This window comes from Haliotis rufescens, unplaced genomic scaffold (genome assembly GCF_023055435.1).
Source record: "Haliotis rufescens isolate VD_foot unplaced genomic scaffold, xgHalRufe1.0.p SCAF_13, whole genome shotgun sequence".
Classification (NCBI taxonomy): domain Eukaryota; kingdom Metazoa; phylum Mollusca; class Gastropoda; order Lepetellida; family Haliotidae; genus Haliotis; species Haliotis rufescens.
In genome coordinates, this window is record NW_025963813.1 from 12,443,190 (window position 1) to 12,587,368 (window position 144,179).

The window sequence follows — 144,179 nt, forward strand, 5'->3', positions numbered from 1 at the left end:
CAAATATATTTCAGTATATCATAATCAAGAGACAGGATGCAAAATAATGATGTTGTCGTGGTTCTTTCGAGTATAATTTCCTAAAGTTGAAGAAACAAATAATTTTCAATACATTCTTTTCATTAGTGTGTCTTATTTTCCAATTGCATGGTAGGTTTGTTTATGATGCCTCTGTAACAAGAAAATAGATTAATCTGCCCAAACAATTAATTGCAAATCCTTGAACGTTATGAATACCTAATTTAAGAAACTAGTTAAAGTCCTACAGCATCCTACATCCTACAGCATGCTAGGACAGCATATTACAAGTTTTACATCTGATATGGAAGAGTAGCTCCTTATTCCCATGTATCTTAAGGGCAGACTAAATTGGGTAGGAAGTGGTGAAAATGGTGTGATTGTATTGTTTAATACACTAAACTGTGTTTTGATGCCCTCATTGTCAACCACTGGTTTATCTGGTCCAAATTTAATTACTTAAAAGTAACAGGCTGAAACAACATTCACTCACTTACCCAATAGAGTTGTTTTGGTTTTTTGGTTTTAATTTCACACTCAAAAATATTTTAGTTATATGAAGGTGGTCTGTAAATAATCAAATCTGGCCCCAGACAATCCAGTGATTGACATCATGAGCATTGATATGCACAATTGGATACAATGACATGCATCAACCAAGTCAGCAAGCATGACCACACAATCCCTTTAATGGCCTCTTTCGACAAGCATTGGTTGGTGAAAATCAGTTCTGACCCAGATCTTCACATGGTCACTCATTAGAGGTTGTGAAGTGAAGTGATTGACCTAGGCTTGTTTCTAATGTGTGTCAAAAAGTCTCCTTCAGATCTCATTCCATGAATAAAATAAAGAACAGAAAATTTGTCAGTGTTTATTGTTCTACAAAGAATCTGCATCAAGTTTGCACGAATGTAGAGAATGGACGCAAGAAAGAAATATACTGCATCCCAAGGGCCTCAATAATATTCATTGCAGCTACAGCACATCAAGAGCAGTTTTGGGTGTCTGTAATTACATCCATCAATCAAATGTCCACATGATCATTGATTCATTCCAGGCTCTGAAGGAATTATCAAAATATCCAGTAAACTACACCATTTGATTATATTACAGGACCCTCTTAGTGCCTGCTAGGACCCTCAAAATTAATTATTGGGGTTGCCTGGACCCCCACTCTTTTAAGTCAGAGGTAAAACCCTGGTTCACCATCTGACTGCCATGACCTGGGTGTGATCATCTGTTGTAGTACACTGCAGACTAAGCACATGTTCACTCACTTTCATTTACCCGGTACCAACCCATGGGGCTTCAATTTGGGGTGCACTTGGGATAGTTCAAGGAAGTGAGTGAGTGAATGAGTATGGTTTTATGACACTTCTGGCAATAGTCAAGCCATATAAATCCAGGGGACACCAGAAATGGGCTTCACACATTGTACCCATGTGGGGAATCAAACCCTGGCCTTCGGAATGTCAAGCAAACACTTCAACCACTGGCTACCCACCTGCCCTAAGAAGGTCGGAGATGCAGAGTCAGTTACTTGACCACAAATGTCAGCAAGCCTTGCTCTTTCAGTAAAGGTTAAAGGGAGTATGACCATGATGATGTCACTGTGTAGCATCCTTCCTATCTGTTGTCGAACAGCAGGAATATTGCCGAGTGTGGTGTTAAACAACAAACAAACAGATCATTAATGGAATATCACTGTACATAAGAAAATGAGGAAAACATATAAATGTGCATCCATTCACACAAAACTGACAATTAAAATTAATTATGTTTCTGTGGTAAGAGATAATGGACAGTTAAATACTACTTGTTATGCTTCTTTAAAAAGCTGTTGACATAGAGTGTGTTAGTAAATGCACCAAGCACAATAGCATACTCACTGACCTGTCCTTCAATTGGGAAATTAGATTAAGTCACCTAGATTCTAGAACTAGTTAAATACCCTTGACACAGACCAGCTGGAGTCAAGATGGGTATGTATGGTGTGGATAGTTCCCCAGAGCTCTCTGTATTGTTAGTTTTCTTGTGTGGTGGCACGACGGTCTCTGCTTGCCAAGCGTTTTTTAACAGATCTTGGCATCGCTGAGGGAGGCAGCTTGCTGCAGTGACTCATTTACTTGGCTACCTCTACTTCTACTTCCAGCTTTGTTAACTATGAGAGTAAATTCTGTGGTTCCACTGACATTTCACTCAAAACAGGAAAGTTTTTATTTAGCTACATCCGCTTATGTTTGTAAGTTGGAAAGCTGTCTTCAGACAAAATATAATTTTCTTGAACCCAAGTATTTACAATTGGACAACAAAACACATTCTGTATAGATGAGGCATGTCAAAACACGTTCAATCTCCTCAAGCATGGTACAAAAATCAGATTAGTTTATTTCTAATCATAAAATGAAGACTTTTATGAAACCAGTGACACATGTACTGTATCACTCACTGTGTATAATAAATAGCTCTGTTCGTGACGAATAAAATACTACAAGTACACTGACGAATAAAATTCTACAAGTAGATTTGTCCCATGACCACAATACATGCCCAGTCAACCATGGCGATCAATTGTACTCTTGAGCAGGCAAGTGCGATTCAGTGACACGATTCAGCGCTTGCAGTGTGAGGACACTGTGTACGTGATAGACCTTCTCTTGAGGCTTTTCTATAACCTGAATCCAGTTCTGCCAACACCGACTGTGGTTCTAAAATAAGTTGACGTAGTATTTGGCTGCATGGTTGGTTGGTTGGTTGGTTAGTTTGTTGTTTTAAGCCGCACTCAGCAATATTCAAGCTACATGACGGCGGTCTGTAAATAACCGAGTCTGGACCAGACAATCCAGTGATTGATATCATGAGCATCGATCCACACAATTTGGATGACATGTTTCAACCAAGTCAGCGAGCCTGACCACCCAGTCCCGTGAGGCTGCATGGTTGGTTGGTTGGTTGGTTGGTTTGTTGTTTTACGCCACACTCAGCAATATTCAAGCTACATGACGGCGGTCTGTAAATAACCGAGTCTGGACCAGACAATCCAGTGATTGATATCATGAGCATCGATCCACACAATTTGGATGACATGTTTCAACCAAGTCAGCGAGCCTGACCACCCAGTCCCGTGAGGCTGCATGGTTGGTTGGTTGGTTGGTTGGTTTGTTGTTTTACGCCACACTCAGCAATATTCAAGCTACATGACGGCGGTCTGTAAATAACCAAGTCTGGACCAGACAATCCAGTGATTGATATCATGAGCATCGATCCACGCAATTGGGATGACATGTTTCAACCAAGTCAGGGAGCCTCACCACCCAGTCCCGTTAGTCCCCTCTTAAGACAAGCATAGTCGCCTTTTACGGCAAGCATGGGTTGCTGAAGACCTATTCTACCCCGGATCTTGGCTGTTGGGTGATGGCCTGTGCATAGTCAAGGAGGACCAGGAAAATAGCACCTGAGAATCTACATAAAAACGTAGCTGATTGCAATAAACTAGGAGTTGTCGTCCATAAGTTGTATGTTTTCTTTTTCACCTCCAACCATATATGTCCAGATAACAGCAATTCTTCTTCTTCTTTTAATATACTGTAAATCGTGAAATTAATGTGTCTCCAAAAGAATGCGACCACTGGACCCTAGCAAAGAATGCGACACCCCCTCATCTCAAGCATCACTGGATTTCTATCCAAAGATGTCCTTATTAGCGCCGAGTAAAGAACTTCCGCAAAAAAAATACATGCACGCTGGCTCGTGTCGGCCTTTGATGCAGTCGCAAAGAACAAAGGGTGGCGTCTGTCTGGACTTGCAGGTGTGATCAGTGATGACATAAGTGAGTAGAACGCTTGTCTTGACCCAAGCAGTGACAATTCACAGGATGTTATTAGTGTTTGAATGACATTGTTTATATACTTTATATACAAGTGCTGCTCAATAAATAGTGGTGTGGAATACATCAGCGTATGTCTAAGTTGGTATTTTTGCTATCCAAAATGTCTTATTGTTGATATAAATGTGATGTTTAAAAATGCGAGCATAGACCACTCGCATTTTTTGCATTTAATTCACGCTCGCGTTAAGTTCAAGATTTACAGTATCTGTCAAATTAATGGATCAGTTGATCTGGCTCAGGGTCTTCCTTGAGGTGTCATTGAATGATACCCTGACGGTGTGGATTGTTGTTTATAATGTCCATCCCCAGATTATCTTTGTGTCCCCTTGATGTGGGACGATACCCCAAAGTGATGCAGGTCTCATATGTTTACCTCCGAGGTGCAACCATTGAGCTAGGGTCTGGAGGTGATAAATCCATTAATCAAAATCAGAGCAAATTTTGGAAACAAACACAGGCTTAAAGCATACCTAAGAGACACAACACTGCACTGTACTGAATGGGCCATCTGTGGCTGCAAGTGAGTGATAAGTGAGATTCAGTATTTCAGTTGTATCATGGCGTGGCAGGTTTATGTTGGAGAAAAGCCCATGTGGGTGTGGGTGTCTGCTTGTACGTGTCTTGACTTTTGTTGGTTTCAAAGTGCTAGCCCACTGAGATTCCATGCAAATTTACATGTATATTCGGGGGCACAGGTGGCCCAGTTGTCTAAGGTGCCACAATTCGCTGTGCAGAGTTGCGTCCCTTGGGTACCCCAGAAACCTATGATTGTGGGTTCGAATCCCAGTTCGCCCCGATTATGTTTCTAGGTTTGTCAGCACCATACCCGTGCTTGTGGGTTTCACCAAAGTGGTAAGCGTCTGAGACCTGCATCACTTCGGGCTTTCCTCCCACATTAAGCTGACACGTCGCGATATAACTGGAATACTGTTAAAAGCAGCATTAAACACAACTCATTCACACATATATATTTCACTCAGACACAGTATACTGACTCCGACCTAACCAGTCCTTGTAAACTCCCATTTATAACAAGAGTCATCAGAAGATAACAATCCCCCCCCCCCCCCCCACCCCCACATATTCAAAAGCACAAATCATCTGACAATCACATTATTTTTATTTTTATTCTTAAATTCCTTAATAACAAAAAACACCACTTCAGCCCTTGGTTAATACATCTACCAGGTTAGGATGAAAAGTCTTTCACAGTTTTCAAGTTGTGCTCCGGAAACGACACCTACCCCTACCTTTTGAGACTAAGTCCAAATTGTTTCCATGGAAATCAAGAAAAATAAAAATGCAAAAAATCCGCAAATAACAAAAGGCACAACATCAGGATCTGTTTGATATATCTGCCAAGTTTTGTTGAAAAATATAGAACCGTTTTTGAGTTACGGTCCAGAAACCAAAAACAAATCGCGCAAAATCATCCGTGAAACTAGCAATCGTGTCCTTGTCCAACTTCTTTCCATAAAAATTTTCAAAAATAAAAATTCGTAAAATCCCAAAATATCAAAAGGCACCACTTCAGTATGTGACTGATAGATTTGCCAAGTGTCAATCAAATATACTGAATGGTTATCAAGTTCTGCCCCGGAAAAGGAAATGATTACGGACAGATGGACTGGCTGATCGCAAAATCCCCCCCGCGTTATATGCCGGGGGGATAATAATGCCGAGCACCAGGCAGGGTAACAAAAAGTACCAACTATTAACAACATTTGGTGTGATGCGTCCGGGGATCGAACCACTGACATTCCATTCTCTGGGAAGACACTCTATCCACTAAATCACAGAGCTCTGAACTAGTTCGAAAAATAAAACAAAATCTTGTTAAGTTTGAGCAAGGTGTTTTATTTATTCACCTCAATATTTCATTGCACTTGAAACATCTTATCTACAAAGATAAAATATAATTCCATGAAACAATAATATCATGACAATTGACACCTGTTGTCAACAGAATAGTTGATAAATACTGTTTCTCCATAATAATGAATGTTGACACGGTTTCATCACCAATAAGCTGTTTCTCCTGTTTCATCATCAGTAGGCTATTCCTCTATCACAATATACAAATATTCATGTGTTATTAGCACTTGGTGCAATATATATATATTTTGCAATGTTTGACAAACATATCACAGCTAAGGTTATCATAGCACAGATGAAAATTTAATTTAATTGAAGACAGAAATCAAAATGAATACATTAGTAAAAACAACGCACTGATTTCGTTTTTTTTTCGCTGCTGGAATATTAAAAACAAACACATCAATAATTTACCTGGCAATGTAAAAAATATCCAAAAAAAACAAAATAAAGCCAGGACAAATTCTACAAGGATCTGTTTGATCATCTACCTGTGGCAAGAGAGTTAACTGACGAAAAAAAAGTCCAGTTTCCACCCTTGCCGATCTAAGCTTGTATAAGGGAGTTACATTTTGGCTGGACTAACAAGTCTTTTGTTGGTCCAATCAAAATCATGCAATGAAATCTAAATCCGGTTAGTAAATTGCCATGCAGTTTTCGGTCGATTGCATGATTTGCAAAGCATGTTCCCCGCCAACTCGTTTTGGGTTTTTGCAATCACTAAATAATGAAGTAATGAAGGTTCCTAGCTCAGTCAGGCCATGCCAAATCCATCGTCAGTATATAGGAGTGGTCTAACAAAGACTTCCAAAGTGATCGCAACTCCATACTTTAAAGGCTCTTGATCGTCACAGTACTAAAATCACTTTGTGGAAGAAAGCCCAAGTCTGTGTTTCACAAAGTGATCATGTCTCTATAACTGTCATAATTCCCAAATTCTTACATTGACTTAGATAATTTTGGTTGCACTAACATAATTTTGTGGAACGAGACTAAAAATCCCATACTTGCGATTGTTACAGCACCAAGTACAAAGACTGTTTCACTTCTACAGTTAAACATAAAACAAATGACAGTCAACAGCTCAACAGTTGCTTTGGCCCTTTTCTGGCTTGACCTATAACAGAGTATTACCAGGAAGACACAATTTTATGGATAACAACTTCTTATATACTGTAAAAAGCGACATTTCGGTATAGAAACGTCGCTTTTTACAGTATTAAAGAAGTTGTTATCCATAAAATTGTGTCTACCTTGTCATTCGCCAACTTCTAATTAATGCCCATCAAACAATTTATACAGTTTTTAGCAATGGTAATACATTCGAGATATCAGATAAAGCACACTTGGAAACTGAAACAATGTGACAATCTGTAAATAAGAATAAATGGATACCAGTCAGATCACAGGATATCTTGTGGAGTTTTGTTTCAACGACACATCAATTCATCATAAGAAAGTGCGGAACAAACCGAAAAGGAATATATTATATATTTATAAAGTTATAGCATTAGATATAGGTGACATGGGATGAAGAGGAACAACATTATAACTTGGGGTAAGGTCCTGACAGACCAAGGATCATAAGGGTTCCTTCATCTGGAATTTGAACTCAGAATCTACAGATCCTAGCACGACAAAGGGACATAACTCTGCACAGCACCTATAACTATTACTGTGATTATGCCCGAGCACAGTAACCTTTCAACAATTTAGTACCCCACTTGGCATTGTGCCACAGCTGGGCAGAGAGGAAAATAATATGGTTGAGGGACTGTATATTGTCATGTCACTAACATGTCAATAGATAATCGTGTAAGAGGCAACTATGCTTGTCGTAAGAGGCGACTAACAGGATCGGGTGGTCAGGCTCGCTGACTTGGTTGATGCATGTCATCAATCCTAATTGTGTGGATCGATACTCATGGTGTCAATCACTGGATTGTCTGGCCCAGACTCGATTATTTACAGACCGCCGTCATATAGCTGGAATATTGCTGAGTGCGACGTTAAACAAAAAAAAAAGAAAAGATAATCGACTTCTGTTTTCAAAAAACATACTTGTTTCATCAGAATGTTAATAAAAGATTTGACTTTTAAATATGAATATAGAGCCAACAGTGGTGAACTGACATATCCTCACAAGTTACTCTAATTAGTGGGTAAACGGAAAGTCGATTTACGCTTGGTCTGTGGATAATAATAATCATCATCATCATCATCATCATCATCATCATCATCATCATCATCATATATTTTCTTGTATATCACAACAATAACAAAAGATCAAAAGTGCAAATGTACTTATTTTTAAAAGGGGAGTGAACGTTATCATACAACATGCAGGATGAATGCAACTTATTTGCAAAAAGAATTTCAATTAATGGTTGTGTTATATTTGTTGAAAACACATCACAAAATGACTTAACAACACATAATCATGAGGTGTGCACTTTGCAGATGTGAATAATTGTGGACTGTTTTCACTTGTTCCATATACAAATGATGGGCAGGTACCACAGTAATTCTCATCCACAAAGGCCAAATGCTTCAGAACATGTGGGCTCCTGGGCAATGGAAGGACATCGGTAACATCTTGGAAATCACCCGATGCGTCCTCTGCCTGGGACACCCCTGGACATACATACCTACTATCGAATAAATAAATCCCTGTTGATAACATGATTAATGACAATAGCACAAATAATGTTAATAGCAGAATCAATGACAACAGCACAATTGATGACAAAATAGAGAACACTGATAGTGTGGGTGCCTGGTAGTCTAAATCTTCCCGAGGCAAGCGTGTTCACTAGCGTTTATCAAAGCCTAGTTTCTACCTTTGCCACTTCAAGGCCACTTTTCTTGGCTCGACCATGGCGTCACCTCGCGTAGATCACGGGTTGTGCCCCTTGTAATTAAAAGCGATATCCAATCAGATCACAGTTCTTATTTCGTATAGCTTCACAAAGATGGCGACTACCATTGGTGACAACCAAGTCGATCAGATAATAAAAACATTTGCGATTTCATCCCTGACACAAAAACATAGGCAATCATTGGGGGGCTTTAAAAGATGAAAAAGGCATATTCCAGTGGTAAATCACTTTCAAGCAAAAGTGTACATTCGTGGATGTTGAATTTGTGAAACGTTCTCTGATTGGATTATCCATATGTGCGATAGATAGTCCAATCATATTTAGCACAGGAAAGTGGGCTTGATGTGGCAAGGGTGGAAACAAGACTTTGATAAAAAGGCAAGTGGACGCTCTTGCCTCGGGAAGATGGGTAGTCTATGAACTGAACAACTGCTGTATAATGCTTACTGGAACCTTCACATTTTAAAGGTTAAAAAGTCCAAAATTGTGAAGCATAGTGAAGCTGCAGCATGCTTCATGTATACATGCTTCATAAAGCATGGATACAATTCCTTCATGTATTACTGAGTCTGAGAAACCCAGAACGGGAACACAAACATCAGTGGACAGTAGGGCTGTTACGATTCACTCGCGTATTCAGTGAATCGAACCGTATCCATTCATGAATTGAATTCGTTATGCGTGGTCACTAGAATCGAATATTTACGAATATGCAATCATGTGCATCTACATACCCTGTAGCTAAAAATATCCATAAGAACATATTATATGCAGAGATTTCTTTAAAGACAAGACAGTATTGTGGTCACTGGTCATTGTCGTATTTGAGCAGATACTAGTACCTGGATAAATACAGTATATAAATGTATAATATATTAATAATTATCCAACCATGTCAATTAATTTATGTTGTTATTTTTCACTGAATGTAATAAATTTAAGATGAACTGCTGACTTGTTATTGTATTCGTGAATAAATATTCGTATTTGTTACCCTATATTCATGATATGATTCGTATTCGCCTCATAGTGTATTCGTTGAAGCCCTAGTGGACAGACCAACACATTTCATCTTTTTTTGAGTATTGCATCATGACCTTGACTGTAATAAATACAATTTACAAAAATTGGCACAAATACATAGAATCAAGTATCAGCTTCTTACGAAATGCAACATTCATAAAAACTATTCTGTATCCATATAAATAACACAAAAAAAACACATGCACCCTTTATCATCAAGACTGGCTGTAGTCTACAGTATCAAATAGGTCATTCTTCATGAGGAAAATGAATGTTTCCATACTTTTAACAACTACTCTTGACTTTAACTCAATTAACTTTGAATTAAACACAAATTAAGGGATAAGTAGTAAATAAAGTTTACATTTTTCAGATTTGCGGCGTATTCATATTTAGTATTCGATGCATGGAAATGTATTTTGGACAAAAACATTACAACCAAGAAAAACAATGTAAATAAAAATTACAAAAACCTTACTGGCCACAAAAAGTAGAACTCTATTTCCGTGAGTACCCAAACAACCAAACACCACTTCTGGAATGTCGTGATACACCGGGTGAAGTCAAATGCTTCCATGACAATCAATCAACCTTACTGGGAGAATACAGAAAAAAAACCACACCAAAAATATAATATTTATATAACCATGCTACAGGCCATGTTTTCACAGATTTGGAAAAAATATATCAAGAAAACAATGCTTTGTCAATCTCTCAGTTTGTGGCTCACGTTTACAGTTGTTGTACAATAAGGTTATAATGCTTTCGGTGTTTACAAGAAATAACATCCCTGTCAGTGTATACAGACAGATCATTCTCCTATAGAACTAATATACACACATATAAACAGTGACACTGCCTGGTGAAGCAGGCGGACTATCAAATGCTCTTGAAAGAAATTATTTCTCCATCTTTGTCAAAGAAAATCAGATCATAATCAGCGTCAGTCTTCCTGTTATGGCTTGTTTTACAGATTATTTTGTGCAGTAGTCAAATAAAAATTATGTTTTTTGAAGTGATATTCAACAAATGAAGAAAAAGTGTGACATTTCAACACACAGCCTTCCATTTGTGGGAAATAACATGTTTTGAGTACTATATAAGACTTAACAAAATATTATTATCATACAAAACCATAACAAATCTGTGATGTGATATTGGGCAGTGACTCTCATGTCTTGCTTGACGAAAGACAATAAAATGGTCTCTGGTTATAGAAATGAAAAGGATTACCTCCCTTACTTTATCAAGTTACATTTTATTATCATTATTACGTTGTTATTACTAACTAACATACTCCACACGAAATATAAAATTATTTATTCCATGTTTGTAAAATGTTTGGTCAGTGGAGCCGTAAACCAAGTAATTAAGACAGACTGGTTTTCAAAACAAAGATGTTTGAGTTACCTAAGCTGTTTGTGTTTGAAAAATTCATTGAGATTCAGACAACACAGATAAAATCAAAGAAAAGGTTCCATGAACAAAATATCCTAGGAACTGAGAGTAAAATGTAAAAGTGTTCGATAAAAAACGATTTGAATAAGGATTGAGGATAAAACTAAAGAAACTATAGAGAATTAATATCAGCATGATCAAGTGATTACATTCCCTGATGCCTTCCACCAAACAACTTGCTCATGACTGTTGAACAAAATAGTTACCATATTCGACGTAATAAGCGCCCAGGGCACTCTCAAAATTAGAAATAGGGGGCTCTTATTAGAATATTATTTTGTCGAAAAAAAACAGAGTTGAGAGGTAAATTCCGTGGTTTATGCTGACAGCCTGAAATGTTTATATACGAGAGATATATTTTTCCAGAATTTAATTGCCCATAATTAAGGGTGCATATAACACACGAGTGCGTATTATAAGCGAATAAATAAGTATTGTGTACATTGATCAATTGGAAAGGGTGCTAATTGGGATTGTTCACGAGCCAATATATTAGCAAATATCGCCGTGGGCGCTTATTAGAGCGGGGCGCTTATTACGTCGAATACGGTAGTGACAATATTCATTTATACAACTCAAAAGAAGTTAAAGCTAATCCGACTTTTTTACATGACTGCAGTTAATCTGTTGAGGCAGGTGGATATTTCAATTGTGTGAATTATTTAACTTGTTTTGAGTACTATATAAGACTTAACAAAATATAATTATTATACAAAATCATAACAAATCCGTGATGTGATATTGGGCAGTGACTGTCATGTCTTGCTTGACGAAAGATAACAGATCTGATAAATGACAGGCTATGACCACACCAGAAATGAGAGAGCAAGAACACGATTATATAAAGTCATGGACAACAAACTGCTTCAAACAGTTTTTGTACAAGGAAACAATCAAATGTTACCATGGTGACATATTCTTCACATAATTCACTCTGAGTCATCAAGTCATTTAAGTGACAGTCGCCAGGTTCTCGCAACTGAACTTTTGATACTTGTGTCAAGGTCATTTTGAGTGAAGGACACTAGTCACTTTGAATCAAGGTCATCAGGTCGCTGGGTCAAGGCTACTCTTCAGTTAAAGGAGGTTGGGTCGACATTGATGACTTGATCCACAACAAGAGGTGCCCTGGACAAGGAGTCAAAGTTCCTCTGTTCATAATAATGAAACTGTATTAATATCTGAAACTAGTTAAGGGAAACAAAAGAGGTAGCAAGAAAGAATGTGTGTCAGTAAGCTTGATCTGAATAATATATCAGTTATATCACAGCAAGTCAGCTTAATGGTGGAGGAAACCTGAGAGCACAGAATGACAGACCAAAGATCTAAACATGTGCAAATCTGGGATTCAAATCCACGACCTGTGGATCCTGGAACAGCCAAGGGAAACAACCCAGTGAGTGAGTGAGTGAGTGAGTTGGATTTAACGCCGCTTTTAACAGTATTCCAGTTATATCACGGCGTGTCAGCTTAATGTGGGAGGTAAGCCCGAAGTGATGAGGGTCTCAGACGTTTACCACTTCGGTGAAACCCACGAGCACGGGTATGGTGCTGACAAACCTAGAAACATAATCGGGGCGAACTGGGATTCGAACCCACAATCATAGGTTTCTGGCGTGCCCAAGGGACGCAACTCTGCACAGCGAATCGCGGCGCCTTAGACGACTGGGCCACCCGTGCCCCCGACACAACCCAGACACAAGGGACAGAACATCCACAACAGAAATAAAGTATACAGAATTTTCACCTGTGTGTCTTTTGATATGAAAATATCAACATTTATGACCTACTAGGGCAAACATAAAAATCCTATGCGCCCAAGGGTCTTTTCCCTAAATGTGACAACCGTGTATTGTTTCCGTCACCTGGTCTGCATTGTTGACGTCATTCGAATCTTCTTGTGACGTGAGGTCGGAATGACATCACACAAGAAACTACGCCATAGCTGAAGATTGTTGACATCATTCGACAAATTGTGGTTCTGCTGCTGCTGCTGACGTGCTGTCCTTATAGGTAAACACTACAATTTGTCTGTGTATGTAGACATCTTCTTCGGTAATATATAGGACATTATATTTGTGTTCATGTCATACTATGTTTACGACACTCGTGTGTACCAAAATTCTGGTATTTAAACACGAGTGTCGTAAGCATAGTATGATATGAACACTCATAAAGTATCTTCTTTGAATCAATAAAAGTATAAAACTCTTGCTTCCTAGGGTGTTTTTTTCAACAACACGTTTTCATATATTTGATATCTGAGGACACAAGGTTCTACTTATCATCCAATGTTATTCTTCCAGCTTTTTCAGCTTGCAAACCTTATAATTGACAGTGTCCTCTGTCCAAAACATACAGCCAAAAGCTTCAGAGGCTGAGAGATTAGTGATGTCATTTGATTCTGACATCATGGTAACCAATGACAACCGAAGTGATATCTCCTGTGGAAGACAGTTTCAGTTGATAATAGAAATGTCTGTCATATAATATAAACACATTGAATTAGTTGCTCGATAATAAGGTCAAGGATACAGCGACATCAAGAAAGATAACTCCCAGACTCCCAACAATCCACGGCAGGTGTCGGATCAGGAATATACCATCCACTGAGTGCACTATGATGGCCAAGCCATAAGCCAGATTACCAAATACAGCCAGCACAAACATCACCTTAGACAAGCCTTCCGTCGACTTCAAATTGTACTGAAACAGAATATCAGTGAGTGAGTTGGGATTTAACACTGCTTTAAACAGCATTACAGTTTCAACACCGTATGTCAGCATCACTAAGGTCAAAACATGAGTTAAAGGGCAAGTTCACACGGAAATGAAACTATTTTTCTTGTACTTTTTCCACATTAAAAGTGTTAACCTAGAAGTGTCAAAGACAAAAATATAAAAATATCACAATTAATTAACATATTTTTCGCATTAAAACGATTTATATTTTTCACATTTACCAAGTGTTCTATTTCCACAACAAAAACACCATGGCTTATGCCCCTTGCAATATGACGTCATTGGTGCCAATTGATAAACATTATGACGTCATCATGCTTTGTTAGAGCCGCTTCACGTGGTGTAGGTCCAGGTGTGTGATTCTAGCGTCTCAGATGCCAGCCAGCATAGTGTTATGCTGAGTCACCACTGCGCCGGAGTGTGTCGTAGGCCATGGTGTTTTACCGCAAACTGGTACTTGATATCTTTTGCGTTGAGAATAGACAGGGACCCAGTTGAATTGGCACCAATTACGTCATAATCTAAGGGGGATAACTCAGGCCTGTTTAGCTCGAAAAACGAAGGCCTCATAACGGCATATCATTTTCACACTATTGTGAGCTTCCTACGTTCACTGTGAAAAAAATGAGTGTATATTTTCAAACACAGATACTAATTAATTCTAAAATTACGTTTTGTTTAGAAAAAGAAAGAAAGTGATTTTTGCGTGTACACTTCCCCTTTAAGCCCACCAGTATAATGATGACAGACCAAGGATCATAATGAGGGTTGGGATTCAAACCCACAACAAGCTGATCCTGAAGCTAAGGGAAGCAACTCTGCAGAGCCATCTGTGTCCACAATATACTGATGCTCAACAGATGCCGAAGGCAACATAAAACTCATCTAGATCAGCTGTTTTAATCACAAATATTTGGTTATAACTTTAGGCCATTTTATATGACACATATCAATATATGAATACATTAATCTGACCACTAAACCTTTTCCGCCACTTAAATATCTTATAAATACAAAACAGCACAATTGTCATTGTTACCTTTTGTCTTGGATCATAATTTGAATGTTGCATATTCAATGGAAACAGATTGCAAAAGTTTTATTTTCTGTGCTTGACATTAAATGCAGAATTCAAGGCTTTTTTGTTAAGGGCTTTCAAGACAAGGCATCCAATTTTAGGCCTTTTAAGGTCTGCTTTATTCCAGCTGCCTGAAAGTACTGTAAGTCTTCAAATTAATGTGTCTCTGAATTAATGCGACTGCTGATCTCTAGCCCAAAATGGGACTCCATATATAAATCCTGTTCCCAACAATAGTGGAATTTTTTAAAAGACTTCCATGAGTTTTACCGGAGACGTATTTTATCAAACCTTAATCTAACCAAACAGCAAAGAGCAGAGCTGCGTACAACTTCCCTAAATAAAATCACAGGATGTTGATTACATAATTTCTTGTGAGTGTTTGAAAGACTAATTATTATGTACTTGTTACAAGTGCTGCCTAACATAGAGCTACGATGATGTGGAATACATAGTTCTTTTTATCAAAGCTGGTATATCCGCTATCCAAAGTGTCTTCATTCAATATTGTCCACATAGATTTCGGCAAAATCAGTGTGAACTGATCAGCAGATTGCACCAACTCAAAGTTATTTACAGCAGCCACTATCAGGAACCTGATATTGATGCCTTGAATGAATCTTAGATGACAGAGAATGGATACCTTCATCACAAATGCCATATTTTGGCAAGTTAAAAGTCATATTTCTTGTATTTCGACTATCATATATCAACATGATGTTTTCGCAAATGAAAGCCACGGGAAGCCTCAACAGTGATGAGTCAAATTGTTCCATACATAAATAATATCCGGTAATAGAAATCAGCTGTTCCAAAGTGCTGTGCTTATTGTTATTACTATTTTAAATATATTCAGTAAAAGCTGCAACTAGAAATAACAAGAAAGTGTAAAGCTTATTCAATTTTAAATGAATAATTCGCCTTCAAGAATCAAAGGGAACTTAGTTTTGATCCGAGAAACATCTCAGCTTACAAAAGATGGATTCGACAGGCTTTATACTCACATTTCTGATTATCTGAGCAAGTCTTGACCCGATATACAACAGAGAGGAGACCACACCAATGGCATACCCAGTCTCATCTACTGTGTTCTGAAATAAAGAATCAACAGTTGCCATGGAAACAGATGCAGACAAATATCAACAAATATCTTAATCAGATTTTGTAAAATGCTTTACCAGTATTTTCACCTTTAAAAACTTGAGTGAACAAGAAGATATGTTTTCAATATACAGCCATTTTACCAATAAATTTCATGGCACTAAATCATATTAAGAAGCAAATAGCTTTTTATATGAGCTATTTATGATGATTTCAAATCTCTGGCCAATCAGATTTGAGTAATTTTAATTCAGGGTGGAATGCTGTTTAATGCTCCATTCAGCAATATTCCAGCTACATCACACTTGTCAGGCAAACCACTCACTTGAAACATGGACAACAATCCACGTCATGAAGGCACGATGACACACAGTCAGTCAAGTCATGGAGTTTGGACCAGTTGTCACCCAGGCCTCACACATTAAAAATGTTGTTGTGTTAAACCAAACTCCAACATGGGAGGGTGAGTGAGTGAGTGAGTGAGTGAGTGAGTGAGTGAGTATGGTTTTACGCCGCTTTTAGCAATATTCCAGCAATATCACGGCGGGGGACACCAGAAATGGGCTTCACACATTGTACCCATGTCGGGAATCAACCCGGGTCTTCGGCGTGACGAGCGAACGCTTTAACCACTAGGCTACCCGACCGCCCCTCACATGGGATGGTGAATCGAGGTAGCATTACTAATCAACAGAAGAAACTAACATTTTTATAACTAACATATAGCAAAACCCTCAATGATGGATACCTTAACTACCGGGCAGTTGGGCAAGGACTATAGGACAAGTTCCAAATTCTAACTCTGCTAATCAAAGAATACTAAAAATACTTTTATTTTCCCCAAAGCCTTTCTAACCCAGAATCCCCATTGGGGCCTGAAAACTAAAACTTTGATAATCACAGAGACACTTACATAAGAACATTAAAACGTTGATACTTCACAGTAAAACTTACATAAAACACCTTCATTCCAACATTTGTAGCAAGCAGGTTTCGGCCTGATGCATGATGGGTAACTGCGAAGTTCGAGATGTAGTTGCCTGTGGTTACGGAGTGAGGTAGGATGTTTTTGAAGAAGGCAAGTGAGCTGAACATGAACAGCCCTGATACACACAACACTGGCTGTACAAGGCTTTCCCCGTCTTGTTTACCTGCAGATCACAGATGAGGTTTCACACTAGTCTAGTATCATTAGAAGATGGTAATAATAAACATGGATATAATGTACAGTTATACTCATTGCTGGAAAATTCAATCATAACGGATGCAATGTTGGAATTTGGATTATAACTCACTTTCAACTTTGTCACAAGTTCCAACTGCATGGAATTCTGTCCACATATATATGTCATGGACGTACAAAAATATTGTAATGCAAATTGGCAGACATAACAGATGGATACTCATCCTGTCATATGAGTAATAAAACTGCAAAATCATTGTTTGTTGTCTCCGTTACCATCACTGTCATGTCAGTTGGCCAGTATGTCAGACGCCATTTAGTAAGTCAACATTGTGTCAGTCACAAAAATGTCAGTCACCATTGTGTCAGTCACACTGTGTCAGTCACCATTGTGTCAGTCATTGTGTCAGTCACACTGTGTCAGTCACACTGTGTCAGTCATTGTGTCAGCCACACTGTGTTAGTCACCATTGTGTCAATCACACTGTGTCAGTCACACTGTGTCAGTCATTGTGTCAGTCACCATTGTGTCAGTCACACTGTGTCAGTCACCATTGTGTCAGTCACACTGTGTCAGTCACCATTGTGTCAGTCACACTGTGTCAGTCACCATTGTGTCAGTCTCACTGTGTCAGTCATTGTGTCAGTCACACTGTGTCAGTCACCATTGTGTCAGTCACACTGTGTCAGTCACCATTGTTTCAGTCAACATGGCATCAAGCACAAATGTGAAGGCACCACTGTGTCAGTCATCATTGCTTTCATGAGTGTCAGTCACCAGTGTGTCAGTCACACTGTGTCAGTCACCATTGTGTAAGTCATTGTGTCAGTCACCATTGTGTCAGTCACACTGTGTCAGTCATTGTGTCAGTCACACTGTGTCAGTCACCATTGTGGCAGTCATCATGGCATCAAGCACAGTTACCATTGTGTAAGTCACCATTTAGTAAGTCAACACTGTGTCAGTCACCATTCCTTTAGTCAGTGACAGTCACCACTGTCAGTCACCATTGTGTCAGTCATCATTGTGTCAGTCACCATTGTGTACGTCACACTGTGTCAGTCATCATTGTGAAAGTCTACATTGTGTCAGTCATCATTGTGTCAGTCGTCATTGTGTATGTCACACTGTGTCAACCATCATCGTGTCAGTCTACATTGTGTCAGTCATCATTGTGTCAGTCACCATTGTGTACGTCACACTGTGTCAGTCATCATTGTGAAAGTCTACATTGTGTCAGTCATCATTGTGTCCACCATCATTGTGTCCACCATCATTGTGTCAGTCATCATTGTGTCAGTCATCATTGTGTCAGTCTACATTGTGTCCACCATCATTGTGTCAGTCATCATTGTGAAAGTCTACATTGTGTCAGTCATCATTGTGTCAGTCATCATTGTGTCCACCATCATTGTGTCAGTCATCATTGTGTCAGTCATCATTGTGTCAGTCTACATTGTGTCAGTCTACATTGTGTACGTCACAATTGTGTCAGTCATCATTGTGTCAGTCATCATTGTGTCAGTCATCATTGTGTCAGTCATCATTGTGTCCACCATCATTATGACAGTCATCACTGTGTCAGTCATCATTGTGTTAGTCATCATTGTGTCAGTCATCATTGTGTCAGTCACCATTTTGTCCACCATCATTGTGTCAGTCATCATTGTGTCAGTCATCATTGTGTCAGTCATCACTGTGTCAGTCATCATTGTGTCAGTCATCATTGTGTCCACCATCATTATGTCAGTCATCACTGTGTCAGTCATCATTGTGTTAGTCATCATTGTGTCAGTCATCATTGTGTCAGTCATCACTGTGTCAGTCATCACTGTGTCAATCATTGTGTCAATCATTGTCAGTCATCATTGTGTCCACCATCATTATGTCAGTCATCACTGTGTCAGTCATCATTGTGTCAGTCATCATTGTGTCCACCATCATTGTGTCAGTCATCATTGTGTCAGTCATCATTGTGTCAGTCATCACTGTGTCCACCATCATTGTGTCAGTCATCATTGGGTCCACCATCATTGTGTCAGTCATCATTGTGTCAGTCATCATTGTGTCAGTCACCATTGTGTCAGTCATCATTGTGTCCACCATCATTGTGTCATTCATCATTGTGTCAGTCATCATTGTGTCAGTCACCATTGTGTCAGTCTACATTGTGTCAGTCACCATTGTGTAAGTCTACATTGTGTCAGTCATCATTGTGTCAGTCACCATTGTGTCAGTCTACACTGTGTCAGTCTACATTGTGTCAGTCATCACTGTGTCAGTCATCATTGTGTCAGTCACCATTGTGTACGTCACACTGTGTCAGTCATCATTGTGAAAGTCTACATTGTGTCAGTCATCATTGTGTCAGTCACCATTGTGTACGTCATACTGTGTCAGTCATCATTGTGAAAGTCTACATTGTGTCAGTCACCATTGTGTACGTCATACTGTGTCAGTCATCATTGTGAAAGTCTACATTGTGTCAGTCATCATTGTGTCAGTCATCATTGTGTCCACCATCATTGTGTCAGTCATCATTGTGTCAGTCATCATTGTGTCAGTCATCATTGTGTCAGTCATCATTGTGTCAGTCATCATTATGTCAGTCATCATTGTGTCCACCATCATTGTGTCAGTCTACATTGTGTCAGTCATCATTATTGGAATGTAAAATGCAATTCTAAAAATCACACTTTCTTACAGGTGAGTAAATGTTGATCAACATGACAACCACATGTTATTGTTACAGCTGCAGATGAATGACAAACCTTTGCAAAAATGGATATTGATGAGGACTAGTGATCCTGAAGAAGGATTCTACATGATGAGAAGAGTGCTGAGTTATCAGCATTATGTCCTGTCTTTGATACAGGTTGTCTCAGCTTACACCAGACTTACCCGTAAGTTTCCGCTTGTGGCAAAGATAGGCAACGTACTGCATGAGTAAAACCACATCTGCAGCGACGTAGTATATAGCAACATACACCTGCAAAATAAACAACAAATAAATCCACATCGCTTTGAACAATTGTCAATGTCAGCTCAGACCATCTTCCTGAGGCAAGAGAGTTAACTGACTCTAAAAGTCCAGTTTGCACCCTTGCCGAACTAGGCTGGAATTCCTGGGCTTGATCATAGCGCCACCAGTGGCTATTACGAGTCATGTCCTTTCTATGCCTCTCCTATTGACCAATCAGATTCAACCTCTCGTATCACATGCATTTGCTTCAAACAAAACGGTGGCGCCCAGTCAAGACGATCTGATCGATAATCAAGATCTATATTGTGATAAAACGGGTCTTACATCGCAAAGTGCATCAAATCACCTGAGCACCTTGAAAAGCACATGCAAAGATTTAGGAAATATCTGTTGACAACGAGTTAGCGGTGCACATGCTTTGCAAATCCTGCAGTCGACCGAAATCTACATGACACCTTACGAACCGGATTTCGATTTCGGTGCACGATTTGGATTGGACTATGCATAAACTCGTTAGTCCAGCCAAAATGTAACTCTAGTTCTGCAAGGGTGGAAACTGGACTTTAATAGTCAGTTAACTCACTTGCCTCGGGAAGATGGCTCAGACAGAAGTGCCAGCTTGATATCTTGCATCACAGTGAGCAATATTTCAGCCATGTCAAACCCAAGTCAATACATCACTGGGTTTGTATACGCTATGTTCCTTCATCACTCATGTATAACGTACAACTAGTTTGCTATGTAGTATTCTAATTCAGTCAACTTATGAAATTAGGCTGTTTATAACTGACGGAAATCAAATGCACTTTCGCCTGATATTGAAGCGAAGTGTAGAGCAGCTGGTTGCAAGACGATGAGACATGTTGCTCGGAAAATATTACCTTTGATGCGTAATAATAGGAGCATTCATTGATGTGAGCACAAGCAGGTTTACCTCTTTGCTGGAACCAATGATTTGTTCTGGATTAAAATAGCAACTGCACTACAAAGCACATACTGGTATGTATTGATGGGCATTGGAGGAACATAGTGTATACAAGCCTGTGTTGTATTGACAAAGTTGTCCATTTAGTAGTGAGTGAGTGAGTGAGTTGGGTTTAACGCCCGCTTTTAACAGTATTCCAGTTATATCACAGCGTGTCAGCTTAATGTGGAAGGAAAGCCCTAAGTGATGCAGGCCTCAGACGTTTACCACTTCGGTGAAACCCACGAGCACGGGTATGGTGCTGACAAACCTAGAAACATAATCGGGGCGAACCTGGATTGGAACCCACAATCATAGGTTTCTGGCGTGTCCAAGGGACGCAACTCTGCACAGCGAATCGTGGCGCCTTAGACGACTGGGCCACCCATACCCCCTGTCCATTTAGTAAGTCCTGTTCTTGCTCTGTACTTCTCAGACACTAGTGACACATGAACATACTGACAATGTCTCATGGCAGCCTGTACATTATCAAGTCTAGGCCAGGGGTCTGTTCCCCAAAGAAATTTCACTGTTACGACTGTTGTAAATCTATGCTAAAGTAAGGGAGTTATGGTCATCTTAGTGCTAAGATCGCTTCGTGGAACCCTACAACATGGGTATTGTGCTGTTAAAAACAATCTACATACAAGGGTGTGTATCCTTCCTTTTGATCTGTGAATAATAACAATTGATTTATACTGAGCTATATAATTAAACAATCACCTGATTCATGTCACGCCACAGTATGTATTCCTACACCTGGAATGTTTATCAATCTCGTCATTTTTGTCTGTTTTGATACATACAACTGTTTTTGGTTAAACTATTGTAGATAAAACATGTTTTACGTGTCAAATTTAATTATAAGCATTGACTGTGGGTTTTTTTTCGGTTCATTGAGGTATGAATCGAAAAACCGATGTGTAACTTTTGTAAGAATCCGCTACGTGGATTCATACAGTTTGCACATCGCTTTTTGGATTCATACCTCAATGAACCGAACAAAATACACAGTTAATCCTTAATTGATTTATACTGAGCCATATTTCTATAGTAAGGTGCTCAACGGCGCTGACAAACCATACAGAATGTACACAAAAGAGACAGGATTATGTCAGGGTGTAGTCACCTGAATCTGCAGCTGGTGGGTAAGGATGGAGCCCACTAGGTTCGTGACATCACCTGCAAACCACTGGGCCAATAGAAAAAAGGACACGCCAGCCACACCATTCAGGTTCCGACAGTTCTTCACCATCTGACTGCAAGGGAGATAAACCACATTACTACTGGTCTACCTCTGTAACTGTCCAAGTGGCGGAACACATTCCTCCTCCTTAGGCAAATGCAAACAATATTTATCATCCAAAACTGTTTTGTTTGTTTGTTTGTTTGTTGTTTAATGCCGCACTCAGCAATATTCCAGCTATATGACGGCGGTCTGTAAAATAATCGAGTCTGGACCAGACAATCCAGTGATTGACATCATGAGCATCGATCCACGTAATTGGGATCGATGACATGTATCAACCAAGTCAGCGAGACTGACCACCCGATCCCGTTAGTCACCTTGTACGACAAGCATAGTCGCCTTTTATGGCAAGTATGGGTTGCTGAAGACCTATTCTACCCTGGAATCTTCACGGGTCTCATCCAAAACTGGCTCCCACAAGAGATATCGCTTGGGTGAGATCAAGCGATATCTACAGTGTAGATATCGCTGCAATGAAATTGCATCACAATGCTTTGCAGACCATTGTGATGTCATCGGTAACCATGACGTCCCAATCAAATGACATCACTAATGGCTCTGCTACTAAAGCTATTTGCCGTACCTTTTACACTGAAGACACTAATTATATCTGTCCACAAACTGGAAAGGTTGGAAGAATGATGTTGGATGATAAATAAAATCTCACCCGAGTGTCTTTTGAGATCAAATATACCAACACTCGTTGATAAAAGTTGAAAAACTCGTCGGCAAGCCTCAGTTTTTTTCAATTTTATCAACTCGTGTTTATATATTTGATATCAAAAGACACTCGGGTGAGATTCTATATATATATACTAAAAAAAGCACAAATCGTGAGATCATTCCTAATTCATGCGCCTGACCAACAACAAAGTCTTCCCTGTATGAGTGTTTGACTGATTAACAACACTCTGTAGTATCAAATCTGTTTCATGATTAAATTAATGAGTTACAAAAGTATGGGTAGGTTACTCTGTCCCTTGAAACCCTATGACCCTGGTGCGCTCGAGTGTCCTCACTGCTACCCCATGACCCGGTGACCTCACTGCTACCCCATGACCCAGTGTCCTCACTGCTACCCCATGACCCGGTGACCTCACTGCTACCCCATGACCCGATGACCTCACTGCTACCCCAAGACCCGGTGACCTCACTGCTACCCCATGACCAGGTGACCTCACTGCTACCCCATGACCCGGTGACCTCACTGCTACCCCATGACCCGGTGACCTCACTGCTACCCCATGACCCGGTATCCTTAATGGTAACCCAAGACCCGGTAGGGCTCACTGCTACCCCATGACCCAGGTGTCCTCACTGCTACCCCATGACCCGGTGACCTCACTGCTACCCCATGACCCGGTGTCCTCACTGCTACCCCATGACCCGGTGTCCTCACTGCTACCCCATGACCCGGTGTCCTCACTGCTACCCCATGACCCGGTGTCCTCACTGCTACCCCATGACCTGGTGACGTCACTGCTACCCCATGACCCGGTGTCCTCACTGCTACCCCATGACCCGGTGACCTCACTGCTACCCCATGACCCGGTGACCTCACTGCTACCCCATGACCCGGTGATGTTACTGCTACCCCATGACCCGGTGACCACACTGCTACCCCAAGACCCGGTGACCTCACTGCTACCCCATGACCCGGTGACGTCACTGCTACCCCATGACCTGGTGACCACACTGCTACCCCAAGACCCGGTGACCTCACTGCTACCCCATGACCCGGTGACCACACTGCTACCCCATGACCCCGTGACCTCACTGCTACCCCATGACCCGGTGTCCTCACTGCTACCCTATGACCCGGTGACCACACTGCTACCCCAAGACCCGGTGACCTCACTGCTACCCCATGACCCGGTGACCTCACTGCTACCCAATGACCCGGTGACCTCACTGCTACCCCATGACCAGGTCTCCTTACTGGTACCCCAAGACCCGGTAGGGCTCACTGCTACCCCATGACCCAGGTGACCTCACTGCTACCCCATGACCCGGTGACCTCACTGCTACCCCATGACCCGGTGTCCTCACTGCTACCCCATGACCCGGTGACCACACTGCTACCCCAAGACCCGGTGACCTCACTGCTACCCCATGACCAGGTGACCTCACTGCTACCCCATGACCCGGTGACCTCACTGCTACCCCATGACCTGGTGACCTCACTGCTACCCCATGACCTGGTGACCTCACTGCTACCCCATGACCTGGTGACCTCACTGCTACCCCATGACCAGGTGACCTCACTGCTACCCTATGACCTGGTGACCTCACAGCTGCCCCATGACCCGGTGACCTCACTGCTGCCCCATGACCTGGTGACCTCACTGCTACCCCATAACCCGGTGACCTCACTGTTACCTCATGACCATGTTGGGCTCACTGCTATCCCATGACCCAGGTGTCCTCACTGCTACCCCATGACCCGGTGTCCTCACTGCTACCTCATGACCCTGTTGGGCTCACTGCTATCCCTTGACCCGGTGTCCTCACTGCTACCCCATAACCCGGTGACCTCACTGCTACCCCATGACCCTGTTGGGCTCACTGCTATCCCTTGACCCAGGTGTCCTCACTGCTACCCCATAACCCGGCTGTCCTCCCATGACCCAGCTGTCCTCACTGCCATCCTATGACCCAGGTGTCCTCCCATGACCCAGCTGTCCTCACTGCCATCCTATGACCCAGGTGTCCTCCCATGACCCAGGTGTCCTCCCATGACCTGGTGTCCTCCCATGACACTGGTGTCCTCCTATGACCCAGGTGTCCTCCTATGACCCAGGTGTCCTCCCATGACCTGGTGTCCTCCCATGACACTGGTGTCCTCCTATGACCCAGGTGTCCCCCCATGACACTGGTGTCCTCCCATGACCCAGGTGTCCTCCCATGACCCAGGTGTCCTCCCATGACCCAGGTGTCCTCCCATGACCTGGTGTCCTCCCATGACACTGGTGTCCTCCCATGACCCAGGTGTCCTCCCATGACCCAGGTGTCCTCCTATGACCCAGGTGTCCTCCCATGACCTGGTGTCCTCCCATGACACTGGTGTCCTCCTATGACCCAGGTGTCCTCCCATGACCTGGTGTCCTCCTATGACCCAGGTGTCCTCCTATGACCCAGGTGTCCTCCCATGACCCAGGTGTCCTCCCATGACCAAGGTGTCCTCCCATGACCCAGGTGTCCTCCCATGACCCAGGTGTCCTCCCATGACACTGGTGTCCTCCCATGGCACTAGTGTCCTCCCATGACCCAGGTGTCCTCCCATGACCCAGGTGTCCTCCTATGCCCCAGGTGTCCTCCCATGACCCAGGTGTCCTCCTATGACCCAGGTGTCCTCCCATGACCCTGGTGTCCTCCCATGACCCTGGTGTCCTCCCATGACCCTGGTGTCCTCCCATGACACTGGTGTCCTCCCATGACCCAGGTGTCCTCCCATGACACTGGTGTCCTCCTATGACCCAGGTGTCCCCCCATGACACTGGTGTCCTCCCATGACCCAGGTGTCCTCCCATGACCCAGGTGTCCTCCCATGACCCAGGTGTCCTCCCATGACCTGGTGTCCTCCCATGACACTGGTGTCCTCCCATGACCCAGGTGTCCTCCCATGACCCAGGTGTCCTCCTATGACCCAGGTGTCCTCCCATGACCTGGTGTCCTCCCATGACACTGGTGTCCTCCTATGACCCAGGTGTCCTCCCATGACCTGGTGTCCTCCTATGACCCAGGTGTCCTCCTATGACCCAGGTGTCCTCCCATGACCCAGGTGTCCTCCCATGACCAAGGTGTCCTCCCATGACCCAGGTGTCCTCCCATGACCCAGGTGTCCTCCCATGACACTGGTGTCCTCCCATGGCACTAGTGTCCTCCCATGACCCAGGTGTCCTCCCATGACCCAGGTGTCCTCCTATGCCCCAGGTGTCCTCCCATGACCCAGGTGTCCTCCTATGACCCAGGTGTCCTCCCATGACCCTGGTGTCCTCCCATGACCCTGGTGTCCTCCCATGACCCTGGTGTCCTCCCATGACACTGGTGTCCTCCCATGACCCAGGTGTCCTCCCATGACACTGGTGTCCTCCCATGACCCTGGTGTCGTTACTCCTACACCTTGACCCTGGTGCCCTTACTGACCCCAGTGTCCTCACTGTAGTCCCAGACGAATGCTGTTGTCAAATTATCAAAATACTGCGGTGAAATTACCAAAATTCTGCAGTGAAGTTTTCCGTTTAAAAACATAACCATTTACCCTACAAAAATAAATGCAAACTAATTTTTCAAAAACTTGAATGCAAATTGTGAAACGAAATATTCCACAAAGTGTAATGATAAACAGATATCATTGGATAGACATATCATTGGATAAGACATAAAATTATGCAAATAAAAGTGCATAGTGTTACTGATGTTTATTAATGGTTTAATGTAAACATACGTTACTGAATGTAGTCATAGTCAAATGTTAATACAACAAGAACGTTTAAAAAGGAGACATATTTATTTCAAATTTAGTTTTATTGTAGGATTCATATTTTGTGAGTTTGAATCCCTTGATAAAGGTTTGGGAATTTTTCAAGAGCAAAATTTCATAGAAAAGCTTGAAAATAAATAAAACAAGGGCAAAAGTGAGCGTGGCTCACTAATACCCCAGACCTGCCTAGTTTGTCACTAGTTTCAAATTAAATAATGGATAGGGTTAGGGTTTGAAAAAATCATTAAAAAAATGGAAAACTAATAAAAACATTTTTTTTTCTTTTAACTGCACCCCTCCATATGACACAGATCATATGTACTACATTTGAGATGAATCCACTGAATAGTTTAAGAGAAATCGTGCGGACAAAGTTTTCGGACGGACGGACCCTTGGTATAACTGTAACCCCACAGACATTCTACCCTCATCACCACTTTAACCCCACATTCTACCCTCATCTCCACTGTAACCCAACATACCCTCATCCCCACAGACATTCTTCTTCCACCCCGATGTAATCCCACTGGTTCTCACTAGGTTCACAATACATCCTCTACCCACGTCCCCACTGGTACCCCCCAGACATTAAACCCACACCCCTATGTAATCCCACTGGTTCTCACTGGGTTCACAATACATCCTCTACCCACGTCCCCACTGGTACCCCCCAGACATTAAACCCACACCCCCATGTAATCCCACTGGTTCTCACTAGGTTCACAACACATCCTCTACCCACGTCCCCACTGGTACCCCCCAGACATTAAACCCACACCCCCATGTAATCCCACTGGTTCTCACTAGGTTCACAACACATCCTCTACCCACGTCCCCACTGGTACCCCCCAGACATTAAACCCACACACCCATGTAATCCCACTGGTTCTCACTAGGTTCACAACACATCCTCTACCCACGTCCCCACTGGTACCCCACAGACATTAAACCCACACACCCATGTAATCCCACTGGTTCTCACTAGGTTCACAACACATCCTCTACCAACGTCCCCACTGGTACCCCCCAGACATTAAACCCACACACCCCTGTAATCCCACTGGTTCTCACTGGGTTCACAACACATTCTCTACCCTCATCCCCACTAATACCCCTGCCCCTTGTGTTCCTGGAGGGAGTTCTTAGGGCTCCTGATAATGATGCTGTGACTGACGTCACTTACGGTATTCCCACAATCATCCACAGCAACATGGAGAGCAGGCCCAGGACGGCCGACGCCTGGCCCCTCCAGTCATGCACACAGTCCGCCATGAGCACCCACACCCACTGGACACCATCGCTGCAGTTGGTGAAGTTGTTGCTGCTGCTGCCTTCATAGTTGGACAGTGAGTGGATGATCCACCCATACTGAGGTGGCATTTTTCAGTCTGAAAAGTTACACACAATAATAAATTAGTTTAGTGATGTGTAGAATTTATTTTGTCAAATATGACACATATCTATACCAGTGGTTGGGAAAGCCATGCACCATGCCCAATTCAAATATAATTTTTCAAAACGGTGAATCAAAAAAGACAGTAAAGAGTCCTGCATACGCAAAAATACCTGCACCACCACGTTTACATTAACTGACAAATCACAATTCAATGTCATCGTCATAACCACTGAATCAGCGATTTTCCGCAGATCACAAGCTCTGGTATAATCAGCCTGGATCTGGGATCAAATCCCACAATGAGTTTATGTAATAAAGCCACATGATTAAAGAGTAAACAAAAATATTACCCCTACAAAATAAAAAAACTGAAACAACAAAACTGCATGAATATTTAATAAGCCACAGCAAGATAAAACAAGTAAAAAACATAAAATATGGCCCAAAATGACATCTTTAAAATGCTGAATGATCAAACTTCTGAGGAAAGTTCTGAGATACCATCATTTAAATCATACGTAAAACTAGAGAAGAGGTTTCAGATATATTGAAAGTTATGTGAAGATCCAAGGTCATACCATGTCAAATATCATATAAATACATGCAAAATATATGTAAAGTAAACTGAAAAGGACCTGTGATTTCAGTTCATCATAACCATTTTATATCTTTTACAGATCGCTGTCATATAGCTGGAATATTGCTGAGTGCGGCGTTAAACAACAAACAACAAACAAGCAACAAGCGATAAATAACAAAAGTTTGCACTGCATCTGTACCATGTTTATTCACGGGATACCTGCAATTTCTTTCTTTGATTTCTTGCAAGCATTGACAGTAGAGATATTTGAAACTTAACGTCGATGTCTAAACCTTTCTGCTTGCGAGTTTGTATGCTATCGTAATTTTATCAATACCGAAATTTCCTCACTCTTGTCATCGCATCTTTATAGACAGACCATACCTACTTCAACAGCTTAATCACTGTTTTACAATTGTTAATTGGGGGTGTAAATTGAAGACAAGGCGTCGGGGATTAATCCTGTTAATCACTTGCCTTCAGTTGTTCCATAAACTTTGAACAGCCGCACTGGCTGCGGATGTTTTGATTGGCGACAAGTGAGAAGCTCAGAGATTAACGGTGAGGTGAGGTGAAATGGGGTTTAACGTTGCATCCAAGATTATTGCACTTATATAGCAAAGTGCATGCACGTGTGTGTGTGGCTGCTTGTACTTGTCCGGACTGATGCCGATTTATAGTGCTAGCTCACTGGGATACCATGCCGCAGTTTAACATGAATACCCCACTCAGACACAGTATACTGACTCCGAGCCGACCAGTCCTTGTTTTAGCCCCTTAATGCCGAGCGCCAGACAGGGTAACAACAAGTACCATCTTTTAACGTCTTTCGGTATGACGCGGTCGGGGATCGAATCCCGGACCTTCCGCTCTCCAGGCGGACGCTCTACCACTAGACCACCTAGGCGGTCTCAGAGATTAACAGTTCGTTATAAACATTAACATTGTCGTTAACATGAGTACACGCGGGACCACAAAGTGAGTTTGCTATATCTATTATTTGTCAATTTTACATGACAAAATGTACAGCAAACGGCCAGAACCAAACAAACACTTTGTTGTATCCATCGGTTTGTTTTAATGCAGTTTACAGAAGGTGTTTTGTGTAGACTAAAAACAACAGTCCATCAAATCTCACACCACCTTCAAATTTACATTACATAATAAAAAATTGTTACGCTGAGACTTGAATAATACATTCCAGCGAGATGACAGCGGCCTGTAAATAATCTGAACCAGACAATGCAGTGATTGATATCAAAATTTATGATCCATGCCTTCAGGGTACACCTAATCAACCATGTCACGGAGTCTGACCACATGATAGATCGGGTCACCTACCTAAGACCAGCACCGCTTGCTGGACCAACTCTAACATAGAATGCCCACAGGGCAAGGAATGCATAATAAGTATGACTACTTAAAAGAACAGCAAGTTTCTTAAAAAAGGTAAAAACTACACTATAATTAGATGAACAAATGAATTATTATGTACCACAGTTAGAATATATTTCATTTCAATTTCAAGAATTGCTCACCATGTGCACAGACAAAAAAAAGAACAAAAACTTCATGTCTGACACACAGAGTTAGGCAAATCAGCCACGGGTTTTTCAAATACCTGCTCAACCAAGCAGCCCCTTGTAAGCTCAAAATCTTCTTTTGTTTCATTTTGAATGAGAAAGGTGGGCTTATATCTCAACAGTGGGCTTATCATCAGCTTAGTGAATGTCACTATGATTGCTGAATTGTTTATTAACCTGTCAATATAAGACATGTATTTTGATAATTAGCAAGCATTGATATACTAGCATATAAAAGTTAATTCCCCATTACCTACACTTCTGGTTTCTGACAATAACAGGGTTTTACCTTGACTTACAAAACTGGGGGTCCAGGCGACCCCCAATAATTACTTCAAGGGTCCTTGCAGGCTATATGAGGGTCCTGTAAAGTAACGTAATGGTGAAGTGCAATGTATGTTCAGATAATTACTTTAGAGCCTGGAATGAATCAAGGATCAAGAGACAGTGGTCATGATTGATGGATGAAATAACAGACATCCATAACTGTTCTTGATCTGCTGTCGGTAAAATGATTATTATTGTGCGTCCAATCTCTACATTTGTGCATCGTGTAAAACCATGCAATAAATTAATAAGTGCTTATAAAACACATGAATCAACACATATTCATAAGCCACCAAAATTCACACTAGTAGGCTAGCCCAAGACTCCTAAATTTGGCCGAGGACAAATAAATGATTGCTCTCCTAATTGCCTAGTAGCATTTGAGGGCTGTGAATCGGAACCAGTTCTCAATGCTTTAATTCTGAAATATAAACATGGTTCAGTATTGTTCAAGCAGGACTGGCTCTGAACTCTGCGGACAAGCAAAATATTATTTGAAAAACATCAACGGATGTCTGAGGCTGTTCAATAGACTGACAATATTTCAGGGTGGAAATATTGGGTCTGGAAGGCATTGATACAAAGCCTGATGTGCAAATCACAAAATCAAAAGTATCTCTGTCTGCCACACATTGGACCCAGTCTCATTAAAATCAGATCTTTTACTCTCATATGATACCTCTCTGCATGAAGGTCTGAAGATGACCTTTACCCAAAAACTTTGGTGTTGCCTGCATACAAACATGCATGATGAAATTCCAAAGACCATAAGGATTTTTTTTTTATATTTTTTTTTTTATTGTTCCTGGTAAAAGTACATCATGTTTGGATAAGATTCAAAATACATGACTAGGGTTTTTTAAGAAAGTACATATCATTCACACACATCCATACGCACATTCACACTCACTAGAAGCTTTAGTACTTATGAAGACAGATTGCAGGATATATATTTAGTAAAGTTTTGGAATAGCAAATGTTTATATTTTCAAAAGGTTTTCATAGGGAGCCCATTTCGTATAGAATTCAGTCTGTTTGGCTTTATTAAAGTGTCTATATTTTTCTAGTTGGTAATAATATTTAACCTCATTTTGGAAATGTGTAATGGTTGGTTGGTTATTTTTCATTTTGCATCTATAAATGTGAAATTTGGCCAATAAGAGTATCAGATCAAAAATATCATCAGTGTGGAAATGTTTTGAAAAGCCAAAAAGAATTAGGTCTGAAGTAAGATTTATCTTGCCAGTATGTGGACACTTGGATTCAATCCATTGTGAAAATCTTTTCCAGAAATTTTTGCTTAACCTACAGTCCCAAAACAGATGTTGGATAGATTCTGGCTCGGCATTACAGAAAGTACATAGACAAAGACCATAAGGATAACAACACTGTGTGATTACCCAATATATCCCCTTCATTTTGCATGCTGTAATTCTTTACCAGCTGTTTGCAGAGTTTTATTTACTGATCAAATGTAAGCATAGCATACATTTTTGTGTGTTGTTTAATGCCACACTCAGCAATATTCCAGCTATATGATGGCAGACTGTAAATAATCAAGTCTGGACAGACATTCCAGTGATTGACATCATGAGCATCGATCCATGCAACTGGAATACTGAGCCATGCATCAACCAAGTCAACTAGCCTGATCACCCAATCCCGTGAGTCACCTCTTACGACAAGAATAGTCGCCTTTTACAAGCAGAGGTTTATAAAGACCTGTTATAACCCGGATCATCACAGGTATATCACACACACATGAACTCTACTCAATGACTGCTGCATGAAAGGGTGCTACATTGCCCTTATAGACATAGGTGAGGTGAGGTGAAATTGGGTTTAACGTCGCGTCCAAGATTATTGCACTTATATAGCGACGTGCATGTACGTGTGTGTGTTTGTGTGGCTGCTTGTACTAGTCCGGACTGATGCCGATTTATAGTGCTAGCTCACTGAGATACCATGCCGCAGTTTAACATGAATACCCAACTCAGACACAGTATACAGACTCCGAGCCGACCAGTCCTTGTTTTAGCCCCTTAATGCCGAGCGCCAGACAGGGTAACAACAAGTACCATCTTTTAACGTCTTTTGGTATGACGCGGCCGGGGATCGAACCCCGGACCTTCCGCTCTCCGGGCGGACGCTCTACCTCAAGACCACGGAGGCGGTTCCTTATAGACATAGACAATTTTGATACTTAAAGAGTTCAAAACTTGACCAATAGTCAGTAAAACATGACAGAAGTCAAAATATAACTTCACACTCTAATATAAGGATTTTCAAATCCTGTATGTTCACATTTATTAAATTTATTAATAAAAATAGATTACAAAACGAGTCCCCATCAGGTACCATTTATATAAAAAGTATATTGCAAAATGTATTTCACAAGTGGATCGATATGTTTTGAAATACACAAGTTGTACAAACAGTATATAACGGGGACGAGGGTAGTTGCTCACTTGAACATTATCAAAATTCAATGTTAAGAAAAGACCTTGTTGGTATAAGGGTGGCATATGAATAGACTCGGGGCGGTCGGGTAGCCTAGTGGTTAAAGCGTTCGCTCGTCACGCCAAAGACCCGGGTTCGATTCCTGACATGGGTACAATGTGTGAAGCCATATTCTGGTGTGCCCCCGCCGTGATATTGCTGGAATATTGCTAAAAGCGGCGTAAAACCATACTCACTCACTCACTATGAATACACTCAGAGCTCATGATTTGACCAAAGATTGTTCTTTAAGGTGCAACCTGGTAACAAAGTGCCTAGCTTTCTGGGAGATAGATTGTAATATACATTAATACATCACCATGTTAGAAACATCCGCAATCCACAGAAATATAGCTTCCAATTTGGTTCAGTTTAAGTGAGGGGAGCCTGTGGAATGATCAACTCATTGAGTCTTTGTAATATCATACTAGCAGGCAGATGGTTTAACTGGTTCAAATTACCATAACCTACACCATCTGTTTAATTTTAGCACACAAAGATTTGCTACACAAGATGAAGCCATTTCTAACTGTTGCCCACTAGGTCCAAGGGGCGCAACTATCATTTACAACATAGGTTCAATGTAAGTAGATGTGACGATCAATCCTGTGATGATCTTTCGACAAAACACTTTTTGTATCATATGTATGATGTATGATGACTAAACACACTGATTCTTCCATGATTTTAGAAACCTGCATTCTGATTTGTCTGCCAGTAGTACCCATGACTTTGATGATGACTTCATCACCGCAAAATGAAATATGGGAACACCTTTAGAATACAGTACCACAACTTCTCGTGAGGCCGATCTCTGCCATAGGTCACATGTCTCAAAGATAAGCAACCAGTTTTTGTGAGAATCCGTCGGAAGCGAACCCGCGACCTTCGGATTGTAAGCCCAACAGCTAACCGACTGAGCTACGTCCACACTTTGAAACTAAGTGCAAATTTTCCTAGTCATGCCTAACTGAGCGAAAAGGGTCGAATAGGTGACGGACACGTACGAAGGTTACGTGGTAGGCATGGTGTCTCGTGACTTTAGTCTACGGACTCTTACGAATGATCCTGATGCCAATTGGCAAACTCGTCCCATTCCGTAACCTACCTAGATTCCGTAAGATACCAAGTGGTGAGCCGATTTTGCGTGAACTGAAAACGGCTCCAGGCGTCAGACGTCGAACTCGCGAGTATGCATGAATGATATGGTATTTAATAATTCATCGGGTGATTTTTGTGACAGAAAAGTGTGGTGGGGAACACTGTAAGGATGATGTGAATAGCAGTAAGAAACGAGGGAGGCAAGAACATGGCTAGTGACAACACAATGGTGAGTTGGCTTTTGAATCAGTACTGAAAAAATGTAGCAGGTGAAAGTGGCTTGTGTGAATGTTCCAGGACAGTTTCCAGTAGCCAAATTATCGTAAAGGGGATCCCAGGGCTAAGGATAGAGTTCGGGGTAACCTACCCTAACACTGGCGACATTTGTATGTGTTCAGCGCCACTATAATATCCCTAATAAACTGCATTCTTGTGCATAATAATGAAAATTTATGAAATTAATGAAAAATAATATATGTATATTAGTTCCCATGTATAATCATTTTGGCCACTTGAATTACGAGAAATACGAAATAAAAAATGCATAAAAAATAAAAGTGCTTTCGTAAACTAGCGCTTGTTCTATATTTAGTAAACAAATATTCAAAACTCTCAACACCGCTGGGCGTATTCAATGTCATTGCTTGTAGAGATGATAGATCACTGGGAGGAGCTTATGCCCACTCAATGACCCCTGACGTCACATGGCATTGTTTCGCTGGTGTGACTGGCAACAAAATACTACAAATTACGTCATAGGGTATTGTCACAGGTTGGAAAAGTTTGTGGTACTGTATTCTAAAGGTATCCATCGGAAGCGAACCCGCGACCTTAGGATTGTCTAACACAGGTACTGAAAGCACTTCTTTCACAAACCAATCAAGTAGGCAATTTCAAATAACTTTACTAATAAACATTAAGAATGACATGACTCGTAATGGGATGTCCTCAGATCTTTCTTTTGCGAGAAGTAAGATCTGATTTTAATGAGATTGACTATTCAACATATGAACAATATTAGACAGATATTAGCCCGGTCACTCATCACTTCTGGTATAACTTGAATAAGGAAAGCGTTCACATTTTTTACTTTGTAATGGAAAAGAACCAACAGTGTCTTTTTCAACAAAGAGGTTTCTGACCTGTAAAGTTTTCAAATTCAAAATCTCACACAGGTACTGAATCTGAATTCAAAACGCCTAAACTGAAAACAGAGAAAGTTTATCTCGTATAAACTAAATAAATGCCATTTGATCTGATCATTAAAACAAATTCCCCAGTTTGACAAAGTTTGAAACAAGACAAACTATACCTAGACAACAAATTATCGTGGATAACGCCAGGGTTGGAGACATCAATAACAACCAACGGTCGATGATGAAATTCCAAAATATTCTCTAGATTCTACCCCTTATTGGATACATCATAACCTAATCACGATATATCTACAATTGAATGAGGTCAGCCAAAAGTGGGTTCCACTTGATTCTTTCTTAACAGCGTACTGAACGTTTGTTCCCACACTTAGGATGACAATCTCATCTCGTGAAGAATGTAACAGAGAGCCGTAATACCTTTGTTGGTTGGATATTTAATCCTGCCATTATGCGGAAACACTCGAAAACAGTCGGCGATCACGAGTTCATTCATCTAAATCACAGAAACAACTGTCAACACGACTAAGATAAGGTTAATTTGCCTTCGATCGCTCGATCTTGCGCTTTTAATGACCAGCATTTGTAACATTAGTTATCTAATGTAGGGACTATTCATGAGAAAAAAATATACCTGACGGAGGAGTGAGATAAACAAACAAAATATGTGTTGTCTCGGAGTCAACTTTCAACCACCGCCATGACGTGAACTTTGACCTCCTTGTTGAACGACACACTGCGCACTTCCGGAAGTTGCGAAGCCATCTCCTCGCAGGTAATGTATTGTAGCCATATTGAGAGGTTTGTTTGGAAATCGAACGCCATCGCTACTTGTATATTGTAAAATTTCATTTGGTATCGATATTGATTCAATCTTATAGAATCGATTTACCGAATGGATCATTCTTTTTCTCACCAACAGGAGATAGAGCTTGGAAACAAGCTTCGAAACGGTCCTTACCCAAGGACTCTACTTCCCTTTTCACGTTGAAATGAATGTTCAGAAAGGGAAACCATCCGTATCGCCACCAGTACAGATAGCAACACAGCCCCAACACCTAGGTATTGCGTATCCTTTCAAAACAGAAGTATTTTTCATATCACTTGTGTCTCGGTGGAATACTTACGAACATATTTCAATCTCCAAGTGCAAACAGATGCCGGCTTATCAGCATGCATGGCATAGACGGTGATTTAGGCGCACAGCAACGTGTTTCAATACATTTAATCACATGTCGGCAAGTATTGCCTAATGTTATCGCGCACTTTGATTCTTGACAAATAGATATATGTCATCATTCATATTTGTTTGTTTGGATTACAAACAAACTTGCGTTATTTTACCGTCTCCAGACTGTCCCAAACGAGGAAGCTGCCTTCCAAGTAGGCGGGGTCAGGAGCTGTGAGAATGTGGCCGTCGTTTAAACCCATGTTCTCGCCCAGTGGGTTCAATACCATTCATGTTGAAATATATGTTATCAACAGATAACAAATGTTTGTTTTCATAGTCCATTTGCATCGTTATTGAAATACATATTGTTGCAAGCTGTGATCATTCAACATGACTTCATTGAGTGGTGCTTGTTCAAACTTGATAGGGTGAAGTATTTGTTGTAATAGGCCTTGTGAGATAAAAGTGTAGAATATGTATTAATAAGGCTATGTACCAACTTATGTTTTGACATTTGGTGTGCTCATTTTGTTGGGTGCAGTTGTTCCAATTTTATTATCTTGTCATTCCTTTGTACATTTTATTACCCATTTGACTTGTCAACTGATACTATGACCATGTTGTGAAAAAGTGATTGAGGTTTTGTTCATTAGACGTATTAAATGATCACGTAATGGCTTACAATAGTCCCTTTCAGCTCCCAGAGCATTTTATATGATCCAAAACATGACCCCCATATCCTATTCTCAGCTCCTTCAGCCTGCACTTGTTGTCTTCTCAGTTCTAAAATTATGAAGCTTCCTGCATAATACTCGAGGCTTCCCTTTCATAATTATTTTTATTGAACCTAATACATTACTTTATTTCAGGACTATATGTCAAGGCTTGACCGGGGCTGTCATTCATTGTTATAGCTGTACATTTCATACAAATATCTTGATGTAACTATTATTATTTTATTTTTGTTAAATTGTATTATTTCTCTGTGTAGTCTTACAAAATAGTTTACAGATTTGTTGAAAATAAAATGTGAAATCAAAAAGTAACTGTAGAGAGGTTCCAGTGACACAGATAAGTTGCATATTTCCGTACAATACCCCATCCCCATCCCCATCCCACCCCCTACTATTCAAAACCCAATTTCTTTCATTTAACTTGTGTACAGAAACACGTGCCATAAATAAAAAACTCCATTGTTTGAAAACAGCACACGTAAATACCCATGAAGCTTTTTCAGCATGTGTACAACAGAGCTAATTTCCAAAACACAATAACGAGCTAATTTACTTTCCATTGCTTACTCATTTTGGGAAAACCCCAATAGAGTGATGAACAGATGAGAAAAAATATTGGTTACCCAATGAAAAATGTAATGACCTAATTCAAAGGCGCCACGATTCGATGTACAGAGTTGCATGAATTGGGCACGCCAGAAACCCACGCCGTGGTATAACTGGAATACTGTTGAAAGCGGCGTTAAACCCAACTCACTCACTCAAATAGAAACCTTTGAGTAAAAACTCCATTGCTCAAAAATAGATCTGGAGCTCTGTTAGTTTCCCATGATGTCTGTAGCTAGTACTTGTTTACATCAACACAAAAGGTCATGCTCACTACTGTAATCATGTATTATTTGATCATGGAAATATACATTTCATTACAAATATACATAGACTTAATTTTAATCACATCTACTGTGCTGTGAGTTTTTAACAGAAAGACATATATTTGTTAATAGAGAAACATGGTTAATAAAGTCAACAATTTACACTCCATCAATTAAAGATAAATTGTAGCCATTGTAATTACATGGACGGTGATTGTTAGCTATTTCATTCATGAAAGGTTAGTGTGACATTTATGTGTGGACCAGCAGCTGTGAAAAGGTCAACGTCTCCTCCACATTTCATCCAAATTGGTTGTCTGATGAATTATGCGATATATGCTCTGTTACTATAGGGTTTTCACCAGCTGCTGATATTGTTGGGTCATGCTGGATCCCAATCCAGTCAAATTGAAATGTTATTTCGCGTAAACCATCTAAGAAATAAATCACACGGGAAGACACCATTGGTCTTTTAAAAACCTGTTAGTCAACAGCTATGTTTTATTTGCATTTTGTGTATTTCTAAAAAAAACACCTATATTTAATTTAATTTTGGAAACAATTTTCATGTGTTTAAAATGGAATGGTCCACTATTCGGAGATGCTACTTTGTACAAGCCTGAGTTAATTTGCCTACTCATAAAGAAGTACTTTGGGAAATACCAGTAAAATGTTTTTCTGGCCTCATTTTAAAAAATGTGAATCATTAAAAAAGGCTATAAAAATAGCATTTATGAAAATAACAAATCTGCCTTATCGAGCCTATCCAAAATGACAGTTTTGGCCTAAAAAGGTACCTAAAATGATCAGCAAAGAAAGTATTCATGCATTATTATGCATGTATGAAACAGCTTATAGCTTGAGGTAATTCCCTAACACCTGTCCCGAGGTGAATACATTATTGTGTAGTTACTTGCACATATTTCTGTAATCCGTTTCAGACTTCCCTCATTGGAATTAGAATATATCTGAACTTATTGTTTTCATTAGACATTGTTTTCCTGTACAATTGTCGATAGGACTTCTTGTGACTGAAACACATGTACTGCATACAACAGGAAGGTAGATCAATTGTAATTTGGTATTTCAATAGAAACAGCCTGTGTAACATTGTCTTGTTCTAACAGGCAAACACAATTTCCTAGCATTTTCAACAGTACTTTAATGTGGAAAGGAAGATATACCGGCTTTTTAGTGGATGTCCTTATATTTTATCACTTTTTGGACAAGCATTAAAATGTTTCAGTTTGAGTTGAATCTTTTCATGGGTAATTGCAGTTGTCATCTTATTTTTGCCATATTATATGTGCAAACTACATATTCATTGTTAGAAATGGACCCCAGAAGCCTATGCTTGTCGTACATACAGTGTTCTACCAAGGCAGTGGCCTCACATGATTTTTGCATTATTTTCTTGATTGGCACAAAATATTTACGCTCGATGGGACATTGGGCGCTTTCATGTAAGTGGGTTGCCGACCGTTTCAAAAAATTTCACATCATTACTCGGATAACTGCTTCAATAATGAATGGAAATGTCCTGATTTTAGTTGACTTAGTTTCTCAATTTATCGTATTATCATTTCATTTACTACCTTTATTTGGCTGAAAGTCTCAAATAGTCCAATCAGAATCAAGCTTGCTCATTTTTGGAAGTATAGTTTTCATAGTTCTGATAATGCCACAGATGTGTCTGCTTTGAATGACCACAGAATCGCCAACCACAAGTTAACGTTTGGGATACAGAGAATGTTAAGCATGGTGCACCTGACAGTGGACATGGGGACAGAATGAGGAAAGATTAAAAAAAACTGAGAAAGGTATAAAGTTTCAATGAACCTGGCTTCATGACCTCATATGGTTGCAGCATAACTCGGAAAGAAATACTACATGTCAGCTTTGTATAAATCATGGGAATTCTAATTGAGTGACAAAGCTAAATTCAAAACCAGTACCTTGAGACATGCTAACTGCAGTGATAAAAAATATACTATTGAGGCTAAAGGTGTGACATCGGATGTTGCTGCTGCTGCAATACGTTACATCTGAGAAAGATGCCATGTGAAACATTCTGTGTATCAGTAACATTACTTGAAGTGATTCTGCATCAATAGCCTGTAGGGGGCACGGGTGGCCCAGTCGTCTAAGGCGACGTGTTTCGCTGTGCAGAGTTGCGTCCCTTGGGCACGCCAGAAACCTATGATTGTGGGTTCGAATCCCAGTTCGTCCTTATTATGTTTCTAGGTTTGTCAGCACCATACCCGTGCTCGTGGGTTTCACCGAAGTGGTAAACGTCTGAGGCCTGCATCACTTAGGGCTTTCCTCCCACATTAAGCTGACACGCCGTGATATAACTGGAATACTGTTAAAAGCGGCGTTAAACCCAATTCACCGACTCCCTCAATAGCCTGTATCATTGCATGAGTGTGGCCCCATTATGTTTGAAGATGACTCCGTGTATTTTTGCTGAAGGGGTCCTAATTCCCACTTGTACAGTTTCTGGGCAGAACACTACACATAGGAACTAAATTGATCATCAGATGGCCACACTTCGTTTGTGTGTCGTCACTTGAGGTGGCATGTGTCTCATCACTAGTTCGTCACATCGTGATTTAATTGACAGGCCAACATATGAATGTTTAATTTGAAGTTTACGCAATATAATACCGAACCATTGAATGAGAGCCTCTGAGGCCGGCCATGTGTGACCGCTTTACTGAAGTTTATTTCCTGCTTTTTTTCTCACAAAACAGTAATTAAATATCCATGCTGTAACCCATCCTAGTGAACGAAACGAAGAAATGCATAGCCCAACTTTTTATTCAATCCAGGCTGTGCCATGATTTGACTTCTGTATCCATTTGACACACCTGTATAATCACCTTTCAATGATTGGCCACTTGATCAATGATGATTAACACTTGTCTGGTCTGGACTCATTAATTACAGACAGCCATCAAAGCTGGAATATTGCTGAGTGTGGCGTTAAACAACAGACACTGAGATTTTGATGAAATATTGAACCTGTAGACACATGAAGATCCGGAGTAAAATAGGTTTTCAGCAACCCATGCTTGCCGTAAGAGGCGACTAACGGGATTGGGTGGTTAGGTTTGCTAACTAGGTTGATGTCTCATTGTATCCCAATTGTGTGGATTGATGCTCATGATGGTCCAGACTTGTTTATTTACAGTCTGCTGTCATATACCTGGAATATTGCTGAGTGCAGCGTTAAAGAACAAACAAATTCTGTTACATAATTAACTTCCAGGATAAAATTGTTTGTGGACTAATTTGAGTTAGGTCTACTGATGCTGAGTCATGGATGTACTCCTATCCACAACTAATTCTTCAATATGCCCAAATGACCTGTCATTTTGTTCAGGATAAATTCATTGATTACGTCACAAATATCAGACACTTTGGGCATGTGGATGAATGATGTAAGGTTTTTGACTGACCCAACACTTGTAATGATATTTCATCATGAAGAAAATTATTTCATGGTTAAATTTAGATAAGACCAAATTTTGTGAACCCATGTGAATGACATGGTACAAATATTTCACTGAGTTTGCATTCCATTTTACACATTGTATGTACGCTTGTATTGTTTTGTATCGCCGCGCGCACCTTTACGAAACTCTCGTCTTGACACTGTAATAATACACAGAATAGCCTGAATCAATACACACTAATTAAGGATGAATCATGTGTGTTTGGATAGGATAAGATCAATTAAAAGATCATGCACAAAAAAATCAACTTTTGAATAGTGATTTCTTTTTCTGTGGCGCAAGTGCTGGTTCTATATAATTATGTCGGCCAACCCAGAGTTTAAACAAAAACTTTGTTGGTTGTGGTTACCGTTAACATTTTGATGATCACACCTTATTAAACAAATAGTAAATAATACTAAATGTGTATATATTTATTTTGAACTGTGATACCTTGCTTGCCAGTAAACTATTCATGACCAGATTACCTCAAGTAGGATTTTGCAGGCAGTGTGTCTGCTTATCAGTGTGGGAGCAGTCCACATGCATGATATTCTAATTAGTTGCTCTATAAGGTATTTTAGTATAACTTGGAGTGTCTTTCAGTGTAGTAAAGTTTGGAAAGGAATATCTCGAGGATAAGCTCCTAAGGCACAGTATGAGTTTAATGCACAGGATTTAATCATTGCATCTATGGGATTGTGTTTAAGTAAAAACGCTGAAGGTTAGTAGCTCTTGGAATCCACATGAATGTTAGTTCACGTTGAAAACCTGGAAACTGTTCAGTTATCTGTTGAACATTGAAGTCGCATTGTTCCATCTGTATGAAGTCAATCTGTAATTGAAAATAATTTACCAAACAAAGCGATGACCATCTTCCCGAGTCCAGTTTCCACCCTTGCCGAACTAGGCTGGTATTATGGAGTTACATTTTGGCTGGAGTAACGAGTGAAATCAATGAAATCGAAATCCGGTTTGTAAACTGTCGTGCAGATTACGGTCGACTGCAGGATTTGTGCAAACTGTATGTGCCAACTGTATGAGAAGTTGCTGGAGACAAAGTCTAACCTGTCCAGCATTGACCATAGTACATTGCATTGATCCAAACAATGTCTCTACAACTTTCTTCCGTGTGATATATTGTGATCCAAATTCCAAAATGGGCAGAATATATATTTTGTGTTCTGCTTTGACATCAGCAAAGTATCAATGATATATATGTAAAAATCATTATGCATCTGCATATCACAATTGCTCAAGTTCAGAACTGAAGAGTGGCTATGTCTATTTGTCATGCTTTACATGTCTCCACCATGCCTGTGCATATGGGTTTCATTTTAGTGACAAACAATGACCACTTTCATATGGGTTTCCTGCTGACAACCATTCACATGCCTTTTCCAGGCTTCAGTCTGGACAATTGTTGATCATTTCATCATCAACAATTCCTTTGTGAACATTCCAAATAACAGATCAAATCAGTCAATTTTTATGGATTCTTGATGGATATGGCTGTCACTATCTATGTCTTACTAGTTACCATTTTATGTTTGGCAAATGTGGACCATGTTGTTTCCTTAACCAGATCTCAGCTCCGCCCCCCCTACAGGACACACCCCTCCACTGCTGAGTAAGTTTACAATACTTGTGTACATGATGTAGAGTGCCTGACACTGAAAGAGTTAAGCACTTTCTAAATGCAGTGCATGTAAAAAAAGTAGATGAGGAACTAAAATGGATGGAATTCTGAGGTAAACAGATTTGAACATTTAATACAAGACATGAATTTGTATTAGTAAAGTGAAGGAAAAGGTACAAGCAATATTGTGTAATGTTAATTTCTCTCATTCCTTAATTTATTTCTGTTTGTTCTTTCTAGGAACAGACGAAATTCAGATTTTTCAGCAACCCAGCTACGCACAGGTCCAGGTATGTACTGTTTCTTCTGTGGCACACAAAATGGTTTATTTGCATTGCGAGTTCCTCAGGACGCAAAGAATATATGGTATTTTTGAATCAACATTGTAGATTGCATGTGACAGACTTCTGAAAATAGGTCTTCAGCGACCCATGCTTGCCATAAGAGGCAACTAACGGGATCGGGTGGCAAGGCTTGCTGACTTGGTTGATGCATGTCATTGCATCCCAATTGCTAAGATTGATGCTTGTGATGTCGTTATTATGCTACAAATTTATTGACTGGTATGAAATCTAAACAATATTCAGAGTCACATGTCTGTAGGTGAATTATATTACTGGGCTCGTAGATGGTAACAAAATACTGATTGTAATTTGGGAAAGTTTGCAGCTATCCTTATGTTAAGGGGTTTACTTTGTGCCAAGTGACTGCTTGAATTGGGTTTGTTTGTGTTTCAGAGCTATCAAGTTCAGCAAGCACCTGTCCCCCATGATATGAATAAGCAGCAGCCCGTGGCGGCAGGTCTGATGCCCGCCCCCGGTGTTGCTCCTCAGCAGCAGGGTATATTCCAGCAACAGCAAGCGGGGCTAAGGACCACACAGAGTCCTGTAAGTGTATATTGTCCCCATTGTAGTCTATGTAGGATCTGGGACAAGCAGTGTTGCATGAAACAACCATTGGTCCTTCTGTCCCCATGTACCCGTGAAGATTCCGGGGTAGAATAGGTCTTCAGCAACCCATACTTGCCGTAAAAGGCGACTATGCTTGTCGTAGGAGGCGACTAACGGGATCAGATGGTCAGACTCGCTGACTTGGTTGATACATGTCATCGATCCCAATTGCGTGGATTGATGTTCATGATATTAATCAATGAATTGTCTGGTCCAGACTCAATTATCTACAGACCGCCGTCATATAGCTGGAATATTGCTGAGTGCGGCGTTAAACAACAAACCAACCAACCAACCAACCAACCAATCTGTCCCCATGGGGATTCTGGGATCCATACTCACCTGTGTTTGTCTGTAAGTTGTATAAGGCAACTACCATGGTGGTCAGTCCAGACTTGATTATTTACAGACTGCCGTTATATAGCTACCAGAAATTTTCTGATCATTATTATTAAATATACTTTGAAACAGCTGCACATCAAGGAAATGGTTTATGATGTATAATCCATCTGTTGTTCCAGCAATACTTTCCTGGTAGCCAGCCACAGGGGATGCGGCCCCCGCGCTACATGGGGCCTCAGCCCCAACCAAATCTCACGTACCAGATGCCGTACTGGCAGACCCAGGGCCAGGGTTACCCAGCGGCGAGCGTCATGGTGCAGCAACAAGGGCAGTTAATGGTCAGTGGTCATACCCACCTGCACAACTTGTGCGAGAAAATTTGTATCTTTATCACACAAAGAATGAAAATCATCAAACATATGCTAAAAAATTCTTGTTTGGGGGGATCCTTTGATTTATAAAAACTGGAGACCTTGAGGGTAGAACAAGAACAATGATGAAGTTATTTCAACATCACTTGTAGGAAATGAGTTGGGAATAGTAGGTAAAACCTTTTAAGTTTCTATACTGTACATATTTTTTACTTATCCTGCATTACTCTTTAATGCATATTTTCCTTTTGTGACGAGTAATTAAGGAGTTATACAGGATAAGTATACAAATATAAAAAATATCTAGGATTTGACTAGATTTTGACAGAAAGATCTGCTTAAAACTATTAACTGTTGACATTTATGCTTTTGAGAAGGGAAAAAAGGCTCTAAAATTGGTGATATAGTTTTTGAAAAACTTTCAGGCAAGCTTTTTGTGTGGCACTGGTCACTGACAAACAAAAAGACTTATTAACCTTCCCAAGAACACCTGCGATGTCCAACATTTAAATGTTTTCCATGATGATGGCAGGAGTTAATCATTCCTTTTTGTGTTTCAGTATCCCCCAAGTACTAGAATGCCAACCCCTCAGTATCATCATGCCATTCCAAATTCTCAAACAACCATTCAACAACAGATAGCTGCCACAGCGCAGTATCAAAACCCTCCCACAGCACAGTATGGCAGTGCACCCCAGTTCCAAGTATTCTACCAGGTGTGTTGACATGCTTCCCGATAATCATTTAAATGTTCCTGTGTTGCTGATGTCATGCTTGCTTCAACACATTACTGTGTTAATGACATGAAAATGTGCTGACTCAGGCCTTTGTTTTGCTTGTATTCACTTTGCTGATGTGAACAATTTGTAATGTTGTGATGTAAGTTATATGTCTGGAACACTTTCTGAAATATTGATGTTATTTTGGATTCATATTCCCTTTGCATGAGAAATTACTGAAAAGATCAAATACTTAACAGCTTGACACTGGAAAAACTACTTGTGTCAAATGTCTTTTTCTCGTTAATGTGTTAATATGGAAAATGGTAGTTATTCATGTGAACACAAAAATGATTTTCTCAAAATGTTCCTATTTGAAACACTTTTTCTGTAAGCAATTCTACACATGAAATTGTAAAGTTGCTTTTGTGTAATCTTTTTCTGTTTGTATGTTCCACATTAGAGTGAACAATTGTGGATGAATTTTGAATTGAAAAGTTATATGTAACCATATTTGTCATGAAAATCTACTGGTCCTATAAAAAACATTTTCACTGGTCACAGGCGAAAGCACCAGTACCAGTAGACATCCCCAGACACGAGCGGGTAAGCGAAAGTTAATCAACGTAATATGGACAACCTCTTGCAGTATTTGCAATTAGCATGACTCTGCATTAGGTCATCATAATCACAAGTTTCCAGGTCAGTTTAAAGGTGTGTGGGGTAGCCTAGTGGTTCAAGCATTCGCTTGTCAAGCCAAAGGTCTGGTTTGTTTTCCAGATGGGTACAAAGAAGGGATATATGTATTTATCATGTAATGGGTGGTTTTCTCAGCGGGGATAAAGCCAACGGATAAAAACTTTTGGGGTCATATGTGGATAGAGATGCAATTATCAAAGGTCAAGTAGTGACTACTTTCAGTGTTTACAAACAAACATGGCGTCATCCTTGTCATTGGGCACAGTGACTGAATAAACCATCAGGAATCTGGAGGAACTATCATTATCGAAATATTCTGAAAATCAGTGTCTAACTGTGACATAGCTAAGGCATTTTACAAGTTTTGGCAAATTTGGGGATATAAATTACAAAACAATATGGCGAGGACACTTGCCTTGCAGGATCCGTTTCCATATCTGTGCTTGAAGACCTTTACGGCTTGGAAACTTTTCCCTTAATTAAGACAGTTGGATTTGGCCGAAATATGTCCGAATTGTTACCTTGTTTTTGTTTTGTCCCTGTGTGTACGTCTGAATGCACTTCGTAACGTTATGACAGGACAGGCAGACTGTCAACAAATGTGACGTCTCATACACTACGGATAGAGTAGCTTCCCTTTGATAAGGGGCAGTTACTCTAGCAGACAGACAGATTGATAGCTGCGAAAGGCAAGAAGGACAGTTTGTGAAGGCAATTGTTGTTTTGCCTTCATGTAGTTATGCCACTGTGTAAGAAACAAGTGTATATTGACTGTTGTCTCTGCCCGACTGACACATCACTTACCTTCTGGCTTAATATATATATTAATGCGCAACTTCCAGGAAAACTTGCAATGTTTAGGTAATGTTTGTGAGAGATGGGAAGAGATTTTTCGATCACAGAATTGAAAAATGACATGATAAAATAGCTATCACGCTTGGAATAGACATTGTATTTAGCTTACCTTAGCGGATACACATGATATTTACCATCCCCCAAACACACTTGTGTGATAATCTCCATATATCTAGTAATTTTTCAAGGCCTGTATTCAGCAACAAATGCTGTGAAATCCCAAATTTCAGTTTAAGATACCCCAATTAAATTCAAATAATTAGTCTTGGGGGGAAAATAGAAAACTTCCAACATTTGCCTCCCACGGGCACTTAGTTTAAGATCTGAGATAAATCAAATCCATGCAATGTGTGAATCCTATCACTGGAACCCAGCAACATGATATTGATGGACTGTTGCAAACAACATCCTGAAACAACACTATTTCACTCACCAAACCAATTGTCAAATGTAGGAACGGCAAGAACATGTTTTGCTTATCCATGAACTTCATAGTTCTTATGTATTTTTCCAGCATGGAGACCCATAACACATAATTACCCAATTTAGCTCTTTCATTTTGCATACTCGAATATCTTTACACATCTTTTTTTACTGATCGAATGCAACCATCACTTATTCATAATACTGCACAATCATTCAACATCTCACTTATTTCAACTCTGTCATGTGTCATTCTTATGACTGAGTAAGTCTGTTGAGATACTGGGTTCAAATAGGTCTCCTATGCTGGTCATAAGTCAACTTATAGTAGATCGAGTGGTTAGGCTCAGTGACTTTGCTTGTTTTTGTGTCATCATTCTCCAAGGAAGCTGCATGGATCTTGAGAAAAATATCAATCACTTGATTCTTCGGTCCAGATTATTTACAGACTGGCGTCCCATGGCTGGTATATTACTGAATAACTTTGTTAAACCCAACTCCTCTTTGTTCTCAATAGACATTAGTTAATGGCTCATGAGGAGCGGTCGGGTAGCCTAGTGGTTAAAGCATTCACTCGTCACGCCAAAGACCCGGGTTCGTTTCCTTGACATGAGTACAAAGTGTGAAGACCATTTCTGGTGTTCCCCACCGTGATATAGCTGGAATATTGCTAAAAGCGGCATAAAACCATACTCACTCACTTATGGCTCATGACATGTTGCAATAGATCTTTCATGGCAGAGGAAATTTTCATTCATTGTTTCAAAGAGTGTTGCAGAGTCTATGAGCCAGTACTTGTTTGAAAAACTAATGTTTATCAGATGACCTCAATGGCTGCATGTATGATTTTGGGTACAGTTATTGAATTTGCACACACCCAAATCTATTATTTTGACATGAACCAATAGGCTTGAATACCTCGTAACACATGGCCAAGTGTGTCATAATGTATTCTCTTTGTGCACATTTCGGCAGTAAAAATGCTTCGTGAAACATATCGCAGTTAGTCAGTTACGTAAATGCCATGTGACGTTTGGGCAACTGCTTCTTTATGGCTACCTTGCAAATATTGATTTGTAAAACAAAAGATTATCCACTCTTTGCCATGTCCTGTTTGATTGTGATCTTTGTACCTTGACAGCTTTGATCGATGCGCTTGTGTCGATCATTGGTTTGCCTGTTCCAGGTTGCTGTGATATAGCTGCAATATTGCTGACAACAGCGCAAAACCCATACACTCACTCAATCACTCTCATCAACAGGGGCAGACTGTGCCAATTGCTCAACCTCAGCGACCAGCTTCTGCATCTGGTGTACCACCGGCAACACTACAAAAGCGGGTACGGAACCCAATTCCCATCATCGACCCCAACTCGGGGCAGCAGGTGCAGACGGAGGCAGAGGCAGCTCCCAAGACAACGCCACCTGGTGGCAGTGCCAGGAGTACACCAGTTGGACAACCAGCTCCAGAGGTAGATTGATTGTATGCTTTTAACGGTGTAGTTCCATGTAGCAGTGGTTGTGTGGAGATGCCGAGTTAGAATTGGCTCCCAGCAACCTATTCTGGTTGAAAACACGACTTAATGAGTCAAATGCTCAGGCTTGGTGTCTGGACAAGATTTCATAAAGGCCGGACCAATAAAGATCCGGGATAGAATAGGTTTTCCGAGACCCCTGCTTGCTTTAAAATGCTTGTCGTAAGAGGCGACTTACAGGATCGGGTGTTCAGGCTCGTGAACTTGATTGATACATGTCATTGTATCCCAAATTTGTGGATCGATGCTTATGATGTCACTGAATTGTCTGGTCCAGCTTCAATTATTTACAGACCTCCGTCATGTTGCTGGAATATTGCTGAGTGGGGCTTTAATCAATCATGTATACAGGCCTCCATCATATAGCTGGAATAATGTACAGTGTTACATAAAAATAAAACTTAAATCCATCATAATTTTTTGATGCAAGAAAATGTTAGTCCTAACCTCAGTGTCTTCTGTGCATTCCAGAGTAGCCCACCTCCTAGTGGTGGGGACATAGCTGCACAGTTTGCTGCCCAAGTAGCTGCCACATTACGATCAGGTCACCCTCCATCCAGCCACACACAAGGCCAGGACATGACTGCCAGTAGCCCGCCACTCACAGATCAGCAAAGCTACTCCCAGTCACCAGAACTTGCACAGCCAGACTTTAATCAAGAAGTACAAGAAGCAACACAAAATGAGCAAGCTGTTGAAGACATGTCATCAAATGCTCAAATTGAGAGCTGTGTGGATGAACCCCCACAACAGGTGCCTGTTAATGAACCTATCGTGAAAGAGGCAACCCCGCCTCCCGATAACAGCGAAACGGAAGTGACTGGATCCAGCGTCGACTACGCCCCAGAGCCAAGTAAAGTCGTGGACCAGAGCAGTCCGGTTGATGCTGATTCATTCACAGAACCGTTCCGTGTTGATGTGGAGAACATTACGCCATTTGTGCCCGCTGCTTCACAAGCACCAGCACAAGCACCCACACAGGCTGCTCCAGTACAAGCTCCTACGCCAGTGGCTCCATTGCAAGCTCCAGCACCAGTGGCTCCATTGCAAGCTCCAGCACCAGTGGCTCCATTGCAGGCTCCAGCACCAGTGGCTCCATTGCAGGCTCCAGCACCAGTGGCTCCATTGCAGGCTCCAGCACCAGTGGCTCCATTGAAGGCTCCAGCACCAGTGGCTCCATTGCAGGCTCCAGCACCAGTTGCTACAGTACAAGCACCAACACCAGCTGCTCCAGTACAAGCACCTGTTGCCAAGGAACCAGTTCAGGTTGCTCCCGTTAAAGCACCTGTTCAGGTGGCTGTTGTGCAAGAACCAGCTCAAGTGGCACCGCCAGTGGTGACTCCACCTGTGACTGAAGCTCCAGTAACAGAATCAGACGTTGTTGAGAAGACGGCCCCCACTCCACCCCCTGCCTCAGCTCCCACCCCTACCCCCACTGTTGTTTCTGTGGCAGATATGGCAAAGGAACAGACACCACCACCTGCAGCCACTGAATCAAAAGAGGTTGTGCTTGATAATGGTAAGTGGATTTCTTTATTTATGAAATATTGTTTGACTTTTGGGCTGTAAAAATAAGAATTTTTAAACTTATCCTATCTCACACTGTGCATTTCTTCCTTCTTCTTACGATCCTTGTGTGAAAGCATCCTGGAACAAAGTTTCCAGCTTTTAACTCCATTTCGCCCGAAACCCCAAATGTGGGGTGGGGATCAAACCGCAAACGTCAAGTGCACAGGATTTTAGTACATGACCCATTTGTTTTGGTGGTGACTATGGTGATGTGAGGGGTGTTGATTTAGAAATGGATTTAGAAGCTGGAAACTTTCTTTTAGGATGTTTCCACACCAGGATCAAAAGAAGGAAGAAATGCATAGTGAGATTTTGGCCTAAAGCAGAATAAAATATTTTCATGTGTGAATGCTGTCAGGGCTTCTGCTTGAGAATCAAGTTTTTTCTCTTCTTAGTATTTGGACTTTTTTTAGGGGGATTAGTTTTACCACATTAAGGCCACACATTTTTATTTTTTTGTTTCACGGGCCCTCATATAAGATGTTATATATCAATTCCATGTCTACATCACTATGCAGTTTTAACTCCATGGCAGAACGACTTTCATATAAATAAATAAATGATTGCCATAGCTTTTTATTTCGACTGACCTTGTGTGGAAAATCTGGAATAAATTTGTGAAACATAAACTAAAAAAAGTGTGCCCTAACCATTGGCCATTCTGGCAGTCTTGTAAAAGTATGTTTCTAACCCTGCAGTGGAGTAGTCAAGTTTTTTAATTTGTGTGCTGCTCACACTGAGACCCTGTCATTATTTTTATGGAAAAATGCTAAGGTGGTTTAAAACCATGCCCTCACTCACTCACTTATTCCAGTTCCAAAACTGGGTATGTCACATGCTGCCGTTTATTTATTCTTTTGGCAATAATTACAAATGCTCTTACATTTCATCACAGCAAACTAAAATGGTGATTAAATGGTCAGACTCCATTGTTGGCAGTGTGCCATCATACATGTCATTGATGGCTTTGCTCGTTGCTCTTTCAATCACTTCTTGTCCTGGTCCTATATTTACAGGACACGGATGTGGCTGGAATATTGCTGACTGATCTGTGTTCAAAATTATTCAAGAAAATGACGTTCATGTTCACATATTCATGCCTCTTGTGAGACATCTAAAACAGATGGTTATGATGTGTGACCTGGCTGATAGTGTCATATCATGTCACACAAGGTGTCCTCCTCGCCAACTAATGATTTCTTTGGTCCAGATTGCTTGCCTCTGAAGATGACTATGTTTTCTATACTATACCATGTCATTTGCATTCAGAATATTAACCAGTCCCAAACACTGCACGAACAAACATTAAGTGCGGAAAACGTGTTGCTCCCTATAAGTGACTTTAGTTTTGAGTTGTCGCTACACAGAGCTACGGGCTGCCCCATAGTGGTACCCTAATAGATTGTCAACAACCATTCCAAAATGTACATGAATTATTGAATAGGTCTTCAGCAATGCATGCTTGCGGTAAAAGGCAACCCATGCTTGTCATAAGAGGCGACTAACAGGATCAGGTGGTCAGGCTCGCTGACTTGGTTGTTGCATGTCAATCATGATGTCAATCACTGGAATGTCTGGTCCAGATTTGAGTATTTACAGACCTCTCATATGCCTGGAATATTGCTTAGTGCAGTGGTTAAACAAACAAAACAAAAGGCTAACCTTAAAGACAATTACATGTAGCCTTGTTGCTGGTCTGTATGAAACAACCATTTTAGTTATCTAACAATGGGACTGCCGCTGTGGTCAAGTGATAGAACGTCCACCCGGAGAGCAGAAGGTTGTGGGTTCGATCCCCGGCCACTTCAAACCAAAAATACTTGTTACCCTGCATGGCACTCGTAATATGGGAGCAAAAACAAGGACTGGTTGGCTCAGTCGGTATACTGTGTCTGTAGGAACACACACGCACATGCATGGCTATATACCTGCAATGGTATATCTTGCAACCTATTGTTTGTTGTGGTGTAACAATTAATCGAACCCATGATGCATTACAGTCACTGTCAATGATATTTAAGACAATTTAAGGCCAAAATAAGTCTTGTTAATCCGACAATCGGCTTTATCCAACACAACTAATGGAAACCCGTTCATCCAAAAGTCTCACACTCCGACGAAATCACTCATTAATCTGTCTTGTATAACCAACAGTGATTGGTTGGTTTGTTGTTTAACGCCGCACTCGGCAATATTCCATCTATATGACGGCGATCTGTAAATAATCGAGTCTGGACCAGGCACTGCAGTGATTAATATCATGAGCATTGATCCACTCAATTGGAATTGATGACATGCATCAACCAAGTCAGCGAGGTTGTCCACCCGATCCCGTCAGTCGCCTCATACAAGCATTGTCACCTTGCTGGGTTGCTGAAGACCTATTCTACCCTGAATCCTCACGGGATCAGCGTATTCTGTGGTCATCTGCATGCGAGTACACAGCCCATGTTTTGATGCAAGAAAAGTTGGCTGGTATGGCTGCAGAGATAAATTTGCTTAAAGGGGAAGTGTACACGCAAAAATCACTTTCTTTCTTTTTCTAAACAAAACGCAATTTTAGAATTAATTAGTATCTGTGTTTGAAAATATACACTCATTTTTTTCACAGTGAAAGTAGGAAGCTCACAATAGTGTGAAAATGATATGCCGTTATGAGGCCTTCGTTTTTCGAGCTAAACAGGCCTGAGTTATCCCCCTTAGATTATGACGTATTTGGTGCCAATTCAACTGGGTCCCTGTCTATTCTCAACGCAAAAGATATCAAGTACCAGTTTGCGGTAAAACAACATGGCCTACGACACACTCCGGCGCAGTGGTGACTCAGCATAACACTATGCTGGCTGGCATCTGAGACGCTAGAATCACACACCTAGACCTACACCATGTGAAGCGGCTCTAACAAAGCATGATGACGTCATAATGTTTATCAATTGGCACCAATGACGTCATATTGCAAGGGGCATAAGCCATGGTGTTTTTGTTGTGGAAATAGAACACTTGGTAAATGTGAAAAATATAAATCGTTTTAATGCGAAAAATATGTTAATTAATTGTGATATTTTAATATTTTTGTCTATGACACTTTTAGGTTAACACTTTTAATGTGGAAAAAGTACAAGAAAAATAGGTTCTTTCCGTGTGAACTTGCCCTTTAATAAACAATTAATGCTTCTAACAAACAAAACAGTTTATCACATGCTTATATTATATTATATTATATAATATATATAAGTTTTGGGGGATTTTATTAATTTTTTGGGGGGGAAACAGGTATTTGCAGTATGTTAGTGAAAAACCTGCTTTCAGGAGAAATTTGAGCTTTGCCATATTGAAGATTTCTGTAGGTTTATCTGGAGTGCAGTGGCATAAAATACTGAAAAGCTATGTTGCAACTCAAGAAAAACGTTTTTGTTTGGGTATTATTTGCAAACTTTGTAAAAGAGAAATACTTTGAAATGCTTATCCTTCTCACCTTAATATCAGCCTGTAGAGTGTTTTCCCAGCTGACTAAATCACACATTGTCAACCAACCATCCATCACTGTTCCACAAATACAGGATTTTCAACCTCAGGCTTGCATCTTGCATGAGTATGTACAGGATTTACTCTAGTTAATCTAGTTTCACACCTTTCAAGCATTCAATGAGCCACTGTATGTGGAATTCTTCACAAAAAGTAACATGTTTAACAGTTTATGGAATAGATAATTCTACAGGGAGTTTCAACATGAGATGGACTTACGAGATGGACCCGATGAAGATCCAGGGTAGAATAGGTCTTCAGCAAACCATGCTTGCTGTTAAAGGCGACTGCTTGCTGTTAAAGGCAACTATGCTTGTTGTAAGATGCGACTTACGGGTGTCGGGTGGTCAACTTGGTTGATGCATGTCATCAATCCCAATTGCGTGGATCGATGCTCATGATATTCATCACTGGATGATCTGGTCCGATTATTTACAGACTGCCGTCATATAGCTGGAATATTGCAGAGTGCGGCGTTAAACAACAAACCAACCAACCAACTTACGAGATGGTATCCACAGAAAACAGTCACTGATAATTGGGTGTTACTATTTTATGAAACCAAAATAAAAAACAACAAAATAAGCTGACCTATGAAATCAGCATCATTGAGAGGAATATGTTGTATCAAGAAAGATTTCATATCATTACGGTCTACACTACATCTGCTTGACAAGGTGACTATTAACCAAGTTGGTGGCCTTCATTCAGATTGATTTTGAATATTTCCCATCATAATTTCATTTGGTCTTTTCAAGTGCAGTTCAGGCAAGAAAAGGGCATTTTATTCCCATAGACTTGAAAGTCAAGTATCGGTTTCACATATTAGCTTATTGCTACAATTGCTTGTGAAAAGAAGCCCTGAAATGCTATAGGTTTTACTTCATAAATGCTACGTGTTTTTTTCAGTTTGTCAATGTAGTATTGTAATTAGTATTGATGCCATCATAAGAAACGACAAATTGTATGAAGCACCCTGAAAATATTTTGTGTAGTCATTTTAAACACTTGTTTTTGTACACTTGTACATCTGGCACACCTTTGCAAATGTCACTGGGAATGTCAGCATGTTATTTAACTGACAGGAATTGTCCCTTGACTCGGAGAATATTTAGTATTTACATATTACCCCAAATGCAAGATTGTGCCTTACTTTGAAAGAGATCATTTTACTGGGAAAACAACATAATCTTGATCACTTTAGCTATTGCATACCTGATATGGAAAGTTTGGAAACATAGGAAGAATTCCCTTTACAAAGGGCTTATTATTCCTATTTCAAAGTCCATTGCACCACAGACCAAAATACCTTGAATGGATACGTATAACTCTTGAAACTGCTCCTGTACCAATATTTTAGGTGTACATGTATTTGAAAGATTGATTTTTAGAAATCTGTTTTTTTGTTTAATGCTGCGCTCGGCAATATTACAAGCTATATGATAGTTGTCTGTAAATAATCATATCTGAGCCAGACAAACCTCATTATTTGATGTATGTGTTATTCAAGAAGTGAATAACTCTGGGATTTATTTAGATCTATACAGAGGCCAAAATTAGGCCCCAAGTCAGAAGCAAGTTTCATTTTGAAATCCCAAATTGGAACAATACATTTCCCAATTCATGTAATAACTAATAACTAATTTTATGGCTTTGTAGAGGTATCCTGTAATTCACTGAGGGGTAGATGTTGTTATTGCTTTGAATGCAATCTTAAAGTATAGTGTTAAAATATCTCTGAATTTAACAAAATAACACGTTTTCCCAAATTGTCATCCAGGGGAGTTTAGTAGTTAGTTTAATATACCAACTTCCCTGATTCATTGGAGGAAGAACATTAAGATGTACCTCGAGGGGACAGAAATCATCTTCCTTGCCAAGGTCAGGCTCTCATTGTTGTGACAATGACATGCCAATCCATTAAGAGATTATCACAAGCAGCCTTATAGATGGATTGGTATCTGCTTTAATCTGCCTTAATCTGCCTTCAGGATGGTGCAGCTGCTTTACTGATTATCTGAGATACACACACCGTGTCCAGGGGAAAAACTTTCAGATTTGGGTAGGGAAACATGATACAGGACATAGCTCACATTGTTCATGGCACTTATTTTCGTTTTGTATTCCAATGGCACTTTAGCGTGTTTATCAAGTTTTCAAATTGGTACATAGTGTCAGCAATGGGGACAAGTTTCTAAAAAAATGATTGAAGTTAGCTCATATAAGAGATATTTATGAAGACTGAGTTCCAGAATTGGTGCTATAAATTATTTTTTTCCAGAGAAGGGCCTTTTGTGTGTATTAGTTCCACAAATTTATTGCTGACATAAAACGACCCAAGTGCTTATCTTTTCTTAAGGCTTTATAGGACTCTCTTTTTTAAGTTTATAGTCACTATTATATAACAAAATTCTTATGTGCCCCATGGCGGGGGATAGTGCAAATGCTGTTTTCTTGTTATGAGCTATTATTATGTTAATGGATATGACCCTTGAACTGTCCTGTTTGGCTTCCATCAACCTGGACAAGAAAATACTTCTTAATATCATTGATTCTGTACATCATTTGTTTGCTCTGAGCAAAAGATTTGTATGAACGTGCACTCTGATATATATATCTCACCAACAACCTTTTACCTTTGATATACCTCATCTCACATACCAAGTTTTATACTACTATATAACATAGACACTACTGCTGCTTTGTCAAACCATTTTGGGGATAGATATTTTAAAAGGCTTTGCCTGTTTTTCAACCAGTTTCCACTGTACCAAGTCGAAATATTTATTTATTTATTCAAAATATTCCATCCAACTCCTTGCAGAATTTGTGAAATTGCTCTTAAAATCACATATTCCTTGAATTTAATAAACTTTCTATTCATTTAAGCCATCCAAATTAAAACAATTCTCTCTTCATTATGTAAACTGAGCATGAAAAATGTGTGAGGTGTCCACAAATAGTTATATGAAAATTATTACTCTTTTTCTGTGACTTTCTTTACATATCCTGTTTGGGCAACTGGCCCTTATGTCCTGGTAAGAGACAAACTCTTGTATCTGGGTCAATATCAGTTATATCATGCTAGGCAATACAGGATATAGACCAGACCTTATGCAGATGATATTTCCTGAATATTAAGTTTGTAGTTAGTTGTCCAAAGGAATAACTCCAGTTCCCTGGTGTCAGTGCTGCCCTGTTTACAGCCCCACAGGATATGCTGCTTTAAGTGCCCTGAAGCTCTGTCCATGTAATTAGTGCTGTAACATGGCGTAACACTGACCCTTGCACAATTGAATGAGGGGTTTCTCAGTGGCAGCCCTCATATGGGAAAGATGACTGAATTATTTGGCCAGATCAATTTTCTTGTTTTCCTGATTTTGTGGGTTATAAGACCAAAAGATGAGAGGCACAATATATAAATGATGTTGATGTTGTTCAAGTTAATGTCATGTTCCTTTGTGTACTTTCTTGGAAATTACTACTGAAATAATACATGGTTGAGAATTTTCAGGGCAATTGCGTCAATTTCAAAAGGCAATTGTCGCTTTTGTCATACATGCCATGACAATAGACAATAATATAGTCTTGACCACCACCAGACCCATGGGTAACTTTCAGGCTGTTTTTGTTTTGTTTTTTATCCCCTGCCATAAATGGCAGTTATAGCTTTTTAGACAGATGCCCTCCCATTACCTTAGGCTAGCATCTGTCTAAAAAGCTATAACTGAAACTACTGATATTTTATATATGCATTTTACCTGATGATAAGTATTACTTGCTAAACTATTATATGAAATGATGTATAAATATTACACCATGGTAACTCATAAAAGCACTAGATGTGGATCTAATTATTATAGGATAACTTAGAAACAAAGACAAAAAGTGTGTAATTTATGATGTGGGTGGTAACTGAGAACCAAGACTTTTTAGCATTAAAACCTGTTGAAATTTATTTAAACCATGACAAATTATGACAAAGCACACATGGGGGAAAAAAAAGAAAATATTTGGAATTTAATTTTTACCAACCTTAATTTGGGCAAAAAATCAACACGGTTACACCTCCAAAAAATCTGGCCTAAATGTGTATGAATCAAATATGAAAAGTGACTGTTTAGTTGAAGATCAACTATTTCTACGGTAACAGCACTGGTTGAATGATGCAAACAAACCTTTGTGTAAGTTCCATATGCCTAATGACATTAATCTGTCCTTTGTCTCCCCAGTAAGCTGAGATGATTAATTACATACGGTTGTCTTTGATTTGTGGCAAGCAGAGGCCATAAATGGCCGATAATCTTCTTAATTCCTGCCAGCAAACTAGGCTCCAGACTTCAGTTAATTAACAGCTTTGATGTGCTCGTTAAATCACTGCCTGTTTGTTAATAAGCTATTGTCTTTTGAAACGAGATCTGTCAGACCATGAGATTCTGGTGATAATTGATAAAGAAAATGCCAAACTGAACAATCTGTGCTAAAAATAGACCCCTCGTCATGTGACAAGTCATGTGACCAGTGAATGCATAGCCTTTGGCCACCTGTGACCTGGCTCATGGAGACAGCAGTACAGCTCTTGGTTAGAAAGTGCTGACTAACAATTTGTTGCTGAGGTTAACCATATGTCAGGATTTTGAGGAAAGAATAAGCATTTTGGTCTGGATTTTTACAAGGATTGGAATATGGTGAATTATGGTAAGAGTATTTGAAGTTTATTTCACTTGTTTGGCTGTAGTATACGACTTTGAAGTGAATGTGTCAGCATGATATTGTAACGCAGGGCAGCATGGCTTCAACTCTGGGAAGTTTGTGATACTGATATACAGACAGATAAAATTATAGGACAAAATCTTGAGATACCAGTCAATTTTTCTATATTGTATGGTAATGTGTGGAGGCCACTTGTGGATGTATTTTGTGTTGTATAACAGAAGTTTGTGGTTATGTAACTGTTTATATAAGTTGACATATGACAGTATGAATAAGCACTGATTGTCTCACTATAGCTTTCCCAGTAGTCTTCCAACTTTTATACTCCAAATGGATTCTGAATTTGCACCAGGGGTTAAATTAAAACAGAATGAAAGATATAAACTCTTTTTGTCTGTATGAATGATCAGCAATAATTTCATTTACAAATCAGTATTCCTGTTTTTTGTTTGTTTGTTTTTTGTAGTAATTCAACAATCCAGTAATTAATGTTGTTTCTTAGTTGTAAAGGACAAAATCCATCAGTTTTCTGAAAAGATACCTAATGACTCTTGCATACATCAGTTCAAGCTGTTGGCCACATGATCAATACCTGTCTACGTTATAATCCAATGACCAAATAGTACTTTATAATATATTATGACATTTTTTGCATATATGAGCAAATTGATGTGCTATTATAATAATACATGGCTCATTTCAATTTAGCCAGCTGAATGACGTGCATAACTTGATTGATCAACAACAATGATACGTCTGTACAGAATGTGTTGACGTTCTGAGTAATAGATCCATATGTCCCATATGGGCCAGTCCATTGAATAGAGATACTGAATGCCGGTATACATGCCGAGTGCAGTCACGTACTCACGCTGTCGGTCGACAAGTCCTTGTGAATGCAGAGTAGATAATGTTTGATCAATGGCTCAAAGCTATCTACGTTATGAGGTCAAAGGGGGGGATGTAAGAAACTGCTTGTCTGGATAACAGGGTGGTGTTCAAATTTTTGGTCAGGTTATTTATTTTCCCCAATTTGGGGGGTTTGATAAGTTATGATTAAAGGGAAATATATTTTTAACATAAATTGTGTGATTTATAATGAATAGTGATTTTAAGCTCACCTTTATTTTGTGCTGATGATAATTTTGATCCAAGAATTTTTGGTTATTTTATTGCAAGAAATGTCATGGGGAAAATGTTCAGAAAGCATCATGATCAATATGATCAAAGAAAAATTTAATTCTGTATTCTCTTTTATACTCATGTCACAGGACCTCACTCTTTCCGTTGTGACAGAAGAACTTAAATCTTCTTTTTCTGATATGGACCAGTCAAATAGAAAGCAGTATTCCACATGTTCTGATGAATCAATTTCCACGCGTGTAGGAAATATGTACATGCAAAGGTATTGGGAATTATTTGTCTTGCTTTGTTTGTCTCAGTTTTGTAGTGTTGATCAGATGTGTGTAATGGGAGCCTAGCGATTCGTCACTTGTCTAATATTGGAAGTTGTGGGCGACACATCAATAATGTTGAGTATTAATGTTTCACAATATCCATTGTGGGAGATGACCATGAACTATATACCATAGCTGTATTGTCGGGTAACAGCCATGCAAGAAATGATAGCCAGCTGTTGAAGTGGATATGAAGGAATGTCTGGCTTCATCATTTATGTGACATTGCTTCTTATTCTTGGATATATTGCTTGTTTCAACAATTAAGAAGTTTTTACACTGTGGTTTTCGTCTGTATTAATTTGATGACAATTAAATGATGAGAGTTCTGGTAGTGAGGTGGTAGTTCATGAAATCTTTTGAAAAATGTTTTGTCCTTATGGCAATATATTTTTACAGAAGAAATGTTTTCATGTTAAGAAATAATAAGGGAAATTGATTTTAATACCCAGATATAAATATCAGTACAACTTATTTGGTATTTTTTCTCAGCTTTAAATTCCGTCTTTGCCTGAATCAGGAAAAGATAGAATACATACAAAAGTGCCCAGAATTTCAAGACAGAAAGACCTCCATTTTGATATACCATCCTTAACAAAGTGTACATAATATTAAATACCCAGAACATGTATTCCCTGAATGTTAGCTTCTATGTTGAGAATGAAACAAGTAGGAAATCGATCTATGTAATTATCTATTATTATTTAAAAATGTGGACAAATAAATAATTATTTTCACGAGTTGGCAAATGATAATAAACATCTGAGCTTCATCCATATTTGATAGAGAGACACCCATGGGATGATCTGGTTAGTTGAGGAACACCAGGAGTTGGGATGGTGACAAGCTGTTACCCTGTTAGCATTAACACATACAAAAATGCCCAACACATGCTATGGTATTAACTGGAACTGGTTCAAGAGGCAGGGAGGGATGGAGAAGGGGTGTTGGTGACATCAGCAAGGAAACCCGATAGCCTGGCACTTGCTTAGTACATACTTGGTGTGTGCCTCCATATGGCAGGCTGGCCCAGGCCAATGGTTGGCCAGCCAGGTTCCCAGCAGCCTTCAGTGTGGGGGCAGCTTATGCTCACTGCAAAGTTTCCAAGTCCCCACCTGGTGGAGTATGTGTTGGAGTGGGGTTTGGAACGTGTTGTGAAGTTTAAAGTTTGATGAAGCTGTTGTTCCATATCCTATTGCCAAGGGCGGCTTACTGGGAATGAACACACATTAGTCATATAAAATCATGGAGAGGAGCAGAAGACGGAGGCACAGTGCTCCTCCACACTTACGTAGTAGGTATAATACATCCCTCGTTATAACGCCACTTTTACCCTTTGATTCCATGGATGTCAGGAACATGTGGAATTCGTCTGGATTGTGTTATATATTTGTGAGCTTCTTAGGAGTGTGAATTGTGTTTTTTCTTGCCTGTGAGGATGATTCCCGGTTTTGTGTTATAGTGAGGCAGGAATGTGTTGCTAATAATAGCAGCTCATGTCATGAGAAGATGGTGTTGTCAGCTTCCCAGCATGTGAGAACTGTACACCTGATATTGTACAAGTATTTGGGATCTGGGATGGTAAAAAGTTTGTTTGACTGACTAAATAGGTATTCATTGAGAATACCTTGTTGTAACCCCAATGGCTGGCTATTGTGTATTATGGATAAGCTCAAGTGTGCACTCGGGACATTGGCCAACAAGTGACCTTGACCTCACAGTTATTTAAGTCCTCATTGCCTGTTGAAGAAATCAGAAATTCCTCACTGGGTTAAGGCATGTCGTAGCCAACCCTGTTGTTGTTGAGTAATTTGGGGGGCTACTGTTAGTAAAAAATTCAGACCATCAAGAAAATGTTTTTGACTCTATTTGACCCAATGTAAAAGTTCCTGTAACATTTGTTTCAGATTCTTTTCACCAATATGGCTGCTTTAGAATATTCTTAGAATTATATGTCTTCTCTTCAGAACCTGCATCTGCAGGCAACTTGACTGGAAAGGACGCAAAACAAAAGGGAGGAAAAAAGAAATTGAGAGACCTGAATCGAAAGGGGGATGAAAAAGAAGGAACAGACATGGACGCATTCTTAGATGCTGAGGTAATATGTCAAAACTTCTTTGCCGATTTGTTCTTATATTTAGCAACTTATGTTGAATATATGGTTATCATTCTCTCACGTAGTAACAGTAAGAACAAGTTACACGTCATTGAAGAGGAATTTGTGTTACGTGATAAGAAGTTATTAATACTGCGCTGGCAATATTGTCTAGGGCAGGTTGACCCCTCAGAGCTTGCATATGTCTGCCATGTTCTTCAAGTGTGCATCTGGGTTAAGTCTAAAGGAGAGCCTTGCATAGACTGTACATATGCTTCTTTACGTCTGACTCTTGTCAGTGTTTACATGAAAATTGTATTAGGTATGTTACCAACATGAACCTGTCCTTGTTAACAAAAATTAATCAGATCTTAAATGGTGATTTATCTTGATAGGTAAAGAAGTTACTCAGTTCTAGTTTTCAACTCGGTTCAACTTTTCTTTTTGACAGTGGAACATTTTTGGTAACAGATACCTTGTGTTCGTTGATTATATGGACAAATACATGGAATATGAAGAGGCAAATGAACAGAATTTCAGTTTATATACGATAATCTTTGTAAATATTTGTTGTGTTTGGTGTACTTGTTGGCACACTTCAGTATGGACTAACATATTGTATTGGTAAAACCCTAGAAAATCACCAGACACATTCTTTACTTGTCACTGACCAACACTGGACATGTGTTGTTCAGTTGTAGGAAAATATTACTGTGTTCATGTTCCTCAATCTATTTATTTTAACATAATATATTTATGAAACATCCTCTGATGAAATAATTCCAATGATTTCAGCTTTTCTTCGCAAGTTACTTTCTTTAACCCAATGAGTTGTGTTATACATAATTCTACTTTTTTCAGTTTTTAAGACATTTTTTTTTTCATTTTGATATTTGTCTTTCCAATTGACTAACAGTTATGTATATATGTATAACTGTGTATATGAATGACTAATGTGTGCTGCTTTTGTTGTAGACGGCCCAGAGTGAGCTCCAGGGCGACGACGTGAAGGATACCCCTGCACAGGTAGAAGAAGTCAAAACAGAAGTGAAGATCCCACCAGCAGAACCGGTGAATAATGTTGCTGATGTGGGCAAGGAGAATAAAATGCCGAATGTAGAAATAGAAATCAAAAACTCTGAAGAGAGTGAAGTAAGTCGTAAAAATGCCAAAAATGAGGAGAAGACAAATGAGGTGACAACGACAGAGGAGAATTCTGTTGACAAGAAGCAATCGCTGAAATACAAGTACAAGGAAGGTAAGATATCAGATTTTCATATTTCTGTCCAACAACTACGACCGGCAACAGGACGTGCTTATCAAAATGAAAAGGGTTGCTCTTAAAGTAATAGGTGTGATGCCAATTAGCACTGGCATATTTCTTCCATATTGAGAAAGGGGCAGTCGGGTAGCCTAGTGGTTAAAGCGTTCGCTCGTCACGCCGAAGACCCGAATTCAATTCCCGACATTGGTACAATGTGTGAAGCCCATTTCTGGTGACCCCTGCCGTGGTATTGCTGGAATATTGCTAAAAGCGGCGTTAAACCATACTCACTCACTCACTCCATATTGAGAAACGCTGTGTCACACAAGACAGGATGTTTAAGAAATTAAATTAAAATTAAAATTAGTCGCACCTTGCTTTGTGGCTTCTCCATTCTGGTTGGTTAGTAGTGGTAGTATCTTCCGTGAGCATATGTATGAAATGCGCCCTGCTAGCAATGTCGTGAGTATAAAAAAGTGTATTTGATAAGTCGGCTGAATCATAATGACTCATTTTTGACACAAGAAATATGTCGGCAAGTCCATACATGGAGTAAGGTTTAATATTTGTAGCACAAGTTTCTGGTATTGTTTAAGTTTCAATATGATGCCATTTTGAATGTCCTTAGTCTGTCAGTTTCTCTAAACACTTTGGTGTTGGTATGAACAGTGAGAATTTAGCACCTGGCTTGGTGATAAAACATGAGATAAAACATCGCAGTTCAAAGTGAGATAAGAGTTTTCATAGTGTCACTAGCAAAAATCACCTTCATTTGCAAAAAACACCCACAAATATTTCATGTTTAATTTTCAAGTAATGGAGAGGGTTTTTTTAAATATTGCTTTTTTGATGGCAAGAATGAACTTTTTAGAGAATTTGATCACTTATATTGGAATAAACTCAGTGGTAAATTTATAGCAAGGATTACATCAGCAGTAATATTTAACAGTCCTTGTGATAATTTTAGTTGCTGCAGGTAAGCAGCACAGTGTAGAGGTAGCAAGTCCTATGATTGACATGTGCATTGATTGTGTTTAGACCAGTGGAGTCCCTTGAACCCTGAGGGCAAGATGTCTTATGACCGTGAGTTCCTGCTACAACTCCAGTACTCCAAAGACTCAATGAAGAAGCCTGATTCTCTTCCCAACTTCCCAGAAATCATTCCTGATAAGGTAGGAGGACAACTCTTTCAGTCTTTTTGAAGTCAGTCAATGTTTATCAATGCATCTTGCCTATTCGACTTAGTATGCTGATAAAATAAATCAATTAATGTAAAAAAATATATATTTTAAACTATAATCTGGAAATAAGTATTTTGCAAGGGATAATTTTCGGACAACATTTAGACCTGGTTGCATTGCAGGCCTCCCTTCCATGTTCATTCAGATGGCTTTGTCGGCGTTAGAAATTGGCACAGGCCCTATAGTCCTTGAACTGCCCAATAGTTGACGTATCATAATGACTAGTAGAAATTAGCCCTTTTTATGTGTTATAAGTATAAGTACCAGTGGACTAAAATATTGGAAGAAAAATCATGACATTTTATGAATGTTTTGTCTATTTCAGCCCCCCAAGCAAGGCATGGATATGAGAGGTGGAGGGGGAGGAGGTGGTGGCTATGGCCATGTCCCAGACTTCACACCCGGATTCCTCAGGCCATCACGAGGGGTAAGTTTTGAATAAAGTTGGCAGACATTTCATATCGATATCATGGAACTTCATGAAAATTCTTATATTATATCTTGTATTTTATTTTATACATTATTACCAAAGGCATCAGATATTTTGTTCTGTTTTTTTTCTTGTATTTCATGCATTTAGACAGTTAGTTGGATAAAACTCAGACTCACTTGCAGTTTTTTCTTTTCAACCGAAACTAACTTAACAATTGCCAAACAGTGAGATGTTCTTTCTGAAACTTGACATTTGATGGTCAGATGGTGATATAATGTTTGGTGCAAATTCATATCCTCAAGTGCCTCTGATGCCAGGCAGTTTGTTATTGTTGCTAGCCACCCAACATGATGACATTTATATTTTCAGATGGGTAGTGGAGGTGGCGGCGGAGGTGGTGGTGGTGGAGGAGGCTCCATGAGCAAGCGAGGCAGCCAGCAGCGTAACCGTAGTGACGTACGGGTCATCAAGAACGTTTCCATCCAACTGGACGTTAAGCTCCATCACTCAGATAATGCCTGGAAACCTGGCGCTCAGAAGGCAGATGACAAGGACAAGACAGATGATTCCAAGACCTTGGTATGTATGATTCCATTGTACTCTTATAAAGGGCTGGGTTCACTCTGAAGAAACAGGGTTAAATATATATCATGTTATCTGTAATAACTGGGGTGATAATGTTTGTATTCTTCAGGGATTTGAAGGTTGAAACGTCTTTTTTAAATTAAGCATGATTCTCATCGGATCCTTGTCATAGCCCTAGTGCTGACAGCACTTTAGATGCTATTTGCGTAATATATTGACATTATATAATTAATTTTGAGCTGCTTCCGTGCAAATAAACATGGAGCCCAAGGCTGAAAGATTTGCAGTACAAGATGCTTTGCTTGAGCAGCCTCTGTTAAGTGAACAAAACATTGCCATATTCAATGCATGTTTGAATGATCTATCTGATATTTCCCAACTTTTGTTCACACTGCCTATAAGTAACCTTGTCATTTCCACTTGAAGACGTGTTTGCTTGGTTTTTCAGGATTTGTACCGCAAAGTGCGAAGTATATTGAACAAGTTGACCCCACAGAAGTTCCAGACATTGATTAAACAAGTTCAGGGCCTGGTTATTGACACTGAGGACAGACTGAAGGGGGTAACAGATATTATATTTGAAAAGGTGAGACATTTGTCCAACAGCACAGGTCTGATTGCAAGGTAGCATCTGCGTGCAGTTGTCCGTTTCACAGGGGGATCTTAGACATGTTACTAGAGTGGTGGGTGGCATCCCAGATTCTCCTCAGTGACAATCCTGGAATGTTGACACCATAGCTGTGAAGAAAATCTTTGGTGACCTGCATCACTCCCGGCTTTCCTTCCTCTGTAAAGTTTGTGTACTTTGTGTAACTAAGATAATGTTGAATGCCGTGTTTGATCCAAGCCACTTGCTTGTGGTTTTACTTTTACGCAAGTGTAAAGAAGCCACAGAACAGTTAAAGTAGTAGGTTGGTAGGTTTGTCATTTTACCCCGCACTCAGCAATATTCCAGCTATATGATGGCGGTCTGTAAATAATCAAGTCCAGACAAACCAGTGATTAATTTCGATCATCGATCCGCGCAATTGGCATCGATGACATGCATCAACCAAGTCAGCAAGCCTGACCACCCGATCCCGTTAGTCACCTTTTGCGGCAAGTATTGGTTGCTGAAGACCTATTCTACCCCGGATCTTCACGGGTCGAACAGTGAATTGAGAGCAGGAGACTTTGTCCCCCAATTAATAGTGTCTTAACATTTGATAATCTTCTATACATCTGCAGCATCAATTGTGTGTCTTGTATTTTGACAAGTATTTAAATCAAGATCAACATGAGCCATGCTCTTCATAAGGGAAGATAGAAGTGGTGTTGATGGATGTCACGAAGGCGGAGTATGAGTAATACTTGGATGGGTGACCACCAGGGAAGTCCTACTCCGCTGTTACCTGGTGTGTCATCATTGAGTGTTACATACGGTTAGTGTACTTGCTTGATTACCTCAGCTCCCATGGGTATACCTATGTGGGAGAAAAGGCTCCCTGCATCCCAAGATTGTTGTAAGAGCTGCACTTATGATTGAGTAGTATGTGTTTCCTGATGTCTTCATGTGTACTTGTGTTTTAAATGAACTGTTTTCTCTGGAAAAAGTGTTTTCTGTCCCCCTTATTCGCTACTTTGATACTACTAAAGATTAAGACATGCATTGTTTTCTCTATTTCAGGCTATTAGTGAGCCTGCCTTCAGTGTGGCTTATGCAAACATGTGCAGATATTTATTAACGGTAAGTACCACGTTCTTGTTCATCATGAAATACATACCAGAAGCAATATCTACTCCTACCTACTAAATGTATTGTTTTGAAAATGATAAAATTTTCAAAGAACTGGTTAATGAAAGTGTCATTGTATTTCTCAGGAATAATTTCCTGTCACTTTTACAGAGGAAGTTATGTGTGCATAATTTCATTCCAGCTTAAAGTGCCCTCCGACAGCAAACAAGGGGAAACAGTTAATTTCCGTGTGATATTATTAACAAGATGTCAGCGGGAATTCGAAAAAGATAATGACGCCCAAGTTGATCTCGACCGGAGGAAAAAGGCTATAGAAGAAGCTGACCCGGTACTTACTTTGTGGTTTTGTTTATGCGAAAGTGGTCATACAAATTGAGACATTTTGTATTTGTTTCCTGTTCAAAGGAACACATTCAGTTTTCAACATCCTTTGGTGTGTGCCAAAATATGTTCATAGAAGTAGCGTTGACATTTTATTTAATTTCAAGTGAGAAATTTAAAAAAAAATATAAATTAATAAATTGTAAATTGTTATTTCTTGAAAGTTTAAATCTACATTGTATGATGTTGTGTACAACAGGCAAACAAGAAGGAGTTGAAGGAAGAACTGGCGATTGCTGCCACCACAGCAAGGCGGAGATCTATAGGGAACATAAGGTAAACAGGAACTTTGTCCCACATACTGCTGCAACACATATGATATATTACATCTTGTGGGCTTCAATAAATCTGCTACCCTGCATGTCTACTTGTCTTGTCCATCGTACAGGCCACCATGAATCACACATCTGTAATGTACTGTAGACCCGAAGAATGTAACAAATACTGATTTTTACGTTAGGAAAGATGGCAGCTATGGTTAGGATAAACTGCACTTAAAGCTCACAGCTCATCAAATATTTTGCTGGAATAAAGTATGTAAGTTTTGTCACATGCAGATAATGTATGAAATGATCTAATGACTTTCTTTTTTTGTTTTTCAGATTTATAGGCGAGTTATTCAAGTTGAAAATGTTGACAGAAAATATTATGCATGACTGTGTGTTCAAGTTGTTACGATCTCGAGATGAGGAGAACCTGGAATGTCTGTGTCGTCTCCTCTCCACCATCGGGAAAGAACTCGAGTCAGACAAAGCCAAGGTAACCAAGGGGACCATGTGTCCTAAACAGTAAAACATGAGAGCTGCATTGCAGTATAAATGATAATGGCTGGGATCCAAGGATATGTCTCCCATTTAAGTCATTATGTACATAACATTTAGCCGCATTTTTCTTTTATTGGCCCTTATAGTCGAATGTATCACCTCTGCATAACTATGACACCTCTGTAAATTATGTCTTCAGCAACACATTCTTGTCGTAAGAGGATTATAACCAGATCGGGTGGTCAGATCAGTGCTCATAAAATTAATCACTGGATTGTCTGGTCCAGACTCGATTATTTACAGACTGATGTCATATAGCCGGAATATTGCTGAGTGCGACGTTAAACAATAATCGACCTTTCTAAATTCTGAGGTGATCTTTATATTTGTTTCCCGATATTTGTTGTAGACACCTGATAATGCACTCCATTGTTTCTGGAACCACTCTAAATCAATCGGGATATAACATGTTAGCAACTCAACAATTTCCATTATTTTTATCAAGCAAGTACAAAAACAGATACATATCAACATCTTTTTATGGTTGTGATGTTGTTTTCCAGCCAAGAATGGACCAGTATTTCCAACAGATGAAGAAGATAGTTGCCGAGAAGAAAGTGTCCTCAAGATGTCGATTCATGCTGCAGGATGTTGTAGAATTACGAGATGTGAGTGTTTTAGTCTGGGGAAGCAATTATATGTGGTCAGGTAGCCTTGTGGTTAAGGTGTTCAATTGTCATGCTGGAAACTCATGGGGATTCCAGGTTAGAATTGGTCCCTAGCAACCTATGCTGGTTGTGAGAGGTGACTTAGTGGTTTGGGTGGTCAGACTTTGTTGATAGTGCCTTACTGTACTGCGATGACATGGATCTTTGCACACAATATCAATTACTAGATTGTCTGGTACAAACTTGAGTTTTACAGGGATATTGCCGGGTTCAGTGTTAAGTAACAAAAACTTTATCTTGATCTCAAACTTTTTGTCAGAAGAGACTATATGATGATTAATTCCCATCTTAAGATCCATGTGGATTTCATGAATTCCTCGTTTCTGATGGTTTCTTTTCTGACAAAATCTTCATACATCAGCTTTAAGAGGCAAGTAAAGTGAAAAAAATGAGTTTAATTAATCAATTTTTGATTATACATTTTATAGGCAATAATCCCATCCCAATTAACAATAGGTTCTAGCATGTTTATTACTGACATCCTGTTACTTCAGTATTGTTACATCAGTTGTGGACGTTGTAAGCATAATGTATAACAAAATCCAGGCAGAAGCAGTAAGATTGGGCAATGGTCATAAAGATCATTGCAATCAAACAACTCATCAAACACCAGAAACATATTTTAATTTTTTGGTTTGGGGGATAATTTAGTCAGTTGGAGTATTTTTTTTATTGTTTTATGCTTTTTCAGTTTTTCAAATTTAACTTTGGTTAAGCAAATTTAAATTAAGTATTGACTTTATTTGCCCTTCAGGCCACTCACTGATGATATCATGTAGGCTATTGGTATACTTGTGTTCTGACCATTCCTTCCCTGCTTCAGAGTAATTGGAAGCCCAGGCGAGGAGATGACAACCCCAAAACCATCGACCAGATCCACAAGGACGCCAAGCGAGAAGCTGTGGAACAGAACATGTTGACAGCATTGCACATGGCAAATCAGCAACCACAGCAGCATCATCAACCAAGACACAATAAGCGTAAGTACATCTTGAGCAATCCTTTGTCAAAAACTGATAGCAGCAAACATGAGAATAAGTAATGAACAGTGGGAATCACATTTGATTTATTGATACTTTGTTCAAACACTGTCCAATACTGTAATTGCTTCAGTTTTTGCAAGCTTAAATGTATCGTTATGTATAGTCCTCAAATGTTGTTTTGACCAACTGCATGGTTTAGTGGACAGAGCATCTGCCCAGAGCTGAAGGTCATGGTTTGGTCCCCAGCAACTTCACTTCTAAAGACATTAAAAGATGGTGCTTTTTGTAACCATGCCTGGTGCTCTTAAGGGGGTAAAACTGGGGTGTCCGTGTTAACTGCAGCATCGTGTCTCTGGGCTCCAAAATAGAAAGTGCTGTAATCTTAACGCAGCATTAAGCCCCACTTTACCTGTTGCAGCTACCCGAGGCCGACCAGGACAGGGCGGTGGAGGCGGCGGCGGCGGCAGTGGTGGCAACATGGAGGAGGGCTGGAACACAGTCAGCAGCAAGGCCATTAGGAACATCGACAGAAACATTGATGTGTCCAAACTCAGGATAGAAAAGGTTAGTGGTTTTGTCTTTTGGATCAGGTTGTGTGACCTTGTAGTATTTGGAACATCACATCACATCATTCACTTGCCAGATATTAAGGGCAGGTGGCCACTGGTTTGCCTGTTCAGGCTTGATTACTGCAGTCAACAGTGATACCAATAATACATTTAAATTGAAAGTTGTGATCAAAGTTTTGTCAGAACAGACTACATGATGATTAATTCCCATCTTAAGATTCATGTGGATTTCATGAATTCCTCGTTTCTGATAGTCTGTTTCATGACAAATGTGTTCTGGTCTGGTTGATAATCTGAAGGAACAACTGGTTGGCCCGCAGTAATCTAGTTAAAATGAAAGTTAACATACCACCTTGTGTATGTAATAGAGAATATATAGCAAGTAATTGACTCTATGCAGAATGCTGATGAAAACATCCAACTGGGTCCAGCCAGGAGTTTCGGCGGCTGGGGAAGAGGCAGTAGTGGTGGAGGTAGCAGAGCTTCAAAGGAGGGTGACAAGCCAAATGCTCCTGGAAACAGGTGAGAAGAAAATAATACTATGGAATATTGCAACTATCTAACTTTTGTAGACAGACTAAGTGATGATTAATTCCCTTCTGAAATTTGATGTGGATTTCATGAATTCCTCGTTTCTGATAGTCTGTATACGACCATTTAGGATATAATCTTCATGTCCGAAATTAACCTTCTTGTCGGTGTTGGTCATCAGAATCCAGTCAATTATTTGTTTCATGGCGTAGATCATTGTATGATTTCCAACTGCATAAGTTCCATTTTGATTGTTTTGCAGATTTTCTGCTCTGAGCAGAGAAGATGACCAGAGATCTCGTGCATTTGGTCGCGGGGTGAGTCCAGCTCGCGGTGATGGTCGTAATCGGGCCAACACGCCCGGCGGCTACAACCGAGGCAAGGTGATCAACCGGTCATCTCAAGAGTCAGAAAGAGAGCGTGCTCTTGCTAGTGCTAGGTATGTAATATACTAGGTTATCATGTTATACCTCCACCGTTATCAAGCATGTTATTGATACAGGTTCAAGTACCTTAAAAAATCCACAAGTCAATTCCTCACTGATACTTCAGCTTGAAAACACTACTTGAAGATATGGGTTCGAGATAAGGATTATGATTAAGATTCGCAACCGTACACAAGCTGTCTCTGCCAGTATTGGAAAGTACAAAGTTTGATAGAAAAATCATACGTTGTAGATATGTTGGGGAATAAGACATTGTCCTCGCGGCATGCTTTAACTATGTTTGGAGTACTTCGGCTGAAGCTCAACATGAGTTATCCTTGTGTTTTCATGAGACCTGAATTGCCTGTATCAAACTTTGCTGAAACATAGAAACATGTTTGAATAGTCGTGAATCACCAGAACAGTTACCTGGTTGGTGTTCATGAGGTTGTTCCATTGTTACAGGAGTATAGTGAGTGGCAGGGCCACCCCTCCATCAGGAAATGCAAGTAGAGAGGGAAGTCGAACACGGTCGTCACAGGAGGTGGAGAGACCTGCACCATCTATGAAGGAAATGACGGAGGATGAGATGGAAAAGAAGACCTACTCAATAATAGATGAATATTTGCATATACAGGATCGAAAGGTCAGTATGTTATCTGATTATTATGATACTTACGACCTCTACAGATATGAAAGACCGCCTCTGTGGTCCAGTGGTAGAGCGTCCGCCCAGAGAGCAGAAGGTCCTGTGTTCGATCCCCGACCGCGTCATACCAAAAGATGTTAAGAGATGGTATTTGTTGTTACCCTGTCTGGCGCTCGGCATTAAGGGGCTAAAACAAGGACTGGTCGGCTCGGAGTCAGTATACTGTGTCTGGCTGGGGTATTCATGTTAAACTGCGGCATGGTATCTCATTGGGCTTGCACTGTAAATCGGCATCAGTCCAGCCTAGTACAAGCAGCCACACATGTGCATGCACATCGCTATGTAAGTGCAATAATCTTGGACGCGACGTTAAACCAAATTTCACCTCACCTCTACAGATATGTTATAAATGATCTTACATTGCTCTTTCCATTTGGCACGACAACAAACACTACTTGCATCTCATTGAAATTTCTGGTCAAAAGAAAGAGGCTTATTGGGAAAACTATTTGACCAAGTGGTTCTTTAATAACTATTTATTTTGCTTCCGACTCTTGGCTAACATTACGATTTATTTTCAGGAGGCTATCCAGTGTGTACAGGAGTTGAACTCGCCCAAAACCATCCATTTCTTTGTGTATTTTGCAATTAACCATGTGCTAGAGAGGTCAAAGCAAGCTCGCCAACAGACAGGGCACCTGCTTCATGATTTGATCAACCAGAAAATCATCTCTGTCGACACCTACTTACAAGGGTGAGTGTTCTGAATCAAGCCAGATTATCACTTTTTTTTAATTCTTGGAGCATAGATGCATATGTACAAGTATTTTATTAGATGTAAATTGTTAAATTCATTGTAGATAGAAAATGAAATCACAATCAGTTCTCAAAACTGATATGATTATGTATTAGCAGGAACCTTTGCAAATTGATGTAACCTGTTTCAGATTGACGGAGATTCTTCTGTCAGCTGAGGACATGGAGATTGACATCCCCAAGATTTGGCAGTATCTGGGTGAGCTGATCGGACCCATGATCCAAGATGGCAGTGTTCCACTTAGCTTCCTCAACAAGGCCTGTGAGCCATTGAAGGCGTCCGGCAAGGCGGGCAACCTCATGGCAGAGATCTTGCACGATGCCAGTCAGAGACTTGTAAGTTGCTTCAAGCAATTGTAGTTTTATGAATTTGGCTTTACAATTGGTTGAGTAAATTGGAATATATGTAGAACGGGTCCAGATTGATTATTTCAATGAATTGTCCAACCTTGGGTCTGAAAGAACCTTTCATAAGCTTGGAATCCTTGGCAATTTCAAGTAAAACAAATTGTAAATTTGCGTGTAAAAAATACTGGTGCGTATGTTTCTGAATGTGATCAAATTATGTTGATGTGCAGACTGATGAGTTACTTTTGTGTTGTTGTTTTAGCTTATATTAAATTCAATTTCAGGGACACAAGATTGTCACACATTTATGGCGAAACAACTGCATGGACTGGAGTTTCTTTGTACCTCAGGAAAAAATCCAGCAGTTTTTGAAAGAAAAGGTAAAATACTTGATCCAGAAAACCAACACTAACCATGAGTTACTCTAATTTCATGTATATGGATTTATGATGCTGATAACTCCCATCTTTAAATCAATGCAAAATCTGTGGAATGTGATAATATGGAATGCTAATTTTCCGTGACACTACTTTGAAACATATGAAGCAGAAATATATGAGTGAGGCTGCAATAAAGGGACATAATCCAGTAGTCAAGTGTTTATCTCCCTTGTTCCAGAGCCTGGAGTTTACCGTGGGCCCAGACTCGGCACCCAGCACACCTACCAGTAAAGTGTCCATAGAATGGATCAAACAGAACCTTTCAGAGCTCTTGCTCAAGCCCAAATGTGATAATGAACAGATATTTGACTGGATTGAGGTAAGGAGGACTTGTTTCAGGGTCTGTCGCCCACTTTTGGTTTGTGTAGATGTTGTGAATTGTTGCAATGTGTGAAGGAGGCCATTGTGGACTTTAACAGTGAGACAAATGGTGTTTAAATGAATAAATATACCTGCTTGGACAGTCAATTTGCCTGAGCCTCAAGCCCTCGTTCCTGCATATCTGATCACAGAGTTTTCAGTGACATTGAGCTGAGTAAAGCATTTTCTTCTAACAAAGGTTTCAATGTTAATGTACCTAACTGCCTCAGATGTCTTTTTGTGTCATCTTTCTGAATCACATTATTATTTTACCAGGCCAATGTCCCTGATGAGATTACCAAAGAAAATAGATTTATCAGGGCCTTAATGACTACCGTCTGCTCCAGTGCAATATTAGGTGAGTATCCTTGAAACATCCTTAACCAATTCAAATCAAACATAAACAAGTTCTTGTACCGTGTATAGGTATCTAAAAGGTTTCGGTTCCTTGTATAAATTTTTAAAGGCTACCAAATAATTGCAAGCTTTTGACAGGTATAAATGTTATCACACCCTGATCAATGCCAATGTTAATCACTCATTTTCCTCGTCCATCAGCAATCTCATATTCCATACAACCATAGTCATTGAGTCTTATAACCATTGCACTGTCTCATAAACTTTTCAGGTACTGGCAACATGGCAAAAGTCGACCAAGAACCTATAAAGAAGTGGCGATCCCTCCTGCAGAAGTACCTGGATCACCAGCCTGTATTTGAGTTGCAGGCTCTGTATGCTGTGCAGGCGCTCGTCCACTCACTGGAATATCCATCAGGTATGTTCAAGTCCATACTGTTTGGATGTCAACTTCTGACCCATAACAAGGCATGACCTTGGTCGCAATATGATGTTAAGCTAAAACATGGAAAAAGGTAGAAAGTGTATTAATTTAACAATGCATTTTCAATTATTATTTTCTTCTCATAACCTTAAGTTGTTATCCAAAAATTATCTTTACTTTGTCATCTTCTAAGTTATGTGGGATGGTCGGGTAGCCTGGTGGTTAAAGCGTTCGCTCATCACGCCGAAGATCCGGGTTCGATTCCCGACACGGGTACTATGTGTGAAACCAATTTGTAGTGTCCCCTGCCGTGATATTGCTGGAATATTGCTGAAAGCGGCGTAAAATCAAACTCACTCTCAGTAATGCCTATCAAACAATTCTCATGACCTTTACTCAATAAATATACCTGTAATATCTTCTATGGGCATGACCACAGCATCTCCTACTCTAACTGGTCTATAGCATTGTGAACCAGTACTTGAATGGTGAGTGTAATTATTGCCATGTATTATGAACATCTGCATACATTTGTCACTGCTCCATGTTTCAGGTGTCCTGCGGACATTCTTTGATACACTTTATGATGAGGAAATCATCTCAGAAGATGCATTTAATCAATGGGAAACAAGTAAAGAAGAGCAGGAAGGGAAGGGAGTTGCGCTCAAACAAGTTGTTCAGTTCTTTGCGTGGCTACGCGAAGGGGAGGAAGAGGAGGCTGACAGCTGAGAATAGGCTTATTATTAGGACAAACTTGATCACAAACTGCAATATGAAATTACAAATATGATTGTCATTGCTGTTTAAATGTGTGCACCAGAGGATGAAAGAAATGATTAATTTATGAGCTTGCTGTATAAATGTGCTTTCTACTTGTTGGAGAAAACAAAGGATCTTCTGACAGCCAAATATAACCATGGATGTGTTTATTTTTTTTTGTTGCCATGGTCTTCGTTGATGCAGATGTTCGTTAATGCATATATCAATTATGTGCATTTAAAAATTTGCCTACACGGCTGTGCATTTGTATGTATGTCGAGGGGGATGTTGACAAGCCGAGGAACGAGGGAGTCTGAAGAATATTCAGAATACCTTGTTGATCTACTGAGAGGTGCTAGGCTTGTTTGAGAATGGATATGTAACACTTTAACCAGAAGCCCTGCAAGGGTATTTCAGTTGTTTCTTTTTTGTTTCTTGGTGAATTCTATGGATCATGTTTTGTTTTTTGATAATCATTCTTAAATTATATACATATATACATATTATATATAAACTGCATAATTTCATATGCAAAGTTGTGTTGGTCGAACTGTATGAATGACCGATATAAACTATCTTGTGGAAGACGAGCCACGAAAGACAAGAATATGAAATGTGCATTCTCTATAGACTATAGACAGTGAGCCTGATGAGTCGGGTAGTGTCCATCAACTTTGGATAATACAAACACTTTGAAGCCAGGACTTCGTGAACTACAGATTATGAAACTCTTCCCAGCTCAACCAACTAAATGCCTCTCAAAGCTATGATGGAGGGACCCATTTGAAGAAGTATTTACTATGGCTACAGCAGACAAGGATCCTACTTCGTAGGGCTAAAACCTGCCACTTTATTTTGCATGAGCAACTTGTACAGTTTGTCACCATTACTGATGCCTGTTCTACCCTTCAAAACCATTAGGGGAAAACGTTTCCCACAAGTGACTGGAGTTTATTGAATGTGGATGCCTTTGGTTATGTTTGTGTATATATTGACTACAAGAATATTGGTACGCTGATAATGGAGTTGGTTGGAATTCTTATTCATGGAAATATGGCCCATTTCCATTGAAAAGGGAAAACATAAAAAGCTATTATTCTGTCATGTTATGTTGAAAATGTTCCAAGTGCAAAATATCTGTGAAAAAAATATTGATTATGTGAATGATACCTCAGATATATAGTCAAGAGGTATCAAATATTACAAGTTACAAATACTGAGAAATGTGAAACTTGCCTTTATTTATATTTGTAGGATTTGATAATGTAAGCCTCGTGTACTGAGATAAATTGAGTTGATTGTGTGTATGTGCTCAGTGGCTCCTGAGTAATGACGAACTCATGGCTCTCCTACCAGTATCGTTGGTTGAGCTGGGCACACCTCCCTTCCCTAATGCTGTCTGTGATCACTACGAGCTGACAGGCAGCCTGCTGAGCGTGACCACCATAGTCATATGAATACAGTAATGACAGAACGCAAACAGATGTAAATAAAACATACCAATGACAGACTTTCAAAACATGTCTTAGTTGTCTTTCATCTTTGTGCTTGTGCCTTGAGAGCAGCTGTTGCTCCGGCCATGGGTGCAGTGTATGTGAAGTCCTTATTGTCACTCACTTGAATAGGTTGATTTGGGAACTGGTGGCCCAGTTGTCTAAGATGTTCCATTTATTACCCCCGTTACGTAGTTCGTGTGGTATATTGCGGTATTAAAATGGAATCGATCCATCAAGATGTGGTTTCCGGAGCAGATGTTGAAAACCGTTCATCATTTCGTCAGGAAACTATTTGATAGTTTGGGGTTATTTTAAATGAACTAGTTTTCGAATTTCTATAGCAACAAGTTTAATCTATTTATTCACAGGTATTTACCATTGTGGGGATATCAGTTGGGCCAAGTTGAGTCGCCCAATGTGCAAGGATCTGATTGTTGTGGATCGATCACATAAACAGTTTTATAAGTTTCATTCCTATCGAAAGTCTTGATGACCGCCTCACTAGATTGGTGAATTGAGCCGCCAGAATCGTGTGGCAGTGGGTTCGGATTCCCCACAATTATGATTCTTGGTATTTTGGATCCATACACGTTAGGTTTCGTCAAAGTTGTAAACGTCTAAAACATTGATTTCCTCCCACATCAAACCGACAAGCTGAAAATGAAACACTGTTTCTGCGTCAAACCAAGCTCACTCTTGAAAGTGGCAGTTTACAAATATGCTGCAATCACACACAAAAATACTGCACTCACACCTTGAACATATCCTTTATTATCCCCCCCGGCATATAATGCGGGGGGATGTAGCGATAAGCCTGTCTGTCCGTCCGACCGTCCGTAATCATTTCCTTTTCCGGGGAAGAATTCTAAAACCATTCAGTGTATTTGATCGAAACTTGGCAAAGCTATCAGGCACATACTGAAGTGGTGCCTTTTGATATTTTGGGATTTTTCTAAAAAAAAAAATTTAAACTTTTTATGGAATGAAGTTGGACATAGACTCAATTGGGGATGTGGTTCGTTTCCTGGGCAGAATTCGAAAACCATTCAGTGTATTTGATCGAAACTTGGCAAAGTTATCAGGCACATACTGAAGTGGTGCCTTTTGATCTTTTGGGATTTTTCCCAAAAAATTTTTTTAAATTTTTATGGAAAGAAGTTGGACCTAGACTCCATTGGGGAACGGGTTCGTTTCCGGGCCAGAATTCGAAAACCATTCAGTGGGTAAACAATGCATGCCTCTTAAAGAACATTCAACTGTTTACTTATTACATACAGAATTGCACATTTACTAGTGGTTACTTTACAGACAGCTGCCGGGGGGGATATGTCATCTTTCTGATGACTTGTTTAAATAGTTTAGTACCCACGAGGCTTGTGGTTGTCCAGCCTTTACAGGCTAGGGTCAATGTAAGGCGGTTGAAATTAAGATTTTGTGTCTCTGAAATACGGGGAACGGGTAGCAAAGTCGCGTGAGGCGCCGCAATTTGCGATGTCGATTTGCGCCCCCTTGGGCACGCCAGAAAGCTTTGATTGTGGGTTTTAAACCCGATATTACCAGGTTATCAGCACCATAACCGTTCACATCTCACCGGCATCATTTCGGGCGTTCACCCACATCAAGCTAACGCTGTGATTTAACCGGAATATTGTTCAAAGCGGCATTAAACCCCAACTCGCTTATCTGTGGAATACCACAAATATATTTATGCGTGGCATCTCGGGAGGGAGTCGATATAACATTTGGTCGATTTTTGCTCTACCACAAGACCACGGAGGCGGTCTAACTATGATAGGATCATCTTAGCGATATAAAGATTTCTCTGTAGAACGGGACCCTTGACTTGGGCAGCAGACCACTGAGCATGTTACGACCTCAACAAGGTGACGGAGAATTGGGGTGACATGCTTAAGTGTATTGACACCGAGCCGTATAAGTAGTTGTAATGTTCGCTGTTACTGCCGTCGCCTGTTCAGAAATGCGTAAACACTTTCTGTATCACTACTATTTTGGACATGTTTATGCTTGGGGGAAGCCAGTCGGTATTTATGGAATGTCAACCTGTGGAAACTATAAGGCAACGCTGTTGTATTTTATGGTTAAGGGACAGTATATATATGGATACATACATACATGTACATACATTTGCAGTAAGTATGTTATTATAAATATATACATATATATATATGGGGCACAGATGTCACAGTGAATTTAGTTTCCCACCAAGAATACCAACAAACGTAACTATGCACGCATTGAACTGGACTCACAATGTAAGGTGTCATGAAGCTCCGGGGTGGAATAGATCTTGTCGTAAAAGGCGACTAACGGGTTCAGATGGTCAGGCTCACTGACCTGGTTGATGCTTGTCATCGTATCCCTATTGCGTGGATCAATACTCATGATGTCAATCACTGGATTGTCTGGTCCAGACTCGATTATTTACAGACCGTCATATAGCCTGAATGTTGCTGAGTGCGGCGTTAAATGTTAATTACCTGGCATTTGTCTGGACGAGTACAAGCGCGCGCACACACATGCACACACACACACACACACTAATTGTGTGGACAGTAATTTTAATAACATTTTAATGAATCAACTTTCAAATTCAAAAGTACCATCAAACACCAATGCGCCGACCAAACAACAAAGCATCATGAAAAACAACAAAGAAGAAGTCACTATCCCGAAAAAATCCAGACTGTCCATAAATAAATACCACCACATTCGGCGTGTTTCGAAGCACCCGCAAGGGGGATCACTCGAAACTGTTTTTTGTATTTAAGCCCATGGGCTAGAAAGCGAAAATAAATGTCGTTTTAGGCCATGATATGAAACACGGATGGGATTAAATGTATTGTACATTCATGGTAAGACCTGGTTGGGAGGTTACAGTGCATGTGTTTCGTTGGTCATGCTATCAACCACTGGTTAGCATGGCCCAGACTGGTTAATTTACAAACTATATTGGAAATACTTCTGACAGCGATGTAAAACAGCTAATTCACTTATTCCAGACATTTCGAGGTAGATGGATTCTGTCCGACGCAACCCTTGGCTGGAGAAACACTCATGTTGTACTGTTACGGAAACAAAATGAAAATTGGAATTTAATCGGAATAAGAAAACAAAATCTATGCACACTTTCGGAGCCCATTTCTGGTGTCCCCCGCCGTGATATTGCTGGAATATTGCTAAAAGCGGCGTAAAACCAAACTCACTCACTATCCACACTTTCAGGTCACGTTCTGACCATGAAGCAAGACTTCGTGTATTACATGCACATGGCGTGTCCATAGATGCACTTATCCTGAATAACTCGGCAACCTGTGATGTTATGATTTTGCCAAATGGCATTTGAAGCGGACATTATTTACATAATTTTTCATAGTTCTATACATCTAATCTGTCTGTTCTGAAGCTCTAATAAGGGGTCGTATAAAACCAAACATGATGTATTATGCTCGAAATCGAGTATATCAACATTCATGTTCTGTCGGCCTCACTTGCATGTCACTATCTGATTATTCTGAAGAAAGAAACCGCTATTAAAAACCTCAGGGATATAGGCTAAATAATTTAAGAACTGAATTTTGTGTGATTTTAACACAGAAACACCACACACGTATTTTGAGACGGCCGCCAAGTTGCATGACGGAAAGCATTAGTGTGAAACGCAACACCTCGCCGTAACCTACCACTTTCAACAATACACTCATATTGAAAGGAAATACTGCTAAACAGTTGTTGTTAAGGCTTATCAGCCACTTCCAGTAAAACACATACACTTTGGTCGTTTGGATCAAACAAAAAGCTTAAATAGTCGACAGGTATATTTTCACTTGACCGGCACATGTGTTTGCGTCGTGAACTCAAGAAGGTCACGAGTTCACAAAAAGATATTCCCCTCCTCCTCTCTCCCCCCCCCCCCCCCCCCCCCCCCCCCCCCCCCCCCACACACACACACACACACACACTCCTGCATGTATAATAGGTTAAATCACTAAAATGTCAATCCTTGGTTCTTTTTTAGTTTGATGCACACAATAGTCTAACATTTATTTTTTAATTTTTGTAAACAATAAACTACTCAAAAGAGGTCAAGAGCCACCCGATTCGGGTAGTCGGGTATTTCTTTTGAGAAGTACATATATTCCTATTTCCTTCTTCGCTTCCCACAAAACGTACATCGTTTGAAATATACTCGTATAAACAGGGTATGAAACTCCCAAAGATTTCAGCCAGACCACAGGACTGGCTAGCTGAAATACTTGCCAGCCCTGACCAAAACCTGCCTGCCCACTATAATCATATGTTTCTCAGGATAAGCTAACGGGGTTTCTTTTTGGTTACATTTTATCATTCATCTTTACATGTGAAGTAATGATTATCATCGGGAAATATTTAGAATATTTTCACATATGAAATATAACCCGACCGTCGGGCAGGGGGATTTAAAAATCTGGAAGCCCGAGTTGAAATCAACCCGTCTCGGACGGTCGGGCAGGCAGGTATTTCGAACACTGGTATAAAGCTAGTTTGGTTTTATTTGAGGTGCAGAAGGGGTGTTCTTGTGAGTGAGTGGTTGTTGGTGTTGGAAGAAAATGCTGACTGCGCATGTGCAAGGAGCATTACCATGACGCAGTGTCAGCTGATTTTTCACTTCAGAAGGCGCAAATGGTCGAGCCTGCAACTGGTGACATAAATCCAAACCGACATTGTAAGAAGATTGATCCAGCCAGATCTTATCTTTTCTTTCAAAAAAAAGTCTGGTTGGTGTCGTGTTCAGAGTTTTAAAAAACTGTTTAGTCTTTCAAAGGATATGTATGTGTCTCAATTGAGTCGATAAACCTTGCTCCCTTGGTACATTCGGCAACATGCGTATTCTGTTATGACCGAACACTTATCACTGATTATGCTGCGCAATGTGGTGTTATTATAATTTCTTCTGAACAATACATCGCGCGAAACCACGAAATGAAACGTTTTGTTCGTAAACGCCCTATCCAGAAAAAATCCAGATTAACTGATAAAACTGTTTTCGTTCCATGCATGGCAGTCTAAGCTGGCCTGTAGAACGTCAGGTCATTTCCCAATCAAACAGGCTGCAATCAAAACAAGGGGAGGTAAGCACTGTTTCGGCAAAGATATTAACGTTGTCCCAGGGCCAGTTATTTGTTGTGTTTATTATGAACGAGCGCAGTATTACATCCACTTGAGTATGTTTATGTATCCATTAGCCATGTTTGGCGACCCAAGAGGAATATTTCAAAGTAACAAAAGGCATGTTTGAAACCTGTGAAATAATTCTCAGCCTTCCGTTGTTGAGAAATTGTTTCCACAAAAAGAAAGCCGTTGTTCCGGTCATGTTATCGTGGATCTAGAGTGTGGTGTTTAATGTACAGCAGACCAGAGAGACTGGGAAACAACCTAAGAAAAAAATCAACGGATGGTTGTGTCATTTGTCTAAAGAAACTATACATTTTATCGCCGAACGAATTGATGAGGATATAAACCCTATTATACAAAGGAGAAGGGCAAAATACACAAAACTTCGATGCGAAATAATAGCCTGATTACCGTAGAACAGTGAGAACGAAGTGTTGAGCTGATTGGACAAGACCAAGGATTGATAACCAGCAAATACACACCAACTATTTCTTCAAAATGCACCACATTACTGTTGTCGTCTGCTTTTTACTCTTCAAATCATCCATGCCCCTGAGCCAACCTACTGGATGTAATTACAAAGATGGACTGTTCACCTGCGGGTTCAAAACTTCCATTCCTCTTAATGCCGTTGGGTTCGACCCTCGACCACAAAGGCTAGTTATTAATGACGTGAACGGCCCCATAACGTCATCGTCGTTTACAAACTTCGCTCAAGTGAACACCTCGACATTTGACCCTAACTACGCATCTTCCTTAACTTTCGTCTGTGTCGCTGGTGGGTCAGCCGTGCTCAGTTTGGATAATTCCTCTTTTGAGGGCATGGGTTTTTATCAGGACGTCCGGATTATAAATTGCCAGTTCAACAGCGTCCCGCCTGGAGCTTTTACAAACCTTGGCACTGTCAATTTGTTAAGTTTAGAAGGCGGTACCATCGACAACCTCGACGTAAACGCGTTTCTTGGCGTGAACATCAAGAAAGATACGACCATCCCTAACCCAAGGGGAGAATTCGCTTTGTCCAACACCAAACTTGCGCAGGGAGGTTTGAGTCGCGGTGTCCTTGACCCCTTCACGGAGGCCAGCGTTCTTACGTTGAACAATTGTCGTATTCGGGTCATAGACTTGGCGTTGTTTAGCAAGATGAAGTATCTCACTCGTATCAGCCTGGACAACAATCCTTTCACCTACGTCGGCAACAACATCTTCAGCGGACTGGAGAGTCTGAGAAGGATCAGTATGGACAACGTGCCATGGAGATGTTCCTGTGCTGCGTTGTGGTTCCTGCAGTTTGCTGCGGACAAGGGGATTGACCTGCAGGGCGACATGATGTGTTCATTCCCAAAGGAATATGACCGTGAGTAATTTTATTATATATTACACGTTAATAGAACGCAACTGTCTGCTGAAATGCGCTGCTGTGAATACCTTTGTCAATACGCCTATCCATGACGGTGTTGCTTTTTCTGTAACTAGGTAGTTGAAGGTGTCACTTTCTCCACCATCTGGATTCAGTGCCCAGTTCACATGGGATGAGATGGGTGAACACCTAGGGTGCAACTATGCACTGGTCCCTTAAGCCCCCTTTACACAGGGCAGCGACCTTTGTGCCACCTTTGAGCGATCAAAACCTGGCCAGGACGTTCAATGGTCGCCTAAACCCAGAAAATCATGTTTCTATGTAACTGCTCCAGCAGTTGTTCAGCAGTAACTGCTCGAGTTGTGCAGCGTCTGCAATGAAACACTGCAGATACAAGCCCTCTATTTATAGGCAGGCTGAGTAGACATTACAGGTAGCTCAAAGGAGGCAGAAAATAGGCAGAAGCATTGCCATGGTGTCTCAAGGATTGCTGTGGTCGCCGAATGGAGTCACGGCGGTCGCCACAGTCATCGTTTAATGCACGCTGTTGGTCGCCCAAAGGAGGCACAAGGGAGGCAGAAGCATTACCAAGATAGACGGGAAAAATTACCTGGCGGCAATTGGGCGACCAATGTGCCTTCATTCTGCAACAACGGCAATGCTTATGCCTCCCTTCTGCCTCCTTTGAGCAACCAACCTCCTCAGCGACCTTTGTGCGACTGTTTTGAACATGTTCAAAAATTCACGTCAACCATGGCGTCCATGGCGATGTCTGAACCTCCTGTGTACCACCTTGGAACGACCTAGGCAGCCATTCTGCCTCCTTTGAGCCTCCAACGAAAATTTTATGGTCGCACACTGGAGGCACGAAGGTCGCCATCCTGTATAAAAGCCCCATTAGGAACCCACCATTTGATATTGTGTGTGTGCGTGCGTGTGTGTGTGGCTGGATTTCAGCGACAAAAAATTGTTCCCGAAAACTTTGGAAAAAAATAGATTCAGCATCATATTAGCTCGTGGTTTAACCATCCCTGACCTGCGTCACTTTACTTGCATTCGCGCGGTGAAACAGGGAATCTTGGTAGCCAAGGGACTTATCTCTACGCGATGTGCTGCTTCTTGTTAGACAACTGGGTGCCGTTGAACAAAGCGATCTTAGTGCTAAGGTGATCGTAACTCCCATACCTTAACATAGACTTACGACAGTCGTAGCGCTAAGGTTGTTTTGTACAACGGCACCCTGTGCGATCAGTGTCCATTTGTGACATAAGGACTATTCTGGCTTAGAAACATTGCCATACCAGATATGATCGTTCGGAACGTCAGATTTCTAAATCAGCAATATTAGCTATCTGTACCGTAATAATTATATCCTCGCATTACAATGTTCTGTTCTGAAGCATGAATGTAAATAAGTCTCATGTCTGGATTGCTGCAGGGAGACGCATCACAACGTATCAGACCCAGGTATGCGGGGCGGTGGTGGCTTGTCCTGCTGGGCTAATGCCGAGTGAGTACCCTTATACCTGTACAACAGACCTGTGAAGATCCGGGGTAGAATAGGTCTTCAGTAACCCATGCTTGCCGTAAAAGGTGACTATGCTTGTGGTAAGAGGTGACTTACGGGATCGGGTGGTCAGGCTCGCTGACTTGGTTAATGCATGTCATCGATTCCAATTGCCTGGAACGATGTTCATGATGTCAATCACCGGATTGTCTGGTCCAGACTCGATTATTTACAGACCGCCGTCATATAGCTGGAATATTGCTGAGTGCGGCGTTAAACAACAAACCAACCAACCAACCTGTACAACAACATGAGTGATCGGTGTTGTCATTACAGTATCATTGTTAACATCAACAATACCGAACAGCGCAACGCCTGTAGAGCTATGTTAAGTATGTGTGCGACCGTGTTTGGATTCTGGGCCCCCTTCCACAAAGCGATCGTAGCGCTACGACTGTCTATGTCAAATTAATGGAGTTACGGTCGTCTTAGCCCATATATCGCTTTGTGGAACGGCACCCTGGTCAGAATAGACTTCCATTACCCATGTTAATCGTATACAACTTGTGTCATTTTTACGCCAACGCTAAATATTCTTTTTGAAAACAGCCTCACACAAAACTCCCTGTTTAATGTGTATTCTATAGAAGGACATATTAGATATTCTACCATGAATTTGGAATTTACTCGATTCTGATTGGTCAACCAGAGGCTATTAAATCATAATAAAACCTCTCTGACTGAAAAAGCTGGTTTGACGGCCGCATCACCGCGGAAGCTAATATTCATAGAATAGTACTATTTTCAGTCATTGTCGGTAGGCATATTTAAATAATTATATCTACAATTACAGGTTACAAAATGCACAGATGCGGTTACTACAATATTCAAATGATGTGTGGCAATACATTTCGTGCAGAAAAACACGCTGCGCGTTCGGTTCCAAATTCAATTTAGCGGGGTTAAATCTACAGGTAACCTAGCTCTACATTGAAAACACAGTATGTTTATCTCCTAAATGTGGCCTCCTATCGTGTGTTCGCAGTGTCCGGGATTTGTCTCACGTGGTTACAGATCCTCTCCTTCAGCATCACCTTCTTCTCCTTCACCGTCGTTGTCGCCTGCGTCGCCTTCATCCTCAAGAACAGACGCGACATATGCAAGAAGCTGCCCTCGAAGACTCCTGTCAAGTCTGTGAACGGACACAGGGCCGCACCCAGAAGAGTCACACCCTATATATAACAGTCAAACATTATGTCAGTTGATCAGTGTCCCTTAGTAAAACGGCCTCTCTCAGTTTATCTGTCTATCTCAGTAAAACAGTTCCTCTCAGTAAAACAAACTCTCAGTCTTTCTCAGTTTGTCAGCCTCTCTCAGTAAAATTGTCTGTCTCAGTTCAACAGTCCCTCTCAATAAAACGTTACCTTCGTTTATCAATGTCTCTCAGTAAAACAATACAACGACCTTCGTAAAGACATTCCCTCTCAGTAATACAACCCCTAAACAATATTTATCCAGTTAAAGTCTCTCTCTGTAAAATTGTCTGTCTCAGTTAAACAGTCCCTCTCAGTAAAACGTTACCTTCGTTTATCAATGTCTCTCAGTAAAACAATACAACGACCTTCGGAAAATACATTCCCTCTCAGTAATACAACCCCTAAACAATATTTATCCAGTTCTAGTATAACATTCTTGGCGAATACAAACACGTAATTACTTTGGTTCAGTCCCGGATTATGATCGCCAGGACTCTATAAGTTGACGTGAGAGGCGTCTAGTTGGACCGGCTGGACAATGTCGCTGACGTGGTTGACAACGTAGGACGTTCAACATGTCGACCACTAGTTTGGCAGGCCCTCGACAATTTTTAGATCGTGGTATTGTCGGACTACTGCTTACTTCGGTGGGGTATGCTTTATATTGGTATAGGGGCGGTCGGGTAGCCTAGTGGTTGAAGCGTTCGCTCGTCACGCCGCAGACAATGTGTGAAGCCCATTTCTGGTGTCCCCCGCCGTGATATTGCTGGAATATTGCTAAAAGCGGCGTAAAACCATACTCACTCACTCATATTGGTATAATTTACTGCAAGGTGCGGAGACAGGGGAGGGAACTCCAGTCAACTTAAAATAACCGATGTTTACTGAAACCGATGTTTACAAAACGTGTCCTGATAAACTGACTTCCACTGTTTTTGACATCTTACATCTTTTCCATGGCAATTCGGCATCCTTTGATTTGGGCCTGTGGCACCTCAAAATCCTTTCTCCGACTAAAGGACCAGTACTATATCGTAGAAAGCTTTCAATAAGGCCATCTTTGTTTGCAGTGAAAACTATATTCAGATGTATCTTAACCTAGGTTGAGTGTCAATAAAGAAATACAGCATTAAGTGAGTACTTTTCTCTTCTGTCGGACTTCCGTTATCAGACTGGGAGCACATACGGTAGAGCACCAAGGGAATTCTAACACGCCTGGAGGGGGCCATGGGTGGCCCAGTCGTCTTTGGCGCCTCAATTCGGTCACGACCAAAAAACTATGATTGTGGGTTCAAATCCCGGTTCGTCCCGATTATGTTCTAGGTTTGTCAGCACCATACCCGTGCTCGTGGGTTTCACCGAAATGGTAAACGTCTGAGACCTGCATCACTCCGGTCTTTCCTCCCACATTAAGCTGATGCGCCGTGATATAAGCGGAATACTGTTAAAAGCGGCGTTAAACCCAACTCACTCACTCACTCACTCACTAACTTACACGACTGTAACCACATCTTGCTGAGATCATTTCGGGTTAGCATAGGTAAACAGAGCCCTATTTTTGGTCATGTGACTTGACCGATTGTGGTTTGTTTCCCCGATCACGTAGGACGCTGATCATCCTTTTAACCTATGTTGTTTCAGGTAAAGTATTTTTTACTGGCCACCGTTATATAAAATAAAATGAAATCAGATACCGGTGTCATGTGCTTTCCATGGTAATTTGAAATTTATTTTTTTTCAAATATGTCTTCGATTCTCAATTTTATTGTCTCCATATATCTGAGTCACAGTAAAACAATTATGGCGCTTGTCATCATCATCTGTTTCCGTTTCTCTTCATTCTGTTGGAAGGAGGAGTATCCGAACAAAATGTTTAAGCGGCGCTCATTTTGTTTCGTGCGGATGACAATTTTATTCAACGGCGACGCGCTCGTACTTTTAGCTTCAGAACACCAAGCTCCACCCCAGTGCATGCTACCTTCATCTCCACCAAAGGGTGGAGAACATGGAAGGAGTTACTGCTGTGAGGAGCTTGCGATGACACATGCCGTGACGTCACTACAATCAGACCGCCCTAGTGATCGCTGAGGCTTGGTTACGTTGCTGTCAGCGCTGTACCCAAAGCTGCGTTTTACGTGATTATTGAAGAGACTGCGTTGTATTAATTTGGAAAATATATTTATTGATACACACCATCAACTTAGGACGGTAAGATTAGCTGTAAATACTTCTTCTTTTTTTCAAGAAACAGACCACGAGCCCTTGATTAAAATATGCTATTGAAAACAACATCTGCATCATTAATGCAATTATTAATCATAAAGAAGGTCTTTTTATAACTATATATTGACATGGAAGATTGTTTATATTATGTATTATTAAACAACGAAAGATTAGCCACAGAACCTTTAACCTCTGGTATACCGTTATATTTTGTTAATGTAAACTATTCTTCAAATACTTTATCTGTTGTAAACATCGTCAACAACATTCGAATATTTAGAGGGTTAAAACAGTATGTTGTTATTTTTGTTTATTTTATTAATTCTATAATTTATGTGTCTCCTTTTCAGATGGGTCGGTTGCTACGCAAGATAGCAGTGAGAGCCGGGACACAGGTTCTGTCTCCCATACCGGAGTTGCCCGAAGGGTCTCGATCTCCTACACCAGTGAATGGTAAGTTGCTCGAAATATCCGCAAGGTCCACCAATGGGTGAGTTATCAGGCAATAGAAACACCTATATCATATACAAATAAAAGATTAAAATATATATAAGCATGTGGTCTCAATTTTGAGATATACGATTCATTACCAGTTAAAATATCTTCATATTTTGTGCTCTTGATATAAACAGCCGTCATCTGTTGATAAAGTGAGATAAAATGCAAGTAAGATCATATTTGTTCAAAATCCATCGTTAGTGATGCTCCTGCAACCTTTAGTTTTTTGTTTTATGAATTGGTCATCAGGTTTGCTGCATACTTTTTGCAAAGAAACATATTCCAAGTTGTTTCAAACTGCATGTTCTTCATTATAACTACTTCAGTACACGTGTCTAGTTGATGTTATTCTGTAATTAATTCAACCAATCATTGTTCTGTGTCATGCAGATGCTTTCAACACAAGTCCAAAGAGGCCAGAAAGCCCAAAACTCAGCGAAGAGGAATGGTAGGCTCTGTTGGCAGTTTCAGTATTGGCAGACAGAACGATCATTAAATGTTTCTTGTCTTTGAAATGGCTACTTTAGTAGTTCTGAAGTAGTTCTAAAGTAGTTCTAAAGTAGTTCTTTAGTAATAACTACTTTCTAGTTCTTCAGTAATAAGTAAAATGGGGGTTAAATTATTCTTGTCCCTTACACCGCCCGTCAAGCAATATATGTTAACTTTTTCCACATACTTTGTGACCATATTTGTCAACGCATCTGAATTCCAATTCAACATTTCACAAGCGCCATTTGAATTTGAGGAGATGCACCAAACGCAGAATTAACAAAATAGTTAATTTAGAATTGCTTTTGATTCTTGTGAACCATCCACGTGAGATCGTTAATTTCGATTGAGTGTGACAAGTCATGTCCAAAACTTTGCAATCAATCTAGGGTGAGGTCATATAGCCCTCGTCCGGGCAAAGTGTCTCCAATACATCAGTTATTAACTTTAAAATTAATCCTCAGTGTTATCTTACGACTATTCGATCTTGTGTAACCCATTAGTTTGACATTTCAAATTTAAAAAATATGTTCGTTCATAAAGAAACAGTGTATTTTCGCTCATATAATGTTAAATTAAAATCTACAATTTGTAAAGTCTTGTTTTCTTCATCTCATATTCGGTTGTTAAAAAAATCTGAAGTCCTAGCTTTGTATTTTACATTTTTATATATTGATGATGTCATCCCTACTTCATTTGTTTCATTGAGCAGCAATCAAACTATAATTAAGACTTGTCGCCTTTTCGCAAACACCTGGTATCATCACTATTTGATAGTGATTCACGATATAGTCGGAATCTATCGCTATCGCCTCTGCTTTCACCAGAGATTTCCTATGAATATGGAAAGGGTTTTGTCGCTTATATTTACGTTGCTCATGTGTGCTGATCATTTATAGTTCACTCTTTTCTTTTACCTAAAATCAGCGATAATTAAGACTGATCTTACGTTGCCCACATGTCTGTTGATTATTAAATGTTTATTCTTTTCATTGAGCAATAACCAGAAATAATTAAGACTTGTCTTCACGTTGCCAACAAATCTGATGAAAACATCCACGTCTGCTCTTACAGCTTCATGAAGCACCTTCAGAGTCTCGCTGCGGACTACAAAAAGGAGATGGAACAGGTAGGAAGACAACTCCGTGTGATGCAGAGAAGAAACGCCCGGATTGAGAAGAACGCCGAATTCTACCACGTAGAGTACGACAACTACAAGCGGAACTGGGACAAAAACCAGGAGAAGATTCTGGGACTGAAGACGCGTCTGGACAAATACAAGCCACTGAAGAAGGTCATTGACAGGTTGCATTCCCTCCAAGATAAAAACAAGCGACTGAGGGCCTCTTATTTCCAGACTGTTCTGGACAACAATTTTCTGAGGAAAACCTGGAAGAACATGGAAGGGGGAGAGATTGAGGATGAAGAATTTCCGGATGTTGAGAACATGAGAGAGGCAATAGCTCCAAGACCTCCCACAGCTCCCGACAATGGCCGGGCGGGATCAGCCAGACGACGCCCATACACTGGCAGGTCCAGGGCGGATCGGCCTCATCTGCCGCCTATCACAGAGAACAACAAAACGGTCACACCTCACAAGCAGACGACAGTTGAATCACATGAGAAGAAACAAAGCAAATCTCCGGTTCATCTGCCACAACTCGGGACAATGGTCCCCACTCCTCCAACATGTCCACGGAGAAATGCTCCCAGCAGACGACAGAGCAGAATTCCACTGGCCTTACCACCAATCCGTGGTGCGACTTCTGTGGATAGTCTTCGGCTTCCCCGCCAGGGTGTGCAGGATATTGGTCGCAAGTCTCGGGATCTGCAGGGGACAAGGGTGTCTCGTGATTAAAGATGGATCGGACTAGTAAACATGGATGGATGACTTTATAATATACATTTCCTAAATAGATATCGGACATCTGTTGTCTTCATTAATTTTCTGAAATGAGGTTTTAGCACACTAAATTCTCAAGATTAATGTAAAAATCCCAATTTACATTTCCATCCATCCTCTATACACCCACCCCCATCGTTCTGCCAACTATCAGGGCTGCTATTGCTCTCGGGGATTAAATGACTACCTACAATATGATAATCCCCCATCTCTCCCCAACCAGATGCCAACATCAAAGTGTTGTCTGCTCAGTGCTCACAAAAAGAATGAATTATCCCCCCCCGCTTGGATCTTACTCCGGCCTTTCCTGCTTGTTGATTATGAAAGCTATCAGTAAAGTCTGAGATTACTTGATTGCTCAAATGAGCATACAGTTTACCAATGGTTCAATGTGTGGTGCTTCTGTTTTAGATTCATGTCGCATGTGGGTTTCACACAGCCATATTATAACATGTATATTTTAGACAAAGTTCTTGTCTTTGAAAGGCATATAGAAGTGATACACTAAGGAAGAGAATTAATGGATGTCAACTTCTTTATCATGAGGAACACAACGTTTCGGAAGTATGCTTTCTCCTTTACGCCGCTTTTAGCAATACTCCAGCAATATCACGGTGGGGCTCATCTGAAATGGTCTTCAGAAACGCGGGCCAAAGAATGCTTGTAGAATATAGTTTTACATTTTTCAATGTGCTTCTTGTTTTTATGAACGAATTTCCTTACATAAGCGTTCATAGGAAGTATTGTTGAAAAGCTTTCTGCTATAATTTGTTAAAAATATATTTCTTTATTTGAATGTTATAGTTTCGGTATCAAGTTGTTAAATATTTATTTTTATAATACGTTAAAAACATTTTCATCAGACTTTTGTGATTTATTGAATGTCCATGCTATTATAGTATATAACGCGTTGTTCAATATTTAAATTGTTGAATAAAAAACCTAAAATAACAAGACGTATTTTCTACCAATTACAGGTATAAGTTTTTCAATGGAACAAACGCATTGTGGGTTTTCCAGTCAATGTATATTTCTTGGGATATTCATTCCCGCAATGTTTAAACTTTCTTGGCCTGTCTTCAGATTAGTTGTGGTCTGCTTTTTATGTATTTATTGCAAATTCAAAATGTGCAACAGCTGATCTTCAGGGCTTGAGAGTCAGTGTCCAGGTTGACTGGACTCATGGGTACCTGAACTGGTCCTCAACTGTGGAAGTTTTGGGTGGGGGGGACGTGAGCGAATCCGTTCCATTTGGTAACAAACCGGTTTCACCGAAATGTCTCGCTTTGTGAATATGGAATCCTCCTGTTTCTAACGGAATATCCGCCTTGATTTATAATGTATCTACGTCTTCCTTGTCGACTGAATCGGGCTTTACGCCACATAGCCTCAAAATGTCTTGATAACAAAGAAAACCTTAATGCTAGCCGCCTAGCTGTGTGATATGTGAAATTCTGCAATCGTTTTCACTGCCCGAGTCCTATCTTTGTATTAAGTCCATTGCAGTTTGTGTTACATCATCGTAAATATCATCTTGTTGGAAAGTCACCATCTTTCTCAGAGAGGAAATTCGGACGCGAGTTTGTTCAATGCTAAGCTAGTTTCAGAACTGAGTTCAACCTTGGGGAGATTCATGTACTACCACATACGAGACTCGTGAAAACCCTGGGTAGTGTAGGTCTTCAGCAACCTCTGCTTGCCGTATGAGGCGATCGATGCTCATGATGTCAGTCACTGGATTGTCTGTTTCAGACTCGATTACTAACAGACCGCCGTCATATAGCTGGAAAATTGCTGAGTGCGGCGTTAAACAACAAACAAACCACATAAAAGACCCCTTCAGCCTAAGCGGCATCGATGATATTATGAAAGAAACGAAGGTATCGCGCGCTGGTTTATTCGGTTTCAATGGGAGACTAAGCAGTCAGCGGTTTTATGCATGTTTTTTAGTTAGCGCAATATATGCACTGTCGATAAGGGTGTGGCTTCATGGACCGCGCACTGCCGATTTCAGTTCCCTGGGGTCCACCCGGTTTATTCGGCTACCTGCAAACTACATCGGTACGACTCAATGGACTTGAGGAGCCGTGCCGTTGATGGTCAAAGGGAAATAACTGTAAATTCTGATTACCTTTTGCTAAACAGACTTGTCTCCCTTCGCGACAAGGACGTCAAGCTCCTTCCCAGCGCGTGACAACTTCGTTACACTCTCGGAGCTCCGCGAATGCTATCTCTGAGGAGCTTGCAAGGACATAACTCTTGTTTTCTCATACCTGGTGAGCTCACTTGGATTTGCGTGTGAAGTAACATCGTGATAGTACATAGTTCCATGAACGGTCGATTTGTGGGAGGACTTTTGTAAACAAAACCACTCCCCACGTGGTCCTTTACGATGTTTTTATCTATGCCAAGTCCATTTGTTTTCCATTTTTAGGAGAAAAATATTCGCATAAAGGAGAAAAAATTCAAACGTGCACTTTGATTTTTAATTCACGTCACTGAAGCAGCAGCTTTGTGGCAGTAGTGATATCGGAAGTTTCGACAGTGTATCGGGATGGGAAGGAGCTTGTTCAGTAAGTCAAAGGGAAACTGCCCAATCAATCCATGCTTTCCGTAAACGGGGACTATGCTTGTCGCAAGAGGCGACTCATGAGATCGGGTGATCAGGCTCGCTGACTTGGTTAATGCAACTGCGTGGATTGATGCTCATGTTGTCCATCACTGGCTTGTCTGGTCCAGACTCGATTATTTTCAGACCACCATCATATAGCTGGAATATTGCTGAGTGCGGCGTTAAACAACAAACAAACAAAACAAAAGATGCTGAGTGTACACATGTATGCTTTAATGGACCGTGCACTGACGATTTCAGTCGCAAGCTCCGACGTTTAGGTTATACAGTTTGGCACTCACTCAATGAAGGTTCATAATCCAATGAACTCACACAAAATGAAAGTCAATTCTTAGTGTACACACCCAAATCATTTTCTTTATTTGAAACAAAACGCAATTTTAAAATAGGTTAATATCAATGTTTAAAAATTTTACTCATTCCTCTCACATTGAGAGTAGGAAGCTCAAAATAAGTGTGGAAATGTTATGCCCTTGATGTGAGGTCTTCCTGGTCTAATCTAAACAGGCCAGAGTTATACCCCTTAGATTTTGATGAGCCAATTTAACTGGGACCCTATCTAGTCACAAGGCAAAAGATATTAAGTACCAGTTTATGGTGAGACAACATGGCATCCAATATATAAAAAAATGTTGAAAAAAAAAAAAAATATTTGAAATTGTAAAATATAATTTTTTCAAATTCTGACCTTCTGACCTGAATTTCTTGGGGGAAAAGTCTGTAACGCCCTCCCCCTAAAACTCTGTCCTAGCTGACTGGAAATATATACCCAATTATTATAATAACAACTAGCTTGATGTTATTGATAGTTCTTTATCTTTCATACATCATGGATGCTTTACAGATACCCTGTGTTCAGTATGTTCTTTTTGTTGACATACCTTATATGACATCGTAAAAATTCTTTTTCTATAACAAAATACAGTATGATAAGTCTGATAAGTTTAAATTGGCATGGCTTCCATGGCCAAAAGCTATGAATACACAATGCCTTTTAGAAATTGAGTGTGGGTTCAAATCCTGGATGAATGCCTAGACAAACCAGTGATTGATAGCATGAGCAGAAGTAACTGTTCATGAGTGAAAATTTGGTTTAACTTCCCTTTGAACAGTTTTCCCATCACATGAAGATGTGTCAGACTAATGCATGAGTCAAATCTAAATTGATGCTGGTCCCTGATCAGTAGATCCTGCATGACAAAGGGACGCAACTCCTTGTGGTACCCATCACCCATTGTACCATTTTACAATGAAAACAAGTCCATGAAATTTAATGAATACCACATAGCATTTCTACACAGAGTAAATATAATGCGATCCAAAATTCACCATAAAGGAGCAATGCTTTTGGCAAGAATATTCCCATCTTCCCGAGGCAAGAGAGTTAACTGACTATAAAAGTCTAGTTTCCACCCTTCCTGATACACAGTATCTGTCAACCTAACCTCGTCATGCAAATACTGTTGCCTTGAACTCTGTGTTGAACTAATTGTCCAGTACAATTGAATTCCTTCAATTCTTATCACTATTTGACCTCTAATAAGTCGAATCAGGATTTGGACACATTTTTTTTTATCTTAGGTCTCTTTTAGTTCTGACTATCATCAGTCTGTTTAAGCATGGGAGTTCTGATTGATGGCTAAGATCGCTTTGTGGAACAATGGCTCAGTGACTCCTAAGTACAAAACTGCCCTGATAATCAAACTGTATAAACTTGTGAAACTACAATACATCATGTGAGTGAGTGAGTATGGTTTTACGCCACTTTTAGCAATATTCCAGCAATATCACGGCGGGGCACACCAGAAATGGGCTCAGTTATTTTTCAAAACATAAAACAGGTGCTCAATTGCTTATTTTTTTACACAAAGATCAATAAGGAACTGCATTTTTTAGCAAAAACAGGGGCCTTATTATTTTCTTTTTACACAAATCCCTGAACCCCCCTGAAAATCAAATAGAGCTGTTGCTCCCCAAGTAATCTTTTATTAACTCAACACTATATTTGCTTGCTTAACATGAACTTCTCAATACTGTAATCTACTGTAGTTCAGAAATAATATTCAGGGTTTGAAATTGGCACTAGTCCTATTATTGTCCTTGCAAATCTGCCCAATAGTTAAAGTATCATAATGACCAGTAGATATTTGCCATTTTTAGGGGTTTTGCTATATATTATCATTATAATGACTTGTGGACCAAAAATGTTAAGTTTTTACCGCTGATATTGTAATGCTTTGACATTGAGAATCTGTTTCAAATCTGTGCTTGATATGTCAAACCTTTTCTCAGGTCCATGCAGTTCAAAACAACAGCGCTTAACTGTGTGTATTTCATTGCGTTCAACGCATTCAGTGCCAAACATATTTATGTATACACGTTAAACAAGGCCTGTGTGGAACATTGTGGTGATAATGTGGAAGGTAAAGAGCCACATCAACAAATATATAAATATTTACATATAATACAACAATAACAATGTTTAACAATTGTGAGTATGGTTTTTTGTTGCCTATTTCATCAATATCCTGGCAGTGGACACCAGTACTGGGCTTTACATACAATACCAATGTGGCAAACCGGGCACTGAACCATGGACCAGAGACCATATAACAGATTATATTGTCTGGTCTCTGCTTGGACCATGACAAGCCAACAATTTAACCGCTTGGCTACCCCACAGCCCCATAAAAAATATGAACACATGAGAAAGATTATCGAAACTTAATTAAAAAAAATTCAAATCACTAACATTTTGAGATACATCATGACGGCCATGTTGAAAATGTCCTTTTCGGCCATCACTCAGTCAATTTTGCATGTACTGTTGTGAAATTTGACATGCAGCAAGTATGTGATTTTCAGAATAAGATATGAATACTTTGATTTTTCATCCAGCTGCGACCCATGACTGACTTTTCTGCCCGATGAACATTTTATCAAAGCATTAGAAAGAACTCCAAAAGTAGATAGACATGGGAAGGGAAGTAACTCTTGGACTCCAAGCAGCATGCTGCTTTCATGCCTCCACTTTACTCTTTTGAATTGCTGTCCATGCATATAAGGAATACTTGAAATTTTACATGCAATTTTATTTCATTTTGGTCCTGAACCCCATTTCGGAAAAAAGAATCCTTGAAGATTGATCTACTCATACACCAAAGATCATGGAGAGTTAACCCTCATCACATAAGGCAGTAAGCAACCTCTCTTCAGGCTATAGTCTTGTGAATGAGCTTGACCCATGAAATGATATATCAGTTAGGGCTGGGACGAGTCCAAATTTACTACCCGGGTACCCACACCCCTATTACCCGACTCTGCTCAGATCATGCAGATACCCGCTGTTGGTGTCAAAAGATAGGTACAAAATGTCCTATTGGGTATAGTTTGACAGTAGCCCTGGCAAAATGTATTAAGATACACGTATAAAACGATGTGGTCATTCATACACTGAAGTTGACTGAAGTTTTAGCTTTGTTCAAACATATATAAGTCAAAAGGAACGTGTTTCATAGTCATAAAGAAATGCAAACATGAGAAATTGTCGTGTAACCATGTAGTTATATAGTGATTTTGTGTCATGAAACAAAATATCACGTGACTAACCATGGGTCAGGGTAGTCCTGTGGGTACCCGGGTCCTACTCAGAACCCACCAGACCCGAGTACCCGAGTTACCCGTCCCAGCCCTAATATCAATGTAATCAAAAATAATTCCCAGGGCAATCATGGTATATGCATGATACATGTTTGATATCCCTGTGACGATGATGTCCAAGCATCATATGGTTCCAAAAACAAATTGCGGCAGCAGTGATTCATATTTACATGGGGCTGTTTAATGAACAAATTTCAACAAAATCAAGTAAGGCCTTATTTTTTAATGGTTTACAGATATTTAGCCAATACTAGAGGGACTATTTAAGGTTGGTCAAACTTAAAATAGAACACATTTTTGAAGTAAAGTATAGACAAATATTTTAAAAATACATCCAAATCAAGTCAAGTGATCATTTTGTGTGAATTGATTTTGTCAGGGGATCTGTGAGCCAAATATTTGAAAACATAAGTGTATTATCATGGCAATGTATGTATATTTTAGAAAAGGTCAAACTAAGAGTGAGTGAGTGAGGTTTTACACTGCTTTTAGCAATATTCCAGCAATATCACGGTGGGGGACACCAGAAATGGGCTTCACACATTGTACCCATGTCGGGAATCGAACCCGGGTCTTCGGCGTGACAAGCAAACGCTTTAACCACTAGGCTACCCGACCGCCCCTCAAACAAAGAACATCAAAGACAATAGATACTGTGCAACAATGAAATCTCATATGGCGCTTTCCTTCATGGCAGTGAAAGCTAACCTATTTATATACATGAGTTTTTCTACTCATACAACATCAATAAACTTTGAATACGAATAACAAAAGCGAACATCCTTGGATCCAAAAATATGCAACATTCCCCAACTGACATTTTATTTGTTTACCATTATTACTATATGTATGGTTGCTGTTGTCCACAACACTCAAAATTCAACCTCCATGACAGTGGCCTCAATATAATCATTTCTGAACTGGACAAACCAGTGACTGATATTATGAGCCACTGTTGGGGTATGAAGACACAAAATGAACCAAGTCACTGGTCTGACAACCCGATCCATCAAGTTGCCTGTATGACAAGCATAGGCTGCATGGGGCCTGTTCTTACCCGGAATCCCCATGGGGACGATAAATAACGATAAATAGAGGAGTCACAGAGTATCGCACAAAAAATCCCCTTCTTCGTCCCCCCTTCCCCCCCCCAGGTAAGAAAGACTATAAACATGGTATACCATACGTACAGGTGGGTTAAAGACTATAATGAAAGTGAAACAAATGTGAAAGAATGCGAAGTGCTGACTGTTTCTAATTGGTGACAAAAATTATATTTAATGCCAATACAATACCTGAGCACATTTTAAAATCCTACAAAATGTCTGTCAACATATCAAAGGTTATGATGATTGATGAGTGAGTGAGTGAGTGAGTATGGTTTTACGCCGCTTTTAGCAATATTCCAGCAATATAACGGCAGGGGACACCAGAAATGGGCTTCACACATTGTACCCATGTCGGGAATCGAACCCGGGTCTTCGGCGAGACGAGCGGACGCTTTAACCACGAGGCTACCCGACCGCCCCGATGTGGTAGGAAAATGAGGCATGTCTTGATGGAAACCCAGAGAATGTGTTTGGTGCAGACAAACCAAGGATCATAATCTGGTAGAAAAGGTGGATTCAAACCCATGATCATAGAATCATGGGACCCTAAGCGACGCAATACATCACAGTGTATTTAGACCATTGGACCACACATGCCCTGGGGATCACCGGGGTGCTCTTTTCTGAATATAATGTCAGCCCACCTCACACCCTTCCTTTTCATACAACTCACTCCAACACTACACAGTTTGAAAATCAAGACAATCTGCTGTGCAAATCACCTCCCCCGCCCCCAATGTGGCTAGCACAACCCCTACCCTCTGGCCAGACTACCTGTCAATACAGTCGTACTGTCTTGCCTCTTCGCACTAATCATCCCTGATCTCCCATCTACTTGGACCACAGTTTTGTTTCCAATATGTTTTCTATCCCTCTTAGCATTACATCCACCCTGAATCCCACCCATCCACCTTCTCTCAAACGAGTTTAATTTTATTCTCATTTTATTCAGACACAAAATGAAGCTGTGGTGGGTCCTGTGTATTTATAGTAATAGAATGGAGAAATTCTACTGAGGATGCACAATAGTCACTGTTGACAAAGCTGAGAACTGTGATGGGGTCCTACAGTCAAGACATGACATACATCAGTCTGACTGTAGGGTTCTGTCTTGACTGTAGGACCCCAATAGTCACTGTTGACACAGCCAGGAGTCGTGATGGGGTCCTACAGTCAAGACATGACATACATCAGTCTGACAGCAGGGTCATGTCTTGACTGTAGGACCCCATCGCTGCTCTCAGCTATTGTCGTAATACTGACATCACAAGGACTGTTTTGATTGACATGAAAAAACAATTAATCATTCCATGATTCCATTTGCAACAATGGCAACATCACAAGAAATCATTGAGATTTCAAATATCATGAATATACAACAAATGTGAATGACACTAAACATCAACCTCTTTTTGATCATCTTGATACCTTGCCTTTCAGCTGCAGAGCTCCAGATAAGCTGCGTATCTGCGTAAAATACGCATCAGAAATGGAGAAATACGCAGTAAAATAAAATCCAAGCGTATCTAATCCGCAACGAACATTACAGATACGCTACGAAAATAAAACGTGTGTATCATCAAAATGTTGTGAAGTAACCCTGCGTATTCGATTAGCAAATCAGCAACTTATTTTGAAATCATAAATGGGCATTCCGTCAACCTTGCCGAACTCCACGATGACAGTTACATCATGATCATTTGCCATCACACTTTCTTGTGGAAGTATCGTGGTATTTTTTAGTCCTAAAATCTCTCGAACCCACACGACACCAGTTTGCAGGGACCAGATGAATAGTGTCTATAAATATTTAACTTAAATACCCACATGCGTAAAAACTAGTTGGTAACAGAAATTTGAATACCCAGATAGAATTACTGATACCCAATGATTTTAAAATGCATGGGTAAAATACCCACAACACCAAAAGCTTATCTGGGGCTCTGCAGCTGGTTTGTGACTCTTCGTGAAAACAAGTTTATACACCAAGTTGTACACATGACAGGGCCGTAGCCACACTGTGTCACAACGGGAAACATAGAGTGATTGCAGGTCATGACACATGATGTGACACAGAACAAATGAATACTCTGGTCTTACAAAGAAACAAATCCTGCATCCAATATGCACAAAAATGAAAATAGATGCACAAAAAAATGCAAAGTGCATCCACTGGGATGCAGACAATTGTTATGTATTGAATGTTGCTATTTATTCATTTGGTACCATTTTAAATACATTCCCATATGTCCTGGTAATCATTTAAAAACTACAATACACAGCATAGGTAGATCCAGCCCCCCCCCCCCCCCCCCCCCTTTTGAAAACAAAATGTTGTATGTTGGAGGTAGTAAAATTATCTGAAAGAGGATTTTGAGATTTTGGACCCTTCCCTCTTTAAAAATGCTGGATCCGTCCTGGCACAGTTGAATAAGATCTAACATGGACACTAGGGGGAACTTCATATATATTTTTAACTTATAGCCCCTGAGCAAGCGAAATCTTACGTCACCTGGTGGAAGAGTAATGTATTCAATTTTTCACATTCTCTGGGAACCACATTCTGAAGCTTTGGACCTCCATTTTTCAAAACTTGAGACCCATATTGCGTAAGGCTTTGAGTCAGCTTGACCCCCAAAATAAATAACTCAGGTGGAGACCTGATCAAAACATGAAGAAGACTTACCATATATAAAGCAACAATGGTTTGAAAACTATACTATGCTTACAGTAAATTTTCCTACCAAAGAAGTGTTCATATTGATTCATGACCTTCACAATAAGACACAGATTTTGTGTCAGAAAGTATCACAATGCACCAATATATCACTGAATCGTTAGTGGGTTTTTAAAGCGTTCTCAAAAACCAAAATACGAGGCATTGGTGTCTCCTTGGACAGTGTCATTGACCCCTGTAGCTGAGGAACCTGGGACATCGTCTTGGTCAACCGAGGAATGGGAGCTGTTCTGTTCATCATGTTCATCATGTTCATCATGTTCATCTTGCTCGTCCTGTTCATCTTGTTCATCTTGTTCGTCCTGGTCTTCACTGTCACTTTTCAGTTTCTTCTTCATCTTCTTTCTCCCCTTCCTCCCCGGCTTCATCAGATGGCGAAAGGCGGGAATACCTGGCACAGCATTGTATGTGGCCTTCTCTTTCTCCTCCACCATATCAGGGTGGCGCTTCTTCATGTGCCAGTTCAATGAAGACTTCTGTCGACATCTATAATCACAGAAGTTGCACTGTACTGGCTTTGAATCTGAATGAATTCTCAAATGAACATAGAGGTGTTTCTTGGCCATGAACCCTTTTCCGCACTGTTCGCACTTGTATTTCCTTATTTTGTAATGAGATATGTTCATGTGAATATCAAGTTCAGTCTTCTTCTTTGATCTAACGTTACAACCTTCGAAAGGGCATGGAAATGACCTTTTCCCAAGATGCACTCTGTCGTAGTGAAGATCAACAAGTCTTGACAACACTGACTTGTATTTACAGCCTTCAAACTTGCAGTAGATGTACAACCCAGCATGCTTCTTCATATGGTTTCGGAAAGATGTTTTACTCCCGGAAAGGTAGTTACAAATTGGGCACTTGAGGTCTCCTTCTCTTGCAATGTTGGTTATCCCATGAGCCTCTTCCATGTGGTTTCCCGCTGAGTCCCACACTGTGAACGTCATCCCACAGATGTGGCACACACAGTTGTCAAACCGACTTGCACTGGATTCGTACGGATTGTGCACAGCTTTCACATGCCGCTGTAGTTTAGTAATCAGTGGGGTACTAAATGTACACCTTGTACAATACAGAACTTCCCCATGAGCAGTTTTGCGATGTTCTCGAAAGTCCCCAATGGTACCAAAGGTCCTACTGCAAACACTGCATCTGTAAGGGTGATGGATATCCATGTGCGCAACTGCCTTTTCTTTATCAGGGAGAACCTCCTTGCAGTTCTTACACAAATACTCTGTCTCCGACTTCTCCTCAATGATGAGGCTATACAAAGTCTCAGTATCAAATTCCATGGCACCGATTCTGAAAGTTGATGATGTCTCGATCTCCTTCTTTGCAGGCTTTTCCTTCACTTCTTTTGGAGTCTTCTCAAAAGTCGGACTTGGTTGTCTGTGTTGCAAGTCCTCATCCTGACCTAAAATGATACCACCTTCAACAGTATCCATGGTATCACAAACTGGAATTCCAATGGCTGGTCTAGTGTCAATATGAGTAAACTTTCGGACCAGATCATCGGAAAATGTCACTCTGATCCCGGGGCTGTCCTCTTCTTCAGAGTCAGTATTCAAAGCACTATTACTGTAGGACTCATGAGACACCTCGGGGATTTTCTCAGTAGTTCCAGCTTGTTCTTCAGAACATCCTTCACTTGATGGCCTCCAAGAATTTCTTCCACTTTTCACACTGACTACTTGAGGAGCCATACATGTTTTCTTTTGATCATCAGCACTGAAGTCAAATCTAGAGACTGTCGTATGATCAGAGGATGAATCCATCGCACTTATTGACTTTAAATAGTTCTGAAAGATGTTGGTAATTTCATGCTTAGACACAGCTGATGCTAGTTGTGAAGCTATGGCTGAGGTGTACGGTACTTTCCCATAATAACTTGCAGTGAAGGGGTATTGATCATCACAGAGCATATTGTGGATATCTGCCTGTCTGTTTGAACCTTCAGTCTGGACTTTATCACAAATACCTTTTGACAATGACATGCCTATAACTGTTTGTGTCACTGTAGGTTGAGCATTGGTCTGGAGAGTTGAGACATTCATAGGGATTGATTGTCCAGGAACCTCTAAAATTATTGGAGGTTGGGAATTTGAGTTTATAACACTCCCAGAGAGTGAAGACTTTGGAACATGGGAGGTCATTTGCAGACTAGTCCCTTGTGCAGAATTTCTTAACAAAACACTCTTCCCAAAAGCTGTCATTTGCCCACTGGAGTTCAAAAGCAAAATGTTTCCCACAGGCTGCTTCTTGACAACAGTGGACATCTTTGGACTTTCAGGTTTGTTCTGAACTGACGGCATGGTCACTGAGAGTGCAGGATCGCCAAACAGACCTGTTGATTGCTGGATTAATACTTCTGACTGTTTATTGGAATTTCTTGTTTTTTTTATGCTCATCTTTGTGCCCTTATTTGACGAGGGCTTGCTGCTTGTGGGTGTGACATACCTGTCCTGTGATTGATCAGTAATGTAGTAATCTGCTCCAAATACATTCAGGTCAGTGTCTTTTTCCATAGCACAGTAATGAGGACACCAGGCAACACTATCAAAGTCACATTTTCAAGATAACAACTTACTGTTCTTTATAAATATCATTTCTGGAGACACATACTGGGCATGTGCTTCACACAAAACTGACTGATTCATTATTTTCAGAATAAATGCATTTTGTATTAGCTTGGTGCAACCATATTTTCATCAGTATCCTGTATGATGTATTTTCACAAATGGTTGCACAGTCATTCTGTTTCATTGTTTACCTTTGAACAACAAGGCAAACAATCTCTCACATCACTTGGGCCTGAATATTTGGGCACAGGATATCATCTGAAATGAAATGAAAAAAAACAACTTAGAAAATGAACTATCTAAAACCATAAAATAAATGAGTGAGTTTTACACCGCTTGCAATATTCCAGCAATATCGCGGCGGGGGACACCAGAAATTGGCTTCACACATTGTACCCATGTCAGGAATCGAACCTGGGTCTTCGGCGTGACAAGCAAACGCTTTAACCACTAGGCTACCCGACCACCCCCAAAACCATTAAGAGTGTTAGTGGGTTACACTTCAGCATTATTCCAGCTGTATTTCCTGATAGGATTGATGAACCCATGTTGGGAATCCTACAGGAATGATGACCCATCAGGAAGAAGTGATTCAGTGAATTTGGTTTCAGCGATTGTAAACATTGAAGATAATCAAACATTTTCAAAATAAAGTCAGCTCCAACCATAGCAATGGACATGTATTAAATAATTAAATTTGAACAATGTTTCTCTGTGAGGGAGTGAGGGAAAGTTGTTTGACTCTGATAAGGCTAACCTGCAGCAGGCATGAGAAATGATCAGCCAAATCAGTGATCAGTGTTGGGAAGCTCCTCTAACCCAGGTCCTGTACAGTTTTACAGTATTGTCTCACAATAATCATCCTGTTGTTGCCAGGGTCAACTGTTAACATGACCAACAGCAGGGATTTATGTATAGGAAAAAGCACCCCTCTGTAATTTTGGTATAAATGGGTTTAACGCCGCTTTGAACAGTATTCCAGTTATATCACGGCGTGTCAGCTGAATGTGGGGGGAAAACCCGAAGCGATGCAGGTCACAGATGTTTACCACTTTGGTGAAACCCATGAGCACTGGTATGGTGCTGACAAACTCAGAAACATCATCGGCGCAAACCGGGATTCGAACCCATAATCACATGTTTCTGGCATGCCCAAGGGACACAACTCTGCACAGCGAATCACAGTGCCTGAGACGACTGGGCCATCTAATCCCCCAAAACACCTGTGGGGAGACAGGGCTCAAAATAGCAATATATAACATGTACCGGTGCAATCTATTATTGAAAAATGCAACCTAACATGTATGTCCATATTTTTTTATTTTTTTACTTCTAACTAACCACTTCTTGACCATCAATCTTGCATTCAATAAATTTATCTGAACCTAAGGACAAAAGCCTGTTCCTCTACATAGGTCTGAGGTCCTGTTATCAGTGAAATACAAGTCACCTCTACAAGGCCATAGCATTAGTTATTACTAAAAAACATGACTTGGGAACCTTTAATTCCAATTTTTCTGTATTGTTTTGCTTTTTTATTTAGCAAGAAAGTAAATCTATAAATGTAAGCTTGAATCCTATGTCCTAGGTGACCTGTTGTGGCTACACCCCCTTTGTGCCTCGATGTATGAAGAAGTCCACAGGCCATGGTGACCACAGCTATGTTAACCAAGTGGGTGTGTATAGGTGCTTGTACTAGTCCAGACTAGTGCTAATCCACTGATATACCGCTCTATGCACTAGATGCCTCTGTACATTTTACAGCTAGTCTTACTGTCAGAATCTGTGAATTTTTATTTATCATGACATCCACGTTTCCATGGTGAAAACATAATTATTATTAACACGATGAGAATATCAGGCACCTATCCTGGAAATTAAGTTTTGATGCAAGTTGATTGAGATGAAATGTGCTTTTCTGCCAAATAAAAAAAATACATATTGATGTCCATAAAAAACACAGGCTTTAGAACTGAAATGAAGTTCTAATCTTAGCTTTTGTACACTTTGCACTGCACTTCGTCATGTTTCATGATGTTCATTGATGCTCAATAAATATTAGGAAACTACCATATTTACTCTTTTAGACACCCCATCGTCTATAAATTTCCTCATCCCAAATTCTACAATCACACGAAAGGTACATAAAATTTGCAGGGAACAGTCATTGTAAATCACCAACACATCACAGTATAAAATAGGTAACTGTTATGTTAGGCATTCATTAATTTCATCACAGTGTGTGGGAGGAAAGACTGAAGTGATGCAGATCTCAGACATTTACCACTTTGGTGAAAACCCACAAGCACAGGTATGGTGCAGAGCACTGCAGACAAACCAAGAAATAAAATCATGCAAGCTTGGATTCAAACCCACAAACAAAGGAATCTGGCGAGTCGGAGACACTACACTGCACCGCAATAGTGGTTCCTTAGACAACTGAGCCACCAGTGCCCCACAGCTTGTTTTAACAACCTATAAGCTCACCTACCATGTGTAGTATTTGTCTGCCTATTCAAATTACTATATTTGGTGCGGTCCAACAATATCTGATTATCCTAATTACACAATTACTATAACTCTCTTTCATAAAGGGCACTTATTACAATGTCTAGACCTAAACTATCAATGGGGTAACATGAGAGTGGAGTGCCATTGAACCAGCTATTTATTATATGAAACAAAAGTGAAGACAAGTTTGAAAACTATCCCTGCATATAATATAAAGCATCTAAAAGTCTGTTTCACATTTAACCAATGAAACATGAGAAGACATGTGCAGTGTATTAAGCAATTATTCTGTCTCGCTTGTCAGTTAGTTTACACCAGAACTGATCCCGACAGAATGAATTTGGCACACTCATAATATACACACACAAATATGAATTTATTTCAGAAATAATGCAATTCATAATAAGGTCATATGACGGATGGTGGGTAGTTTATGTCCGCTTCTAACAGTTTAGCTCTACCTCAGTTTGACCAAAGATGGCAACTAGACTCTATTTCCATTATTCCGATAGATGCAAAAGCCGATATTCCAAATGAGCGTTCTAAAACTCTAAAATCTTGCTCAGGCGGACGTTTCTATTTCACTTGCACCATGCACGCTGAAGGCAGTGAAGCTGTCTGCAAGTCTGAAAATCTTGAATTCAAGATAATGTCACTCGGCTTGTGGCATCCAACAAAACATTCGCGTTTGAAAAGAAAAAGCTTGCATAAATGCAAAAAGAAAATTATCTACCTGCAGCTTTCGCGATTCCTGTAACTGTTGCGTCCCAATGTTTGCACTGGCGATCGAACTTTCGAAAGATTTATTTTATCCAACAAAAGCATTAAAGACTCTTTCGTGTTTCAAGGAAGATAACTCTAAATTAAGTGCTATTCGGTAATCGGTATACCACTAGTGATAAAACTTGTCTCGCGAAACATCCCCAGACAAGTATATCGATATATTACATATTACCGTTGAGATAACATTAATGGCGCGATTTAATTAAAAATATGATAATTCAAAATACATGTCCACCGAATAATGTCCTAAATCAGCAACAAAAATATTTAAATAACAGTCTATTTATATTTTGCTTGAGATACCACTATATATCATGAGGGGCAGATGCCAGCTTCTTATTGATTCAAGTGTTCGCTGGTGTACTTTGTCGTGATATTGCTAAAAGGCGAAAAACTCACTGATAACCCATACTGGTAGAAAGGTATGTTCATTCAATAAATTAATTTAACATCAAACACATTCTTGATTGGATAGTATAGAGACAGAACTTGCTTGTAATGAAGCTTTTACAGTAATGCAGACAAATATATCAGTAGCATTGGTATGGTGAAGTGAGGCGAAACGGGATTTAACGATGAGTCCAAGACGCATGCGTGCGTGCGTGCTTGAGTGAGTGAGTGAGTGTGCTTGTACTTATGCCGGTTTTTAGTGCTAGCCGAGTGAGTGAGTGTGCTTGTAGTAGTGCCGGTTTTTAGTGCTAGCCGAGTGAGTGAGTGTGCTTGTACTTATGCCGGTTTTTAGTGCTAGCCGAGTGAGTGAGTGTGCTTGTAGTAGTGCCGGTTTTTAGTGCTAGCCGAGTGAGTGAGTGTGCTTGTACTTATGCCGGTTTTTAGTGCTAGCCGAGTGAGTGAGTGTGCTTGTACTTATGCCGGTTTTTAGTGCTAGCCGAGTGAGTGAGTGTGCTTGTAGTAGTGCCGGTTTTTAGTGCTAGCCGAGTGAGTGAGTGTGCTTGTACTTATGCCGGTTTTTAGTGCTAGCCGAGTGAGTGAGTGTGCTTGTACTTATGCAGGTTTTTAGTGCTAGCCGAGTGAGTGAGTGTGCTTGTAGTAGTGCCGGTTTTTAGTGCTAGCCGAGTGAGTGAGTGTGCTTGTACTTATGCCGGTTTTTAGTGCTAGCCGAGTGAGTGAGTGTGCTTGTACTTATGCAGGTTTTTAGTGCTAGCCGAGTGAGTGAGTGTGCTTGTACTTATGCCGGTTTTTAGTGCTAGCCGAGTGAGTGAGTGTGCTTGTAGTAGTGCCGGTTTTTAGTGCTAGCCGAGTGAGTGAGTGTGCTTGTACTTATGCCGGTTTTTAGTGCTAGCCGAGTGAGTGAGTGTGCTTGTACTTATGCCGGTTTTTAGTGCTAGCCGAGTGAGTGAGTGTGCTTGTAGTAGTGCCGGTTTTTAGTGCTAGCCGAGTGAGTGAGTGTGCTTGTACTTATGCCGGTTTTTAGTGCTAGCCGAGTGAGTGAGTGTGCTTGTACTTATGCAGGTTTTTAGTGCTAGCCGAGTGAGTGAGTGTGCTTGTAGTAGTGCCGGTTTTTAGTGCTAGCCGAGTGAGTGAGTGTGCTTGTACTAATGCCGGTTTTTAGTGCTAGCCGAGTGAGTGAGTGTGCTTGTACTTATGCAGGTTTTTAGTGCTAGCCGAGTGAGTGAGTGTGCTTGTAGTAGTGCCGGTTTTTAGTGCTAGCCGAGTGAGTGAGTGTGCTTGTACTTATGCCGGTTTTTAGTGCTAGCCGAGTGAGTGAGTGTGCTTGTAGTAGTGCCGGTTTTTAGTGCTATCCGAGTGAGTGAGTGTGCTTGTAGTAGTGCCGGTTTTTAGTGCTAGCCGAGTGAGTGAGTGTGCTTGTACTTATGCCGGTTTTTAGTGCTAGCCGAGTGAGTGAGTGTGCTTGTAGTAGTGCCGGTTTTTAGTGCTAGCCGAGTGAGTGAGTGTGCTTGTACTTATGCCGGTTTTTAGTGCTAGCCGAGTGAGTGAGTGTGCTTGTAGTAGTGCCGGTTTTTAGTGCTAGCCGAGTGAGTGAGTGTGCTTGTAGTAGTGCCGGTTTTTAGTGCTAGCGGAGTGAGTGAGTGTGCTTGTACTTATGCCGGTTTTTAGTGCTAGCCGAGTGAGTGAGTGTGCTTGTAGTAGTGCCGGTTTTTAGTGCTAGCCGAGTAAGTGAGTGTGCTTGTACTTATGCCGGTTTTTAGTGCTAGCCGAGTGAGTGAGTGTGCTTGTAGTAGTGCCGGTTTTTAGTGCTAGCCGAGTGAGTGAGTGTGCTTGTAGTAGTGCCGGTTTTTAGTGCTAGCCGAGTGAGTGAGTGTGCTTGTACTTATGCCGGTTTTTAGTGCTAGCCGAGTGAGTGAGTGTGCTTGTACTTATGCCGGTTTTTAGTGCTAGCCGAGTGAGTGAGTGTGCTTGTACTTATGCCGGTTTTTAGTGCTAGCTGAGTGAGTGAGTGTGCTTGTAGTAGTGCCGGTTTTTAGTGCTAGCGGAGTGAGTGAGTGTGCTTGTACGTATGCCGGTTTTTAGTGCTAGCCGAGTGAGTGAGTGTGCTTGTAGTAGTGCCGGTTTTTAGTGCTAGCCCGCTGAGATACAAAGCCGCTCCTTCACATGGATACCCTTCTCCGACACAGAAAACTGAATCTGAGCCGACCATTCCTTTTCATGTGAGTTATATGCAGGCAGAATAACAACACGCACCGTCTTTTGGAACGACGCGGCCAGGGATTAAACCACCGAACTTCCGCTCGCAGAGGAGACTCTCTATTCACTGGGCCATGGAGGCGGTCGTACAATCAGTATAAATAAGCAGGGTAAAACAACGCCGCTCATCCGTTCGTGAGTGAGTGAGTTGGGTTTAACGCCGCTTTTAACAGTATTACAGTCATTTCGCGGCGTGTCAGCTTAATGTGGGAGGAAAACCCGAAGTGATGCAGGTCTCAGACAATTACCACTTCGGTGAAAACCACGAGAACTGGTATGGTGCTGACAAACCTAGAAACATAATCGGGGCGAACCGGGATTCGAACCTACAATCATAGGTTTCTGGCGGGGGAAAGGAACGCAACTCTGTACAGCGAATCGAGGCGCATCAGACGACTGGGCCACCCGTGCCCCCTTATCCGATAGTCCCGAGGTGAGTGAACATTTGGACTACTGGGGACTACTTGGATTATATGACCAAATCTAGTTGAGTTCCGAAGTCCACTGGTTTGAGGGTGGTCGGGTAGCCTTGTGGTTTAAGCGTTCGCTCGTCACGCCGAAGACCCGGGTTCGATTCCCGACATGGGTACAATTTGTGAAGCCCATTTCTGGTGTCCCCCGCCGTGATATTGCTGGAATATTGCTAAAAGCGGCGTAAAACCAAACTCACTCACTCACTCCACTGGTCTGAAATAAACTGTGGAATGGTTGTGCTTAACTCATGGTGTCTACCTCAACTCATGGTGTCTACCTCGATGTTGACTTATTATTAAAAACTTGAGAACTCATTGGTGATATCAGGTTCAGCACGTGCATATATGAAATGAAAACAACATATTTTTTAACAACTATTCATTTAATTTTATTCAACATCTGTATTTTTCGACTTAAATCTATTATAAATCAAATGGTAAACATTGTAAACAGCAGTAACAAAGTTGTAAATATATTTTTGTATAGGTAAATGTAAAGTTTTCCCAAACGTTCCATTATAAAAAGTACTCAGGAACAGAACAAGTCCATACAGTAGAACCCCGCTTATCCGGGCACTTGCGCTTTTCAAGGAATGGTCCTGATAAACGAATATAATGTTTTCGTTTTGCATTAATCTTGTCCGGTGTGCGGGGTTCCGGATAAGTGGAATCCGGACAAGCGGTGTTCCAATATGCATCGGAAATTTTAAATTATTTTTTGGTTTACTTTTTAAAACTTTTCCCGTCTGCGGGGTTTCAGGCTAAGCTGGATTCGGGCAAGCGGGGTTCCACCGTGTATGATAAATATATGCAAGCACCTTGCAAAATAGTTTTGCGCTCAACAGGTATTGGTCTCATGCATAACCAACACAGATTTTTATAAATAACTCACATATGTGCATTGATAAACAAACAGCACCATAATACACCGGGAATCCAAATATAGACAAAATGTATGTAAATCTTGCTCCTTCGCCATCTCTGGGCGTGAGTGCATCCGCCTTGCTGTGCACCCAATCGGGGACGTGGCGCCATTCCAAACAAGCATTCAACAGATACATTACTGCCCTCTGTTTCAAAGGGTTTTTATGTGCATCATTGGTCGGTACAGCGTTAACAGACGAGGAGAGACTTGGAAATTAAATTTCAGCCTTGTTGTTCGGAGGTACGGAGATTTTACCTGTAGGAGTGGGGGATGAGTAGACAAGGGAGACTGTCCAAAGATGGACTGATTGACGGACGGATGGATGGATGGATGGATTGATGGATATACAGAATGGATGAAAAGAAACGATTCGGATGTTTGACGGAAGCCGTTAGTGATATGCGCATAAGGTTTGACTTTATGTCTGCCGACTATACGTTGTTGAAAGGTTGACGTCAGATATATATATTGAAAATGTTCATTATAAATTCATCCATCCATGTTTACTAGTCCGATCCATCTTTAATCACGAGACACCCTTGTCCCCTGCAGATCCCGAGACTTGCGACCAATATCCTGCACACCCTGGCGGGGAAGCCGAAGACTATCCACAGAAGTCGCACCACGGATTGGTGGTAAGGCCAGTGGAATTCTGCTCTGTCGTCTGCTGGGAGCATTTCTCCGTGGACATGTTGGAGGAGTTGGGACCATTGTCCCGAGTTGTGGCAGATGAACCGGAGATTTGCTTTGTTTCTTCTCATGTGATTCAACTGTCGTCTGCTTGTGAGGTGTGACCGTTTTGTTGTTCTCTGTGATAGGCGGCAGATGAGGCCGATCCGCCCTGGACCTGCCAGTGTATGGGCGTCGTCTGGCTGATCCCGCCCGGCCATTGTCGGGAGCTGTGGGAGGTCTTGGAGCTATTGCCTCTCTCACGTTCTCAACATCCGGAAATTCCTCATCCTCAATCTCTTCCCCTTCCATGTTCTTCCAGGTTTTCCTCAGAAAATTGTTGTCCAGAACAGTCTGGAAATAAGAGGCCCTCAGTCGCTTGTTTTCATCTTGGAGGGAATGCAACCTGTCAATGACCTTCTTCAGTGGCTTGTATTTGTCCAGACGCGTCTTCAGTCCCAGAATCTTCTCCTGGTTTTTGTCCCAGTTCCACTTGTAGTTGTCGTATTCTACGTGGTAGAATTCGGCGTTCTTCTCAATCCGGGCATTTCTTCTCTGCATCACACGGAGTTGTCTTCCCACCTGTTCCATCTCCTTTTTGTAGTCCGCCGCGAGACTCTGAAGGTGCTTCATGAAGCTGTAAGAGCAGACGTGGATGTTTTCATCAGATTTGTTGGCAACGTGAAGACAGGTCTTAATTTTTTCTGGTTATTGCTCAATGAAAAGAATAAACATTTAATAATCAACAGACATGTGGGTAACGTAAGATAAGTCTTAATTATTGTTTTATTGTTGCTCAGTGAAACAAATGAACTATGGATTTTTTACGACCGAATGTGACATCCAAAACTTAACGTGACACATTAACATGGTTTTGTAGGTTTTAATGAAACATTATATTAACGAAAATAAACTGTTTCTAAATTTATACGCTTAATTTTTTATTTTGATAAAATATAATATGTATTGATTTCAAACTAATGTATAACACACAGATTGAATATTCTGAATATGACACAGAATTAACGTTTAATGGTCGTTCTGTCTGCCAATCTCTATGTAATACTGCCTACGATGCCTACCATTCCTCTTCGCTGAGTTTTGGGTTTTCTGGTCTCTTTGGACTTGCGTTGAAAGCACCAGCTTGAAACAAAACAATGACCAGTGAAATAAATTAGAGAATTACATTAACTAGACACATGTACTAGAGTATTTTTAATGAAGAACACGCAGTTTGAAAATATCTCCTGTATGTTTCTTTTAAAAAAAAGTATCGTCTCAACCGTAAGGATATTAGTACCTTTAGTCTCTTTCATGATCGCCGTAATATTGCAACGATTATGTGCTTCTAGTGAGTGAGTGAGTATGGTTTTACACCGCTTTTAGCAATATTCCAGCAATATAACGGCGGGGGACACCAGAAATGGGATTCACACATTGTACCCATGTCGGGAATCGAACCCGGGTCTTAGGCGTCACGAGCGAACGCTTTAACCACTAGGCTACCCGACCGCCCCATATGTGTTTCTAATGCACTCAACCGCTGTTACAGGGCGCACAGAAATTATTTCATCGAAATTTACGCTAAAGCCATAGACAGACCCTTTTAAACTTTATATGAAATTAAGTAAGGATAGGTTCTAACACCGTTATCAAACAAGTGATATATAGAGCAAGGTTGACAATTATATATACAGGTAGGAGGCAATGTTTATACAGTAGAGTAGATATCAGATGTAGTTATACTGGAGTGGAGAGGCCTGTTATGTACACAAATTCGTAGAACAGACATTACCGGCGAAGTCAGTAACATAAAAATTAAAAAAACCTACAAAAAGCCATCGATATCCAAAGACTACAAACGTCGATCAACCGTGACCAAGAAATTGTTAACCTTCATGAAGAGATATTCGGAAATGTACCAATTCATAAATGTTGTGATAAAAAAAGAGAACACAATGTTGTGGATAAGCACCATAAAGGAAGGATTTTAAGTGAGTGAGTGAGTATGGATTTACGCCGCTTTTAGCAATATTCCAGCAATATCACAGCGGGGAACACCAGAAATGGTTTCACACATTGTACTCATGTCGGGAATCAAAACCTGATCTTCGGCACGACGAGCGAACGCTTTTACCACGAGGCTACCCGACCACCTCATGAAGGATTTTGAACTGGTACGATTTGTCTTGTACTGCATCTCGTTTTACCTTCAGATGACAGCTGTTCATTTCGAGAGCAAAAATATGAAGACCTTTGAACTGCTTTCTTATATTGTGTTCATTTGTTATATTAGCCGATATTAATCTCTGTACATATATCTTGTAATTCATACACAACATAATGCGGTTATAACGATGACAATACAATGACGTAACAAATAATGCTGAGTAATATCGCTTAGGATTGTAATTGTCACTTCACAATACACCGTAAAAATTGCGTCCATATAATGAGACATTTTAATATATTAATTTCAAAAACATTACTTACCACTGACAGGCGTAGGAGATCGGGACTCTTCGGGCAACTCCGGGATGGGAGACAGAACCTGTGTCCCGGCTCTCATGGCTATTTTGCGAAGCAACCGACCCATCTGAAAAGAACAAGAAGAAATATGAACTATTTTGAACTTGATTAGTAGAAACAAATCAGCGTAGATATGAAAATATATGATAATAGTATGTGTTGAAAGAAAGGAAAGTTTCGAATTAGCGTTGGACCAGTAATCTCCCCGACAGAACTTCAATGATACTATCCCACATTAAAGGTCATTGGCTTCAACATCAGCAAAGTTCTGTCAAATTTGAAGAATCTATCAATAATGTGAAAGCAAAAAACAGACAGGAGACATGAATAATCACTAGTCCGCCTGAAACATCAATGCTTCCGCCGCCATGCTGTATCATACGGATAAAGTACGCCGCAAGCACGAACAGTCACATACCAACAATCATTTATACCTTCTTCAATCAAATTATGGAATGAGTTACCCCCTGAATACAGAAGTGCAACATCATTATCAAATTTTAAACACATGATTAAAACAACCATTACAGCTCCACCTCCATACTTCTCAATCGGCAACCGTAGAGCTAATATTTTACATACACGCCTAAGGCATTCTTGCAGTTCCCTAAATGCAGACCTCTTTAAAGTAAATTTATCTGATACTTTGTCCTGCTCTTGTGGAAACCCATGTGAAAACAACATACACTTTTTCCTTGAATGTCCCAATTACACCATTCCCAGAAATATCATGTTCGCTAACATTATAAAAGCTGGAACTACATGTACAATACAAAATATTCTCTACGGTGATGTAACCTCATCTTCAACAGCGTTCAAAAATATATACTGTCGACTAATAGATTCGAGTAACCCTTTATCATTAATACAGAATATCGCTCTGCGACCATTTATTATTAATTACGCCATCAGTGAATAAACTGCATGCATGTATATGAATACAGTTGTATCTCTGCCTCCTTCTGTAAACATAATGTTTACGGGTATATATACCCTGGTGTATGTGTGTAAATATGTGTATGTATATATATGTATGCATGCGTATTCAAGGGTATATGTGTATGTATGTACATGTAGTGTGTGTAGGTATGCATATGTGTACATGTACATAAGTGTATGTATGATTGTGTAATTATATATGTAGTTTTGCATGTATTTTGGATTAATGTGTACATACAAGTAAACTGTGTCTATAGACAATTCTTATGCATGACTGTCTATGTTATGGAGTCTATGTTTATGTTCTTGTGTAAATATATTTCTCTTTGTTACTTCTCTTTGTAATAAGTGTATATGTATCTGAGTATGTGTATGTATGTATGTATGTATGTATGATTGTGTGTATATATGATTATGTGTATATGTATGTATATGTGTATATATATGTATAATCAATGTCTGTACATATAGAGTAGGGAAAGGGCCACCTAAGTTGGATAACTTTTGCCCAATCCCGTTGACCATATATGTCAATAAAATATGTTTAAAACAAAACAAACAAAACAAGGACTGGTCGGCTCGGGGTCAGTATACTGTGTCTGAGTTGGGTATTCATGTTAAACTGCGGCATGGTATCTCAGTGAGCTAGCACTATAAATCGGCATCAGTCCGGACTAGTACAAGCAGCCACACACACACGTGCATGCACGTCGCTATATAAGTGCAATAATCTTGGACGCGACGTTAAACCCAATTTCACCTCACCTCACCTCACCTCACCAAATGCAGACTGAACAAATAATTCTGTTTTTGGTTTCATCAATTTCTAAGAAATAAAACCTCTTTATATAAAAACTTACCACTGTAAAGTGATGGTGTGTATCCAATAAATATATTTATCCCAGTGTCTTCGGTAATCAGACAAAACGTCGCTGTAGGTACAGAGCTGGCAGCAACGTATCCACGCCACCGCGATCACTAGGGGGTCTGATTGTCGTGACGTCATATCACGTGACGAGTTTGTTGTAGCGGAAGTAGAGTTATCAGTGCGTCTCAGTTGAACATCCCGCGCTGAGAACTTTTCTGTTCAGACTCCAACCGTATGCTTGAGTTGGGAGGTCACCTTATAAAATTACACAGGCCAGTGTATTCTTATTTGTATTCCCAGACCTGTCAACTCGATCTCAAGTATAGGAGTGAGTCTCAATATATTCAACCTAATATGGCTCTAATATCAAGATTAATTAGTCTCAAGCCAAATCCAATTTTGTTTGAAGAAATATATCTTCATCAATGATGCATAAAAGACTCTTCGAGTCCTTGAATACAGTTGAATGAGGTTTGTCACATTTTTCTTTCTGCGTGTCCCTGGACACCGTAAATTAAAACTCAACATGTACGTTTATATGTTCTTCCTCCTTTATGCGATTAGTTTTCTACTAAGAATCAATTTGGCATTGAAAAAAAACATCGCAAAGGACCATTTGTAGTGGGGAGTTGTCTCATATCTCATTATCAGAGCTGGTACAGGCCAAAGTGACGATGGCTTTTTTGTTTCTCCGGTCGCTATTTTAAGACGAAGCCAACCCAGTGAAAAACGTCCCAAACCTCTTTGTGTCGTTTTGTAAGATATGTCGTCGTCATCAGCTGCTGGAAAGACCTTCAACATTTTAATTGTTCTTATTTGTAGGAAATTAAATTTCCAAAATGTGTATCTTCATGTATTAGACGTAAGTGTTAGTGTGTAAGAGAAATAATAGTCAACATATGTAACGACTTCTTTGCGCAAACATTTCGCTGTTTTCAAATACCCCCAATCTAGATCAATCTTGATAAACAAACAAAATTTATGATAATGGTTTTCCCAAAGACAAAAAGCTATAACTACATTTTGAGTACAAGGGCAAATTTCAAGATTGATGTAAATACCGCTTCCACACTCGTGGCAGCGATGTTACCGAGAGTGTAACGAAGGTGTCACGCGCTGGGAAGGAGCTTGTGGCCGTTCATGTTCAAAGGGAAGTATCTCTAGTTACGTCAATCAAACGGCGCTGACAGCATACAACACCTCAAGAGTTTTGTTCCCAAAGGAAGGTAAATGTGTTTAGAAAAATGTAAACCGTTACTACATTTGGGGTTAGAGGGAAAATTTCAAGATTCTTGTTATGGCCGCGACCACACTGGTGGCAGCGATGTTACCGAGAGTGTAACGAAGGTGTCACGCGCTGGGAAGGAGTTTGGTTGGGTTATGGTCAAAGGGAAGTAATCATGTTTGTACGAGAGTGTTTATACATGAGTTAACTCCCTTGCCTGAACGTACTATCGCCGTGAGGAGCTTGAACTCCGAGCAGTGTCACGCTTAAAACTTCACACACTGCTTTAATAAAATGGAGCTAACCGCGTTTAACAAATCAATAGTTATGTCCCCTGTTCCAAAGGGAGGTAAGTGTGTTTAGCAAATGGTAAACAAGATTTACAGTTACTTCCCTTTGACCACTAATGGCACAGCTCCTCAAATCCAATTCGTCGTATGGATGTAGTATGAATGTAACGGAATAAGGTACCCGAGTTTATCTGAAATCGTTGGTGGGCGGCCCATGAAACCACATCCGTATCCACTCGGCACATTCCGTGATGATCCGGGTTAGAATAGGTCTTCAGCAACTCATGCTTGCTGTAAAACCCCGAGTGTGCTTGTCTTAAGGGGCGACAAACGGGTGATCAGGCTCGCTGACTTGGTTAATGCATGCCATCGTACCCCAGTGTTGGGTAAATCGATGCTCATGATGTCAATCACCTGATATTCTGGTCCAGACTCGATTATTTACAGACTGCCGCTGGAATATTGCAAACAAAGATATTCCTCTAACTTCGAAACACTGAGATCAGTGGTTGAAAGTCAGGAAATCTATGGATGCGTTGTCTCCCTTTGACCGAACAAGCTCCTTCACAGGGCGAAAAACTTTCCTTTCACTTCTGATATCATCGCCTCCACAAAGGGTGAGGGGGTGTCAGTCGTTTGAGGTAGTACATAAATCTATCCGTGGTCGAAACGTATCTTGATGAAGAAACTCTAAGACATAATGCTTCTTATAAACTGCATATTCTCCTCCGTTATCTATCCTTGCTTTGTCAGCACAGTTCGGTGAAGGGAAAAATTAATGTATGTGATTTTATTGTATAAAAAGATTAATATCACAAATCTGAATTGATGATATCATGAAATAATTATTGATATTTAATAAAAAATTATTGATATCATTAAAAATTATTGATGTCATTCATTAGAATTTTAGATAGATCCATCATAAAATTATTTGTAATATCTAAAAATGTATTTCATATTACGAAAACCATAAGTATTTTTTTTTTAAATTCAATTTTGTTATATCAATATTTCAATTTTTGATATATAAAAATCGAATTTGAGATATAAATTGTTCATTTTGTGATATAAATTAATAGTGAAGTTTTATATCAATAAGTTGAATTTGTGATGTGATTAATTAATTCCGTTTTCCACCATAACTGCTCCCTTGACCTGACGTCGATCTTTACGAATATTCACTGCTGCACTGAATATCCCCTTTGTGTGAAGGTGTCGAGTCTGAACGGGGAATACCACCCCTCCCACCCCCACCAATATAAAACACCCCCACCAATACAAAACACCCCCACCAATACAAAACACCCCCACCAATACAAAACACCCCCATCTCCACCTGCAAACAGAACAAAAAACAAACAAGAAACAACCCACACCAAACCAAAGATTAAATGTTAGAAACCATGTTAAATGAATTTTGATTCCAACAAAGGCGCTTCTTGACCTTGGTGTTTTGTGGGGACATTCTTTCGTTGCAATTGGACGACACAAACTACGCTGGAGATACAAGTCTTTTGTTCTGATTTCAATAACTACATTTGCTTGATGCACATTTATACATCGGGAAAATTTAGTCCGCTCATTGTATCGAAAAAGAAATGTTGCAGAGTATCAAAGTAGATCCAAGAGTGAATGAAATGACAATTTGACGAATTTGCCACCTTTCCTGCAAAGCTCTAAAGAGTGGAACTCTGACCTGACAGTTCTATTGATGGTTCGCCAAGCCGAGCAACAGACCTGGGACGATATTCTTTAGGGGAAATCGTATGCAGTTGCATATGTTGTCATATTGTATTAAACACCAAATAGTCGAACGAAAAATCAAATTCTGCTTTGAATTATTGACAGGATACGTTAACAATACAATATCAGGTTTGCTAAACGTATTTATTTGAACCGACATGAATAAATGTTCGTCTTTAGGAGTAATGCAGTAAGTACTGTGTCCTGTGAAATCGTGGAAATACGTGTCATTTCGCGGGACTAGCACATTTAGAGGTTACGGAATGGGCCAGAGGTTTCGATTGTGGCAAAGAGGTAGACATATCAATCAGGATACTTCAGGCTGCACTACGAATGGGTTTGCTTCAGGTTTGTGTTAAGGAATAGTCAGAACTCACTGTAGTTATTAAACATTTTCAAGTACATATAGTCTACAAGTATTGGTTATATGTCTGCGAATGAAGAAGGATGACCAAAAGGAATATGATTTGGCCTGATTTCCGTTAGAAACGCAAAGTATTTAATGTTATAATATTTTTTTATTTCTGGTGGAAATAGGGTTAAATAATGGTTCAGTTTCGTTCATAAATATACTGTTTTACAGCTGATAATATGGTGTATAAGGGATTTAATATTTTTACCTTACGAAATTATGTTTTCATTGGTAAATGTAGCAGTCTTATATATTTCCAAGCCAACTGACCAATCTACTTAATTACATGTACATAAGCACATCAACCGAGCTCCCGTGTAATACCAATTTTATGAAACGAGTGAATAGTTCTGGTATCTGACGAGCGAAATTGGTTTTACACGGGAGCGAGTTTAGTATTTTATTTATTACTTGCCATTTATAACGGTTTTAGAATTATACTGTGGAGTGTGAATAGGCTGACACATACACGGTCCACGGCATAGTCCAATTGAGTTTAACAGAATAATACTTCAAACACGTCAAAAATTGAAACGTATGAATTTAATACCATACAACGGTCCACCTTTAGAATTCACAAAATTATCGTAGGACTAACGACTGTCGTCGCGCTACAATACGATCGCTTTGTGGAACGGGCCTTGCACCTCAAAGTTCACAATAACGTCACAATACCCGATGACGTAATTTGTGGACTTTTGTTGCAAGAACATCGGCGAAACAGTGCCATGTGACGTCAGCCTAGCAACAAGGTTGCTGGGGTCATCGAGTGTGCTCCTCTCAGTGATCTATCAACTCAACACGCAATGTCGTTGAATAAGCCAAGGGATGTTGAGAGCTTTCAATATTTGTTTTGGTATTACACAATGTGTAATACAGCTGTATGTTTATTAAACGGGTGATCTCTTCACGGGCAAGTAATAAATAGAGAATCTCACCCGAGTGTCTTTTGATATCAAATATATCAACACGATTTGATAAAAGTGGAAAAATTCCGAGGCTTGCCGAGGATTTTTGACACTTTTATCAACGAGTGTTGATATATTTGATATCAAAGACACGAGGGTGAGATTTTATTTATCATCCAACATCATTCTTCCAACTTTTTCAATTTGTAGACAGTAATTAGCAGTGTTTTCAGTGTAAAAAGTACTGCTAACCGCTTCAGTAGCAGAGCCATTAGTGATGTCATTTGATTGTGACGTCATGGTAACAGGTGACGTCACAATGGTCTGCAAAGCATTGTGATGTAATTTCATTGCAGCGATATCTACAGTGTAGATATCGCTTGATCTAATCCAAGCGATATCTCCTGTGGGAGCCAGTTTGGGATGATAAAACTATTTCAATTCCAATAATGCAAAATGAACAAGGGCTGGAATCTTCACATCCGGTTTTGTACAGGAAGTTGTTTGTTTTGAGGATATTAGAATGACTTTGAACTGGAGCCACTTCATACTTGTACTCTGTGTACACCAATAGTTGCCATTAGATACAAATGCTCCAATTCTTTATCTTCATGCTTGTGAAGGGGGCACGGGTGGCCCAGTCGTCTAGGGCGCCGCAATTTGCTGTGCAGAGTTGCGTCCCTTAGACACACCAGAAACCTATGATTGTGGGTTCGAATCCCGGTTCGCCCCGATTATGTTTCTAGGTTTGTCAGCACCATACCCGTGCCCATGGGTTTCACCAAAGTGGTTAACGTCTGAGATCTGCCTCACTTCGGGCTTTCCTCCTACATTAAACTGAAGCACCACAATATAACTGGAATACTGTTAAAAGCGGGCGTTAAACCCAACTCACTCACTCACTCACTCACTCATGCTTGTGAAATACATTTTTCCATTTATCATGACTGTGTGTTCTTGTGATCTGATAAGTCTCATAAAATATTTTCCTACTTTTTACGTGTTTTTTTTCATGATAGCGACGTCAAATGATTGAAAGGGCATAGGACATGTTACTTATAAAGTAGTCCTCACTTTTGACAATATGTAAGAACGACATGCCTAATGCCCTGAAATGTGATGAAATCTGTTTAATACTTCATTAAAAAATATGATTCATCAAAATCAGTCTGTTCCATTTTCTTGCAGTGTACCAGTAATAAAATTTATTCCTACACCTACATTATAACAACCTTACCTACAATATTACTGTTATCCCACAACGATTGTGAAATGATCTCCTCACTACCTACCTGTACAGCGGTACAAACTAACAGTGTTAGTCCACTAGTCCTCATGAAGATAACATACAGCAAAACCCTTAGAAAGGGCAAATTTCTACTAGTCAAATGATACAATAGTAAATTGCGCATTTTGGCAAGGACTATAGGACTAGTCCCTTTTTCTAATGCTGCTGTATATAATAATTATTCAAGTATAATGACCATGTTTTCAGTACATCCTTCCAAAAAGCATTTGAAACAGTTAGAATAACAATATCATTATCATTAACACCATATTTTCTAATAAAGTCTATAACGGCATTTTATGAAAGATTTGTTTAAACAAAATATGTTTTTCATGTCTTTCTGGTGCAAGGGAGACAACTCCAAGGGATGCAACGGGGAATAAGTCCCACCGGTGTGGTTTTGTTTTGTCACTAAGGGGCGCTGGCTGGTGCCATGTGCTTTGGATCGTTCGCCATGTATTTTCCCTCCCCCCTCTTACCACGGGGAGAACATACATTGTCATTTTTTCGTTATTGTAATAACTAGTTAATGACCATTTCAGCCACTCACCAGCTTTGTGGGTTTTCTGTCATACGGTTATGTAATGGTAGTTCTAACTATTAGTTTTTGAAGTTTAACATTATCATGAGGGCTCGCAGATTTCATTTCCATGGGGTACCAATCTAGCTAAAATTATTTTCAGTTGCGTAATATGTTTGTGACCGGATGTATTTAAGACATCTTGAAAACATCACGTGACAGTTTACGTTTCACATGCATGGCGACATTAACAGCAGACTATCCTTGTCTATTTTAGGAGAATATGCTGTTATCAATTATGATTTGTTTGTTTGTCTTTTAACGCCAAACTCAGCAATATTACAGCTATATGACGGCAGTCTGTAATTAATCGGCTCCGTATCAGACAATTCAGTGATTGACACCATGAGAATCAATCTACGCAGTTTTGATGCATGACATGCATTAACTAAATCAGCAAGTCTGACCATCCGATTCCGTTAGTCGCCTCTCACAAGCATGGATTGCTGAGGGACAGCGTACTTTTCATTCTATTCAAACGACTATTCAATGCCATTCAAGAATTCGCTTTTTAAATATCACAAAATACTTTATTGATATCCCAATTCGAATTATAGATATAAAATGATTGATTGAAATCACAAGTTCGATTTCAGAATTGTATAAAATGATTATTGATATCAATAATTCGAATTTCAGATGTCATAGAATTTACAATTTATAGATTGAAGACAAGGAATGTATGGAATCTAACATTATCAGAATGTCATATCAAGCATAATTAAACAGCATAAAGTCTTTAAGTCTGAACGTGTATTTTCAACAATTCACCATCCCCAAATCAATATATCCAATGTGCTTTATGCGTGATAAGCATGTCAGACAATATATTAACTTCGATATGACTTAAGGGAGAAGTCTTTTTTCATGAGCCTTGACGTGAATTATTGATATCACTAATTCTATTATTTATATCATAATTTATACATTTCGAATTTGTGATATCTAAAATTAATTTAGTGATTTAAAAAAATCGGATTTGCGATATGACATTTTCATTTTATAAGACCAATAAGATTTCGTGATATCTGAATCAACATTGAATTTGTGATATCAATAAATGAATAATTGATAACATATAATAGGGAATAATTGTATACGGCGCCTCATATAATGACCTGCATCACTTCCGGCTTTTCTTTCACTTTAATACTATTGACTCGTGAAGATCCGGGTCTAAGTAGGTCTTCAGCAACCCATGCTTGCTGTAAAAAGCGACTACGCTTGTCGTAGGAGGCGACTAATGAGATCGGGTGGTCAGACTCGGTGATTTGGTAAGTGCATATCATCGTATCCCAATTGCGTAGATCAATGCACATGATGTCAATCACTGGATTGCCTGGTCCAGACTCGATTATTTACAGACCGCTATTATTTAGTTTGAATATTGCTGAGTGTCGTACTAAAGAACAAAGAAACAAATAATACTCTTCAATGACTAAAGCTTAGTTGCACGATTCATCAACACTGACTACTGTAATCAACAACGGTACAAACTTCATGGGAATTACAGGTAAAAACAGTTCTGGCAGATAAAAAACGAGGAGGCAGCAAGAAGACGCCAGTCTGTGACGTGGCCCAGGAAGATACAGGACAAGGAGGGAAGAAAAGGACGAGGCGGGAGGAAGACGCCAGTCTGTGACCTTGGCGTGCCTCATGGCGATACAAGACAAAGGAGGGAAATAGAGGAAGACGTCAGTCAACGTCAAACAGTGTCGTTATTGACTCTGTTGTATCCAAGCATTGCCTTTGTTAATGAACAGCTTGTTCCGAAATATGCCCTAATTGAATAGTTTGTTCGCAGTGGTCTGACAATGAATAGTTTATTTAGTGGAAAAACGTCAGAACTACCAAATGTCAATTTATGCGTGTTTTTTTGTGAAACGTAACAGATTGTTTGATGGAGCCCAGTAAATATACAGTTTGTTGTTCCTTAATGATATCCATTGTCCTATAATATCATCCATGTGAACCTGACTGTTGGATTTCTCAATGCTTTGTATCATCTCATGAGATGTCCCCAGTGTGCCCTGTATTTGAAAGTCTTCATTAAAGTTCAACTCAATCTGGGATACTTGCGTTCCTACCTTCTTCCATCTTCCCGAGGCAAGGGAGTTAACTGACTATAAATGTCCTGTGGAGTGCAACTGACGGCGCATATCCTTGACGCATCATCCCACATGCCTTTCATCAACAACAGCAAGGAAGACGCAGCACCCAACACCAACGGCTACACTGACACCTGCAATCATTGCTTCTGTCTTCTCGTATTGCTTCCGTGTAAATGTCTGGACCTTTTAAGGTCAGCTGGATGTTAACACACACAGAGTGAGCATTTAAGATACTTCCAAATATCGATTGATACTTATTTACTGTACTGTATCTTCAGAAGCCCTCCAGTCAACTGCTTCCCCAGATTCTCTCAACTGTGTCCTCAAATTCTCTTCACTCTCAACGTTGTCAGTTCACAATAAGACCTGTGAACATCCGGGGTAGAATAGGTCTTCAGCAACCCATGCTTGCGGTAAAAGGTGACTATGCTTATCGTACAAGGCGACTAACGGGATCGGGTGGTCAGGCTCGCTGACTTGGTTGATGCATTTCATGGATCCCAATTGCCTGGATCGATGCTCATGATATTAATCACTGGATTGTCTGGTCCAGACTCGATTATTTACAGACCGCCATTATATAGCTGGAATATTGCTGAGTGCGGCGTTAAACAACAAACCAACCAACCAGTTCACAATACATTTTGACTCGACAGTCAGATCTTGACGCGACCTCTTACGAAGGATTTGTCGGTACAAAGAGATATAAATGGTCGGTCCTTGAAAACTCAAGGCTCACTGACTTGGTTGCTGCATGTCATTGTATTCCGGTTGCGTAGATCGATTCTCATGACGTCAATCACTGGATTATCTCGTCCAGCCTCGATTATTTACTGACCGTCGTCATATAGCTGGGATATTGCTCAGAACGGCGCTCAGCCACGTCAAGGTCTTAGGCTGGCGTCTTCCTCTTCTCTGATAGTCCTGTAGTTTTCAAAGCAGCATGTCTGATTTCTATATCTCAAAAACGAATATAAACGGTCGGTTCCGAATGGAAATGATAAATGCTATCGTATTCTTATGGTGTCTGAGCGTTATGGTCACGTGAAGATCCGGATTAGAATTGGTCTTCAGTTGCCCATGCTTGTCGTAAGAGGCGATTAACGGGATCAGGTGGTCAGGCTCGCTGACTTGGCTGATGCATGTCATCGTTTCCCAATTGTGCGGATCGATGTACATGATGTCAATCACTGAACTGTCTGGCCCAGACACGATTATTTACAGACCACTGTCATATTACTGGTTTATTGCTGAGTGCGGCGTTCAATAACAAACAAGCGAACAAACTGAGTGTTATGGCTTCCATGTCTCAAAGGGTGTACCATGGAAGGGATATCTGCGTTCTTTGGATTATATTTTGTCAAGATCGAGATTTACCTCGCTTGTCCAGAGTTGACATTTTTGTAGACCTCGAATGTTGCTGAAAACACAATCAAATATATATCCCAGTAGTGCTTTTCACTCTTCCAAATGCATTTTCGATATTTGTAGTTTTTAAAACCGTTTAACTATGTAAGGGATGTTCAACTGTTATCATTTTGAAACGTATGAATCAAATATTCTCGAGGGCCTTTCTCTTTGAAGACGTTTAGCATTCGTTAATTTTTTCACAAAGACAAGAACAGTTATCCATGACATATATTTTGTTACATGTATATCTTCAACAGTTTCATATTCTTTGTTTATATCTGATGGTTGGTTCGTTGGTTTGTTTATTGTTTAACGCCGCACTCAGCAATATTCCAGCTATATGACGGCGGTCTGTAAATAATCGAGTCTGGACCAGACAATCCACTGATTAATATCATGAGCATCGATCCACGCAATTGGGATCGATGACATGCATCAACCAAGTCAGCGAGCCTGACCAACCGATCCCGTTAGTCGCCTTTTACGACAAGCATAGTCGCCTTTTACGGCAAGCATGGGTTGCTGAAGATCTATTCTACCCCGGGTCTTCACGGGTCTTATATCTGATGTGAATCGACTTGTGTGTATGTCATCATGCGCTCTCCACCTACTGGTTTATCGTGTAATAATCTTGATGTGTATAATTATCATTACTCATCCATAGGTTATTATCGTCACAGTAAGTATCCCCCTTTTCCTGTCGATGTGTGGTAATTGCCCACTTCATCATTGAGAAGCACGCACTGAACTTGACTTGAAAACGATCCCTCCGTATCAGATTGTACGCATGCTCACCCATGTGACCTAACTGTCATTGTTCTTCCGGCGTCATTCCCAATCTCAATAGAGTGCGACAATGGAGAAGAACACTCTCACGTCTACAGGTAATGCCTGTATTCGACATGACACCTTGTGCATCAATATACTTTCATTTCTTTCAGTGCTTTTCTCAGAATCTGCACTGGGTGGAAGTGTGGCAATGCCACAAAACGCACGTAGCGCGTTATGCTCTCGAATTGCGACAAGCAGAAACAGGGTATGTGATCACATAACCCATTGGACTGTAACATATTTATGGTGCGTATACATGGGGACGCGTTATCTCGTAATTTTGAGGGAGACAATGGTCCACGGCTATTTCCAGTCCAGATAGTGCTGTGTGTGAAGCTGGCACATTGTCTGTGTGTGAGCGAGTACTGTCTGTTTAGAGCCTGTTCCTGGTGTGCCCCAACACCTCCCCGACCTGGCACGATAACAATAAACGTTCTAGAATAAACGGAGTGAAAGTTAATACCTTTGTTCTGTGAGATACTCTATTCAAAGCAAATACTCAGTCTGGATGTACCCAAGGCAGTACCCTGTGTGTAACAAAAAAGATGTCTTAATAATACACGAATTAACATCATTAGTATATTGAACTTCAGAGAGAGAATTTATGGAGGGCAACTTCTTTGAGAAACACAACGTTTCGGAGTATGTACTCCTTCATCAGATGGATGTTCCCCAAGAAAGAAGTTGACATCCATAAATTCTCTCTTATTTGTATAAATTCTAACTGACACTCATTGACTTAAATTGAACTTAATAATACAATCTGGAGAGACAAGTTATGCTTGAAATGCCGACTGACGTCACGTATGACCTAGACTGGCTCATCTTTAAGACGCCCAACCCGTGTATTTAGAAGCATGGATTACAATATCAATAACAAGACAACTTGACCACTGTTGTTAACGTATACACGTACACAGACTGGTATATTCAGTGAAACCCTGTTCGTCCAGGAACCTGACAAATCGAAAACCCTGTTTATCCGGAAACTTGACATTCCGGACGATTCCTGTTAAGAACGTGTGTATAGTTATTACAAATTACCATATACCAATGATTCGATCCTCCGGAAATTAGTTCGTATTTACGATTTTGTTCTAACCGAAACCGCCAGATTAATCCCACTGATTTGGTGTATACGCTATTTACCGCGAACAAATGCACAACGTTATATTGTGTGTTGCTAGACTGTACGTGATATCAGTGAGTGAATGTTGTGCTGGGTCGGACAAAGCAGTGCTTGACAGCATGAGCAATGATACTCGCCGTCGGGGAACTGTAACACGAGGTCACACATTAAACAACCCGATCTTCACTCGTGGAAGTATAGGTTCTGGAGGCGTACTGTGCCCCGGTAACCGCGAATGCTTAGTTATAACCTGTAACACACATCAACTAAATAGTTGTCAAACGTAAAATGCGCAACTGACACATTTCATGATTATTGACGTCATAAGCTCTACCTAACCAAGAAGCATTGAACGTTTCTTTCTTCTTAATGCATTTTGCATGGAATCTCTCAAATTGAAGGGGGCATGGGTGGCCCAGTCGTCTAAGGCGCCGCGATTCGCTGTGCAGAGTTGCGTCCATTGGGCACGCCAGAAATCTATGTTTGTGTGTTCGAATCCCGGTTCGGCCCTATTATGTTTCTAGGTTTGTCAGCACCATACCCGTGCTCGTGGGTTTCACCGAAGTGGTAAACGTCCGAGACCTGTATCACTTTGGGCTTTCCTCCCACATTAAGCTGACAAGCCGTGATATAACTGGAATACTGTTAAAAGCGGCGTTGAACCCAACTCACTCACTCACTCACTCACTTAAATTGAAATAGATGCCCATAAGAACACTGAAATGAAATATGGTTATAAACCTATTCGAAATATACCGAAGCAAAATGTAACTTAACAATATCGGCAGAGTCAGCACTGTGATCCAATATCGACTCTCCGCTTGTCTCGAAATACGGATAAATCGATGTGTTCTTGAATGAACATATATAGATATATATTCAAGAAAGAACAATGACGGGGGATGGATAGAACGTATGTTCCCAAAGTTATTCAAAACCTTTATTTCCGTAACTGCGACATATTTTGATTCAATGATTCACTTGGGTGTGCATCAGCATTGTGAAACAGTTTTATTGTTTATCTGAATGTATAATTTTAGGAAGTAGATTCGTGAGTGAGTATGATTTTACGCCGCTTTTAGAAATTTTCCAGCAATAATACGGCAGGGGACACAAGAAATGGTCTTCACACATTGTACCCATGTCGGGAATGGAACCCGGGTCTTCGGCGTGACGAGCGAACGCTTTCACCACTAGGCTACCCGACCGACCCTGATTCGTGACAAAGCCGGTGTGATTAAATGCTCAGTAAAACACACCTGCATTTTAACTCGTGTTGCTTATCTCGTGTGGAAACGTTTGAGGACCAGTAATTGTCAACAAAGGCTAAAGTCTTTATTTCCTCTCTTGACAAACAATGTGCGACATACCTTAATCCCGATCAAGGCCTGACCGCAAGACGTGAAGACAGATATCCCATTAAGTGTAATCGGGCGTCAGGCCACACTTCTCATTGAACCGGCCAGTCACGATGACAGTGTACCTGAAGCACTGCTGTTGGTGATTACATTCGCCCCCAACACCCCCACCCCCCACAGACACCCTCTCCTTTCTCTTCTCTGTATGCTTTCCCTTTCTCCCCGTCTGACTTACTCCCTCTTTCTCTCCTGACTCTCTCCAATCTATCACCTCTTTCTCTCCTGACTCTCTCCGTCTGACTCCCTGCTCTCTTTCTCTCCTCCTGACTCCCATCTTTCACTCCTTCCGAATCTTTCTCCTCATTCCATCCTTTTGACTCTCTCCCCTCTTCGCTCCCGCCTCTCTCCCCTCTTTCTCTCCTCCCGTCTTTCTCCCCGTCTGACTCTCTGCTCTCTTTCTCTCCTGACTAACCCCTCTTTCTCTCCTGACTCTCTCGTATTTCTCTCCACACGTCTTTCTCCCCGTCTGACTCTCTCTCCTCGGTCTGACTCCCCTCTTCGCTCCTGACTCTCTCCCCTCTTCGCTCCTGACTCTCTCACCTCTTTCCCTCCGATTCTGACCCTCTTTCTCTCTTCCCGCCGTTCTCCCCGTCTGACTCTCTGCTCTCTTTCTTTCCGTCAGACTCTCCCCCCTTCGCTCCTGGACCTCCCCCTTCTTCGCACCTGGTTCTCTCCCTCATTCACGCCACCCGACTCTTTCCCCTCTTTCTCTCCTTCTGACTCTCTGCCCGCTTTCTCTTCTGACTACCTCCCTTCTTTCTCTCCTGATCCTCTTCCCTCTTTCACTCCATTCCACTCTCCCCTCATTCTCTCCTGACTCTCCGCTTTCAATTCACTCTCCCCTCTTTCACTCCTTTCGATGCCCGATTCAGAGCGAACGGCACACATATAGAGACACAGAGAGAGAGAGAGAGAGTTAGACGGTCAGTAGAAGAGAGGGAGGGAGAGCGAGAGAGAGAGAGAGAGAGAGAGAGAGAATCAGAAAGAGGGAGAACGGTCGTTTGTGTGGGGGTGGATGCGAAGGGGGCGCTTCACATACATTACAATTTAATTACACACACCATTTTAACATAGTGTAATTATTACTACTTATATTTCAGGCAACATCGGAGAGGCGTGACGTTCTATAATTATAAATAATAAATTCTACAATAGATGAATAAATATATAAAGTAAAACATCACTTCATGTACTTTCAGCTGGGGTTATACTGACTTCATTTAAACTTAGTTCGTAGTGACCGTCGACGTTAGCCTGGAATGATGGTGAGGACGACGTCAATGATGATGCATAGATGGGAAGGTGTAACGTGCGAGTATAGTACGCATCCCGATGATGAACTGGGACCGTCCTTCGCGACAACAGATATGCATCTACACTTCTCCAATTTCATAGGCTTGGGTTTTATCACCCATAAACAAGGGAGGGTACATTGTAACCTACTTTTATTCATAGATATTTTACCTTTTACTGTGCTACAAATGAAATAAGCATTCACGTCAGATACCCATGACATTGTCAGTCCGAGTGCTCTTCCGCTTACCTCGCACTGATTTAGTACAAATCTTGCACCCGGGATATATATGTCAAAAGAGGGCCGAGTTCTCACCTTGAACAATCCGTTATATAAGTGGATTATTAAAAACAAAGTGTCGTCGAATTGTGTCTAGAATGCAATGTTATGTACGGTTAACTACGGTTATAACGAACTCGAAGGCACACAAATAACTAGTTTTAGTTCGATATAACCGCAGTTCGTTAAAGGCAAATATACAGCATTTATGCAACAAATGGTCGGGACTAGAAAATAAGGTTGTTATATCAGTCAGTTCGTTATAAGCGTGTTCGTTATAAACGTAGTTTACTGAAGTTGGTTTCCCAGTCTTAATGTATAAGTGCAATAAATCTTCTATCATTCATTACCATATCCTGTCGTCTTAGACTTGAGTCCATAGAATCAGTATTTAGTTTCAGGATTAACAGATGACAACCAATGTCATTTCTGTTTACGTGATTAAAGGCACAGTTATTGTTGAACAAAAAAAGTTATTTAGAGAGCAGACGTGATTTCCCATGCACAAAGAGAGATTCGGTATCGTCTGAACACAACTGTGTACCAGATACGATCTTTCTGCATAACACGAGGCTAAGAAATCATATCACCACGCGATTACCGAACGAGCCCTGCTCGAGTCACGTTCCAAAGGGCCCCCGTATTGCTAGGAGTTGAAGTATGATCCTCGAGCTGTGGCAGGTCCGTGACTCGACAAACATATCTGGTTTATTGGACGGAGAGCGTTACCTATCTGGATTGCCGTATCGGGTGAGGGGAGGTGTGTACGCGCTCTCGAGTTCGAACCTGTGACGTCACGTGAGTCACAATTCCGGAAAAATAGAAATCATTGACATTGTTTATCTCGATGCAATTTTGGAAATTGATACGATCTGGGCGCGTCGGTTCGGGGTATATATGGAACCCATATCCAGTCCGGATCACAATATCTCTACGTGTCCTGAGGAGAATTATCCAGTTTCAAGGCACGCTGAAAGAAACGGTTTCTCGTAACCCAGACGACAGCTTCACTGCGGCAGACGACATCTCATAATGCGTCCCACTCTCTTCACTCTGGTCGTCTGCGTTTGTCTGATGGCCCTCCCCGACGCTCAAGGGCACGGGCGTCTGGTGGAACCCCCCTCCCGCTCCAGTATGTGGCGGTACGGCTTTGACAACCCCACCAACTACAACGATCACGAGCTCTACTGCGGAGGATTTCAGGTGAGCTAGATGTCAAATGTACCGTAAATGTGTGTGTGTGTGTGTGTGTGTGTGTGTGTGTGTGTGTGTGTGTGTGTGTGTATTTATATCAGGACTCTGTTTTTTCTATATTTAATATCTATACACCTGACGAAATCACTTGTTTATATATATATCGAGGATCGGGTGGTCAGGCTCGCTGACTTCGTTGATGCATGTCATCGATCCCAATTGCGTGGATCGATGCTCATCAATCACTTGATTGTCTGGTCCAGGCTCGATTATTTACAGACCGCCGTCAAATAGCTGGAATATTGCTGAATGCGGCGTTAAACAACCAACAAACCAACATATCTTTAGGTTTGTTATATTTAATCTTGGGTCTATTTAGAAATGTAACTCTGCAGAAACGTCAACTTACCGTCTTGGACAAACTGAATGAGAACTATTTCTGAAAGTCCAGCATATGAATGGGATGGTCCCCTTTACATGCTCCACAATCGTTGTGTAATCTGAGGCGCCGCAAATCGCTGTGAAGAGTTGAGTCCCTTATGCGTGCCAGGATCCTGATAGTGGGTTCCAATCTTAGATTGATCATTGCTTTGTCAGCACAATACCTCGGTCTTGACACGCTCTGATATAGTGAGTGAGTATGGTTTTACGCCGCTTTTAGCAATATTCCAGCAATATCACGGCGGGGGACACCAGAAATGGGATTCACACATTGTACCCATGTCGGGAATCGAACCCGGGTCTTAGGCGTGACGAGCGAACGCTTAAACCACTAGGCTACCCGACCGCCCCCGCGGTCGAATCGGCGTTAAACCCGACTTACTCCTTCACTTAAAACCCCCAACACATTCGTAGCAAACATACACAGCATGAAACCAAAGATGTTGTCTGGAAATGAGACCAAAACTGAAATGACATTTTGACACTTTTGGAACATGTAGTCTGATCAGTCATTAGTACCTCAAATGCTATTGAAGTATAGCCACTTTCATTTTCACTTAAAAATCACAGAAGTGAGCACGATACGGTTCTATCCAATAGGTTATTATTTCTATTTAGGGAGTCTGTATAACAGGTATTCGGCACTAACGAGATTTTCTTATGTAGACTACCTGGAATATTACAATTACACTCATCTTAAAACACCCGAGACTTTCATGAAAACATACATCTGTATATGTCATGGTTGTACTGTTTTCAGAGACAATGGGATGTGAACGGCGGGAAGTGTGGCGTTTGTGGTGATCCCTGGGACGGAAAACGCGAAAACGAGGCTGGGGGGAAATACGCCAATGGAATCATTGCCCGGAAGTACAAACCAGGGGAGACAATCACCATTAACGTGGATCTTACAGCCAATCATTTGGGTAAGTTTAACATTGGCTGCCTGTGGCCAGCCTTTCTACGAAATACAATGGGCAATACAAATATAGTCACAGTACAAGTAGAGAATGTAATAACAATCTCATTCAAGGTTCTTTAACGTCATTTTCACATGTAAATTCTCAATCACATATACCACGTAACTGGTGTAGTATATCAGATTTCTACAGTATCTCCTAGATTTTTTTAGCTTTCTTGGCATATATTATCAGTCTGTTATGGCATGTTTTTCTGGGTAACATTAAAAGCATATTTCTTTCATTTGGTAGGGTACTTCCAGTTCCGCTTGTGCCCCCACAATAGCCCGCAGACTCCAGTTAAACAGGAATGTTTGGACAGACATCTCCTCAGGCACACAGACGGAAGTGACCGCTTCAGTGTCACTACTGCATGTCGGGGAATATACTCAATGGCTGTCGTACTTCCGGCGAATGTCACTTGCTCCCAGTGTGTCCTTCAGTGGAGATACAATACAGGTACTATCATGCATCGTCATAAATGTACATACACCCATTTTTAGACTTTCCAATCTTGTAAAGAGGGTTACATATATATTGTAATTCAAGGGACTTCATCTCCCACACCAGAGACCATATACCGGTATGTGGTCACTACCCACACGAACAGTTTGTCAGCATTTAGTGTTTAGCATAACAGATTCTAGCGGCTCAGTTTTTTCAGGAAACACTAAGAGTAAATGAATGTTGTTTTACATCGCAGTCACTATTAATCCAGCTACATCTCTCGACGGTTTGTACATGTTCTAGTCTGGTTGACAGCATTAACAACAATACACAACGTCGGAATAGTTCTTTCTGTGGCGTAACAGCCTTCGTTCCCCGTGAATTTTATCGTAATACATACCTTATATCACTCCCGTCTCACTGGCCTCGTATTCTCGTGGGGATGCCGGGATATGATAAGTTTTCAGCATCCAATGTTTGTCGTGAATGCATGAATGTACGGGTTGTCAGGCTCGGTGATTTGGTTGATTGCCTGCCATCGTTCCCCGATGGCGTGGGACGTTGCTCATAATATCAATCACTGGTTTGTCTGGACCAGACGAATTACAGGCCGCTGTCATATGGTTGGAATGCTGATTGCGGCTTTAAGCGTCAAACGAACATCGCATCGGACAATGTTAAGCATCGGGCAAAAGAAAGTAAACACCCATGTTTGATGGTGGCTAGAAATTAAACCAACAACAAATTGTTCTTTGATGATAATGTATTTGATACGGGTATCATAGTTGTGTGTTTGAACCTTACGTTTGCTGTTTCTGTGACTGTTTTCAGGCTAGAAAAGTTTTGAGAACGTTTGTTATTTTTTGGTCAAATCCAATTTTCAAATTTTCAATTGGCCCAGCAGTTTACATTGCACATGCCTCGTACTTATTACGGGGTGTTGAGAGTACAATGCCTTGGTGATAGTTACTTCATTGACTCATTTGATTCCAGGTAACTCCTGGGGATGTGATGGCCCAACTTGTTGCGTGGGTTGCGGGCCACAGGAACAGTTCTATGGCTGCGCGGATGTCGCAATCTCTGCAGACTCCGAAGACCAGACGAAATCGCCAACCTCCACATTCAACGTCCACAGTGCAACGTCACCGTGTCACGTGGCCACGAAACCCGTCGAGCAGACGACATCTGAAGCTCGAAATATCACAGCAGCGGCCAATACCACTACTACCTCCACCGGAACGACAACAGTCACTGCATCCCCAACATCAGCTGCGACGTCTAAGACCACCACTAGCGTTGCCGACAGCACAACAGCGGACGATAGCGATGAAAACAGCGGCGACTGTAAGGCCACGGGGCCTTGGGAAGGGAACCCAAGAATCACTGTCTGGTGTCTTGCCAACTGTCGACGTGGTTACTGTCCTGAATATTATTGTTCAGACGCGTGTCGCCATCAGACCGAGTATTGACGAGAACCTTTTTCCTCAACATCGATCAGACAGTTTGCCAGTCACGTTTGCTCAATCATCTTTTGTACACGTTTTGTCGTCTTTTTTATCATTCCTTGAGATATTATATTTTCTGTTTTTATGTTTATTTTTATATTCTAATAAAAAGCAGTATTTGCTACACTATTGTTTTTGTTCAGTTTTAATTGTGTTGAAATCAGCATGTTTGGTCAAATCTAAGATCATGGCCAAACACGACAGTTCCTCTTGCCTTGCGTGGGTCACGGTTTATCCTAGCGCCGCAGATTCCGGGGTAGCCAATCCAGTGATAGACATCTTGAACATCGATCTACGCAAATGGGGTACGATAACATGCATCAACCTAGTCAGCGAGCCTGACCACCCGATCCTGTTGGTCACCTCTTAGGATGTAGGATGTAATGTACCATTTCTATACTACAGAAAATTTAAATTTACACTATTTAGGGACCGGTCATTTATTATAGGGGCGGTGGTTCAGAGGGAATCAAGGGAGGGTCAAGAAAAAAATATAGATTTAATAATAAAATGTACAGTGCTTTTGAATTTTGTCTTTTCACGGAAGGTCGCGAAAACATTACAAGGACATGGGGAGGGTCGTCCAAAATATGACACGTATTAGGGGAGGGTCGGGTTTTTTTTAGTACATTAGAGCATCAGAATCCTCTTTAACAAATTTTTTAACATGTCAGATATGTTCCTTCCTTTCTCAACACCATACTCATGATCGTTGGTTTCACCAAAGTGATAAAGACCTGTACCTTTCCTGCCACTGAAATACTGTCCAAAGTGACACACACACGTACTGACTCAATTAAGACAACACACTCAAATATGTTTGACATATTTACACATGAGATTTACAACTGACGTAAACGACACGCCCTTTGTCGGTTACCCTGACGCAAGTGCTGGCTCAGCAGAATGAAGAGTCAATATTGATGACAAGTTAACGTTAAAGTGTTTACCATGATGAACGTTAATAACAACAAACAGTGGATCATACATACCCCTCAGCCCTAAACGTTCAACCGCCGATTCTTATCCGACATGGAAGTATTGTAGTGTTCTCAGCGAACTGACTTGTCAGTTTTGAGTGTTTGAAAGTAATACAAGATAATTCCTTTGTTCGTCCAAAAGTCCGAGACGTTCCCATAATCACGGTCAAAATGTTTACTTACCTGTTTTTATACTATACTAAAACAGCCAGGCTATGGCTATGGTGTGATTTTGATGTTACACTAAGATAACCTGGCTATGGTGTGATTGTGATTGTGATGCTACGCTAAGACAACCTGGATATGGTATGATTGTGATGCTACACTAAACAACCTGGCTATGGTGTGATTGTGATTGTGATGCTACGCTAAGACAACTTGGCTATGGTGTGATTGTGATGCTACACTCAGACAACCTGGCTATGGTGTGATTGTGATTGTGATGCTACACTAAGACAACCTGGCTATGGTGTGATTGTGATGCTACACTAAGACAACCTGGCTATGGTGTGATTGTGATGCTACGCTAAGACAACCTGGCTATGGTGTGATTGTGATGCTACACTCAGACAACCTGGCTATGGTGTGATTGTGATGCTACGCTAAGACAACCTGGCTATGGTGTGATTGTGATGCTACGCTAAGACAACCTGGCTATGGTGATTGTGATGCTACGCTAAGACAACCTGGATATGGTGTGATTGTGATGCTACACTCAGACAACCTGGCTATGGTGTGATTGTGATGCTACGCTAAGACAACCTGGCTATGGTGTGATTGTGATGCTACACTCAGACAACCTGGCTATGGTGTGATTGTGATTGTGATGCTACACTAAGACAACCTGGCCATGGTGTGATTGTGATGCTACGCTAAGACAACCTGGCTGTGATTGTGATGCTACACTAAGACAACCTGGATATGGTGTGATTGTGATGCTACGCTAAGACAACCTGGATATGGTGTGATTGTGATGCTACGCTAAGACAACCTGGATATGGTGTGATTGTGATGCTACACTCAGACAACCTGGCTATGGTGTGATTGTGATGCTACACTCAGACAACCTGGCTATGGTGTGATTGTGATGCTACACTAAGACAACTTGGCTATGGTGATTGTGATGCTACGCTAAGACAACCTGGCTATGGTGTGATTGTGATGCTACACTAAGACAACCTGGCCATGGTGTGATTGTGATGCTACGCTAAGACAACCTGGCTATGGTGTGATTGTGATGCTACGCTAAGACAACCTGGCTATGGTGTGATTGTGATGCTACGCTAAGACAACCTGGCTATGGTGTGATTGTGATGCTACACTAAGACAACCTGGCTATGGTGTGATTGTGATGCTACACTAAGACAACCTGGCTATGGTGTGATTGTGATGCTACGCTAAGACAACCTGGCTATGGTGTGATTGTGATGCTACACTCAGACAACCTGGCTATGGTGTGATTGTGATGCTACACTCAGACAACCTGGATATGGTGTGATTGTGATGCTACACTAAGACAACCTGGCTATGGTGTGATTGTGATGCTATGCTAAGACAACCTGGATATGGTGTGATTGTGATGCTAGACTAAGACAACCTGGCCATGGTGTGATTGTGATGCTACACTCAGACAACCTGCATGGCTATGGTGATTGTGATGCTACGCTAAGACAACCTGGATATGGTGTGATTGTGATGCTACACTAAGACAACCTGGATATGGTGTGATTGTGATGCTACGCTAAGACAACCTCGCCATGGTGTGATTGTGATGCTACGCTAAGACAACCTGGCTATGGTGTGATTGTGATGCTACACTAAGACAACCTGGCTATGGTGTGATTGTGATGCTACACTCAGACAACCTGGATATGGTGTGATTGTGATGCTACACTAAGACAACCTGGATATGGTGTGATTGTGATGCTACACTAAGACAACCTGGATATGGTGTGATTGTGATGCTACACTAAGACAACCTGGCTATGGTGTGATTGTGATGCTATGCTAAGACAACCTGGATATGGTGTGATTGTGATGCTAGACTAAGACAACCTGGCCATGGTGTGATTGTGATGCTACGCTAAGACAACCTGGCTATGGTGTGATTGTGATGCTATGCTAAGACAACCTGGCTATGGTGTGATTGTGATGCTACACTAAGACAACCTGGATATGGTGTGATTGTGATGCTACGCTAAGACAACCTGGCTATGGTGTGATTGTGATGCTACGCTAAGACAATATTATATTTTATGGTATCTGAACTCACCAAAGGATTCTTTAAGTGTGTAGATCTGCTTTAGATCTATGTTTTTAAAAACTGTTATTATTTCCAAACGGCTCCTCACTCACTGATATTGATAACAGTTATTAACGACATAAGATAATAAAAAAAATCTGAAGTGTCGGCAGCAAATGCAATATTTAAATCCGTATTCATTGCTGTGTCGTTTCTACTTTTACACAACTAGCACTTCCGTCTGCACACTTCCTGTTGATAAGATCTGTAAACAAATCAGGAAGATCAGTGTTCCAAGTTCAGAAATGTTGTTGTACCACCTGACATTCTGATATTATCAATCACATGTTCCTGACCATAAGGTAAATTTCTATCAGGTTAGCTTCAGTAATTTTTACAATATACGTTTTATGCACTGCACCGGTCTCGTTTTGTGGGAGGGGCGGTAATCTACGGATCAGCTGCGGATGTAAATCAAAACAGAGACTGAAGTAGACCTTGATTAAAATTAAAAATGGCGCTTATCCGACAAGTCATTTCCGGGGGATTTCCGGTGTTGATCCTGACCAAGCGTTTGTCCACATAATTTCATGAAATAATGACAGAAAACGCTTGGATGTCATATTATCATTATTGTTATTGCGAAATCAATTTGTGATATTCATTCCGTACTGACCATTCGTGGACTTTGTAAAATAAGCCCACTTACCCGCTGGAATGCGAGGTTTTTTTCTGACGCACATTTTCCTTAGATCGGAAAAGTGAAGGTGTGCGAGAATTGCGGCCACACGGCACTGGATCTACCTCCGGCTGTAAAATTACGCAGAGATGTAGAATATTAAATTTCCTATCTGATGATGTAAATTTAACTGTAAATATTAAACCAGTTTGAAAAAAAAGAAACTGACAAGTGTTGTCTGAGAAAAACAGAAACTTTCTCCGCTTTTTATTGTACACCGATAAAAGTATTGTGCAACAATATTTTTAAACTGTGAGCGAACAAAACACTGCCTAATATCAGAACAACATAAATATATATCAAATGGAGTAATAATATGCGTATGTATAACAACATACATTCAATGCAAAAAATAGCCTGCCATAAATAACGAAAACTGATTTTCCTCTATGACGTCAAAAGGCGACAGAGAGGTTACACAGTACAAAGAACAGGGGGCATAACACCACTATCGCTTAGCGCTAGTTTATTGTAACTCACGTCACTTGGTGAGAATTAGCTGTGGGTATGGACAATATATTTTTGTGGTGTTTAGTTTACGAGGAACCTAACACAAATATCGATATTGAAAATGTATACGTTTAGGTATAAAAAAAACCATAAGAAATGATGAAATTGTACTTCATAAAAAAAGAAGTAACAGCAAAACTAATGTCCCTTTCTAACCTATAAATTAGTCCTTAGATTCCAACATACTTGTGATTGTGCAAGTGAATATTTGACAAATGTTGCATGATTTTTAATGGAGCACTAGCCTTGTCTTTAATTGTAATGAAAAATGACACCATACTATTTGACGTCATGGCTGGTTTTATGTCATTGACAATGTCGGAGAAAGATGACACTGGTATTTTTATTAATATATATTTCCCCTAATTTTTGTTCATGGCATGGAAATATTTTTATATACTTTGGAATATGTAAAACAGAATTTGACGCTTTTTCCTTACAACATAAAATGACTGCCTTTACCATTTAAATAATGTCTGGAACAGATAGTTTACCCTGTATCGTATTTGGACAAGACACGCACCTGTTTGGCATCAAGTTTACGTAATCAAATACTCAAAAGAATATTTCAAAACCAAAATTATTTTATTCAATATTGGACATGTATTTCTTCATTATTATGTGAATATTTCTCTTCATCTTGTCTCAGAATTATAAAATAAAAGATGCGAAGAAAGCTCTATTTGTATACAGTTATCAGGATAATCGTATAAGGTCCCAGCAAAGGGGTTCATGGCACGGGTTATATTTTTATACTTTTTACAATTCTTGGAGAAATAAAGTTAACAGTATAATATCTTGTGAACTCAATATTTAAAAAGGATGAACGCAATGATTATATAATGCAAAACAAGAGGAATAATTCGAAGAACGTTTGCGACTAACGCGCACCTTTCGAATCGTTAGATATCACTGTTCTGTAAATCAAACGACATAAAAAACAATTCAAGACCAAGACAATTCTTCTAGAAATGTGTGTATATATTTTAATGAAAATTATTATCCATTTTGTTAAGGTAATACATTCAGTTTTAGTTATAAAATGAAATGGCTATTCATGGAGATTGTTTATATGAACTTATAATACTGTCTATAGCACAATTATGTAAACAATGTTTAAAAAACAGGAGATTATCAAAGGTTCATACATGTTGTGGCCTATATCTACGTATGATATTTTGAACCTTGACAAATATCCAAAGTGAAATTAATTGTGTGAAAAAATGTATAAAAGATGCAAAATCTACATCATAACTGAAACTGTAAACAGCAGGATACAATGATCGTCTGTGCTTTCATACAACATGTTCAAGGACCTTCACCTCAAAGAAATTGCCAAATATGTACAACAATGTTGACGTATGACATCACTACCAGTGACCGACTTTTACAAAATGGCATGTTCACAGACAACAGTACGCTGGATTTTACGAGGGGACTTTCGTTGATTCAGGGATCGTATATACATAAATGTGACATGTCAGCAATCAGAAACATTTTGACAATCCGTGTACTGTTACTTGTTGTTATATTTTTCATTGAAACCAACGGAAATAGTCAGAAATTCCGATAAATACTGTTGTCGTTGAGCGTGATTTTGCGTCAGTCATGGTGTCACACAGGACGGACAGTTTCTGTTGAAAATATCAAATCATTGCAATGTATCTCATCTTAATTCCTTAATTCTTCCTACGATTCTCTTCCCATGCATATTCTGAAAATGTTGAGCCAATGTATTCAACGAATCAACGAATGGATAGCTCAAAATAGGAGAAAATGCTACACTGTGTAAAATCTGAATTTTGCTTAGTTTACATTTCAAACAAGTGCAGTTTTTTTAGCACAGCGTTTGTTTTCACACCTAATTTATAAATGCTTGATTTCATCAAGACACTTTGCATTGGTGACAAAGACCATTTGTCATTTGATTCTAAAATGTATGAGGAATTCAAGGATGTGTGTATCACAGCTGAGTTTGAATTATGTGTGATGTTATAGGCGTCTCAAAACCGATGTACGTGAAACGTTATTTTGTAAACAGTATCCAATATGGCGGATTGATCACTTTAGCATTCGTGTTTGCATATTTTCCAAATCATCTGGACGATTCTTGGGTTATCATCGACGTTTTGGAATGATCATTGGTGATTTGATCACTAATATGCTATTTTTAAAATTCATTTCTCCAAGTCAATATCCGAAATTTAGATTTCAAAACATGCAATAAATAACACCATTTGTGGTGATTTAGTTATGTGTAGAAGATGGCGACATTTATGATGTACATAATTTTCAGAGGTCATTTTCAGTAATTTTGCTTGGGCTAGAATGCCAGTGGATGATATCATAGACCAGGGATTTTCCCGCATAATTCAAAACTGTGAAGTGTATCTGTGTGCGTGATGTATTTTGAATTTTATACTACTTCAAAGTGAGGGTAAAACAGTAGGGACATATAATGTCCCTCTGGCATCCAGCGGGTTGTAGGGAAACAACACTCCAACTCTCACTCATCCAGCCGATGCCATTTTAGTTATCAATGTAATCACCAAATGCAAATTAGCGTCACCGATCCAGCAAACTGGGCTTTGTTCCAACGATGGAGGGAGGACCTCGTTGACAGCGAGGGGAATCTTCTTGAATCCTCTCATTTGATTGGATGATGCCTGACAGATTACCTGACAGACTATGCAAAATAACCTCATAACGTTCACCGCTGCCTCTGAAGGTGTCACAGA

General features: G+C 40.4%; 8 protein-coding genes across 10 annotated transcripts in view; 5 read left to right on the forward strand and 3 right to left on the reverse strand.

Moving 5' to 3' along the window:
* Positions 1-11,606: 11,606 nt before the first annotated feature.
* LOC124139115 (lysosomal amino acid transporter 1 homolog) lies at positions 11,607-36,283 on the reverse strand. Its single transcript, XM_048394198.1, has 8 exons — positions 36,201-36,283; positions 28,110-28,314; positions 22,324-22,453; positions 20,149-20,236; positions 17,018-17,214; positions 15,967-16,053; positions 13,678-13,848; positions 11,607-12,323 (listed from the first exon to the last, which is right to left on the reverse strand). Exons 2-8 carry the CDS (start codon positions 28,304-28,306, stop codon positions 12,216-12,218), a joined length of 978 nt encoding a protein of 325 aa, XP_048250155.1. The 5' UTR covers positions 28,307-28,314; positions 36,201-36,283; the 3' UTR covers positions 11,607-12,215.
* LOC124139116 (eukaryotic translation initiation factor 4 gamma 1-like) lies at positions 36,260-78,043 on the forward strand. Of its 2 annotated transcripts, none has more exons than XM_046506140.2 (33): positions 36,260-36,341; positions 36,489-36,635; positions 43,433-43,470; positions 43,720-43,769; positions 44,217-44,366; positions 44,951-45,109; positions 45,703-45,858; positions 46,426-46,467; positions 49,101-49,310; positions 49,845-50,892; positions 62,605-62,735; positions 63,708-63,990; positions 65,035-65,168; positions 65,563-65,664; positions 66,040-66,249; positions 66,704-66,841; positions 67,922-67,981; positions 68,172-68,318; positions 68,571-68,647; positions 68,974-69,130; positions 69,699-69,803; positions 70,687-70,843; positions 71,265-71,410; positions 71,816-71,937; positions 72,209-72,385; positions 72,837-73,017; positions 73,602-73,774; positions 73,968-74,172; positions 74,469-74,564; positions 74,803-74,943; positions 75,261-75,342; positions 75,613-75,759; positions 76,319-78,043. In XM_046506140.2, the coding sequence occupies exons 2-33, from the start codon at positions 36,559-36,561 to the stop codon at positions 76,492-76,494; spliced, it is 5,277 nt and encodes a 1,758-aa protein (XP_046362096.2). In that variant the 5' UTR covers positions 36,260-36,341; positions 36,489-36,558; the 3' UTR covers positions 76,495-78,043. The 2 variants fall into 2 exon arrangements, with proteins under 2 accessions (XP_046362096.2, XP_046362097.2); XM_046506141.2 differs by lacking the exon at positions 36,260-36,341 and adding an exon at positions 36,345-36,367.
* A 5,105-nt stretch (positions 78,044-83,148) lies between these two features.
* On the forward strand, positions 83,149-88,463 carry LOC124139117 (leucine-rich repeat-containing protein 4C-like). Its single transcript, XM_046506143.2, has 3 exons — positions 83,149-84,549; positions 85,991-86,062; positions 87,105-88,463. The coding sequence occupies exons 1-3, from the start codon at positions 83,691-83,693 to the stop codon at positions 87,299-87,301; spliced, it is 1,128 nt and encodes a 375-aa protein (XP_046362099.1). The 5' UTR covers positions 83,149-83,690; the 3' UTR covers positions 87,302-88,463.
* Positions 88,464-89,105: 642 nt separating this feature from the next.
* On the forward strand, positions 89,106-93,433 carry LOC124139170. Of its 2 annotated transcripts, XM_046506197.2 has the most exons (4): positions 89,106-89,523; positions 89,889-89,991; positions 90,427-90,484; positions 91,600-93,433. In XM_046506197.2, the coding sequence occupies exons 2-4, from the start codon at positions 89,889-89,891 to the stop codon at positions 92,381-92,383; spliced, it is 945 nt and encodes a 314-aa protein (XP_046362153.2). In that variant the 5' UTR covers positions 89,106-89,523; the 3' UTR covers positions 92,384-93,433. The 2 variants fall into 2 exon arrangements, with proteins under 2 accessions (XP_046362153.2, XP_048250716.1); XM_048394759.1 differs by having other exon boundaries at positions 89,106-89,991.
* Positions 93,434-102,148: 8,715 nt separating this feature from the next.
* Positions 102,149-108,501, reverse strand: LOC124139118. Its single transcript, XM_046506144.2, has 2 exons — positions 108,387-108,501; positions 102,149-105,400 (listed from the first exon to the last, which is right to left on the reverse strand). The coding sequence occupies exon 2, from the start codon at positions 105,086-105,088 to the stop codon at positions 102,689-102,691; it is 2,400 nt and encodes a 799-aa protein (XP_046362100.2). The 5' UTR covers positions 105,089-105,400; positions 108,387-108,501; the 3' UTR covers positions 102,149-102,688.
* A 4,519-nt stretch (positions 108,502-113,020) lies between these two features.
* Positions 113,021-117,611, reverse strand: LOC124139171. The gene is made up of 4 exons (XM_048394830.1): positions 117,496-117,611; positions 115,661-115,763; positions 114,250-114,310; positions 113,021-113,804 (listed from the first exon to the last, which is right to left on the reverse strand). Exons 2-4 carry the CDS (start codon positions 115,761-115,763, stop codon positions 113,021-113,023), a joined length of 948 nt encoding a protein of 315 aa, XP_048250787.1. The 5' UTR covers positions 117,496-117,611.
* Positions 117,612-132,917: 15,306 nt separating this feature from the next.
* LOC124139119 lies at positions 132,918-137,099 on the forward strand. Its single transcript, XM_046506145.2, has 4 exons — positions 132,918-133,627; positions 134,820-134,985; positions 135,271-135,477; positions 136,459-137,099. The coding sequence occupies exons 1-4, from the start codon at positions 133,457-133,459 to the stop codon at positions 136,932-136,934; spliced, it is 1,020 nt and encodes a 339-aa protein (XP_046362101.2). The 5' UTR covers positions 132,918-133,456; the 3' UTR covers positions 136,935-137,099.
* Positions 137,100-140,435: 3,336 nt separating this feature from the next.
* LOC124139120 overlaps positions 140,436-144,179 on the forward strand; it is a 10,686-nt gene continuing 6,942 nt past the window's right edge. The window contains exon 1 of the mRNA XM_046506146.2: positions 140,436-140,554. The gene's annotated coding sequence lies outside the window, so the exon portion shown is untranslated. The remainder of the gene's footprint in view (positions 140,555-144,179) is intronic.

Excerpts from the sequence above, each read along its gene's own strand:
- LOC124139117 (XM_046506143.2), top strand. The coding sequence starts at position 83,691 with ATGCACCACATTACTGTTGTCGTCTGCTTTTTACTCTTCAAATCATCC. Across the intron at positions 84,550-85,990 it reads ATTCCCAAAGGAATATGACC|GGAGACGCATCACAACGTAT; the intron begins GTGAGTAATTTT and ends GGATTGCTGCAG. Across the intron at positions 86,063-87,104 it reads TCCTGCTGGGCTAATGCCGA|TGTCCGGGATTTGTCTCACG; the intron begins GTGAGTACCCTT and ends GTGTGTTCGCAG.
- LOC124139119 (XM_046506145.2), top strand. The coding sequence starts at position 133,457 with ATGCGTCCCACTCTCTTCACTCTGGTCGTCTGCGTTTGTCTGATGGCC. Across the intron at positions 133,628-134,819 it reads TCTACTGCGGAGGATTTCAG|AGACAATGGGATGTGAACGG; the intron begins GTGAGCTAGATG and ends TACTGTTTTCAG. Across the intron at positions 135,478-136,458 it reads TCAGTGGAGATACAATACAG|GTAACTCCTGGGGATGTGAT; the intron begins GTACTATCATGC and ends ATTTGATTCCAG.
- LOC124139118 (XM_046506144.2), bottom strand. The coding sequence starts at position 105,088 with ATGGAAAAAGACACTGACCTGAATGTATTTGGAGCAGATTACTACATT.
- LOC124139115 (XM_048394198.1), bottom strand. The coding sequence starts at position 28,306 with ATGCCACCTCAGTATGGGTGGATCATCCACTCACTGTCCAACTATGAA. Across the intron at positions 22,454-28,109 it reads TGGATGATTGTGGGAATACC|TCAGATGGTGAAGAACTGTC; the intron begins GTAAGTGACGTC and ends TCTCCCTTGCAG. Across the intron at positions 17,215-20,148 it reads CCACAAGCGGAAACTTACGG|GTAAACAAGACGGGGAAAGC; the intron begins GTAAGTCTGGTG and ends TGTGATCTGCAG.
- LOC124139116 (XM_046506140.2), top strand. The coding sequence starts at position 36,559 with ATGAATGTTCAGAAAGGGAAACCATCCGTATCGCCACCAGTACAGATA. Across the intron at positions 71,938-72,208 it reads CCAAATGCTCCTGGAAACAG|ATTTTCTGCTCTGAGCAGAG; the intron begins GTGAGAAGAAAA and ends ATTGTTTTGCAG. Across the intron at positions 74,173-74,468 it reads ACGATGCCAGTCAGAGACTT|GGACACAAGATTGTCACACA; the intron begins GTAAGTTGCTTC and ends ATTCAATTTCAG.
- LOC124139170 (XM_048394759.1), top strand. The coding sequence starts at position 89,667 with ATGGAAGATTGTTTATATTATGTATTATTAAACAACGAAAGATTAGCC. Across the intron at positions 89,992-90,426 it reads ATCTCCTACACCAGTGAATG|ATGCTTTCAACACAAGTCCA; the intron begins GTAAGTTGCTCG and ends TGTGTCATGCAG. Across the intron at positions 90,485-91,599 it reads AAACTCAGCGAAGAGGAATG|CTTCATGAAGCACCTTCAGA; the intron begins GTAGGCTCTGTT and ends CTGCTCTTACAG.
- LOC124139171 (XM_048394830.1), bottom strand. The coding sequence starts at position 115,763 with ATGGGTCGGTTGCTTCGCAAAATAGCCATGAGAGCCGGGACACAGGTT. Across the intron at positions 114,311-115,660 it reads ATCTCCTACGCCTGTCAGTG|CTGGTGCTTTCAACGCAAGT; the intron begins GTAAGTAATGTT and ends TTTTGTTTCAAG. Across the intron at positions 113,805-114,249 it reads AAACTCAGCGAAGAGGAATG|CTTCATGAAGCACCTTCAGA; the intron begins GTAGGCATCGTA and ends CTGCTCTTACAG.